General features: G+C 58.5%; 2 protein-coding genes across 2 annotated transcripts in view; both read left to right on the top strand.

The window, feature by feature from the left end:
• The window catches only part of IGFN1 (immunoglobulin like and fibronectin type III domain containing 1), a 71,113-nt gene extending 66,175 nt beyond the window's left edge, over window positions 1-4,938 (top strand). The window contains 2 exon segments of the mRNA XM_068164709.1: window positions 1,698-2,024; window positions 4,792-4,938. Of these exon segments, the coding sequence (XP_068020810.1) occupies window positions 1,698-2,024; window positions 4,792-4,805 (341 nt within the window). The 3' untranslated portion in view covers window positions 4,806-4,938.
• Window positions 4,939-31,786: 26,848 nt separating this feature from the next.
• Window positions 31,787-129,564, top strand: PKP1 (plakophilin 1). Its single transcript, XM_068164664.1, is given in 15 exon segments — window positions 31,787-32,134; window positions 48,553-48,653; window positions 72,857-73,087; window positions 73,089-73,279; window positions 90,840-90,984; window positions 94,820-95,027; window positions 96,984-97,161; window positions 102,225-102,339; window positions 105,222-105,377; window positions 105,481-105,657; window positions 112,742-112,895; window positions 114,021-114,207; window positions 123,690-123,774; window positions 126,054-126,154; window positions 129,338-129,564. Coding segments are annotated over 14 exon segments (2,202 nt in total). The 5' UTR covers window positions 31,787-31,932; the 3' UTR covers window positions 126,126-126,154; window positions 129,338-129,564.
• The last annotated feature ends 8,282 nt before the right edge of the window (window positions 129,565-137,846 follow it).

Below are 137,846 nucleotides of genomic sequence, written 5' to 3'. Positions count from 1 at the left end.
TGGAGCAGAACTAGAAGTGGGGAGATGGAGATTGGCTGTGAGGAAGAAGTTGTTGGGCAGGAGGGTGGTGAGAGCCTGGCCCAGGCTGCCCAGGGAGGTGGTGGAAGCCTCCTGCCTGGAGGTGTTTGCAGCCAGGCTGGAGGTGGCTGTGAGCAAGCTGCTGTGGTGTGAGGTGTCCCTGCCCATGGCAGGGGCTTGGAGCTGGCTGAGCCTTGAGCTCCCTTCCAGCCCTGAGAGTTCTGTGACTCTATGATTCATAGAGGCACAGAATGGTGGTGGTTGAAGTGACCTCTGCAGCTCATCCAGGCCAAGCCCCCTGCCAGAGCAGGGCACCCAGGGCAGGGCACACAGAACACATCCAGACAGGGCTGGAAAGGCTCCAGAGGAGACTCCACAACCTCTCTGGGCAGCCTGCTCCAGGCTCCAGCAGCCTCACACCAAAGTTGTTTCTCCTCCTGTTGAGGTGGAGCCTCCTGGGTTCCAGTTTGTGTCCATTGCCCCTTGGCCTGTCACAGGGAACCACTGGACAGAGCCTGGCCCCTGCTTGCCCCCCACCCTTCAGAGCCTGGCACCATCAGGTCATTGTCATTCACCACAAAGTTCATTCCCAGCCAAAGCTAAAGGTGAAGTGCTGCAGAAACCAAAGACTCTGACTTTAAACTCAATTTCTGGCTAATTTGAGAAGAAATAAGACATGGACCTGCTGGAGGGGGGCCAGAGGAGGCCACAAAGATGATCAGAGGGTTGGAGAACCTCCTGCATGGGGACAGGCCAAGGGAGTTGGAGTTGTGCAGCCTGGAGAAGAGAAGGCTCCAGGGACACCTCAGAGCAGCCTTCCAGCTCTGGTGCCCCCAGCACAAGGAGGACCTGGAGCTGCTGGAGAGGCTCCAGAGGAGGCTATGAAGATGCTCAGAGGCTGCAGAACCTCCCCTGTGGGGCCAGGCTGGGAGAGCTGGGGCTGTGCAGCCTGGAGAAGGTTCCAGGGAGGCCTCAGAGCAACCTTGCAGGAGACTCCAGGAGAGCTGGGAAGGGACTTGGGACAAGGGCTGGGAGGGACAGGCTGAGGAACAATGGCTTTGAGCTGGGAGAGGGGAGACTGAGAGTGGAGAGGAGGAAGAGATTGCTGAGAGTGAGGCTGGGGAGAGCCTGGCACAGGCTGCCCAGTGAGGCTGTGGCTGTCTCCTGCCTGGAGGTACTCAGGACCAGGCTGGATGAGGCCTGGAGCAAGCTGTGCTGGTGGGAGGTGTCCCTGGGCATGGCAGGGGGTTGGAATGGATGATCTTTGAGGTCACTTCCAAGCCAAACCAATCTTGGGTTCTGTGACTCCTCAGCCTGGAAGTTTGTTCCCTTCTCTACCTCTCTGTGCTCAGAACATCCCCAATGATGCTCAATCAGCACAAGCCAAGGAGGGAGGTGTTCAGGACCAGGCTGGATGAGGCCCTGAGCAAGCTGTGCTGGTGGGAGGTGTCCCTGCCCATGGCAGGGGGTTGGGATGGATGATCTTTGAGCTCCCTTCCACCCCAACCCATGCCAGGAGTCTGTGAGACACAGCCACAGCCCCCAGGGCATCTCAGATCCAGAGGCTCCTCGCAGCCAAAAGCTGTGCTGCAGAGCCACTCCTTCACCCCTGCCTGCTGAGGCTGTGGGGCCCTCTCTGAGCATGCTTGGATCTTGCTGTTGTGTTTGTGTCTCCACAGCTCAGTTTGCAGTCAGGGCACAGAGGTACAGGGGGGTTAACCAGAGCCAGCCCCCCAGGATCCTCGTCCCCCTGAGGCCTCACGTGGTGCCCACCGGCAGCGAGTGCCGCATGAGCTGCGCAGTGGGAGGCTACCCCCCTCCCAAGGTGACCTGGTACAAGGACAGCAGAGACCTCTCCAGTGACCCTGCCTACTTCTGCACAAATGACTTTGGGGTCTGCTCCCTGGTGGTGCTGGGGGTCTCCAAGCAGGACGAAGGAGAGTACATGGTGGAAGCCACCAACGCCTCCGGCCGAGCCTTCAGCAGAGCCTTCCTCACCATCAAAGGTAAAGGCTCCTCAGGGCTTCTCCTCCTCCACTCCCTGTGCTGCTTGGAGCCTCACCTGCAGTTCAGAAGCTCAGATGATGACAGCTTGAGCTTCCTCCCCCCCTGCTCCCTTTCCCTAGTAAGGAAAGGGGAAAGGAAAGGGGGTAGGGAAAAGGGGAGGAGGTGAACCTAGGGAAGAAAGAGTCTGGGACTGGTTTGGAAGGAGGAGAGGTAAAGCTCTCAACAGAGGATATCTACAGCAATAGCAGGGAGGGGTCACCAGGGTGAGGGATAAGGATAGACAGGGAAATGCACAAACCCAAACCTGGATGGCCTTGGACTCCCTGGATGGCCTTGGACTCCCTGCATGGCCTTGGACTCCCTGGATGGGAGGGGATTCAGTCCTTCAGAAAGCCTGGATGCAGCTTGGAGAACCAACCCTGAGCCCATGGGCAGTGCAGGAAGCAGCAGCAGCAGCAGCAGCAGCAGCAGCAGCAGCAGCAGAGCTCTCTGGAGCAGTGGAACAGGGAAAGAGAGAGCAGTGAGAGAGGTCTGCCCTTGTTCCAGGCTTGCTGGACAGGAAGGGGAGTGCAAGAGACCACCCAGGGGACCTCTTGTGCTGGTTTGAGCCTTGACTGGAGTTTAAGAGCTGAGGTGATAACAAGTTGAGAATTCCTCCCTCCCCTCTCCCTCCCTTTCCCTAGTAAGTAAAGGGAAAGAAAAGGGGGAAAGAAGAAGAAAAAAGGGTGTAGGGGAAAGGGGAGGAGGTGAACCTAGGGAAGAAAGAGTCTGGGATAGGTTTGGAAGGAGGAGAGGTAAAGCTCTCAACACAGGACAGCAATAGCAATAGCAGGGAGGGGTCACCAGGGTGAGGGATAAGGATAGACAGGGAAATGCACAAACCCAAGCCTGCATGGCCTTGGACTCCCTGGATGGCCTTGGGCTCCCTGGATGGCCTTGGACTCCCTGCATGGCCTTGGACTCCCTGGATGTGAGAGGATTGAGTCCTTCAGAAAGCCTGGATGCAGCTTGGAGAACCAACCCTGAGCCCATGGTCAGTGCAGGAAGCAGCAGCAGCAGCAGCAGAGCTCTCTGGAGCAGTGGAACAGGGAAAGAGAGAGCAGTGAGAGAGGTCTGCCCTGGTTCTGGGCTTGCTGGACAGGAAGGGGGAGTCCATAGACCACCTCTGACCCAGGGGAGCCCTCCTGGGAGAGGGCAAAGCCCTGCTCTGGCACAGCTGCCACTGCCCTTCTGGGCTGCCAGTGGCCATTGCTGGCTCCTGCCCAGCCTCTCCCAGTCCAGGCCCTGGTGAGTGCAGGCACTGAGCACTTCTCTCTGGCTGCTGTTGGGCTTCTTGACTCTGGATCATTCCAGGGCCCCCTTGGAGTGCACCTCCCAGACAGGTGACAACATCAACAGCTGAGGGGAGAGCAGCTGATGTTGTTCCCCTGGGCCTGAGCACAGCCTTCAACAGTGTCCCCACCACAGCCTGGGCTCCAGGCTGGTGACACATGGGGGTGAGGGGTGATGGATGCAGAACTGGCTTGATGGCTGCACCCAGAGAGTGGCTGTCCATGGCTCCATGGCCCAGGGGAGGCCAGGGACAAGCAGAGTCCCTCAGGGATCAGTCCTGGGCCCAGGCTTGTTCAACATCTCTGTGGGTGCCATGGACAGTGGCACTGAGTGCAGCCTCAGCAGGTTTGCTGCTGACACCAAGCTGTGTGGTGCAGCAGACAGCTGGAGGGAAGGGATCCATCCAGAGGGACCTGGACAGGCTGGAGGGAAGGGATCCATCCAGAGGGACCTGGGCAGGCTGGAGGGAAGGGATGCATCCAGAGGGACCTGGGCAGGCTGGAGGGAAGGGATCCATCCAGAGGGACCTGGGCAGGCTGGAGGGAAGGGATCCATCCAGAGGGACCTGGGCAGGCTGCAGAGCTGGGCACAAGCCAACCTCAGGAGGTTCAACAAGACCAAGGGCAGGGTCCTGCAGCTGGGGGGAGGCAACCCCAGGCACAAATCCAGGCTGGAAAGCAGCCCTGAGGAGAGAGCCTTGGGGGTGCTGGGGGAGGAGAAGCTCACCAGGAGCTCTCAGTGTGCACTTGCAGCCCACAAAGCCAAGCAGAGCCTGGGCTGCAGCAGCAGAAGTGTGGCCAGCAGGGCAAGGGAGGTGATTCTCCCCCTCTGCTCAGCTCTGGGGAGACCCCACCTGGAGTCCTGCCTCCAGTTCTGCAGCCCCTATGGCAAGAGGGATGTGGAGGGGCTGGAAGGTGTCCAGAGCAGGGCCAGGAGGATGAGCAGAGGGCTGGAGCTGCTCTGCTGTGAGGACAGACTGAAGGAGTTGGGGCTGTTCAGGCTGGAGAAGAGAAGGCTCTGAGGTGACCTCCTTGTGGCCTTCCAGGATCTGCAGGGGGCTGCAGGAAGGCTGGGGAGGGACTGCTCAGGCTCTCAGGCAGTGCTAGGACTAGGGGGAATGGAATGGAGCTGGAGGTGGGGAGATTGAGGCTGGAGGGGAGGAGGAAGTTCTTCCCCATGAGAGTGGTGAAGGCCTGGGATGGGTTGTGCAGGGAGGTGGTTGGGGCTCTGTCCCTGGAGGTGTTTAAGGCCAGGCTGGCTGAGGCTCTGGCCAGGCTGATGTAGTGTGGGGTGTCCCTGCCCATGGCAGGGGGGTTGGGGCTGGCTGATCCCTGTGGTCCCTTCCAACCCTGACTGATACTACTACTCTGACACTGCTATGACTCTCTCCCTCCCTGCAGTGCTGAGCTGCTTCTCTTTCTTTCTCACTTTCAGACTCCACCCTGTAGCCTGACCCTCCTGAGAGCATCTCTGCACCACCCCCTGCACTGAGAGCTGCCCAGGGGTTGCCCTTTGGACAAGATGCTGCATTTTATTCAGAAGGAGGGGTAAAAAAAATCCACCCAACAAGCTTCAAGAGAATTGTGGCTCTGTGATGCTGATGGCTTCCACCAGCCCTCTCAAACACAGAGGAGAAGCTTCAGGGGCATTGGAGATGGGAGGAAAAATAACTGGGCAAAATCAAACCTTCCATGGGGAAAGAACTAATCCCAGAGGGCCAGGCTGGGAGGGACCCCAAGCACCATCCAGGGGCTGGTGGAGCTGCAGGGAGCTGCCCCTGCAGCCTGGCAGCAGGACAGCTGTGGGCATCACCTCCCCTGCCTTGGCCAGGGCAGGGTGCTGAGCCCAGCTGCTGCCTCTTGGCCCTGGGCAAGGAGGCTTGGGGCAGATGCTGGCTGAGGGGAACACTTATTCCTAGCATGGGCCCTAGCCCTTGGGCTGCCCCAGCCCCAGCAGCTCCTGCCCAGGGAGTTTAAGGCTCAGGATGGAAACTCTGCCCACAGGGAGGGTTGGATGAGAGGGGTCTGAGAGCTGGGGAGTGCACAGCTGCTGCCTGAGCAGCAGAGCACAGAGCCCCAGAGGGCCAGGCTGGGAGGGACCCCAAGGCTCAGCTGCTCCAAGCTTCCCAGGGGCTGGTGGAGCTGCAGGGAGCTGCCCCAGCAGCCTGGCAGGCTGAGGCTGAAAGCTGTGCAGGGAATCCCCCCCTGCCCTTGGGAGCTGATTCCAGCCTCTGCCTGCTCCTGGGGACACATTTGCTGCTGCAGCCCAGTGGGAATGTCCCCAGCAGGCATTGTCCCCAGCAGCCCTTGGCTCCTGCATGGGCCAAAGGGAGTCTGCCTCCTCCTGGCAGCCCCCCTGGCTGTCCTGCTCCCTGGCAGTGAGGCCTCCCCTCAGCCTGCTCCAGGCTGCTCAATCTCCTGCACCACAAACCTGCTCCCAGCCTGCAACAAGAATATTCCTTGTCACCAGAGGTGTGGGAGCTGGCCCCCAGCAGGTGGATTGCTGCTGTGCAGCAATCATTTCCAGGTGACCCTCAGATGGGTTCCTAATCCCTGTAGCAGCAGAGCTGTGTGCATGGCACTGCCAGCATCAGGCAGTCCCACAGTGGGGGGAGTTGGAAAGGACCTCTGGAGAGCACTGATGCCAACCCCCCTGCCAGGGCAGGGCACACAGAACACATCCAGGAGGGGCTTGGAAGCCTCCACCCCAGGAGACTCCACAACCTCTCTGGGCAGCCTGCTCCAGGCTCCAGCAGCCTCACACCAAGGAAGTTTCTCCTCCTGTTGAGGTGGAGCCTGCTGGGTTCCAGTTTGTGCCCATTGCTCCTTGTCCTGTCCCTGGGCACCACTGAGCAGAGCCTGGCCCCTGCTTGCCCCCTGCCCCACAGACATCTGTGAAGATCAATGAGATTCCCTCCCAGCCTGTGCTGCTTTGGAGCTTCCTCTCTGCTCATGGAGGAGCAGAAGCAGCACAGCTGTGAGGCTGTCAGGAGGTTGTGCTCCTGTCTCAGGGAGCTGATGGAGTGGCAGAGCAGAGCTGTCTGCAGCCATGCAAATCACCTTCCACCTGGAAATCACTCCCATGGCACTCACTGCTCAGGCAGCCCCCAGGCAGGTGATCACAGAACCATGGAATTGTCCTGGCTGGCAAAGCTCTCTGAGCTCCCCCAGGCCAGCCCCAACCCAACCCCCCCATGGCCACCAACCCCTGGCCCCAGCTGCCATGGCCACAGCTTGCTGCAACCCCTCCAGCCATGGGGACTCCACCACCTCCCTGGGCAGCCTCTGCCAGGCCCTGACCACTCCTCCAGCAAAGACATTTGGCCTCCTCTCCAACCTCAGCCTCCCCTGGCACAATTTCAGGCCAGTTCTTCTCCTTCTGTCCCCTGAGCCTGGGGAGCAGAGCCCAACCCCCACTGGCTGCAGCCTCCTCTCAGGGAGCTGCAGAGAGCAATGAGGTCTCCCTCAGCCTCCTCTGCTCCAGGCTCAACCCCCCCAGCTCCCTCAGCTGCTCCTCCCCAGACCCTTCCCCAGCTCTGTTGCCCTTCCCTGGCCCTGCTCCAGCCTCTCAATCTCATTCCTGCAGTGAGGAGCCCAGAGCTGAACCCAGCACTCAAGCTGTGGCCTCCCCAGGGGCACCATCCCTGCCCTGCTGCTGCTGCTCACCCCAGTGCTGCTCCAGGCCAGGCTGCTGCTGCCCTTCCTGCCCCCCCTGGGCACCCCCTGGCTCCTCTCCAGCTGCTCTTTACCCCCAGGGCTTTTCCCACTTGACAGTTTCCAGCCAGCCTGCCCCCAGCCTGGGGTGCCCATGGGGTTATTGTCACCCAGGTGCAGGACCTGGATCTTGGCCATGGTGACCCTGAGGCAGCCTGGGGCTGCTGGTGAGTGGCTCTGCTGCAGCCCCTGCAGTGCTCAGCCTCTGCTGGCCCTTCCCTGGCAGCCTCTCCCCTACATTCCCCTCGGATGAGGGAGCCCCAGGCCCTGCTGAGTGGAGCTTGACTCTGCCAGGGGGTTGTGAGCCCTGCCCTGAGCTGGGAGGGACAGCAGAGCTCTGCTGCTGGCTCCCACCCCAGGCGGAGGCTGTGGGGCGTTGGGGCTGCGCTGAGCCATGGCTCTGCCCTGGGCTTTCCCCGGGGCTCAGAGGAAGGGCTGGGCCTGCCTGACACTGATGTGTGTGTCAGAGCAGAGCCTCAGCAGCTGTGACAGCTTGGGGTGGACCACCTGGGCAGCAGGTCTCAACAGAGCAGGAGCCAAATGCCCTCTTTGCCCCTGAGCTGCTGCTGCTGGATCCTGTCAGGGCAGGAGGCAGCTCCTGACGCAGCAGCCTTGGCCCTGGCTGTGCTTGGGGTGCTCAGATCATCTGCCAGAGGAAAATGCTTCTGCTGTTAGGACTCTGAGAGCTTTGGTGGCCTGGAGAGCAAGGTCAGGTCTGGAGCCCTCAAGACAGGAAGGACATGGACCTGATGGAGAGGGTCCAGAGGGGAGGGACGGGGAAATGCTCAGGGGGATGGAGAACCTCTGCTGTGAGGACAGGCTGGGAGAGCTGGGGCTGTGCAGCCTGGAGAAGAGAAGGCTCCAGGGAGACCTCAGAGCAGCTCTGCAGTGCCTGAAGGGGCTATAAGAAACATGGGGAGAGTCTGTTCCCTGCAGGGCCAGGCCCAGGGGCAATGGCTTCAAAGCAGAGCAGAGCAGATGGAGATTGGATGTGAGGAACAAGTTCTGCAGCAGGAGGCTGCTGGAACACTGCAGCAGGTGCCCAGGGAGAGGGTTTGAGGCTCCAGCCCTGGAGCTACTCCAGGTGAGGCTGGAGAGGGCTCTGGGTGACCTGACCCAGTGGAGGATGTCCCTGCTGGCTGCAGGGGTTGGGCTGGAGGAGCTGTGGGGGTCTCAGAGCATTCTATGGTGCTGTGATCAGCTCTCAGAAGCCAGCAGAGCTTTCCCAGCCTGCATTCTGAGTGCTGGTGTCAGCCCCAGGGACTCTCTGGGCCTCTCTCCTTCCTTTTGGGTTCTCCTTTCTTAGGCCTAGCTGAGCAAAGGCTTTTTGCCACCCACTGCAGTTGCTGGCCAGGGCTCTGTGGGACAGGAGGTCTCTGCATCTGCCTCTGAAGGCTGCCTGGATTAGAGCCCAGGGCTGGGGAGGAGCAGCTGAGGGAGCTGGGGGTGCTGAGCCTGGAGCAGAGGAGGCTGAGGGAGACCTCATTGCTCTCTGCAGCTCCCTGAGAGGAGGCTGCAGCCAGGGGGGGTTGGGCTCTGCTCCCAAGCTGCAAATGACAGGATGAGAGGAATCAGCCTCAGCATGGCCCAGGGCAGGTTTGGGTTGGACTTGAGGAACAATGTGTACCCCAGAAGTGCTGTCAAGGCCTGGCTCAGGCTGCCCAGGGGGGTGATGGAGAACCTGGAGGGGTTTCAAAGCCCTGGAGATGTGGTGCTGAGGGCCCTGGCAGTGCTGGGTTGATGGTTGGACTCCATGACCCTCCAGGTGATTCTGTGACCCCTGGTCTGCTCTGCCTCTCAGCTAGGCTCAGCTGCTCCAGGCCTCATCCAGCCTGGTCCTGAACCCAGCCCAAGCACCCACCCAGAGCTCACAACCTCAGCCCTGCTGCTGCTCAGCCACTGCCACTGAGCCACCTCCCTCAGCACCACATCCACAGCTCCCTTCAACACCCCCAGGGCTGGATGGGGACTCCACCACCTCCCTGGGCAGCCTGTGCCAGGCTCTCCCCAGCCCCCTGTGGGGATGCAGCTGGCAGTGCCTCAGCAGGGCCTGGCTGAGCTGTGCATGAGCAGCCCATGAGGGTCCCTTTGTCCTCAGGGGTCAGAGCCCATGCCCCTGGCAGGGCAAGCTGGTGCTCAGCTGACCCTGGGGAGTGCCTGGAGCAGCGGCTGCCACCCCAGCCCCTGGAGCTGGCTGCTGCAGGAGGGAACCAGCTGGCCCCTGGAGATGGCCCTGCTCAGCAGGGAGAGGCAGGCTCTGCAGCAGGTCCCAGCCCTTCCTCTCCAGGGAGTGGAGCTGTAGGACTGCAGAGCCCTCCAGGCCTCCCCAGGGACTGTGCAGGGAGGCTTTGCAGCCTGGGAGGCTCTGCAGCCCCAGCTCCTTCGGGGGCTTGGGGCCCTTTGGAGTCCCAGCAGCACAGAATGGCTTAGGTTGGAAGGGACCTTGGAGATCACCTGCTCCAACCTCCCCACCATGCAACATCCTCCTTGAGGCTGTGTTGAAGAGCTGCCACTGGCCTGGCTCTCCTCTAGCTGGAGGCTTGAACAGTTCCTCTCTGGATGAGATGAGGAAGAAATTCTTTCCAGTGTGTGTGGGGGAGCAGTGGGACAGGTTGCTCAAAGGATCTGTGGTTGCCCCCTGCCTGGAGGGGTTTAAGCCCAGGCTGGATGAGGCTTTGAGCAGCCTGCTGCAGTGGGAGGTTGGAACTGGAAGGTCCCTTCCCACCCAACCCATTCTGCAGCTCCTGGGAGCCCTGGCAGCCTCTCCCCAGATCCTGGAGGCTGATGCTCTCCTGTAGGCTCCTGTAGCTCACATCCAAACAGCAGCAGCTCTGCTTCCAAAGACCTTTTGCTCCTGTCCAGAGCCACTGGAAATACAGCCCAGGGCTTGGCTGCTGCTGGAGGTCTCAGAGGGAGGTGAGGAAGGCAACTTCACCTCCCCCTGAGGGGGCTGCAGGGAGGCAGCAGGAGCAGGGCAGGGATTGAGCCCCTGGACTGGGCACTGCTGAGGCCACTCCTCAAACCCTGGGGTCACCTCTGGGCTCCTCACTCCAAAAGGACATTGAGAGGCTGGAGCAGGGCCAGGGAAGGGCAACAGAGCTGGGGAAGGGTCTGGGGAAGAGGGCTGGGGAGGAGCAGCTGAGGGAGCTGGGGGGGTTGAGCCTGGAGCAGAGGAGGCTGAGGGAGACCTCATTGCTCTCTGCAGCTCCCTGAGAGGAGGCTGCAGCCAGGGGGGGTTGGGCTCTGCTCCCCAGGCTCAGGGGACAGAAGGAGAGGAACTGGCCTGAAATTGTGCCAGGGGAGGTTCAGGTTGGAGATTAGGGGAAAATCCTTCCCAGAAAGGGTCCTCAGGCCCTGGCAGAGGCTCCCCAGGGAGGTGGTGGAGTCCCCATCCAGCCCTGGGGGTGTTGAAGGGAGCTGTGGATGTGGTGCTGAGGGAGGTGGCTCAGTGGCAGTGGCTGAGCAGCAGCAGGGCTGAGGTTGTGAGCCCTGGGTGGGTGCTTGGGCTGGGTGCTCTCAAAGGTCTCTTCTAACCTCAACAGCTCCAAGTTCCTATGATCCTAGGAGGGCTGCCAAGACTCCAGTGCAGGTGGAAGGCTGGGGCTGGCTGACATGGCTCAGCTCCTGTCACACTGGCCAGGCCCAGCCCAGCAGCTGCCTGGCTGCCAGCTCCTGTGGGGAGACACTTGGAGGGTGAGGAAAGCTCCTGGAGCAGGACACTGAGCTTGGACCTAGGGGAAGCCACAGCCCCCACCCTGCCCCACTGCATAAACTGCCCTGGGTGGGTGACCAGAGGGGCTGGATCCTGCAGCTCAGGCACCCAGGAGCTGCTCCTCATCCTCCAGCCACACAGCCTGAGCTGAACCTCTCACAGGGAGGAACTGCAGGACACAGGACAAGGAGTCAGGGAAGGGGAAGGGGAAGGCCTCTTGGCTCTGCAGCTGCAGGGTTGTGATGAGTTGGGTTTGGTGCCAGAGCAATGAAGTGCAGGCTCAGGCCAAGATCATAGAATTGGTTGGGTTGGCAAAAGCCTCTGAGCTCATCCAGGCAACCCCAACCCAACCCCCCCATGGCCACCAAGCCATGGCCCCAAGTGCCATGGCCACAGCTTGCTGCAACCCCTCCAGCCATGGGGACTCCCTGGGCAGCCTCTGCCAAGCCCTGGTTTGATCCCAGGGAATCCAAAGGCATTGGATCTCTCCATCCACCAGGCCTGCCTGGGGGAGGGCAGACACAGAGCTGGGTGGAGGAACAAGCTGGACACATTTCCAGCCTCTCTTGCTCTCAGATCTGCTCTGGTTGCAGGTGCTCTGGGGGACATCAAGAGCAGGAATGATGCTCCCAAGGGCTCTACTTCTACCAGGTCCCAAGTCCCTCCCCTCTGTGCTTGAGGGTTTGGGATGCTCTGGGGGTGTGGACACCTTCCCCACATCTCCCTGGCCCTGGAGGTCTCTCTGTGCCCTGTCAGTGCCACTGAGGCTGGAATCTCTTTGCTGCTCTAGCACAGCCCCTTGGTGAGTTAGAGGGGGCCAGGCACTGAGGCATTGCCTGGGCTGGGCACCCTCAAGTGCTCTGGGGCACCAAAGCTGAAGCTCTGCTGCAGCTGGCAATGCAAAGAGGTAAAACTGGACAAGTTTGGAGGATTTCAGGACCCTCTGCAGCATCTCAGCAGTGATCCAGCAGCTGATGGGAGTCCAGCAGCTGCCCACATCCCTCCTCAGCCTCTCCTGCTTTAGGCAGTGGGTGCAAAGCTGCAGCTCACAGAGCACTTCCCCACCCTGTGCTCATCCCCACAGTGCTCACCCAGGGCAGGTTTAGAATCCCAGAGCTGTCAGGGCTGGAAGGGAGCTCGAGGCTCAGCCAGCTCCAAGCCCCTGCCATGGGCAGGGACACCTCACACCACAGCAGCTTGCTCACAGCCACCTCCAGCCTGGCTGCAAACACCTCCAGGCAGGAGGCTTCCACCACCTCCCTGGGCAGCCTGGGCCAGGCTCTCACCACCCTCCTGCCCAACAACTTCTTCCTCACAGCCAATCTCCAGCTCCCCACTTCTAGTTCTGCTCCATCCCCCCCAGTCCTATCCCTCCCTCACACCCTCCAAAGTCCCTCCCCAGCTTTCCTGCAGCCCCCTGCAGCTCCTGGCAGGCCACAAGGAGGTCTCCTGGGAGCCTTCCTGGGACACCTCACACCACAGCAGGTTGCTCTGGCCTCACTCCAGCAGCTCTGAGTCCTCCTCCTGCTTTGGACACCGCAGCTGGAGGCAGGATTGGAGGTGAGGTCTCAGCAGAGCAGAGCCAAGGGGCAGAATCTCCTCTCCTGCCCTGCTGCCCACACTGCTCAGGCTGCAGCCAGCACACAGCTGAGGGCACTGCTGGCTCCTGGGGACCTTCTCAGCACTCTGTACCCCCAAGTCTCTTCCTCCAGGGCTGCTCTCAAGCCATAGAATCACAGAACCACAGAGCTGTCAGGGCTGGAAGAGAGCTCAAGGCTCAGCCAGCTCCAAGCCCCTGCCATGGCCAGGGACACCTCACACCACAGCAGCTTGCTCACAGCCACCTCCAGCCTGGCTGCAAACACCTCCAAGCAGGAGGCTTCCACCACCTCCCTGGGCAGCCTGGGCCAGGCTCTCACCACCCTCCTGCCCAACAACTTCTTCCTCACAGCCAATCTCCAGCTCCCCACTTCTAGTTCTGCTCCATCCCCCCCAGTCCTGTCCCTCCCTCACAACCTCCAAAGTCCCTCCCCAGCTTTCCTGCAGCCCCCTGCAGATCCTGGAAGGCCACAAGGAGGTCTCCTGGGAGCCTTCTCCTCTCCACACTGAACATCCCCAACTCCCTTTGCTGCAGGGCAGCGTGGGGCAGGAGGTTCCCATGTTGTGTGTCACCCCCAAGAGCCCCACTGCTGATGCTGGCAGTGCAGAGCTGGCTGGAGCTGCCCCCCAGGCCATCCCCCCCCCTGCCTGCCCTGGGAACATGAAAGACAAAGCAAAAGCACTGCAGTGAGGCTGCTGAGGCCAGGGGAGGTGGATGCAGTGTGGAGAGCATCTCCAGCCTGTGGGCCACAGCTGTGGGACTGAGCTGAGGGCTGCTGTGTCTGATGGAGCCAGCACAGGCCAGGCAGCAGCAGCTCAGTGCAGGGTGATGCTGTGTGAGCTCAGCAAGGCTGGCAGCAGCCTCAGGAGGCACTTTTGGCTCACAGAGGAGATCCTCTTAAGCCACAGGGAGCTGAAGTGTTTGCACAGAGATAAGGAGATCACCAGAACCTCTGTGCAGCTCATCTGCTCTGCTTGCTGTCAGGAGGCAGCTTGAATGCCTCCAGCTTCAGCTCTTTCCCTCTGCCCAGCCCAGCCCTGGCACCACAGCAGGGTTGGGGGGTCTGTGCCCTGGGCTGTGGTGCTCCAAGGGGTCAGAGCCATCTGCCAGCTCCACCAGAGAGGCTCCTGCTGGAATGAGGCTTGAGTCCAAGCACCAGGGCAGCAAGCTGCACTGTGCTGGTGCTGGCTGATGTTTGCTTCCCTCACAGGAGCCACTGGCTCCTCCTCGCCCTGGGCAGGCACAGCCTTCTCCAGCAGGGGCAGATTTGCCTGACAGACCCAGAGGCAGTGACCTGCGAGGTTTTGTTACCCTGCAAGTGACATTCCCTCCTGCTTGCTCCCTCCTGGGCAAGCTAAGCCACTCTCTGCCCTGGCCCAAGCCTCTGCTCTGGGCAATGCCATTCCCTCTGGCTGCTGTGACTGCTCAGCTCCATCTGGGCAAACCCAGGATCCTCTGCCCCCTGTCCCCCTCCTCTCCCTCACACACTGTACCCCAACTCCTTCACAGAATCACAGAAGGGACCTCCAGAGATCATCCAGTCCAAGCCCCTGCCAGGGCAGGGGCACCCAGGGCAGGGCACAGAGCACATCCAGGAGGGGCTGGAAGCCTCCAGAGCAGGAGACTCCACAACCTCTCTGGGCAGCCTGCTCCAGGCTCCAGCAGCCTCACACCAAAGAAGTTTCTCCTCCTGTTGATTTGGAACCTCCTGGGCTCCAGTTTGTGTCCACTGCCTCTTGTCCTGCCTCAGGACAGCCCTGAGCAGAGCCTGGCCCCTGCTTGCCCCCCACCCTTCAGATACCTGCAGACATTGATCAGATCCCTCTCAGCCTTCTCTTCTCCAGGCTCAACACCCCCAGGGCCCTCAGCCTCTCCTCAGCACAGAGACATCCCAGCCCCTTCATCATCCTCACAGCCTTCCCTGGACTCTCTCCAGCAGTTCCCTGTCCCTCTTGAACTGGGGGAGCCCAGAGCCAGACACAGTGCTCCAGGTGTATCACAGCATCACCAAGGTTGGGAGAGACAGTCTAAGGACGGCAGAGCAGAGGTGGAGCCGAACCTCCCTTGCCCTGCCGGCCACACGCTTCTCCATGCCCCCCAGGAGAGCGTTCGTGTCCTTGGGCACAAGGGCACAGCGGCGGTGCCAGGCTGGGGCTGCTCAGCGTCCTGCAGCGCCTGCCCCTGCCCTGCCCCTGCCTCCGCCCCGGCCCTGGGGGTGCCAGCCGGCGGCTTTGTTCTCGCCCGCTGCACGGCGAGCAGATGAAAGCCGAGCGTGAGGGATAATTTATAGCCAGCTTGGGACAGAGATTTGGCAGGGCCGAGCACGCCAGGAGATGTGGCAATGCCCCGGGAGCTGCTTATCAAACGCCGCTTGGAAGGCTGAGCAGGGAACGCAAGGGCAGGGCGGAGTTGCTCAACGCCGGCAGAGGATGCACAGCCCGGGACACGTGTTGGGGAGCCGGGAGCTGAGAGCTGCCCTCCGCAAACCCGTCCAGCAAGGGCGGGCAGAGCTTCGGCAGCCTGGGTCTGAAGGGCAGAGAGGCTGCGGAGTGCCCTGGCACAGCCCCCCGCAGGCTGCCAGGGCAGGGCAGGGCAGGGCAGGGCAGGGCAGGGCAGGGCAGGCTGGGAGAGCTGCTCAGAGAATCAGCAAGGCTGGAAAAGACCCCAGGGATCAGCAAGTGTCCAAGCTGCCATCCAACACCTCCTGACAACCAAACCATGGCTCCAAGGGCCACATCCAATCCCCTCTGGAGCACCTCCAGGGATGGGGACTCCACCACCTCCCTGGGCAGCACATCCCAAGGGCCAACAACTCTCTCTGGGAAGAACTTTCTCCTCCCCTCCAGCCTCAACCTCCCCTGGCACAGCTTGAGACTGTGTCCTCTTGTTCTGGATCTGGCTGCCTGGGAGAAGAGCCCAACCCCCACCTGGCTCCAACCTCCCTGCAGGGAGTTGCAGAGAGCAAGAAGGTCTCCCCTGAGCCTCCTCTTCTGCAGGCTAAGCAACCCCAGCTCCCTCAGCCTCTCCTCCCAGGGCTGTGCCCCAGACCCCTCCCCAGCTTTGTTGCCCTTCTCTGGACACCTTCCAGCAGCTCAACCTCTTTCCTGACCTGAGGGGCCCAGAACTGGACACAGGACTCCAGGTGTGGCCTCAGCAGTGCTGAGCACAGGGCAGGATGAGCTCCCTGCTCCTGCTGGCCACACTCTGCCTGCTGCAGGCCAGGCTGCCCTTGGCCTTCTTGGCAGACCTCACAGCCTGCTCTGCTCTGCCCTGCTGAGGACACAGCTGCAGTACTGCATCCAGCTCTGGGCTCCCCAGTTCAAGAGGGACAGGGAACTGCTGGAGAGAGTCCAGTGGAGGCTATGAGGATGATGAAGGGGCTGGAAGGGGTGATGAGGAAAGGCTGAGGGCCCTGGGGCTGTCTACTATGGAGAGGAGAAGGCTGAGAGGGGATCTTGTGATGCTCACAAATATCTGAAGGGTGGGGGGGCAAGCAGGGGCCAGGCTCTGTTCAGTGCTGTCCTGTGACAGGACAAGGGACAATGGACACAAACTGAGGCCCAGGAGGCTCCACCTGAGCAGGAGGAGAAACTTCTTTGGTGTGAGGCTGCTGGAGCCTGGAGCAGGCTGCCCAGAGAGGCTGTGGTGTGGAGACTTCCAAGCCCCACCTGGCTGTGTTCTGTGTGCCCTGCCCTGGCAGGGGCTTGGCCTGGATGAGCTGCAGAGGTCCCTTCCAACCCCTCCCACTCTGATTCCATCAACCCTTCTCAAAAGCTGGCCCAGGAAGGAGCTCACTGCCTGTCATCCAGTGAGAGATGTGTGAGCATCACACCAGTCACTCCCAGCTGCTTTGGGGCAGCAGGCAATTCAGCTCTGGCACACCCCTGCAGGACTGCTGGCACAGCACCAGGAGAGCCTGGGGGGAGCCTGGCAGCCCCCTTCCCCTAGACAGCCAAATCTGCTGGGCCTGTTGGGTGCTGGGTCCAGGGCAAAAGCCCTGGGCTGGTGAGGGCCAGCTGGGAGCACATCCTGCCTGCTGGGATGAGAGAATGGTTTGGGTTGGCAAAGGCCTCTGAGAGCATCCAGCCCAACCCCCAACCCAACCCCCCCATGGCCACCCAAACCCTGGCCCCAGCTGCCATGGCCACAGCTTGCTGCAACCCCCTCCCAGCCATGGGGGACTCCACCACACTCCCTGGGCAGCCTCTGCCAAGCATTGATCTCTTCCAGGCTGGTCCTGTGGCAGCTCTCTGGAGCATCCCTGGCCCCTGCTGGGAGCTGCTGCTGGCTCTCCTTGGCAGAGGGAGACTCAGAGTGCTTGAGGAAGGGCAGGACTTGAAGGTTTAAAAAGTGGGGGAGGCAGCTCCAAAGGTTGCCTGATCCTTCCAGCAGCTATGGCTGGCTACAGAGGAGCTGGAGGCTGCCTGGTGCCAAGGATTGCCATGGGAAGGCCAAGGGCTGAGGGGTTCAGGTTACTGCTGGGGAGCATCTGCTTGGACACCAGAGGGAAACTTTTCACAGGGACAACCACTGCAGTCACAGAGTCACAGAGCTGTCAGGGCTGGAAGGGAGCTCAAGGCTCAGCCAGCTCCAAGCCCCTGCCATGGCCAGAGGCCTCACACCACACAGCAGCTTGCTCACAGCCACCTCCAGCCTGGCTGCAAACACCTCCAGGCAGGGAGGCTTCCACCACCTCCCTGGGCAGCCTGGGCCAGGCTCTCACCACCCTCCTGCCCAACAACTTCTTCCTCACAGCCAATCTCCATCTCCCCACTTCTAGCTCTGCTCCATCCCCCCCAGTCCTATCCCTCCCTCACACCCTCCAAAGTCCCTCCCCAGCTTTCCTGCAGCCCCCTGCAGCTCCTGGAAGGCCACAAGGAGGTCTCCTGGGAGCCTTCTCCTCTCCAGCCTGCACAACCCCAACTCTCTCAGGCTGTCTGCAGAGCAGAGCAGCTCCAGCCCTCTGCTCCTCCTCCTGGCCCTGCTCTGGACACCTTCCAGCCCCTCCAGAGCCTTCCTGGCACAGAGCTCTAGAGCTGGCCCCAGAGCTGCAGCTGTGGGGCTCAGCAGAGTGGAGCAGAGGGGCAGAATCCCCTCCCTGGCCCTGCTGGCCACACTTCTCTTGCTGCAGCCCAGGCTCTGCTTGGCTCTCTGGGCTGCCAGTGCTCCCCTGCTGGCTCCTGCTGAGCTTCTCCTCCCCCCAGCACCCCCTGGGCCTTTTCTCCAGGGCTGCTCTCCAGCCAGTCCCTGCCCTGCCTCTATGCTCTCCCCAGGGAGGTGGTGGAGTCCCCAGCACTGGACTTGTTTAAGGCTTGGCTGGACAGGGGCTGGGCCAGCTGCTCTAGGCCAGGCTTTGCCAAGAAAACTTGGACCAGATGATCCTTGAGGTCCTTTGCAGCCTGGGATTCCACAGGTCCATGGCTCCCCCTGCTCCACTGCAGTGTGACTGACTCCTGCTCAGCAGGGCTGTCCATCTCCTCCTTAAAGACCTCCAGAGCTGTAGCCTTGCTGGGGCTCAAGGCACTCACCCCACCCCACCAGCAGCTTCATCTTCCTTCCCCTTAGACCTTTCAGGCTGCTGGGAGGAAGAGCCCAGGAGGAGTCCTCCCCAGCATTAACCATCCCCAGCTGGGATGGGTGAGGATTTGGGGGCAGCCTCCTGGAGTAAGATCAGTGGTGGCAGCCTGGGGCTGATGCTGAGCCTTCAGCACCTCCCTGCCTCCTGTGTGGGGCAGAGCAGGCACTGAGGGCAGGAAGCTGTGGGGGCTGCTCCAGCAGCTCTGCTGAGGCTGTGGAGCTTTGGGGACTGCAGAAGGCCTTAGAGGGACCTGGAGCACACATGGACCAGCTGCTGGTGGCTCACCTGGGTGCCTCATGGAGTCACAGTCACCTACCTGCCCAGGTGCCTGTGTGCTGCTGAGGAAGAGGAGTCCAGGGAGCAGCTCCAGCCCTGAGCAGGCTCCTCCACCATCAGCTCCCTCATTCAGCTTTGCTTTGAGCTGTCTCAGCTCTCTCCTGCACAAAGCCTGGACTTGATGCTCCCAAAACTCCATCCCACCACTGCCCTCCAATTCCTTCTGACACCTGAGCCAGGCAGAAAACCCTCTCTGAGAACAGGAATTCTCTCACAGACCACAGGCCACCGAATCAACCAGGTTGGAAAAGACCTCAGAGATCATCAAGTGCAAGCTGTCAACACCTAACACCTCCTGACAACCAAACCATGGCCTCAGAGGTCCAAAGAGCATGGCCAGGAACCCATCCCTGCTGCCTGCCTCAGGACCAGGAGCTGGCCTGCCCCTGTGCTCAGCACTGCTGAGGCCACACCTGGAGTCCTGTGTCCAGCTCTGGGCTCCTCAGGTCAGGAAGGAGGTTGAGCTGCTGGAAGGTGTCCAGAGAAGGGCAACAAAGCTGGGGAGGGGTCTGGAGCACAGCCCTGGGAGGAGAGGCTGAGGGAGCTGGGGTTGCTTAGCCTGCAGAAGAGGAGGCTCAGGGGAGACCTTCTTGCTCTCTGCAACTCCCTGCAGGGAGGTTGGAGCCAGGTGGGGGTTGGGCTCTTCTCCCAGGCACCCAGCACCAGAACAAGAGGACACAGTTTCAAGCTGTGCCAGGGGAGGTTCAGGCTGGAGGGGAGGAAGAAATTCTTCCCAGCCAGAGAGATTGGCCCTGGGGATGTGCTGCCCAGGGGGGGTGGTGGAGTCCCCATCCCTGGAGGTGTTTAAGAAGAGCCTGGATGAGGCACTTGGTGCCATGATTGAGTTGATCAGATGGTGCTGGGGGAGAGGTTGGACTTGGTGAGCTCTGAGGTCTTTTCCAACCTGGTTGCTCCTCTCCTCCTCTCCTCTCCTCTCCTCTCCTCTCCTCTCCTCTCCTCTCCTCTCCTCTCCTCTCCTCTCCTCTCCTCTCCTCTCCTCTCCTCTCCTCTCCTCTCCTCTCCTCTCCTCTCCTCTCCTCTCCTCTCCTCTCCTCTCCTCTCCTCTCCTCTCCTCTCCTCTCCTCTCCTCTCCTCTCCTCTCCTCTCCTCTCCTCTCTCTCCTCTCCTCTCCTCTCCTCTCCTCTCCTCTCCTCTCCTCTCCTCTCCTCTCCTCTCCTCTCCTCTCCTCTCCTCTCCTCTCCTCTCCTCTCCTCTCCTCTCCTCTCCTCTCCTCTCCTCTCCTCTCCTCTCCTCTCCTCTCCTCTCCTCTCCTCTCCTCTCCTCTCCTCTCCTCTCCTCTCCTCTCCTCTCCTCTCCTCTCCTCTCCTCTCCTCTCCTCTCCTCTCCTCTCCTCTCCTCCTCCTCTCCTCTCCTCTCCTCTCCTTCCTCTCCTCTCCTCTCCTCTCCTCTCCTCTCCTCTCCTCTCCTCTCCTCTCCTCTCCTCTCCTCTCCTCTCCTCTCCTCTCCTCTCCTCTCCTCTCCTTCCCTGACACTGCCAGTGCTGCTGAGCAGGGAAGCCCTTCAGGACACCCCTGGGGTGGGTGGGAATCCCTTTGCCCAGCACTTCTGTGTCCTGGCCCTTGGGAGAGGACCTTTGTTGCACTGATCAGAGCTGGAGAAGAGTCTTAGCTGCATCTTTGTCCTCTTTTCCTTCCCACAGCCTGTGGGAAGGCTTTGAATTGGTTCCCCAGCGAGCTGGGAGCTGCCCCATCCCTGGCACCCTGGCAGGTCAGGTTGTTTGGGGCTCTGCCAGCCCAACCCCCTGCCAGGGCAGGAGCACCCAGGGCAGGGCACACAGCAACACACCCAGGCAGGGTTTGAATGTCTCCAGAGATGGAGACTCCACAGCCTCTCTGGGCAGCCTGCTCCAGGGCTCTGCCACCCTTAAATTAAAGGAGTTCCTCCCCCTGTGAGGGCCTGGTGAAGGGCAGTGCCAGGCACAGAGCTTACTGCATCCTACAGAACTCCTGGCCCTTGGCAGTGGCAACCTGCCTGGGGTAGCCTTGGCCCAGGGCAGGAGGAGCTGGAGGACAAACCACAGGCTGCCTGCTCTGCACAGCTGCCTGGGTTAGTCCCTCTGCAGGATGAAGCAGGGCTGGGTGTTGTGCTGTCCTCCAGCAGCGTGGCAGCTCAGCAGGGATGCAGTCTGCAGGGCAAGCCCTCGTGTGGTCCCCTCTTGAGTTTGCCCTCCACTCCCACAGCCTGCTGCACCTGGCCAGAGAGCAGTTAGATGCTGGGCAGGTGCTGAAGCCCTCCCAAGTGCACAACAGCCAGGGGAATGGGAGGCAAAGTGCTGCAGCAGCTGCAGGAGAGGGATGAGCACAGCCTCAGAGGGACTGGCAAAGAGCATCAGCACTCCCCACAAGCCACCAGAGCCCAGCCCATGGCCAAGTCTCAGTCTCACCTCTGGCCCCCAACTCCACTTTGCACTCTCCAGCCACTGCCACCAGCTCCAGGAGCTGCTGGGACATGGAGCAGGAGCTCTGCCAACCACCCAGGAGGTGGCATCCTCAAAGCAAGGCCAAGGGCAGGAGTGCAGCTGCTCTTTGGACTGGGTCCCTGGCACACAGCACTGCAGCCATGGGGCTGGCACTGCCAGGGGGCAGCCCAAGCTGCTCCTCTGCTTGGTGGTGGGGACTGACAAAACCTAGCTTGGTGCTGCAGCCTGCTGCCATCTGAGCAGTGCAGAGCCTAGTGGGAGGCCTGGATTTAGGCCAACATTGATTTAGGAAGGGCAGCTCCTGCCTCTCCAACCTGAGCTCCTTCCATGCCCAGGTGATGCCTGGTGGCTGTGGGGCAGGCTGTGGATGTGGTCTGCCTGGACTGCAGCAAGGCCTTTGCCACCATCCCCCACAGCCAACCCCTGGCCAAGCTGTCAGCCCCTGGCTGGGACAGCAGCTCTCTGAGCTGGGTGAGGAAGTGGCTGGAGGCTGAGCCCAGAGAGTGGTGGTGAATGGTGCCACAGCCAGCTGGCAGCCAGGCACCAGTGCTGTGCCCCAGGGAGCAGTGCTGGGCCCTGTGCTCTTTAACATCTTCATTGATGATCTGGAGGAGGGGATGGAGTCAGTCAGCAGCAAATGTGCAGCTGACAGCAAGCTGGGGGCAGAGGTTGGTCAGTGAGAGGACAGAAGGGCTCTGCAGAGGGACCTTGCCAGGCTGCACAGCTGGGCAGAGGCCAACAGGATGGCATTCAACAAGTCCCAGTGCCAGGGGCTGCACTTTGGCCACAGCAACCCCAGGCAGAGCTCCAGGCTGGGGGCAGAGTGGCTGAGAGCTGCCAAAGAGAGAGGGAGCTGGGGGTGCTGATTGACAGCTGCCTGAACAGGAGCCAGCAGTGTGCCCAGGGGGCCAAGAAGGCCAAGGGCATCCTGGCCTGCAGCAGGCAGAGTGTGGCCAGCAGGAGCAGGGAAGTCCTTGTGCCCCTGGACTCTGCACTGGTTAGGCCACACCTGGAGTCCTGTGTCCAGTTCTGGGCCCCTCAGGTCAGGAAGGAGATTGAGAGACTTGAAGGTGTCCAGAGAAGGGCAACAGAGCTGGGGAGGGGTCTGGAGCACAGCCCTGGGAGGAGAGGCTGAGGGAGCTGGGGTTGCTTAGCCTGCAGAAGAGGAGGCTCAGGGGAGACCTTCTTGCTCTCTGCAACTCCCTGCAGGGAGGTTGGAGCCAGGTGGGGGTTGGGCTCTTCTCCCAGGCACCCAGCACCAGAACAAGAGGACACAGTCTCAGGCTGTGCCAGGGGAGGTTTAGGCTGGAGGGGAGGAGAAAGTTCTTCCCAGAGAGAGTTGTTGGCCCTTGGGATGTGCTGCCCAGGGAGGTGGTGGAGTCCCCATCCCTGGAGGTGTTCCAGAGGGGATTGGATGTGGCACTTGGAGCCATGGTTTGGTCATGAGGTCTGTGGTGAGAGGTTGGACTCAATGATCCTCGAGGTCTCTTCCAACCTTGGTGATTCTGTGAGACTGTGAGACTGTGAGATGGGCTCAGAACTGGCTGAAGGACAGAGCTCAGAGGGGCAGAGAGCAGTGGGGCAGAGTCTGGTTGGAAGCCTGCAGCCCCTGCTGCTCCCAGGGGTCAGGACTGGGTCTGTGTGGTTCAGCACCAGTGACCTGGATGGAGGGAGGGAGTGGAGCCTCAGCCAGTCTGCTGCTGCCCTGGAACTGGGAGGAGTGGCTGACATCCCCTGCACAGGCTGGAGAGAGGCAGAGGGAACCTCATGAGCTTCAAAAGGAGCAAGTGCAGGATCCTGCACCAGGGGAGGAACAACCTCCTGCACCAGGGGAGGAACAGCCTCCTGCACCAGGGGAGGAACAACCTCCTGCACCAGGGGAGGAACAACCTCCTGCACCAGGGGAGGAACAACCTCCTGCACCAGGGGAGGAACAGCCTCCTGCACCAGGGGAGGAACAGCCTCCTGCACCAGGGGAGGAACAGCCTCCTGCACCAGGGGAGGAACAGCCTCCTGCACCAGGGGAGGAACAGCCTCCTGCACCAGGGGAGGAACAACCTCCTGCACCAGGGGAGGAACAACCTCCTGCACCAGGGGAGGAACAACCTCCTGCACCAGGGGAGGAACAGCCTCCTGCACCAGCACAGGAGAGAGGTCAGAGCTGGGGAGCAGTTCTGTGCAGAAGGACCTGGGAGTGCTGAAGGACAAATTCCCCAGGAGCCAGCAAGGAGCCCTCAGGGCCAAGGAGCTCCATGGGGTCCTGGGGGGCATGGAGAAGAGTGTGGCCAGCAGGGCAGGGGAGGGTCTGCTGCCCCTCTGCTCTGCCCCAGCCAGGCCACAGCTGGAGCCCAGGGCTGGGGGCTGCTCCACCTCCCTGGGCAGCCTGGGCCAGTGCCTGGGGAGCCTTGGTGGGCAGGCATTTCCCCTGACCACCAGCCCGAAGCTCCCCTGGCACAGCTGGAGGCTGCCTGGCCCGGGCCAGCTGTGAGCTGGTGGAGCAGCTGGCACCTGCCATGAGGTGGCTGCTGGGCCTCCCCCGCTGCCAGTCACACCCCACAGCTCCCTGTCTGTCCCAGGGGGCTGGGCTGTGCCACCCCCTGCTCCCCTCCCCAGAGGCTGCTCCAACAGGTCAGGTCACCCTCGGGCCCTGCTGCCAGAGCCTTACACAAGCTGGTCCCTGAGGTCTCCTCCCCCAGCAGCAGTGCAGGGCTGAGCCACCTGCCCTTCACCTCTCACCCCTGCTCCTGGCACCGGGGGGAACAATCGTCCCTGCCCTCAGGGGCAGTGGAGCAGCTCCCTCATGGGGAGAGCCTGAGGGAGCTGAGGGTCTGTAGCTTGGACCAAAGGAGCCTGGGGAGTGACCTCCTTCATGTTTGTAAAGCTGTGCAGGGTGATGCCCAGAGGCTGGAGCCAGGCTCTGCTGGGGGATCATAGTATCATAGAATCAGTCAGGGTTGGAAGGGAGCACAAGGATCAGCCAGCCCCAACCCCCCTGCCATGGGCAGGGACACCCCACACTAGATCAGCCTGGCCACAGCCTCATCCAGCCTGGCCTTAAACACCTCCAGGGACAGGGCCCCAACCACCTCCCTGCACAACCCATCCCAGGCCTTCACCACTCTCATGGGGAAGAACTTCCTCCTCCCCTCCAGCCTCAATCTCCCCACCCCCAGCTTCATTCCATTCCCCCTAGTCCTAGCACTGCCTGAGATCCTGAGCAGTCCCTCCCCAGCCTTCCTGCAGCCCCCTGCAGATCCTGGAAGGCCACAATGAGGTCACCTCGGAGCCTTCTCTTCTCCAGACTGAACAGCCCCAACTCCTTCAGTCTGTCCTCACAGCAGAGCAGCTCCAGCCCTCTGCTCATCCTCCTGGCCCTGCTCTGGACACCTTCCAGCACCTCCACATCCCTCTTGCCATAGGGGCTGCAGAACTGGAGGCAGGACTCCAGGTGGGGTCTCCCCAGAGCTGAGCAGAGGGGGAGAATCACCTCCCTTGCCCTGCTGGCCACACTTCTCCTGCTGCAGCCCAGGCTCTGCTTGGCTTTGTGGGCTGCAAGTGCAGACTGAGAGCTCCTGGTGAGCTTCTCCTCCCCCAGCACCCCCAAGGCTCTCTCCTCAGGGCTGCTTTCCAGCTTGGATTTGTGCCTGGGATTGCCTCCACCCAGCTGCAGGACCCTGCCCTTGGTCTTGTTGAACCTCCTGAGGTTGGCTTGTGCCCAGCTCTGCAGCCTGCCCAGGTCCCTCTGGATGGATCCCTTCCCTCCAGCTGTCTGCTGCCCAGTGCCAGCACCAGGGGCAGTGCTGGAAGCTGAGGCAGAGGCAGTGCCACGGAAACAACCTCTGCCAGGGCAGGGCACACAGAACACATCCGGGGGGGCTGGAAAGGCTCCAGAGGAGACTCCACAGCCTCTCTGGGCAGCCTGCTCCAGGCTCCAGCAGCCTCCCAGGGACAAAGTTTCCCCTCCTGCTCCCCTGGCAGCTGCTCTGCCCCAGCTTGCCCCCAGTGCCCCTTGTGCTGTGCTTGGCCATCCCTGAGCAGAGCCTGGCTCCAGCCCTGCACAGCTTCATCCCCAGCACTGAGGGCAGCCCTCAGGCTGCTCTGCTCCCAGCTCCCAGCCCCAGCTGCCTCAGCTGTGCTCACAGGGAGACGTTCCACTGCCTGCAGCAGCTCTGGGGCTCTGGGCTGGACCCTCTCAAGCAGTTCCCTGAGCTCCTTTTGGACCTGAGGGGCCCAGAGCTGGTCACAATCCTCCAGCTGTGGGCTCAGCAGGGCAGAGCAGAGGGGGAGGAGCAGCAGGCAAGCAGACCAAGCTCCCATGCCATGCTTATCTCAGCAGCATTGCCCACTTCCAAGGGAAGCCTCTTGCAGCAACCCCAGCTAATTGGTCCCTGAGAACAGGCTGCAACACCATCAAAGCTAAGTGTGGTGAGCACAAGGAGTCCCTTGTTGCACCCATCCCCTCCCACATGTCCTCTCCTGCAGATGGAACAACCTGCCAAGGAGGTGTCCCAGCACCCACCTCGGGAGGGGATCATCCCCAGGGATCCTGAGCTGGGATCTCCTCCTTGTGCTGTGCACAGTTTGTCAGCCCAGGCTCCCTCCAAGCCTGCCACAAGCTTTGCCCTCGGGCAGCTGGGGAGGGACTGTGGCAAGGAGGAGCTCTGCCAGCAGGGGCCCACAGGGTAGGTCTTGGTGTGAAGCATCTGCCCCCCCTCCCCACCCCCAGCAGTGCATCTCCTTCACAGAGCTGAGTAAGGAGACAAGCACAGGCTGAGCCCCCCCTGGGCACAGCTGGGAGGAGGTCAGCAGCTCCTTGGCTGATTTTGAGGAGGCTCCTCCGGGGAGATGAGGACACAAGGAGATGAAACTGGCTGGAGAGGGCAACTGGGTGGCCTTCTCCTGGAGAAGAAGGAGAGCTTCTTCCTTCTCCATCACCATCCTCCCCTCCTTGGGCACCTCCCTGGTAGCTGCCCTGCCCTGGCAGCTGGAAGGCAGCTCCTGGTGCTTGTTTCCAGAGTGACCTTCTGCCCAAGGCATGTCCCTGCAGAGCTGCTGCCAGCCCCTGAGCTGGGAGCAGCTGTAAGCACTTCAGGGCTGCGATGCTGTTGCTCATCAAAGGTGGGACCTGGGATGTGACTCCTTGGCAGAGGATGGCCAAATGCAGGGATGGGCAGGAGGGACAATCTGGATCCTCAGGCCTGATAAGTGCTGAGTCTGGACCTGCTGCCAGGCACCTGCAGGCTCCTGCACAGGGCTTCCAGGGTGGCCTCCTGCCCTGCCTTGTGTCCCTCTGTGTGCATGGCATGGCCCAGCTGCCACAAACTGGGGCAGTGAGAGAAGGAACCAGGAAGGTGAGCCCATGGCAGGGCCTCCTGCCAAGGGCTGCTCTGCAGCCACAGGGTGGTCAGGAGTGGAGCAGAGGACACCCAAGGAGATGCTGAGAGAGCTGGGCTTGGTTCAGATGGAGGAGGCCAGGCCTGGAGGGAGCTGGAAGCTCTCTGCAGTTCAGTACCTGGTTTATCATTTGGAGAGGTCTCTGGCCAGGCTGCAGACCTGCACACACCTCCTGACTTCCACAAGGTCATGCTCTGGAGAGCCACAAGAACCTTTTAGGTGGGAAATGACCTCTGAGATCCTTGGAGGCCAGCTGTTAACATGGGACTGCCAGGTCCACCACTAGGTCTTGGCTAGGAGCAGGGCTCCTGTGGCTGAAGAGCAGAGAGTTGACTTTGCCTTCAAAGCAAGTATGGGATGGGGTTTCCAGGACACATCCTCACTCCTGTGGGACAGGGACATCAGCCTGGAGAAGAGAAGGCTCCAGAGAGACCTTCTGGTGGCCTTGCAGTGCTTAAAGGTGACCTGGGGACAGACTTTTGAGCAGGGCCTGTTGTGACAGGACAAGGGCTGATGGTTTGGAACTAATAGAGGCAGATTCAGAGTAGATAGGAGGAAGACATTTGGTACAATAAGGGTGGGGAGAGCCTGGCCCAGGCTGGCCAGAGAGCTGGGAGCTGCCCCATCCCTAGAGCCACTCCTGGCCAGGTTGTTTGGGGCTGTGAGCAGCCTGCTCTGGGTGGGGATATCCCTGCTGAGTGCAGGGGGTTGGGCTGGAGGAGCTTTGAAGGTCCCTTCCCACCCAAGCCATTCCCTGATCCTGTGCTGTGATTCTGGAAGATGGAGACAGAGCTGCTGGGCTGCATGGGGAGAGGGAGAGAAGCAACTGGAACAAGCTGGGACATGGGAAATGCCTCTTAGATAACTGGGGGGGGTGGGGGTGGAACTTCACCCTGAGGAGAGCCAAACGCTGGGAGAGAGGCTGTAGATGCTGTGGGCTCTCCAGCAAACCTCAGCTGGACAAGGCCTGGAGCAGCTGGGCCCTGGGTGGGTCGAGAGGGTCAGTCCCTTCCCACCTCAGCCACTCCAGGCTGGGCTCAGCGAGGAGCTGGCTGCCCCCAGCTGCTTCACCTCCACGATGCAAGGCTCCCCCCCTGCTGCACAGAGCCTCCCAGCTGCTCCCCGTGAGCCATCCTCCCTTTTTTTGTGGGCAAATCAGGGATCTCCTTCCTGTCCTCACCTCAGCTCCCATCCTCCCCGGGAGATCTCCGGGGCTGGGTGAAGCCTATCTGCTCTGCAGGGGGCAGCCCATCATCTGCTTGGCACTGTCACCTTCCCCTCCTCCCACCACACCACCTCCAAAACACCTCGGTGCCACACGTGTGTGAGGAGGGGAGGGAAGGTTTTGCTCAAGAACAACCTACCCACATGTCCCAGCAGGCTGCTGCTGGCATTCTGCAGCTTGGCAGCTCCCTGCTCCCTTCCAGCTGGATCTTGCTGGATCCCAGCTCCCCAGCTGCCCCATTTCTGGGGCACTTTCTGCTCCCACAGGAGAAGGAGAGCCTCTTGTGAGAGGCAGGGTGAAACCAAGGCTCCAGAACTCTGAAGAGCAGGTTTCCTCCTGGAGAAACCTCGCCAGGCTCTGGCTGGGAAGCCTCAGAGCTGTGCTGGGACGGGGCTGAGTCACCACTCATAAATTGGCCTTATCCTGGGAAACACAAGAAATTCCCAGCAGCCTGACCCCTGTCCCTCCTGCCCACCACATCCCCCTCGAGGAAGCAGCAGCCCTAGGTGCTGCCTAACCCCCCCAGCAGGGCTCCCTGGCACCGCCGTCGGGGGGCAGCTGCTGTCCCCCCAGCAGCCTCCGCAGCCCTCCGTAGAGAGCGGCGGCTGGGGAGCGCCGGACAAGTCAGAACAGCGAAGCCTGCACCCCGCTGGGAGCAGCGCTCAGCCCTTTGATTGGGATCGGCCAAGTTGGCAGGAATCCCAGGAACTCGCACAAAAATGCTTTGAAGAGGAGAGATGCTCAGGGCGTGTCCGTGTGGGTGGGGAGGGTGACTCAGGCCATCGCCACGCTGCGCGCAGCCCTGCGCCGCCGCCAAGGGTCCCTCTGCCGCCGGCACGCAGCAGCTCGGCTCGGCAAAGCCCTCGGAGATCCCCCCCGGGGCCGGCACCGACCCAACCCAACCCCCCCCCATGGCCACCAAACCCCGGCCCCAAGTGCCATGGCCACAGCTTGCTGCAACCCCTCCAGCCATGGGGACTCCACCACCTCCCTGGGCAGCCTCTGCCAGGCCCTGAGCACTCCTCCAGCCTCCTCTCCAACCTCAGCCTCCCCTGGCACAATTTCAGGCCATTGCCTCTCCCCCCCCAGCACCTCCCTGGGCAGCCTGACCAAGGCTTTTGCCAGCCAAGCTCTTCCAGCCGTGGCGTGAGCTGGGCCTGCGCTGGGGTGCACAGCTGCCACTGCTCCTTGAGGTCACCAGAAACCAGAGAGGAAGCCTCCACCTGACATCCAGATCTGGATGCACCCTGGAAGAGTTGCCCAGGGAGGCTGTGGCTGCCCCCTGCCTGGAGGTGTTCAGGACCAGGCTGGATGAGGCCTTGAGCAAGCTGTGCTGGTGGGAGGTGTCCCTGCCCAGTGCAGGGGGCTGGAGCTGGCTGAGCTTTGAGCTCTCTTCCAACCCAACCCATTCTGTGAGTCTAAGAATCTCCTCCTGAGCCCACAAGGACTCAAAGGTGGCTGCAGCTGTGCCCTGCTCTGTTTCACTTCTCTTTTACCCTTCCAACCTTTTACCATTGGTGTGGGCACAGGACTTGTTTCCCTCCCAGCCCTCCTCTGCTGCTGCCTGCGAGCTCCAGACAGGAAGGCAGACAGGGAGGTGGCTTCAGGCAGCGGTAGGTGCAAGCTCTGCCGCTGTGCTGGTGCTTACTGGGCTTACAGGGGATGCCACTCGCAGTGTCCTTGCTGGGTAAGCATCCCCAGCCTGTGATTCAGAGCAGAGCCAGCACAGAGGTGTGACCAACTCCTTTGCTTCAGGACCTCCTGCCCGCTCAGGGGTGGGTTTCCTAAAACCCGAGGAGATTCCCTCCCTTGGGCCAGGCCTTGCAAAGCCTCCCGGAGAAGCTTTTGTTTCTTGAAAGCCTCCATGAGCTGCCTGCCCGCAGCTGCCAGCCCAGCTCAGCACTTCGGGGAGTTATGAAAGAGGGCAGCTGCCGGAGCGCAGCAGCTCTGTGATCCGCCAGCGGATGACAGGGGTGTGATAAACACGGGGCTGGGGTGAGGGCTGGTCCTTGCCAGGGGGCAAATGACATTAGAGGTTTGCAAGAGCCTGGCACTTTGTTATGCAGAAGCCATCTGACGCTGACAGCCTGTCATTGATTTGCGAAAACACCGCTTGGCATCGATAAGCACCGAAGGAGAGGCAGCCGGCACCAGCAGAACAACACCCAGCTCCTGCTCGGCTGCTCCCTGCCTGGCCTGGGAGGAAGCTCCCAGACCTAGCCCTGCTCTGTGAATGACAGGAGCAGCAGAAAATCCTCCTCCAGCTCATCAGCATCATCATCGTCGTTGTCATCATCATCAGCGTTACCACAGCTTCACAGATTGCAGGGGGTTGGAAGGGACCCTCCAAGGTCCTCTTGCCCACCCCCCCTGCAGGCTGCAGGGACAGCTCCAGCTAGAGCAGGCTGCCCAGGGCCACATCAAGTCTGATCTTGAATGTCCCTAGGGATGGGGTCTCCACCACCTCCCTGGGCAGCCTGTGCCAGGCTCTCCCCAGCCTCCCTGTGCAGAACTTCCTCCTGATGTCCAACCTCCATCTCCCCTGCTCCAGTTTCAAGCCATTGCCCCTTGCCCTTCTACACAGTCCCTTCCCAGCCTTCCCTGTAGGTCCCCTTCAGACATGGAAGTGTAGTCACCATCATGGTGCAGATATCATCACCATCTGCCCCCCAGTCTTGGGCAGCATTGCCCCCTCGCCCTGGCCTGGGCATGGTCTGTGTGTGCAGGCTGGGTGGCTGAGGGAGCAGAGTGAAGTCACTGCATCCCCTGGGGAGCTGTCAGGGAACCAAAGCTGATTGATTACCCCCCAGCTGCTCCAGTCCTCTGTCTCACTGACAAACCCTGGGTCTCAGCTGCTGGGTTTCACTGTTGGGTTCATCCTGGAGCATCAGAAGAGGAAGGTGCACAAAGTTCAGCCTCTCCAGCACAAGCCCTGTGCTGTCTGCTGCTGCTGCTGCAGTGAAGCAGGAGGGATGGCAGCTGTGTGCTCACAGCCCACCAGGGAACCACAAAGCCTCACACAAGTAAGTTTCTTTCCTGCTCCTTCCAAGGAGGAGCCCAGCATCTGTGAGCTGGAAGTGCCAGGCCTGTGGGCAGCCAGACCCTGGGCACTGATTCTTCCCCCCAGAGAGAAACCACACAAGCCCTCTGCACCCAGCAGTGTGGAGGAGCCTGCTCCTCCTGGCCCTTCTCCATCCAGACTGTGCAGCCAGCACCTGGTCCTGAGGACTTCAGGAAGCCTCTGCCCAGGGTACCCTCTCCTCAGTGTCCCTCCTGGAGGGGTTTGTGCCTCTTCTCCCATAGCAGTGCTTGGCAGGAGCTTTGTCAGCGCTTGCTGTGACCTGAAACTGGTCACACCAGCACCAAGTGTTGGGTTCCCTGCAAACAAGTAGCTGCAGTGTGGCTTGGCAGGGAGCAGAGGCCCTGCTCAGACTCATCACCTGGCAAGTCACTTCTTGCACAGCCATTTTATCTCCTCTGCTGCTGGCTCCAAGGCCTCTTTTCCTCCCTGCTACCCTGAGTTACTTGCAAAGGTTGCCCCAGCCTCTTGCCTGCTGCTGCCCTGATGCCTCCCTGCGGAGTGTGGGACCCCCCCAGCAGCACAGCAGCACTCAGTGGTCAGCAGGAGCCTGCACCACCATTGCTTGAGGAGCTCTGCAGGCCACCCTGCAGCCCTGGGCTCCCTGGGGGGGTTCTGCAGCATGTGCAGGCTGAGGAAGCTTTTTGCCCATGGGGAGCTGGACACATTCAGGCAGGAGTACCCCACAGGAGGGAGGTTGGACCCCCAAGCAGGAGCAGGCACTGCAGGCAGCGCTGCACCCCTGACCCATGGTGTGTGCAGAGCTGCCTCCTGCCAGGAAGGGGTCCCCCAGGCTCTTGGCACTGAGACACCATTTGGATCTGGTTTAGCCTGGGGGAGATGGCAGAACACAAACTGAGCAGGCTGTGGGACATCCTCCAGCCCCCAGCACTGCTTCGTGCCCAGGCACACGGGGTGAGCCCTGCACAGCGAAGGGGATCATAGGATCACAGGATCAGAGGATCAGAGGATCACAGGGTGTTAGGGGTTGGAAGGGACCTTCGAAGATTACCAAGTCCAACCCCCCCTGCCAGAGCAGGAGCCTAGAATCCAGCTCAGGTCACACAGGAATGCACCCAGATGAGTCTTGGAAGTCTCCAGAGCAGGAGACTCCACAACCTGCCTGGGCAGCCTGCTCCGGGGCTCTGGGACCCTCACGGTGAAGAAGTAGTTCCCAACCCTCGCACCTCCAGGCTCGCCCCCCGCCCGCTGGCAGCCGCTGGTGCCGCCGGAGCCGGCAGGGGCCGGGGGAGGCAGGTTTGGGGCGCGGGGAGCCGTGGGGAGCGTGGGTGTGTGCAGGCAGGGCTGTATATCCAGTCTGGCAGAGGGTGTGCCCTGCTCACACGGCGGGGAGCCGAGCCAGGAGCAGCAGCCCTGAGACACCCATGGCAAGGAGGGGCTCGGGAGATTAAGCCCAGCACCAGCGCTGTCCGCCGCCGCCTCGCCTCCTGCGCCTCCGCCGCCGTGCAGCCCCCGGCCCCGCGCCCTGCCCGCAGCCATGCTCCACTCTCCGCTCAAGACGGCCCTGGCCTATGAGTGCTTCCAGGACCAGGCCAGCTCCACGCTGGCTCTGCCCTCCGACCACAAGCTGAAAACTAAGGGCACGGGGAAGCAGAGGGTCCAGGAGCAGGTGATGATGACGGTGAAGAGGCAGAAGCAGAAGTCGTCCGTGTCGTCCAGCGTGGGCCACTCCAACAGAGGTAGGCTCCCGCCCCACCCCGGGGTCCCCTCTGGGGGTGTCCCTCCGGGGTCAGAGCAGATGCTCTGGGGTGCTTCTGTGGGGTTGTGTTTGGGGGGGCACAGAGGGGTTCGTGGTTTGCCCCAGGCAGGGCTCGCTGAGGTCTCTTGTGCCGGATGGAAGAGTTGGGACAAGGCTTGGAGCTGGGCGCAGGGATGGACTCCCTCCCCGTGGAGCTGATCTCCCTGCCCCACATCTCTGAGGCACAGTCGTGCCCTGGCTCTCAGGCTGCCTAACCTTCCTAAATCCTTCCTCTGTGAGTGTCCCTGGGCCTGGAATCCTCCAGCAGCCTCATCCCCTCCTGCGGGTGGCCGCAGCCGGCAGCGCTGCCCTTCCGCCGTGCCACGGAGCCGAGGCTCAGCTGCCCCTCAGCCCTGCTGCAGGTGGGGGCAGGCAGCTCCACGTCTCCTGTTTGCAGGCTGAGAAGTGTGGGAGCCTCCAGGACACCCCGCTTCTTCTTCATTGCCTTTGCATCTGGAGCAAGCTGAAGTGGTGGCAGAGCTCAGCTTTCCCCAGCCAGCAGCTGCAGCCCCAGAGGGCTGTGACAGCCAGCCACAAAACCTCCTGGCTCCTGGAGGTGCTTTGGGCAGCAGCTGCCCTGAGCTCCCTGGCCTGGCTGAGCTCACAGGAAGGGCCAAGCTCCAGGCTCTGGGGGTCAGGGGGCAGCTAGGGCTGGGACTGAACTGTTCAGCCGTGTCTGGAGTGAGCTGCATGAAGCAGGGTGAAAGCCTGAGGGCTGGGGGAGCTGGGCCAGTCTCTGCCACCTCTCCAGGGACTGTGGCTTGTCCCTGAGCTCTTCCAAGCTGACCTGTGAAGGTGAATCCTGGTGAGGTGCCACGGTCTAGATGTGGCTTGGGCTGGCTCACCAGGAGAAGCTGGGTGGCAGGAGGCTGCTGGGGGGAGAGTGGAGGTTGGTGCTCCCAGGGGAGCCTTCCTGGCTGTCTGTTGTGATTGTTGTGAGGAATGGAACAGGGCAGCTTCCCTCTGGATGGGTGTGTGCCCTGCCCTGGGCTGGGCACCTCTGGGAGCAAACCTCTGCTCCCTCTGCTTGTGCATGTTTGTGGACACAGACTCCAAGGGTGAGTGGGTGATGGAGCAAGGAGAGCTCTCCTCTGCCATCCAAATGGAAGATGCAGATCTCCTCCTACCTTGAGAGGCTTCATTGCTTAGGGTGTCGCAGGGCTGGACCTGCCAAGAGAAAGTACAGCCCAGGGTGAGATGAGAGACTCTGGATGGGGACTGGGGCACTGCCAGCCTCCCCTTGCAGTGGATGGAAGCAGGCAGGGATGTGTCCCACTGGTGTCTGTAGGCAGGGGGGAAGGCAGAGATGTGGCAGGGGGAGGGCAGGCAGGGATGTGGCAGGGGGGAGGGCAGGCAGGGATGTGGCAGGGGGGAGGGCAGGCAGGGATGTGGCAGGGGGAGGGCAGGCAGGGATGTGGCAGGGGGAGGGCAGGCAGGGATGTGCCCCACTGGTGTCTGTAGGCAGGGGGAGGGCAGGCAGGGATGTGGCAGGGGGAGGGCAGGCAGGGATGTGCCCCACTGGTGTCTGTAGGCGGGGGAGGGCAGGCAGGGATGTGGCAGGGGGGAGGCAGGCAGGGATGTGGCAGGGGGAGGGCAGGCAGGGATGTGGCAGGGGGGAAGGCAGGCAGGGATGTGGCAGGGGGGAAGGCAGGCAGGGATGTGGCAGGGGGAGGACAGGCAGGGATGTGGCAGGGGGAGGGCAGGCAGGGATGTGGCGGGGGAGGACAGGCAGGGATGTGGCAGGGGGAGGGCAGGCAGGGATGTGTCCCACTGGTGTCTGTAGGCAGGGGGAGGGCAGGCAGGGATGTGCCCCAGTGGTGTCTGTAGGCAGGGGGAGGGCAGGCAGGGATGTGGCAGGGGGCAGGGCAGGCAGGGATGTGGCAGGGGAGGAAGGCAGGCAGGGATGTGGCAGGGGCAGGGCAGGCAGGGATGTGGCAGGGGGGAGGGCAGGCAGGGATGTGGCAGGGGGGAGGGCAGGCAGGGATGTGGCGGGGGGAGGGCAGGCAGGGATGTGGCAGGGGGAGGGCAGGCAGGGATGTGCCCCACTGGTGTCTGTAGGCAGGGGGAGGGCAGGCAGGGATGTGGCAGGGGGAGGGCAGGCAGGGATGTGCCCCACTGGTGTCTGTAGGCAGGGGGAGGGCAGGCAGGGATGTGGCAGGGGGAGGGCAGGCAGGGATGTGCCCCACTGGTGTCTGTAGGCAGGGACAGGGCAGGCAGGGATGTGGCAGGGGGGAGGGCAGGCAGGGATGTGGCAGGGGGAGGGCAGGCAGGGATGTGCCCCACTGGTGTCTGTAGGCAGGGGGAGGGCAGGCAGGGATGTGGCAGGGGGGAAGGCAGGCAGGGATGTGGCAGGGGGAAGGCAGGCAGGGATGTGGCAGGGGGAAGGCAGGCAGGGATGTGGCAGGGGGGAGGGCAGGCAGGGATGTGGCAGGGGCAGGGCAGGCAGGGATGTGGCAGGGGGAGGGCAGGCAGAGGGAAGTCCTTCCCATGGAGAGGAACCCAGGTGCAACCTCTGGGGAAGGGCAGCGAGTTCCCAAGCCGCAGGTCTCTGCTCCACGGGCTGGGGTTAACTCCTCCTCCAGACACCCTCAGAAGTGTCTGGGAATGGGAACTGGGTGGAAGAGTGCAGCTCTGGTTTCTGTGTCCCAGGGAAGCAGAGTCCCATCCAGCTCCCAGGAGCTGCCTCCCAACGTGGAGCCAAGGCTGCCCTGTTCCCAGCGTGGGGAGCTGGGCCGGCTCGCAGGTCCTGGTGGCTGAGTCACCCTGGTGGTTGCTCCCTCGGTGCCTTTCTGGATTGCATCCCAGGAGGGCAAGAAGCTGCCTGTGATTCCTGCTGGGTTCAAGCCTGAGAGGGCCAAGCTAAGCTCTCAAGTGTTGATGGTTACTGCTGGGGCTCCGAGGCTCAGCTGAGCAGACCCACGGAGGACCCTCAGTGGTTCCTCCAAACAGGCTCTCAGCAGCGGATCCTCTCCCACCCTTCCTCCACCAGCAGCTCCCTGCATCCCCCTGAGCTTTCTCAGGGATGCTCCTCACAGGCAGCAGCAGCTGGGGAATTCACAAAGCCCCTTGATCAGCCTGGAGGTGGCTTTGTTCCCTCTGCAGCCAGACAGCTTCCTGTGTGTGTCTGGGTGGGTTGGTCCAGGTCCAGCTGGCTGTGGCTGCGTTCTGATCTGCGGTTTGGGCAGCAGCTGAAACGTGCAGAGCTTCCCCCAGCTTCAGAGACAACTCTGCCTGTGCTTGTAGGGCAAGGAGCACAGGCAGGGACCCCTCTTGCCTGCAGCAGGGATGTAGCCTCCCCTGTAGAGGATGCTCCCTCCAGGCTTTGGTCGTTGATGGCCACTTGGAGTCTGGCAGAGGAAGGCACTGTGGGGGATCTGGTGCCCCCCAACCCCTGCACAAGCCAGAGCAAGGCAACTGATCCACCTGGGCTCACCCTGGTGTGCACTGGGGGAAGGCAGGCAGTGAGCTGGAAGCAGCAGAACCCTGCAGCCACAGCAGGGCCTTCTGGGCAGAGCAGCTCTGGGTGTAGAGCTCTGGGGCTGTGGACGCTGCCCTCCTCGGGGTCTGGGCATGTGAGGCCTGCCCTGGGGCACAGCTGCCCTCCTCACCACGGGGAGAGCTGACCAGGAGCCTCCTCTGAATGTGTCAGCAATGCAAGTTTCCAGGGAGAGTGAACTGCAGTGGCATGGCCAAGGAAAGGCCAAGGCAGGGCCCCCCCAGCCCCTGCAGCCAGCAGCACTGAGCTGCAGAGCCCTGCAGAGTGCTGCTTCACTGGCTGGCAGGGTACAGCAGGCAGCTGCTGAGGCTTGGCCTTGGGGATCCCAGGGCTCTCCTCCGACTGAGCTGATTCTGGGGGAGGGCTGAGGAGCCCCAGCTGAGGAGCAGCACATCCAGCTGGCCCCTGGCACATCCAGCTGCCCCCTGGCACATCCAGCTGGCCCCTGGCACATCCAGCTGGCCCCTGGCTCAGCTGAGACTTGCAGCCTGGCTCTGCTGGCTGGGGCTCAGAGGGGAGGAATCCCACCCAGCTCTGCTGGAATCCATCTCCAGTGTGATCCCACCCAGCTGTGAGTGAATCCAGCCTCTAGTGGGATCCCTCCCAGCTGTGATGGAATCCAATCCATCTCCAGTGGGATCCCACCCAGCTCTGCTGGGATCCATCTCCAGTGGAATCCCACCCAGCTGTGCTGGAATCCAGTCTCCAGTGGGATCCACCCAGCTGTGCTGGAATCCAATCCATCTCCAGTGGGATCCCACCCAGCTGTGCTGGGATCCAGTCTCCAGTGGGATCCCACCCAGCTGTGCTGGAATCCAATCCATCTCCAGTGGGATCCCACCCAGCTGTGAGTGAATCCAGTCTCCAGTGGAATCCCACTCAGCTGTGCTGGAATCCAGTCTCCAGTGGGATCCCACCCAGCTGTGCTGGAATCCAATCCATCTCCAGTGGGATCCCACCCAGCTGTGCTGGGATCCAGTCTCCAGTGGGATCCCACCCAGCTGTGCTGGAATCCAATCCATCTCCAGTGGGATCCCACCCAGCTGTGCTGGGATCCAGTCTCCAGTGGGATCCCATCTAGCTGTGATGGGATCCAGTCTACAGTGGAATCCCACCCAGCTGTGCTGGAATCCAGTCTCTAGTGGGATCTCACCCAGCTGTGTTGGAATCCAATCCATCTCCAGTGCGATCCCTCCCAGCTGTGATGGAATCCAATCCATATCCAGTGGGATCCCATCCAGTGTGATGGAATCCAGTCTCCAGTGGGATCCCACCCAGTGTGATGGAATCCATCTCCAGTGGGATCCTACCCAGCTGTGATGGGATCCAGTCTCTAGTGGGATCCCACCCAGCTGTGATGGGATCCAATCTACCTCTAGTGGGATCCCACCCAGCTGTGCTGGAATCCAGTCTCTACTGGGATCCCACCCAGCTGTGAGGGAATCCAATCTCTAGTGGGATCCCACCTAGCTCTAATGGAATCCAATCCATCTCTAGTGGGATCCCACCTGCCTGTGACAGAATCCAATCTCTAGTAGGTTCCCACCGAGCTCTAATAGAATCCAGTCCATCTCTAATGGAATCCCACCTAGTTGTGATGGAAATCAATCTCTCTATTGTGGGATCCCACCTGGCTCTAATGGGATCCCACCTACCTCTCATGGGATCCATCTTAGCTCTAATGGGATCCCACCTACTTCTAATGGGATCCCTCTTAGCTCTAATGGGATCCCACCTACCTCTAATGGATCCCACCTGGCTCTAATGGGATCCCTCTTAGCTCTAATGGGATCCCACCTACTTCTAATGGGATCCCTCTTAGCTCTAATGGGATCCCACCTACTTCTAATGGGATCCCACCTACCTCTAATGGATCCCACCTGGCTCTAATGGGATCCCACCTACCTCTAATGGGATCCCTTTTAGCTCTAATGGGATCCCACCTACCTCTAATTGATCCCACCTGGCTCTAATGGGATCCCTCTTAGCTCTAATGGGATCCCACCTACCTCTAATGGATCCCACCTGGCTCTAATGGGATCCCTTTTAGCTCTAATGGGATCCCACCTACCTCTAATGGATCCCACCTGGCTCTAATGGGATCCCTCTTAGCTCTAATGGGATCCCACCCACCTCTAATGGATCCCACCTGGCTCTAATGGGATCCCTCTTAGCTCTAATGGGATCCCACCTACCTCTAATGGATCCCACCTGGCTCTAATGGGATCCCACCTGGCTGTAACGGGATCCCACCTGGCTCTACTGGAGGCCATGAGTGATGTGAAGGGAAGAGTGGATCTGGAGGCCATCTGAGTCTCTTGATGACTCCTGTGACCTTGCCCCACGTGAGAGGACTGAGTGGAAGCCATCCAGCTTCCAGCAGCCTTTGCTCCCTGGCACACAGAAGGTCCTCAAAGCCTTCAGCTCGCAGGGCAGGGGGCAGGAGCTGGGTCACCGCGACAGGAATCTCAGCCTCTGGGATGTCAGCAATCCTGCCCTCCTGGGAGGCATCTGGGCCTTGCTTTGTGCCTCCCACAGGCCCTCCTCCCTCACTCCCTCTTTCCTCCACTGGATCATCCTCATGGTTTGAAAGCTGTGCATAGTTTATGCCTGAACTGGTCTAGCCTGCACTGCTGGGGACTGGTTCTTGCTTTGCCTTTCCCTGCTGCAGATGAATATGCATTAACCTGCATCCACTTCCACCCTGCTCCTGTTAGCTTTGTGTGTCCAGCCAAAGCCTTTCCCTCTTGTGCTAGACAAAGATTGGCATTTTTAACACAGTTCCTCTCCTCCCCATTGGCCCTGCAGCTCCAAGGCACTAGCTCATCCAGCACAGCCATGGGGGGCAGGGGAAGGGCTCACTTTGCTCTGCAATGATTGACAACAGCTGTAGAGAGGAGGAGGAGGAGGAAGGCAAGGTTCCAACCCTGAAAGTGTTCAAAGCCAGGCTGGATGAGGCCCTGAGCAGCCTGGGCTGGTGGGAGGTGTCCCTGCCCATGGCAGGGGGTTGGAACTGGATGATCTCTAAGGTTCCTTCCAACCCTAAACCATTCTGTGACTCCAAGGTGACCTCCTAGTAGGGCTCATAGCCATCAGGTGCAAGATCTTGCCACCCTTCCCTGCTGCAGTCACCTTCCACCTTCATGAACTGTCCAGCTGAAGCTGAATGAAGAGTTCAGACCAACCAAGTTCTGCAGGAAATGCTTTGGGGCAATGGCAACGTGGGGGGAGGGGGCAGGGAAAGGTCCCTACCATAGCCCAGCCAGCACCTGAGCAGCCTCAGGGGGATTTTCTGCCCACAGCCACAGTCACTGCCAGGCTCTGCTTCCTCTGAGGGAGTCCTTGTGCCCTTAGACATAAGCAAGAAGTTCTTTAGGCAGGAGGGAGAAGTTCTTTAGGCACAAGCAAGATGTTCTTTAGGCAGAAGGGAGAAGTTCTTTAGGCAGGAGGGAGATGTTCTATAGGCACAAGGAAGGAGTTCTATAGGCAGGAGGGAGAAGTTCTTTAGGCACAAGGAAGGAGTTCTTTAGGCAGGAGGGAGAAGTTCATTAGGCACAAGCAAGAAGTTCTTTAGGTACAAGGGAGAAGTTCTTTAGGCACAAGCAAGAAGTTCTTTAGGTACAAGGGAGAAGTTCTTTAGGCACAAGGAAGGAGTTCTTTAGGCAGGAGGGAGAAGTTCTTTAGGCACAAGCAAGATGTTCTTTAGGCAGGAGGAAGATGTTCTTTAGGCAGGAGGGAGATGTTCTATAGGCACAAGGAAGGAGTTCTTTAGGCACAAGCAAGAAGTTCTTTAGGCAGGAGGGAGATGTTCTATAGGCAGGAGGGAGAAGTTCCTTAGGCAGGAGAGAGAAGTTCATGAGGCTCGAGGAAGATGTTCTTTAGGCACAAAGGAGAAGTTCTTTAGGCAGGAGGAAGTTCTTTGGACAGGAGGAAGAAGTTCTTTGGACAGGAGGAAGAAGTTCTTTGGACAGGAAGATGTTCTTTAGACAGGAGGAAGAAGTTCTTTAGATAGAAGGAAGATTTTAGGCACAAGGAAGATGTTCTTTAGACAGGAAGAAGAAGTTCTTTAGACAGGAGGAAGAAGTTCTTTGGACAGGAGGAAGAAGTTCTTTAGGCAGCAGGAAGAAGTTCTTTAGGCAGCAGGAAGAAGTTCTTTAGATAGAAGGAAGATTTTAGGCACAAGGAAGATGTTCTTTGGACAGGAGGAAGAAGTTCTTTAGACAGGAGGAAGTTCTTTAGGCAGGAGGAAGATTTTAGGCACAAGGAAGATGTTCTTTAAGCACAAGGAAGAAGTTCTTTGGACAGGAGGAAGAAGTTCTTTAGGCAGGAGGAAGAAGTTCTTTGGACAGGAGGAAGTTCTTTGCAGTGAGAGTGGTGAAACGCTGGCAGAGGCTGCCCAGGGTTGAGGTTGATGTCCTGTCCCTGGAGCATTCAAGGTCAGACTCAGTGTGTCCCTGGGCAGACTGCTCTAGGTGTCCCTGCTGCCTGCAGGGGGGTTGGACAAGATGACCTTTGAGGGTCCCTTCCAGCCCAGTGCCCCCTGTGAAGCTGTGAGTCTCATCCCTGCCTTTCCTGCCTCTGTCCCAGCTCTCATCTCCTATTCCTGCAGAGGCTTTAGTTGGCTCTGCCTTTGTCCCAGAGCAAGGGGGCACTTCAGGGACCTGAGCTGCTGCTTGGATGACAAGAAATGAGACATAAACATATGGACACAGAGAGAGGAAAAGGCACCAGGGATGCCTCTCCCCCAGGGAGCACTTCCACCCCCTGCCCAGATGTGAGGTTGTTTCAGTCTGTTTTGATGCCAGGTCCTCAGCACCTGAGACCAACTCCTTGTAGAGCCTTCAGCCTTGAGGGAGCTGAGAGGAGGAACAGCCTTCCTCTCCCCAGGGGCTGGTGATGCACCTCCAAGCTGGCTCTCCAGGTGAGCCAGGCCAGGGAAGTGTCTAAACTTGCAGGAGGGAGCAAAGCTGAGGTTTTGCTTCAGCCACCTCCATCAGAAAATCCCCAGGCTCTCCTTGGCCTTCACACCTGAGCTCTCCCAGCCATAAATCACAGCTGTGTGGTGGCAGGAGCAGCAGCTCCTCCAACCAGCAAGGCAGCTTCAAACTGCCTTCAACCTTGGAGGTTGCCTGTAATTATCTCTTTAGAAGCTCTTATGCACAAGTTCTTGGAGGTGAAGGCAACCCTTCAGCAGCTGAAGGACTGCAGCTTGCATGAGCTGCCCTGGCCCCTTCAGCTCAGCCAGCCAGCAGTGGATTTACACAGGAAAATGAGAGGTGTGCCTAAAGTGGCTTCTTTTGGTGTCTTCTTGCTCAAGCCTGAGGCCTTTAGTGCAGGGCAGGAGTGGACCCTGCAATGAAAAGCATGGTCCCCAGGGGGGACAGGGCAGGGGAACCCCTGAGTCATGCCCAGAATCCTTTCCTCCCAACTGCTTGGTCACAGCCCCCAGGCGCTCCTGCCCCCAGCTAGGTGATGCTTGCACAGGGCAGGAGCTTGAGTGGCAGGAAGGAGTCTCAGGAACCTCTTCTCATGGGGCTGGCTGCTCTCTCTGCTCAGAGCAGTGCCCCTTGGGGAACACCTGGGCAAGCCCTGCCTTGCTTCTGCTGCAGCCCAGCACTCATGTTCCCAGCTGGAGTTCCTGGGAAGTGCCAAGGTGGGGAGGGAAGCAGGGGGTGAAGGGCACAGCTGAACTCTGTCCCCTGCTGCATGGGGGTGGCCCTTGCCTTGCCTTATCTGCAGGGTTTGGCCCACTTAGGATATGTGAAGCCATCAGAGCTGGGGAGATACTCAGAGAGAGACTCTGAGGAACTTCATCATGTGCAAGCCACAGCTGGGAAAGCCTTGGCCAGCAGCATGCTCAATGATGGAGTGAGCCTCTGCCCAGATGGGAGAGCTCTGGGGCAGAAGGCAGGGAGAGGAGGGTCCTGAGCAGGCACTGCTGAGCCCATCCAGGCTGTGCAAAGCCAGGGTCAGCCCAGAACCTTCCCAGCACCCTGCAGAGCCACAGCAAAGTGGTTCTCTCTGCCTGTGAGCCAAGGAGTTTCAGGCACCTTGGTGGAGAGAAGCTCTCAGTGCTGGCCTCTTGGGCACAGAGCTGAGCCACCCATGTGGGGGGTGGGAAGCAGCCTCAGGAAGTTGCTGGTTGGAGTTTGAGAGACTCCAAGAAAGAACTGAAGCAGCATCAGAGAACCCCAGGATGGGTTGGGTTGGAAGGGACCTTCAACATCATCCAGTGCCAACCATGGGCAGGGACACCTCCCACCAGCACAGCTTGCTCAGGGCCTCATCCAGCCTGGTCCTGAACACCCCCAGGCAGGGCACAGCCACAGCCTCCCTGGGCAGCCTGTGCCAGGCTCTCCCCAGCCTCACTCTCAGCAATCTCTTCCTCATCTCCACTCTCAGTCTCCTCTCTCCCAGCTCAAAGCCATTGTTCCTCCTCCTGTCCCTCCCAGCCCTTGTCCCAAGTCCCTCCCCAGCTCTCCTGGAGCCCTTCAGCTCCTGCAAGGCTGCTCTGAGGTCTCCCTGGAGCCTTCTCCAGTGCCCTGTTCCAGTCTCTCCCCACCCTCACATTAATAACTCCTTCTGTTAATAAGGAGCAGAGCCCAGCAGGGGTCTGAGCTGGGGCAAACAAGGTCCTGTGGTGTTCTGCACAGGCCTGGCTGTGGAACTGCTCTGCTGCTGCTTGGTTTGCACTCAGTGAGGTTCTCTGGGAGCCATCATAGAATCCCAGAGCTGTCAGGGCTGGAAGGGAGCTCAAGGCTCAGCCAGCTCCAAGCCCCTGCCATGGGCAGGGACACCTCACACCACAGCAGGTTGCTCACAGCCACCTCCAGCCTGGCTGCAAACACCTCCAGGCAGGAGGCTTCCACCACCTCCCTGGGCAGCCTGGGCCAGGCTCTCACCACCCTCCTGGCCAACAACTTCTTCCTCACAGCCAATCTCCATCTCCCCACTTCTAGTCCTGCTCCATCCCCCCCAGTCCTGTCCCTCCCTGACACCCTCCAAAGTCCCTCCCCAGCTTTCCTGCAGCCCCCTGCAGCTCCTGGCAGGCCACAAGGAGGTCTCCTGGGAGCCTTCTCCTCCCCAGCCTGCACAACCCCAACTCTCTCAGGCTGTCTGCAGAGCAGAGCAGCTCCAGCCCTCTGCTCCTCCTCCTGGCCCTGCTCTGGACACCTTCCAGCCCCTCCAGAGCCTTCCTGGCACAGAGGCTCCAGAGCTGGCCCCAGAGCTGCAGCTGTGGGCTCAGCAGAGTGGAGCAGAGGGGCAGAATCCCCTCCCTGGCCCTGCTGGCCACACTTCTCTTGCTGCAGCCCAGGCTCTGCTTGGCTCTCTGGGCTGCCAGTGCTCACTGCTGGCTCCTCTCTTGTTGACAGCAGAAAGCAGAGCTCCTCATTTCCAGCACCTCTCCAGCAATCACCTTCCTGAGAAAATGCAAGGACTCTTTCTTTCTTTATTTATAGCCAGCAACCAAATCACCATAACAGGTTCTGGGTGCCTGAGGCAAGGCAGCAGCAGCTGAGCTGTATTCCAGGGAGCAGTGGCTGTAGGAGACCTGAGTGTCTTCAGGGCCTTTGTGGTGGAGTTTATCCAGTTAATCTCAGAGCTGAGGCTTATCAACCCATCAGAGAGATTGGGAGATTTCTGACATTCCCCACCAGTTTGGCTGCATAGCTTCAGACAGGTCAGGCCTGATCTTTTTCTTCTGCTCCATGGAAGGCTCAGAGCTTCCCCTGGATGTTAATCAGAGGGAAGGCTTTGCCCTTCCTCATAACGGGCCCTGGGATGCCACAGTGGTTGAGCACAGCTGGGAATGAAACCTGGATGACCTCAGAGCCTTTGGGGAGCATCTGAAAGGGGTTAAGGGAGTTCCAGTGTGGGAAGGGAAGGACTCACTTCATGGTGTCTTGCAGTGGGGAGGAAAAGGCTCTGAGGAGACCTCCTTGTGGCCTTCCAGGAGCTGCAGGGGGCTGCAGGAAAGCTGGGGAGGGACTTTGGAGGGTGTGAGGGAGGGATAGGACTGGGGGGGATGGAGCAGAACCAGAAGTGGGGAGATGGAGATTGGCTGTGAGGAAGAAGTTGTTGGGCAGGAGGGTGGTGAGAGCCTGGCCCAGGCTGCCCAGGGAGGTGGTGGAAGCCTCCTGCCTGGAGGTGTTTGCAGCCAGGCTGGAGGTGGCTGTGAGCAAGCTGCTGTGATGTGAGGTGTCCCTGCCCATGGCAGGGGCTTGGAGCTGGCTGAGCCTTGAGCTCCCTTCCAGCCCTGACAATCCTTTGGTTCTAGGTAGCAGAGAGGAAAAGTCTCTTAGGCTGGATCCAGAGGCTGCCCTGCCATGGGCTGCTGGTGTGAGACAGCTGGGAGGGTTTCTGGGATAGGTGAATGCAAACCCTGTGGAGAAAGCACTGAGGAAGGATGGAGATGGCTGAGGGCTTCCTCCCAGACTGAGCTATTTGTGTCTTTACAGAATGCATCTGAGATCTGCTCTCACCTAGCTCCTCAGCACCCCAAAAGCAATGCTGTGGCTTAGTACATGTTCAGAGTGAGGATCAGAGAACCACAGACTGGTTTGGGTGGGAAGAGACTTTAAACATCATCTATTGCCAGCACCTCCCACCAGCTCAGGCTGCTGAAGATCCCATACAACCTGGCCTCCAACACCTCCAGGCAGGGCACAGCCACAGCCTCCCTGGGCAGCCTGTGCCAGGCTCTCCCCAGCCTCACTCTCAGCAATCTCTTCCTCCTCTCCACTCTCAGTCTCCCCTCTCCCAGCTCAAAGCCATTGTTCCTCAGCCTGTCCCTCCCAGCCCTTGGCCCAAGTCCCTCCCCAGCTCTCCTGGAGCCCTTCAGGTCCTGCAAGGCTGCTCTGAGGTCTCCCTGGAGTTTTATCTCCTCCAGGCTGCACAGCCCCAGCTCTCCCAGCCTGGCCCCACAGCAAAGGTTCTCCAACCTCTGATCATTTTCCTGGCCTCCTCTGTCCCCTCTCCAGCAGCTCCAGGTCCTTCCTGTGTTGGGGGCTCCAGGTGGGGTCTGAGCAGAGCATTGACACTTAGTGCAGTGCAATCAGTTTTCCTTGTGCCTGGCAGGTTCAGATCCCCAGGTGCTACCAGACCTGAGCATCATCCCCCTCCCTCCACCCCATGTCTGCTGTTTGCTCCCTACTGACTTGACCAAGCCCTGCTCAGGCTGTTGGTGTGGATGTGACTCTCCTCAGACCAAGGAAGCCAGGCTGGTGAAAGGCTCAGGGGGAGGTTTGGCCTTCAGAGAAGAGACACATTTTATTTACCTGCAACTCGGAATAAGGGAAGAATGTGCCAGGTTCAGCCCTTCCAGGCTGTGCAGCACCAAGCAGCCAGAATCCAACCTGAGCTCCTTCCATGCCCAGGTGATGCCTGGTGGCTGTGGGGCAGGCTGTGGATGGAGTCTGCCTGGGCTGCAGCAAGGCCTTTGTCACCATCCCCCACAGCCAACCCCTGGCCAAGCTGTCAGCCCCTGGCTGGGACAGCAGCTCTCTGAGCTGGGTGAGGAACTGGCTGGAGGCTGAGCCCAGAGAGTGGTGGTGAATGGTGCCACAGCCAGCTGGCAGCCAGGCACCAGTGCTGTGCCCCAGGGAGCAGTGCTGGGCCCCAGCCTGTTCAACATCTTCATTGATGATCTGGAAGAGAGCATCAGCAGTGAATGTGCAGCTGACAGCAAGCTGGGGGCAGGAGTTGATCTGCTGGAGGGCAGAGAGGCTCTGCAGAGGGACCTGACCAGGCTGGGCAGAGGGGCAGAGGCCAAGGGCAGGAGATTGAACACATCCAAGTGCCAGAGGCTGCACATTGGCCACAGCAACCCCAGGCAGTGCTACAGGCTGGGGGCAGAGTGGCTGAGAGCAGCCAGGCAGAGAGGGAGCTGTGGGTGCTGGTGGATGGTAGGCTGAACAGGAGCCTGCAGTGTGCCCAGGCAGCCAGGAGGGCCAAGGGCATCCTGGCCTGCAGCAGGAAGAGTGTGGCCAGCAGGAGCAGGGAGCTCATCCTGCCCTGTGCTCAGCACTGCTGAGGCCACACCTGGAGTCCTGTGTCCAGCTCTGGGCTCCTCAGGTCAGGAAGGAGGTTGAGCTGCTGGAAGGTGTCCAGAGAAGGGCAACAAAGCTGGGGAGGGGTCTGGGGCACAGCCCTGGGAGGAGAGGCTGAGGGAGCTGGGGTTGCTTAGCCTGCAGAAGAGGAGGCTCAGGGGAGACCTTCTTGCTCTCTGCAACTCCCTGCAGGGAGGTTGGAGCCAGGTGGGGGTTGGGCTCTTCTCCCAGGCAGCCAGCACCAGAACAAGAGGACACAGTCTCAGGCTGTGCCAGGGGAGGTTCAGGTTGGATATTAGGAAGAAGTTCCATACAGAGAGAGTGATTGCCCATTGGGATGTGCTGCCTGGGGAGGTGATGGAGTCGCCGTCATTGGAGGTGTTCAGGAGGAGACTTGATGGGGTGCTTGGTGCCATGGGTTAGCTGTTTGGGTGGGTTGGATTGGTTGATGGGTTGGACACCATGATCTTGAAGGTCTCTTCCAACCTGGTTTGGTTTATTCTAAATAAATTCTAAATAAAGAAACTGTTGGCAGTGAGGCTGGGGAGAGCCTGGCACAGGCTGCCCAGGGAGGCTGTGGCTGTGCCCTGCCTGGAGGTGTTCAGGACCAGGCTGGATGAGGCCTGGAGCTGGTAGGAGGTGTCCCTGCCTGTGGCAGGGGGTTGGCACTGGATGAGCTTCAAGCTCCCCTCCATCCCAACCCATTCTGTGATTCTCTGCTCTCCTCTGAGCTGCCTGCAGTGCCCAGGGCACGGCTGCCTGCCTGTCCCTCCCACGGCTCTGCCAGGAGCGGAGCCGGCTGGCTGCAGGGAGCCGGCTGGATGCAGGGAGCCGGCAGGCTGCAGGGAGCCAGCTGGATGCAGGGAGCTGGCTGCAGGGAGCCGGCTGGCTGCAGGGAGCCAGCTGGATGCAGGGAGCTGGCTGCAGGGAGCCGGCTGGCTGCAGGGAGCCAGCTGGATGCAGGGAGCTGGCTGCAGGGAGCCGGCTGGCTGCAGGGAGCTGGCTGGCTGCAGGGAGCTGGCTGGCTGCAGGTAGCTGGCTGCAGGGAGCTGGCTGGATGCAGGGAGCTGGCTGGCTGCAGGGAGCTGGCTGGATGCAGGGAGCTGGCTGCAGGGAGCCGGCAGGCTGCAGGGAGCCGGCAGGCTGCAGGGAGCCAGCTGGCTGCAGGGAGCCGGCAGGCTGCAGGGAGCTGGCTGGCTGCAGGGAGCCGGCTGGCTGCAGGGAGCCAGCTGGCTGCAGGGAGCCGGCAGGCTGCAGGGAGCTGGCTGGCTGCAGGGAGCCGGCAGGCTGCAGGGAGCTGGCTGGCTGCAGGGAGCTGGGTGGCTGCAGGGAGCTGGCTGCAGGGAGCTGGCTGGCTGCAGGGAGCTGGCTGGTTGCAGGGAGCTGGCTGCAGGGTGCTGGCTGGCTGCAGAGAGCTGGCTGCAGGGAGCTGGCTGGCTGCAGGGAGCTGGCTGCAGGGAGCTGGCTGCAGAGAGCTGGCTGCAGGGAGCTGGCTGGCTTCAGGGAGCCGGCTGCAGGGAGCTGGCTGCAGAGAGCTGGCTGCAGGGAGCCGGCTGGATGCAGGGAGCTGGCTGCAGGGAGCCGGCAGGCTGCAGGGAGCCGGCAGGCTGCAGGGAGCCGGCTGGATGCAGGGAGCTGGCTGCAGGGAGCCGGCAGGCTGCAGGGAGCCGGCTGCAGGGAGCTGGCTGCAGAGAGCTGGCTGCAGGGAGCTGGCTGGCTTCAGGGAGCTGGCTGCAGGGAGCTGGCTGCAGAGAGCTGGCTGCAGGGAGCTGGCTGGCTTCAGGGAGCCGGCTGCAGGGAGCTGGCTGGATACAGGGAGCCGGCTGGCTGCAGGGAGCCGGCTGCAGGGAGCTGGCTGCAGAGAGCTGGCTGCAGGGAGCTGGCTGGCTTCAGGGAGCCGGCTGGCTGCAGAGAGCCGGCTGGCTGCAGGGTGCTGGCTGCAGGGAGCTGGCTGCAGGGAGCTGGCTGGCTGCAGGGAGCCGGCTGGATGCAGGGAGCTGGCTGCAGGGAGCCGGCAGGCTGCAGGGAGCCGGCTGCAGGGAGCTGGCTGCAGAGAGCTGGCTGCAGGGAGCTGGCTGGCTTCAGGGAGCCGGCTGCAGGGAGCTGGCTGCAGAGAGCTGGCTGCAGGGAGCTGGCTGGCTTCAGGGAGCCGGCTGCAGGGAGCTGGCTGGATACAGGGAGCCGGCTGGCTGCAGGGAGCCGGCTGCAGGGAGCTGGCTGCAGAGAGCTGGCTGCAGGGAGCTGGCTGGCTTCAGGGAGCCGGCTGGCTGCAGAGAGCCGGCTGGCTGCAGGGAGCTGGCTGCAGGGAGCTGGCTGCAGGGAGCTGGCTGCAGGGAGCTGGCTGGCTTCAGGGAGCCGGCTGGCTGCAGAGAGCCGGCTGGCTGCAGGGAGCTGGCTGCAGGGAGCTGGCTGCAGGGAGCTGGCTGCAGGGAGCTGGCTGGCTGCAGGGAGCCGGCTGGCTGCAGAGAGCCGGCTGGCTGCAGGGAGCTGGCTGCAGGGAGCTGGCTGCAGGGAGCTGGCTGCAGGGAGCTGGCTGGCTGCAGGGAGCCGGCTGGCTGCAGGGAGCCGGCTGGCTGCAGGGAGCTGGCTGGCTGCAGGGAGCCGGCTGGCTGCAGGGAGCCGGCTGGCTGCAGGGAGCTGGCTGCAGGAAGCTGGCTGCAGGGAGCTGGCTGCAGGAAGCTGGCTGCAGGAAGCCGGCTGGCTGCAGAGAGCTGGCTGGCTGCAGGGAGCTGGCTGGCTGCAGGGAGCTGTGTGCTCTGGAGGGGGCCTGCTGGGCTCAGGTTCTGCTGCTGACCTCGCTCTCTCCCTCTGCAGGTTCCATGTACGACGGGCTGGCTGATGGCTACGGCTATGGCACCTCCCGGGGCAGCTACTACGCCAAGACCCAGGCAGGAAACAGCAGCTGGGGCTACCCGGTAAGGTCCTCTCCTCCCTGCAGCGGTGCCGTGGTGCTCAGCAGCCTCTGCACGCAGCTCCCTCCAGCTCTGACTCCCCAGAGGCAGGCACAGGGCAAGCTCAGGGCGCTTCAGAGTGTGGCTGTGGCCCTCTCAGGAGCTCACAGCCCTGGGAGAGGATGGCTGAGGTCACTGCAGCCCTCCTGGGTCTGGTTGGGGATTTCAGTGTGGAGCTGCTCTGCTGTGGAGAGAGTTGGGGCTGATCAGTCTGGAGAGGAGAAGGCTCAGCTGGAAATGAAACCTGGATGACCTCAAAGTCTTTGGGGAGCTTCTGAAAGGGGCTAAAGGAATTCCAGTGTGGAAAGGGAAGGACTCACTTCATGGAGTCTTGCAGAGGGGAGGAGAAGGCTCCCAGGAGACCTCATTGTGGCCTCCCGGAGAGAGCCAAGCAGAGCCTGGGCTGCAGCAAGAGAAGTGTGGCCAGCAGGGCCAGGGAGGGGATTCTGCCCCTCTGCTCCACTCTGCTGAGCCCACAGCTGCAGCTCTGGGGCCAGCTCTGGAGCCTCTGTGCCAGGAAGGCTCTGGAGGGGCTGGAAGGTGTCCAGAGCAGGGCCAGGAGGAGGAGCAGAGGGCTGGAGCTGCTCTGCTCTGCAGACAGCCTGAGAGAGTTGGGGTTGTGCAGGCTGGAGAGAAGGCTCCCAGGAGACCTCCTTGTGGCCTTCCAGGAGCTGCAGGGGGCTGCAGGAAAGCTGGGGAGGGACTTTGGAGGGTGTCAGGGAGGGATAGGGCTGGGGGAGATGGAGCAGAACCAGAAGTGGGGAGCTGGAGATTGGCTGTGAGGAAGAAGTTGTTGGGCAGGAGGGTGGTGAGAGCCTGGCCCAGGCTGCCCAGGGAGGTGGTGGAAGCCTCCTGCCTGGAGATGTTTGCAGCCAGGCTGGAGGTGGCTGTGAGCAAGCTGCTGTGGTGTGAGGTGTCCCTGCCCATGGCAGGGGCTTGGAGCTGGCTGAGCCTTGAGCTCCCTTCCAGCCCTGACAATCCTTTGGTCCTAGGTAGCATGGAGGAAAAGTCTCTTAGGCTGGATCCAGAGGCTGCACTGCCATGGGCTGCTGGTGTGAGACAGCTGGGAGGGTTTGTGGTAGGGCTGGGAGAGGTGAATGCAAACCCTGTGGAGAAAGCACTGAGGAAGGATGGAGATGGCTGAGGGCTTCCTCCCAGACTGAGCTATTTGTGTCTTTACAGAAAGCATCTGAGACCTGCTCTCACCTAGCTCCTCAGCACCCCAAAAGCAATGCTGTGGCTTAGTACATGTTCAGAGTGAGGTTCAGACAACCAACCCTAACAGTTCTATGAATCTAAGATTTGATTTGGTGTGGAGGATCCATGTCCCCATGGCACAGGAGGTTTGAAGCTGTCTGCAGGCTCAGCCTGTGTCAGCTCAGGTCAAGTTTGGAGCACATCCACTGCTCACCTGGAAGAGCTTCTGTGCACCAAAACTTCCCTGTGCCCAGCATTAGAGGGGCTGAGTGGTGCTGGTCAGGAGCTGGCACTGTGGCTGGGTGGATATTCCCAAGGCCAAGGCTTGTGCAGACATCCTCAGAGATGCTGTGTGTGAGGAGGGAAGGCTGAGAGCCCTGGGGCTGTTGAGCCTGGGGAGGAGCAGCCCCAGAGGGGATCTCAGTGATGTTTGCAAGTATCTGAGGGACAGGGGTCAAGAAGCAGGGCCCAGGCCCTGCTCAGCGCTGTCCTGTGACAGGCCAAGGGGCAATGGACACAGACTGGAACCCAGGAGGCTCCACCTCAACAGGAGGAGAAACTTCTTTGGTGTGAGGCTGCTGGAGCCTGGAGCAGGCTGCCCAGAGAGGTTGTGGAGTCTCCTGCTCTGGAGGCTTCCAAGGCCCACCTGGATGTGCTCTGTGTGCCCTGCCCTGGGTGCCCTGCTCTGGCAAGGGGCTTGGACTGGATGATCTCTGAGATCCCTTCCAACCTCTACCCTTCTCTGAAGCTGTAATTCTCTGCTCCTCTGAGCTTGGAAGGGCAGTGGGCTGCTTCTGCAGTGGTGCCTTGCAGAGAACCCCCTGCAGCCTGTCTGGAAGGGGCAGGCAAGGGAGCTCTTAGCCATCTGCAGTCTGAGTTTATCCATCCCACAGAGGGCTTGGGCTTGTCCTTGGTGACAGACTCTGGGTTCTGGGAATCACTCCAAACCACTCCATCACCTGCTGGGGCAACTCCTGCTTGTGTTCCCCTCCCCCTCTGACCTGCATTCTGTTCTGCCTTCTGATTCTGCCGCTTTGCTCCACTCTGCTGAGACCTCACCTGCAGTGCTGGCTGCAGCTCTGGAGTCCTCAGCACAGGAAGGACCTGGACCTGATGGAGAGGCTCCAGAGGAGGCCAGGAGAATGCTCAGGGGGTTGGAGGTTGCTATGAGGCCAGGCTGAGGGAGCTGGGGGTGTTCAGCCTGGAGAAGAGAAGGCTCCAGGGAGACCTAATAGCAGCCTGCCAGAATCTGAAGGGGCTACAGGAAGGATGCACAGAGACTGTTAGCAAAGGTCTGCAGGGACAGGACCAGGGCAAAGGCTTCAAACTATGGAAGGCAGATTTAGATTGGATATCAGGAAGGAGTTCTTTACTGTGAGGGTTGTGGAGCACTGCAGCAGGTTGCCCAGGGAGGTGGTTGAGGCTCCAGCCCTGGAGATATTCAAGGTCAGGCTCAACAAGGCTCTGGGCAACCTGCTCCAGTGGAGGATGTCCCTGCTGGCTGCAGGGGGGTTGGACTGGGTGAGCTCTGGAGCTCCCTTCCAGCCCAAACCATTCTGATTCATCAGCTGTAAAGGGGGAAGGAGCAATTCCCATGGCTGGGAATGGAGTGCAGGAGAGAGAGAGGAGGCAGCAGCTCTGGCACTGCCCAGCAGCTCCCTGCCAGCCATCCAGGGGCTGCAGCAGGAACGGTGCTGGTGTTGGCTCCAAGCACACAGGCAGAGGGGTGAGGCTTTTCCTGGTGGCTGCCAGCTGCTCTGCCTGCTCAGTAGAATAGAATAGAGTAGAGTAGAATAGAATAGGAATGGAATGGAATGGAATGGAATGGAATGGAATGGAATGGAATGGGATGGGATGGGATGGAATAGAATAGAATAGAATAGGAATGGAATGGAATGGGATGGGATGGAATGGAATGGAATGGGATGGGATGGAATAGGATGGGATGGGATGGGATAGAATAGAATAGGAATGGAATGGAATGGGATGGGATAGAATAGAATAGAATAGGAATGGAATGGAATGGGATGGGATGGGATGGAATGGAATGGAATGGAATGGAATGGGATGGGATAGAATAGAATAGGAATGGAATGGAATGGGATGGAATGGGATGGAATGGGATGGAATAGAATAGAATAGAATAGAATAGAATAGAATAGAATAGAATAGAATAGAATAGAATAGAATAGAATAGGAATGGAATGGAATGGAATGGAATGGAATGGGATGGGATAGAATAGAATAGGAATGGAATGGAATGGAATGGAATGGGATGGGATAGAATAGAATAGGAATGGAATGGAATGGAATGGAATGGAATGGAATGGAATGGAATGGAATGGAATGGGATGGGATAGAATAGAATAGGAATGGAATGGAATGGAATGGAATGGGATGGGATGGGATAGAATAGAATAGGAATGGAATGGAATGGGATGGAATGGAATGGAATGGAATGGAATGGGATGGGATGGGATAGAATAGAATGGAATGGAATGGAATGGAATGGAATGGAATGGAATGGAATGGAATGGGATAGAATAGAATAGGAATGGAATGGAATGGAATGGAATGGAATGGAATGGAATGGAATGGAATGGAATGGGATAGAATAGAATAGGAATGGAATGGAATGGAATGGAATGGAATGGAATGGAATGGAATGGGATGGGATAGAATAGAATAGAATAGGAATGGGATGGGATGGGATGGGATGGGATGGGATGGAATGGAATGGGATGGGATGGGATGGAATGGAATGGGATGGGATAGAATAAGAATAGAATAGAATAGAATAGAATAGAATAGAATAGAATAGAATAGAATAGAATAGAATAGAATAGAATGAACCAGGTTGGAAGAGACCTTTGAGATCATCAAATCCAACCTCTCACCCAACACCATCTGATCAACTCAGCCATGGCACCAAAGGCCTCAGCCAGGCTCTTCCTAAACACCTCCAGGGATGGGGACTCCACCACCTCCCTGGGCAGCACATCCCAAGGGCCAATTCCTCTCTCAGGGAAGAACTTCCTCCTCACCTCCAGCCTGAACCTCCCCTGGCACAGCTTGAGACTGTGTCCTCTTGTTCTGATGGGAGAAGAGCCCAACCCCCTCCTGGCTCCAGCCTCCCTGCAGGGAGTTGCAGAGAGCAAGAAGGTCTCCCCTGAGCCTCCTCTTCTGCAGGCTAAGCAACCCCAGCTCCCTCAGCCTCTCCTCCCAGGGCTGTGCTCCAGACCCCTCCCCAGCTCTGTTGCCCTTGCCCAGCTCCAGAGGGTTCCTCTGCTGGCTCCCCCTGGCCCTGCTGCAGCACATGGCTGGGAGGCAGCAGTGTCACCTGCTGGGTGTGTGTCACCAGGGCTGCTGCTCGGCCAGCAGGAAGCTCTGGGAGCTCTGGAATGCCTTTGAAATTATTATTTACAGGCTGTCTGGGGCCTGGGCTCAATGTCTCTTTGCTGAGCTGGTTGAACCTCAGACAGGGAGATGTTTCTGCCTGGTCTAAGATCAGAAGGGTGTCTCCAGCTGCCCTCCAGGACCTGCAGGGAGGCTGCAGAGGGACTTTCCATGAGGGAGTCTGGAGCCAGGCCAAGGGGGAATGGTTTGGAGCTGAGGCAGAGCAGGGTTAGAGTGGAGCTGGGGAAGAAGCTGTTCAGTACCAGGGTGATGAGGCTCTGGCACAGGCTGCCCAGGGAGACTGTGGCTGCCTCCTGCCTGGAGGTATTCAAGGCCAGGCTGGATGAGGCCTTGAGCAGCTGAGTGTAGGTGAGAGGTGTCCCTGCCCATGGCAGGGGATGGAGCAGAGGAGCTCTGAGGTCCCTTCCACCCTGAGCCACTCTGTGATGGGTGAGAGCAGAGGTCCACTCAGCCAGGTGCCCTGGCTCCATCACTCAGGCTGGGATGGGACCCTGCAGAAGGGTCTGAGGGAGGTGAGCAGGCAGTGCTGCACCCCAGAGTGGTTTTGAGGGCAGCAGAAATTCATAGCTGTCACCTCCTGAGACTGAGGTGGAGTCTCTGAGCTCCCTGAGTCAAGGATTGTGATGTTTCTTTTCAGTGCTGGTCCCTGGTGGCTCCTGAGTGGAGTTGGCAGAGCAGAGCTGCCCTGTCCCAGCCATTCCTGTGGTCTCTAGCTGAGGCTTTGTCCTAAAGAGAGAGGAGCCCAAGCCCCAGCTCTGCCCCTGCCCCTCCAGCTCATGCTGGTGCTGGTACTGCAGCAAGCACTGCTGGGGTGAGGTCTGCTGTGCAATTGTGTCCATTCCTCATCTTCCTCTCAATCACTAGGGGAAGAAGCTGGGCAGCCAGAAATGCCACTGCCTGCTGGGGATTTCAGTCCAGCCCTGTTGGTGTTCTGGTGAGCAGCTTGCAAGAGGATGTGACCAGCAGCAGCACAGGGAGGGGATTCTGCCCCTCTGCTCTGCTCTGCTCAGCCCCCACCTGCAGCACTGCCTCCAGCTCTGGGGGGCCCAGCACAAGGAGGACCTGGAGCTGATAGAGCAGGATCAGAGGAGGCCACAGAGATGAGCAGAGGCTGCAGAACCTCCCCTGTGGGGCCAGGCTGGGAGAGCTGGGGCTGTGCAGCCTGGAGAGGAGAAGGCTCCAGGGAGAGCTCAGAGCAGCCTTGCAGGACCTGAAGGGGCTCCAGGAATGGGACTTGGGACAAGGTTGACAGGCTGAGGAACAATGGATTTGGGCTGGGAGAGGGGAAACTGAGAGTGGAGATGAGGAAGAGATTGCTGAGAGTGAGGCTGGGGAGAGCCTGGCACAGGCTGCCCAGGGAGGCTGTGGCTGTGCCCTGCCTGGAGGTGTTCAGGACCAGGCTGGATGAGGCCTGGAGCAAGCTGTGCTGGTGGGAGGGGTCCCTGGGCATGGCAGGGGCTTGGCACTGGATGATGTTGAAGGTCCCTCCCCACCCAGCCCATCCTATCAGCCTGTGAATCCAGGACCACGAAGGTCAGGTCCATTGGAGCCCACAGCAGCTCAGTCTCTCCTGCCTCTCCCTGGGCTTGTGCAGCTTTTCTCTGAAGGGCTCTTCCTGCACTGACTGATGAGGGAAGATCTTTCCCCCAGCCTCTCACAAGCCTTTCCTGCTTGAGACGTTCGGGGCAGGACTTCAGGACCTGGGCTAGGGCTGACCAGAGGCTTGGGAGCCGGGCAGGAGCCGCAGCCAGGGTTCCTCTTACCTAACTCTGCCTATCTGCAAATCAGCCACCTCGTCCCAACAAGTCGTCCTGGCTCCTCCCACGGCCAACAAAGAGAGAGGCAGGGGAGGTGATTCATCTCCTCTATCTTGGAGATCTGTCAGGTCAGGATGAATCAGCCCCCCTGGATGCCTATCTCCTTCCCCTGGCAGCTGGGTTGGAGCAGTCACCGACTGGGAGCAGTTCAGCCCCAGCTGCCATGGGCAGCCTGCAGCACACAACCTGCAGCCTGAATCTGCTGAGCAGACACCACCCAGAGCTCCCCTTCCCCCCCCGAGAGGAAGCTCCTCCACTTGGCTTCTTCCAGGGGAGTGTGAAGAGGTTTCCACACATCCAGCAGCAGCCTGCAGCTTGGCTTTGGTCTGCAGAGCTTGTTTGAAGTCCCTGCAGGTTCCAGGCATTCCCAAAAGTGCTTCCTGTTTGTCATTCCTGGCTGGGAAGACATGGAAACAAAGATGAAGCAGATCTGGTTTGGAAGACAAAGCTTGCTGGCTTTCCTTCCAGCAGGAGCTGCTGCTGGGGAGTCCTGGAGGAGGCACAAAGCCCTCTGAGGAGCAGAGGAGTCAGGGACTGCAGGAAGATATCCAGGGGAATGTACCAGGACCTGAAGGGCTCCAGGAGAGCTGGGGAGGGACTCTGGACAAGGGCTGGGAGGGACAGGAGGAGGAACAATGGCTTTGAGCTGGGAGAGGAGAGACTGAGAGTGGAGAGGAGGAAGAGATTGCTGAGAGTGAGGCTGGGGAGAGCCTGGCACAGGCTGCCCAGGGAGGCTGTGGCTGTGCCCTGCCTGGAGGTGCTCAGAACCAGGCTGGATGAGGCCTGGAGCAGCCTGGGCTGGTGGGAGGTGTCCCTGCCCATGGCAGGGGGTTGGAGCTGGATGATCTTGAAGGTCCCCTCCAACCCAAACCCATTTTAGGATTCTCTGATCGTTTTGACTTTAATTTGAAGCCAAAGCAGTCTGAGTTCCACAGCCTGGAGCTGTGCTGGGCGGGAGCTGTCCCTGCCCATGGCAGGGGCTTGGAGCTGGCTGAGCTCTCAGGTCCCTTCCAACCCAACCCTTTTCTGTGATGCTTTATACTTCTGGAGTTCAAAAGGTGCCAGAGGCAACTCACAGCCTGCTGCTGCTCCACAGCAGCTGCAGCTTGGACACTGCTCTCACACTGCCTTGGCCTAAGGCACTGCCTTAGATGGGGACTCTCAATGGCAGGAGATGTCCTCTCTCACACACAGCCCTTACAAACTCTCCTTGCTCCCTCCCTCCTTTTCTCCTGTCTTCTGTCTTCTTGGCAACCTCAACCTTGCTGCTGCTGAGTTTTCTTCCCAACCTTCTGACACTGAGGAGCAAATGGAATGAGAGCTCTGGAGGAAGAGCTCTCTCTGGCCCAGGCAACACTGCTGACTGAAACCTGAGTTCCCCACTCTCACAGACTATGTTCTGTTTAATTTGGCTATTAGGAGCAATTTCTTTGCTGCAGGAGTGGTCAGGGCTTGGCAGAGGCTGCCCAGGGAGGTGGTGGAGTCCCCATGGCTGGAGGGGTTGCAGCAAGCTGTGGCCATGGCACCTGGGGCCAGGGTTTGGTGGCCATGGGGGGGTTGATGTTGGCCTGGGGGATCCAAGAGGGCTTTGCCAATCTTAATGAATGTGTGATAGAAGAGAAGGCTCCAGGGAGAGCTCAGAGCAGCCTTGCAGGACCTGAAGGGCTCCAGGAGAGCTGGGGAGGTACTTGGGACAAGTGCTGGGAGGGACAGGAGGAGGAACAATGGCTTTGAGCTGGGAGAGGAGAGACTGAGAGTGGAGAGGAGGAAGAGATTGCTGAGAGTGAGGCTGGGGAGAGCCTGGCACAGGCTGCCCAGGGAGGCTGTGGCTGTGCCCTGCCTGGAGGTGTTCAGGACCAGGCTGGATGAGGCCTGGAGCTGGTGGGAGGTGTCCCTGCCTGTGGCAGGGGGTTGGGACTGGATGAGCTTTAAGCTCCCCTCCATCCCAACCCATGGTGGGTTGGGTTGGGTTGGTGTTGGCCTGGATGCTCTCAGAGGGCTTTGCCAACCCAACCAATTGTTGTTCTTCTTCTCCTTGCTCTCCTGGGATGCCTTCTCTGCAGCACCACTGCCACCAGCATGGCACTGGGGGCCACCTCCTCATTCCCAGTGCAGAGAGCCCTGAGTTCAGTGGGACCACTCCAGGAGCAGGCACTCTGCAGGCAGCAGCTTGGCCCCGGGCTCTTTGTTTCCCTGTGCCAGGGTTTGCCTCAGGCTTTCAGAGCTGGAGTCCCCAGTCCCTCCTGCACAGTGGCCATGGTGGCATTCAGTGGTGGAGGCATTAGTGGCTGCAAAGCCCTCTGTGTCAGGTGGTGATTCAATCCAGGTGCTGCTGAGCCCAGAGGACCCTTAGGCACATTTGTCACCCTGCTGACAATGTGAGTTCTGAGTGCCCACCAGTTGCCAAAGCCCTCTGACCGCAGGAGCTGGCTGTGCTGTGTCCTGAGGCCCCCCAGGAGGCACAGGGGTGACCACAGTTTACACAAACAAACCTGGGGGAAGGTTAAGCAACTGAGCTGGGCCCCTGGAGCAGGGCAGGCATGGCAGGAGGGAGAGGGAGTCCCAGCACAGCAGCCTGGGAGGGAGCAGGGATCATATGGTCCAACCTTTCCTGGCAGGAGGGAGAGGGAGTCCCAGCACAGCAGCCTGGGAGGGAGCAAGGATATAATAACAACAACATCAACAAGAACAACATCAACAACAACAACAATGATAGTAATAATAATAATAATAAACAACAACCAGGTTGGAAGAGACCTTCAAGATCATGGTGTCCAACCCATCAACCAATCCAACACCACCTAATCAACTCACCCATGGCACCAAGCACCCTGTCAAGTCTCCTCCTGAACACCTCCAGGGATGGGGACTCCACCACCTCCCCAGGCAGCACATCCCAATGGGCAATCACTCTCTCTGTGGAGAACTTCCTCCTAACCTCCAGCCTGAACCTCCCCTGGCACAGCCTGAGACTGTGTCCTCTTGTTCTGGTGCTGAGTGCCTGGCAGAAGAGCCCAACCCCCACCTGGCTCCAACCTCCCTTCAGGGAGTTGCAGAGAGCAAGAAGGTCTCCCCTGAGCCTCCTCTTCTGCAGGCTAAGCAACCCCAGCTCCCTCAGCCTCTCCTCCCAGGGCTGTGCCCCAGACCCCTCCCCAGCTTTGTTGCCCTTCTCTGGACACCTTCCAGCAGCTCAACCTCCTTCCTGACCTGAGGGGCCCAGAACTGGACACAGGACTCCAGGTGTGGCCTAACCAATGCAGAGTCCAGGGGCAGGATGAGCTCCCTGCTCCTGCTGGCCACACTCTGCCTGCTGCAGGCCAGGATGCCCTTGGCCCTCCTGGCTGCCTGGGCACACTGCAGGCTCCTGTTCAGCCTACCATCCACCAGCACCCCCAGGTCCCTCTCTGCCTGGCTGCTCTCAGCCACTCTGACCCCAGCCTGTGGCACTGCCTGGGGTTGTTGTGGCCAATGTGCAGCCCCTGGCACTTGGATGTGTTCAATCTCCTGCCCTTGGCCTCTGCCCCTCTGCCCAGCCTGGCCAGGTCCCTCTGCAGAGCCTCTCTGCCCTCCAGCAGATCAACTCCTGCCCCCAGCTTGGTGTCCTCAGCAAATTATGGTCCAACCCTTCCTGGTCCAGCATGAGCTGCAGCCTTGGCTGCCACTTCAGGCCAGGGAAACTGCAGCCCAGGAGGTTGCAGCTCAGCATGAGGAGGAACTTCTGCACTGTGAGGCTCCCAGAGCCCTGCAGCAGGCTGCCCAGAGAGGTTGTGGTGACCTTCAAGCCCCATCTGGGTGCATCTCTGTACGAGCTGCTGTGGTCCTGCTCTGGCAGGGGCTTGGACCTGAGGATCTCCAGAGGTGCCTTCCAACCCCTAACATCTGTGATCTGTGATCTTTGAGGTCTCTTCCAACCTTGGTGACTCTGGGAGCTGTGATTCTGTGCCACCCCAGAAGTGGGCTCTGCTCAGTGCTGGGCTGTCACAGCCTGTGGCTGTCACAGGCCCAGGAGCTGCAGTCAGTGTCCTGCTGACCCCAGCTGCAGGCACAGCTCTGGAGACTCACAGCCAAGCCCAAGGAAGGCAGAGTGTGGAACCAGGATGCCATCAGCAGAGACCCTCTGAGGCTTAGCTCCCCCCCTGCAGCAGCACTGCCCTTGGCTGGCTCTGCTGGGCCTGCAGGTCCAGCCCTGCCTGAGAGACTGGGGGTCCCCAGGCCCCATGTGAGGATGCTGAGGTATCAGAGCAAGGTACAGAAGCACATCTGAGCTCCCCACACTGCTGCTGCCACAAGAGGGAAATACAGCAGCATGATGTGGAGCTAAACCGTGGTGTGACCCCCCCAGCACTGCCCCAAACGAGGGGCAAACCACCCCTGGGGTGCTGGGTGGGGATGGAGGCATCTCAGAGGTCAAGGTGCTGTGCTTCCAGCGAGGTGAGCAGCTGCCTCCAGAGCTGACCTCAGCCTGGGGCTTGCAGTGAGGAATGCCTCTGAGGGCAGCTCTGCTCCCAGCCCTGCTCCCAGCCCAGCAGTGCTTGGCATGGCTGCTGCTGCTCCAGCCCTAACTGAGCTGCCCCCTGGCACCTAACAGCTGGGCACCAGGGGCTGCTAGGCCACCAGTGCTCACAGCTGCTTCCCTCAGGCATCACTGCTGGGCTCCCAGGCTCTGTGCTGCGCTGGACCAGCCACTGGGGCTGTGTAGCACTTGGCAGGGCTGGCTTAATGGTCAGGGCCAGTGACCATCCCTGGGGACGTTCAGGTCAGGCTTGGTGGGCTCTGAGCAGCCTGATCTAGCTGGGGCTGTCCCTGCTGACTGCAAGGGCTTGCACTGGGTGAGCTCTGGAGGTCCCTTCCCACCCAAACCATTCCATAGTTCTCTGACTCTAGGATTCTATGGTTCCTTGAGTCCTGTGTCCAGTTCTGGGCTCCTCAGCTTAACAAAGCTCTTGAGGTACTCAAACCTGTCCAGAGAAGGGCAACAAAGCTGGGGAGGGGTCTGGGGCACAGCCCTGGGAGGAGAGGCTGAGGGAGCTGGGGTTGCTTAGCCTGCAGAAGAGGAGGCTCAGGGGAGACCTTCTTGCTCTCTGCAACTCCCTGCAGGGAGGTTGGAGCCAGGTGGGGGTTGGGCTCTTCTCCCAGGCCCCCAGCACTAGAACAAGAGGACACAGTCTCAGGCTGTGCCAGGGGAGGTTCAGGCTGGAGGGGAGGAAGAAATTCTTCCCAGCCAGAGAGATTGGCCCTGGGGATGTGCTGCCCAGGGAGGTGGTGGAGTCCCCATCCCTGGAGGGGTTAAAACAAGCCTGGCTGAGGCGCTCAGCACAGCTGCCACTGCTCCTTGAGGTCACAAGAAACCAGAGAGGAAGCCTCCACCTGACATCCAGGTCTGGATGCACCCTGGCACAGGTTGCCCAGGGAGGCTGTGGCTGCCCCCTGCCTGGAGGCGTTCAGGACCAGGCTGGATGAGGCCTTGAGCAGCCTGTGCTGGTGGGAGGTGTCTCTCCCCATGGCAGGGGGCTGGCACTGGATGATCTTTGAGCTCCCTTCCAACCTAAGCCAATCTGTGGTTGTGAGTCTGTGACTCTGAGCAGCCTGCTGCAGATGTCCTTGCTGGCTGCAGGGGGTTGGGCTGGATGAGCTTTGCAGGTCCCTTCCAAGCCAGGGCAGCCTGGGCTTCTCTTGCTGTGGCACATCATCCCCTGGGCAGAGCCTGCCTGTCCCTGAGAGGTGTTTCAAGAGGCTTTTATGCTGTGCAGCAGCAGCAGCAAGCTGGCCACGACCTCCCCTGGCCTGAGCAAACTGGAGCCCACAAGACCTAGGTGTGAGCTGGGAAGGCAGCAGGCAGGCGAGGTGGGGACAGAGCCTTGCAGAGGCAGATCAGCAGCAGATTTGCTGGGTTTGCAGTTTCCCCAGCCCCCCCCCCCCGCCTCCCCCCTTGCAGCTCCGAACTGCAGCAGGCAGCAGCAGCTGCAGCGTTTCGCAAGCGGCATGGGGAGCTGTCCCCACCCAGCGCCCAGGGTGGGACCCTGTCGTGTTGCATCGCCTGTGCCTTGCCCTCCAGCCTGGGAGAAACCTGCTCCTGACATGTTTGTACCCAGGCCTGCACTTCTCCCTGTCTGCTGCTCCAGAAACAAACACACTGCAAAGGGGGGGAAGAGAGAAAAACCCCGGAGCTGGGTAATGAACGGATGGCTTCCTGAGATGCAGCAGCCACGGCCAGGCAGGCAGCTGCCAGGGCCTCCTGCATGCAAAGGCAGTGCTGGGGTGGGAGCTCCTGAGGCTGCTGAGCCTTGCTCTGGGCTCCTGCTGCTCGGGGAAGCAGGAGGAGAAGAGTCAGAGAGTCACAGGATAGCAGGGGTTGGAAGGAAGCCACAAGGAGGAGCAGAGGGCTGGAGCTGCTCTGCTGTGAGCACAGCCTGAGAGAGTTGGGGTTGTGCAGGCTGGAGAGGAGAAGGCTCCCAGGAGACCTCCTTGTGGCCTTCCAGGAGCTGCAGGGGGCTGCAGGAAAGCTGGGGAGGGGCTTTTGAGGGTGTCAGGGAGGGATAGGACTGGGGGGGATGGAGCAGAACTAGAAGTGGGGAGCTGGAGATTGGCTGTGAGGAAGAAGTTGTTGGCCAGGAGGGTGGTGAGAGCCTGGCCCAGGCTGCCCAGGGAGGTGGTGGAAGCCTCCTGCCTGGAGGTGTTTGCAGCCAGGCTGGAGGTGGCTGTGAGCAAGCTGCTGTGGTGTGAGGTGTCCCTGGGCATGGCAGGGGCTTGGAGCTGGCTGAGCCTTGAGCTCCCTTCCAGCCCTGACAGTTCTGTGGTTCTGTGCCACTGTTTTGTCTCCCCTGCCCTCATTGGTGTAAAGTTTCATCCAGCTGAAATCACAGAATCAGAGAATGTTAGGGGTGGGAAGGGACCTCTGGAGCTCATCCAGTCCAAGCTCCTGCCCAGAGCAGGGCCACCCAGGGCAGGGCACCCAGGGCAGGGCACACAGAACACATCCAGGTGGGGCTTGAAAGTCCCCAGAGGAGACTCCACAACCTCCCTGGGCAGCCTGCTCCAGGCTCCAGCAGCCTCACACCAAGGAAGTTTCTCCTCCTGTTGAGGTGGAACCTCCTGGGTGCCAGTTTGTGTCCATTGCCTCCTGTCCTGTCACAGCACAGCACTGAGCAGAGCCTGGCCTCTTCCTCTTGCCCTCACCCTGCAGATCTTTCTAACCATTGATCAGATCCCCTCTCAGTGAAGGACTTCTCCTGTCCCAGGGAAGGGTTGTGACAGGAACAGCCAGAAAAGGATTGGTGACCACTGCCTGGGAGGGTGGCAGCTGGACTGCCTGCAGCCTCCTGCATTCCAGGGGCAGGGTTTAGTTAGCTGTCTTGAGCAGCTCTGGGCTATTCCAGCTGATGTTCCTCAAATGGTTCCCCCCCTGCAGGCTGGGAACTGGTGACCCCCAGGTGTTGATTAAATTAAAGGCAGATCTGTGCTGCTGGCAGCGAAGGGAAACTTCTCCTCCATGGGCATGACACAAGCAGCCCTGTGCTGTCGGTGCTCGTGATCCCTGCCCATCCTCCCTGCACCTTCCCTCCTGCTTTTCATATCAGTGAACACCTCCCAAGGCTTGGCCTCAAAGCTGCAGTCTCATTTCATGGCAGGGAGGAGAGTTCAGGTTAAAACTGAGGCTGTTGGGGTTCCCCAGCTGCACCTCAGCATCCTCCTGCAGCCCACAAATGCAGGGGGGAGCCACAGTGGTGTCTGGCTGAGAGTCCTGCCAGCTGCCCCAGCTGCTCAGCTGCCATGAGGAGAAGCCTGGCTGGCAGCCTGTGCCATGCTCCCAGGGCTGGCAGCTGCTGCAGTGCACAGGGAGCCCCTGCAGGGGATCACTGCTGTCTGCCCCCACTCTGCTTTCAGGGGCTGCAGGGGATCACTGCTGTCTGCCCCCACTCTGCTTTCAGGGGCTTCATGGAATCACAGAGTGGCTTAGCCTGGAGGAGACCTTACAGAGCATCTATCCCAAGCTCCCTGCCATGGGCAGGGATGCCTCTCAACTAGCCCAGGTTGCTCGAGCCCCCAGGTTGCTCAAGCCCCCATCCAGCCTGGCTTTGAACATCTCCAGGGAGGGGGCACCCACAATGAGGGAATGAGGGGCATCCCCAGAGAGGGAATGACTTCCCTCCCTGCACTCCTGAAGGGAGGAGGCGTGGACCTGGCCCACCTGCCCCATGCAAACACCCACAAGCAGTGGGCAGATGGAATGCAGGCTGTTGGGAAACCTGGGTGGTTTATGGAGGCTGAAGGCAAGAGCCTGATTCTTGCCTTTCAGTGGTGCTGTGCTGCACGGGGCCAGCTCACCCTGCACACCCATGGCATCAGCAGAACTGCTCAGATCCTTGTCAGGATCCGAACCACAGACTGTGTAATAGCATCACCTTCACCCCTGGAGGTGTCATCACTCCTGCAGACGGCAGAGAACCTTGCTGTCCATCTTACCTCACTGCTGACTGCAGCCAGCAGAGATAAGAGCCCAGGGAACTCCGCTCCCCTGCCCACGTTTGCCCCAGCGTCGGAGGGCAAGGTCTCTGCCTAGCTTGGTGAGCCCCTGGCAGGGGGATGGAGGGTTTGGCCTGAGAAAGCTTCTCTTACAGCACAGGCACAGGGCTTTGAGACCTCTCTCCTCTGAGACCAAGCAGTACTGAGAGCAGCTGGGGGATTCCTAGAGACTCTTTGGCAAGCAGGGCCGGCAGGAGCTGAAGGCGGCCGGAGAGTCCTCATCGATTCGCAGCCTCGGGACCAGGCTCCGGCTGCAGAGAGGGATCCTGAGATCCCAATTAGCTTCGTGCCACTTGAAAGAGATTAAAATGGGCTCAGCCAAGCATCTGGTGGAATCAGCAATAAAAAAGTCATGCACTGACTTTGGTAATGAGCTTCACATCACACGGGAACTATTTTCCCATGAGTTTGCAAAAGGCTTCCCCGCCCTGCCGGGACCTGCCGCGACTTGCCGCCCAGGGCTCCTGGTGTTGCAGAAAGGGCTTTCACAGTATCACAGTACCACACAGTATCACTTAGGTTGGAAAGGACCTCGAGGATCATCGAGTCCAACCTATCAACACAGACCCCATGCCTAGACCATGGCACCAAGTGCCACGTCCAACCTCCCCTTGAACGCCTCCAGGGTCGATGACTCCACCACCTCCCTGGGCAGCCCGTTCCAATGGCGAATGACTCGCTCGGTGAAGAACTTCCTCCTCACCTCGATTCTAAACCCCCCCTGGCGCAGCTTGAGACTGTGTCCCCTTGTTCTGGTGCTGGGTGCCTGGGAGAAGAGGCCAACCCCTTCCTGGCTACAACCACCCTTCAGGGAGTTAGAATAGAATAAACCAGGTTGGAAGAGACCTTCAAGATCATCACGTCCAACCTATCACCCAACACCACCCAATCAACTAACCCATCTAACCAAGCACCCTGTCAAGTCTCCTCCTGAACACCTCCAGGGATGGGGACTCCACCACCTCCCCAGGCAGCACATCCCAATGGGCAATCACTCTCTCCGTGTAAAACTTCCTCCTGACCTCCAGCCTGAACTTCCCCTGGCGCAGCCTGAGACTGTGTCCTCTTGTTCTGGTGCTGGCTGCCTGGGAGAAGAGACCAACCTCTGCCTGTTTACAACCCCCCTTCAGGTAGTTGTAGAGAGCAATAAGGTCACCCCTGAGTCTCCTCCTCTCCAGGCTAAGCAGCCCCAGCTCCCTCAGTCTCTCCTCATAGGGTTTGTGTTCCAAGCCCCTCACTAACTTTGTTGCCCTTCTCTGGACTTGTTCCAGCAAGTCAACCTCCTTCCTAGTTCCCAGTTCCTAGTTCCTAGTTGTAGAGGGCAATGAGGTCACCCCTGAGCCTCCTCTTCTCCAGGCTAAACAACCCCAGCTCCCTCAGCCTCTCCTCACAGGGCTGTGCTCAAGGCCTCTCCCCAGCCTTGTTGCCCTTCTCTGGACACGCTCAAGTGTTTCGATGTCCTTCTTAAACTGAGGGGCCCAGAACTGGACACAGGACTCAAGGTGCAGCCTAACCAAAGCAGAGTACAGGGGCACTATGACCTCCCTGCTCCTGCTGGCCACACTATTCCTAATGCAGGCCAGGATGCTATTGGCCCTCCTGGCCATCTGGGCACACTGTTGGCTCATATTCAGGTGGCTGTCGATCAGCACCCCCAGGTCCCTCTCTGTTTGGCAGCTCTCAGCCACTCTGACCCCAGCCTGTAGCTCTGCATGGGATTGCCGTAGCCAAAGTGCAGCCCCTGGCACTGGGACTTGCTGAATGCCATCCTGTTGGCCTCTGCCCATCTGTCCAGTCGGTCAAGGTCCCTCTGCAGAGCCTTTCTACCCTCTAACTGACCAACATCTGCCCCTAACTTGGTGCCATCTGCAAACTTGCTGATGACTGACTCGACCCCTTCATCCAGATCATCGATGAATATGTTGAAGAGCACAGGGCCCAGCACTGCTCCCTGGGGGACACCACTGGTGACTGGCCTCCAGCTGGATGTGGCACCGTTCACTACCACTCTCGCTCCCTACCACTACCAGCCGCTGTGGCTTCGCTTCGCCCATCTGAGGGGCTGGCAGCGCAGGGGGCAGCGCTGTGCGGCACCCCAGAGCTGCAGGAAGCACAGGGTGGATCGCTCCGTACCCGAGCGCAGCCAGGCTGACACCTCGCCGGCTCTGCTGCCGCGGGTGCGCGGCGCTGCGGGAAAGCGAACCCAGGCTGTAGGTAAACACCGACTCGGCTCTGCCGTGGGGAGCTGAGGTGGTTTCAGCAATGCCCAGGGGCTCTGCCAAGCCTCTGGCGGCCCCGCAACATAATCCTGGCTTCTATTGACTCATACAGACAGAGGAGCAGGCTCACATCTGAGAAGCTGCTGCTCTGTCCTCCAGCCAGGGGGGAGCCCTGCTGCTGAGTTCCCTGCTCCACCGAGCAGCAAAGTCCAACCTGCAGCTCCCTGCCACAGCCCTGTCCCGTCCCTCACTGGCCCATGAAGAACTGAGGATAGAATAGAATAGAATAAACCAGGTTGGAAGAGACCTTCAAGATCATGGAGTCCAACCTGTCACCCAACACCACCTAATCAACTCACCCATGGCACCAAGCACCCTATCAAGTCTCCTCCTGAACACCTCCAGTGACAGCAACTCCACCACCTCCCCAGGCAGCACATCCCAATGGGCAATCACTCTCTCTGTGGAGAACTTCCTTCTCACCTCCAGCCTGAACCTCCCCTGGCACAGCCTGAGACTGTGTCCTCTTGTTCTGGTGCTGGCTGCCTGGGAGAAGAGACCAACCTCTGCCTGTTTACAACCCCCCTTCAGGTAGTTGTAGAGAGCAATAAGGTCACCCCTGAGTCTCCTCCTCTCCAGGCTAAGCAACCCCAGCTCCCTCAGTCTCTCCTCCCAGGGCTGTGCTCCAGACCCCTCCCCAGCTTTCTTGCCCTTCTCTGGACACCTTCCAGCAGCTCAACCTCCTTCCTAAACTGAGGGGCCCAGAACTGGCCACAGGACTCCAGGTGTGGCCTCAGCAGTGCAGTGTACAGGGGCAGAATGAGCTCCCTGCTCCTGCTGGCCACACTGTTCTTAATGCAGGCCAGGATGCCCTTGGCCCTCTTGGCTGCCTGGGCACACTGCAGGCTCATGTTCATCCTACCATCAACCAGCACCCCCTGGTACCTCTCTGCCTGGCTGCTCTCAGCCACTCTGCCCCCAGCCTGTAGCACTGCATGGGGTGTCAGCCTGAGAGGGACATAGTCAGCCCTGGTGGGGCAGGTCATGGCTTCATGAGAGGTCACCCTGCACTGCTGTGTGCATCCTGCCTCCACAGCACAGCCAGCGGGGAGAGAGCCTCTCCCTGGTGTGTGGCCACCCTGGAAACCAGAGCTTGGAATCATCTCCCAGGGGAAGCAGTGGGTTCCCCTACAGTGGACAGTTTGAAGCCTCAGGCTGACAGGGTGCTGGGGCCAGCTCTTCTCAGCTCCACCACAGAAAGGTTGCACCAGATGAGCCTTGGGGTCCCTTCCAACCTGGCACTCTGTGAAATTCCAGGGTCAGGGCAGTGCCCAAGACCCATCACACACTATCTGCCCTGTCCTTGCTCTCCTTGTCACATCCTGGCCTGCAGCAGGAAGAGTGTGGCCAGCAGGAGCAGGGAGCTCATCCTGCCCTGTGCTCAGCACTACTGAGGCCACACCTGGAGTCCTGTGTCCAGTTCTGGGCTCCTCAGGTCAGGAAGGAGATTGAGAGACTTGAAGGTGTCCAGAGAAGGGCAACAAAGCTGGGGAGGGGTCTGGGGCACAGCCCTGGGAGGAGAGGCTGAGGGAGCTGGGGTTGCTTAGCCTGCAGAAGAGGAGGCTCAGGGGAGACCTTCTTGCTCTCTGCAACTCCCTGAAGGGAGGTTGGAGCCAGGTGGGGGTTGGGCTCTTCTCCCAGGCAGCCAGCACCAGAACAAGAGGACACAGTCTCAAGCTGTGCCAGGGGAGGTTTAGGCTGGAGGTGAGGAGAAAGTTCTTCCCAGAGAGAGTTGTTGGCCCTTGGGATGTGCTGCCCAGGGAGGTGGTGGAGTCCCCATCCCTGGAGGTGTTCAAGAGGGGATTGGATGTGGCCCTTGGAGCCATGGTTTAGTTGTCAGGAGGTGTTGGGTGACAGCTTGGACTTGGTGATCCTTGAGGTCTTTTCCAACCTTATTGATTCAACAATTCTATGATTCAGATCCTCCTTCCACATCCCTGGGAGCTCTGCAGCAGGCACCAACCCTGCTGCCTGCCCTGCTTGCAGACCCAACAGGTTTTTTCTGTGTCCTCTGGAGCAAAAGCAAAGGAAACGTGCTCCCCTTTGCTCCCCTGCCAGCAATCCACCTGCTGAGCTGCAAAGCTGCCAAATGAAAGCAGGAAAACAGCTCCAGACTGGTGCTGAAGTGACAGAGCTCTGGGGGTGTCAGGGGGGCTGGGCTGGAGGTCTCCTCGTCCCCTTGGCTCCCCTCCATGAAACGCTTCCAGCCGTTACCTCTGCAGCTCCCTGGGACGCAGCAGAGAGCATTCACTGCATCCCTGAAGATCACTTTGTTCCTGTTTGGCTTAATTAATTAACATAATGACCATCCTGAGGAGTGTTGGAGGCTGGGGTGATGAGGAGTCTGCTCAGGGCTGGGAGGAAGCTGGGGCAGGGCAGCAGGACTCAGGCTGAGGAGCTGCGGTTGTGGGTAGGGCCAATGCCTGCAGCAGGGCCTGTGACAGGACAGTAGTGGTGGTCTGAAAGCATAAGAGGCAGATTGAGAGTGGAGAGAGGGAGAAATGTTTGCCCCTGAGGGTGGGGAGAGCCTGTGCCAGGCTGCCCAGAGAGCTGGGGGCTGCCCCAGGGCTGGCACCACCAGAGAGACCTTCTGGTGGCCTTGCAGTGCTTAAAGGTGACCTAGAATAAAGCTGGGGAGAGACTTCTGAGCAGGGCCTGATGTGCCAGGACGAAGGATAGCATCATAGTATCATGGGCAGGGACACCCTACACTAGATCAGCCTGGCCAGAGCCTCAGCCAGCCTGGGCTGAAACACCTCCAGGGACAGGGCCCCAACCACCTCCCTGCACAACCCATTCCAGGGCTTCACCACTCTCATGGGGAAGAACTTCCTCCTCCCCTCCAGCCTCAATCTCCCCACCTCCAGCTTCATTCCATTCCCCCTAGTCCTATCACTGCCTGAGATCCTGAGCAGTCCCTCCCCAGCCTTCCTGCAGCCCCCTGCAGATCCTGGAAGGCCACAATGAGGTCACCTCAGAGCCTTCTCTTCTGCAGACTGAACAGCCCCAACTCCTTCAGTCTGTCCTCATAGCATGATGGTTTGGAACTGGAAGAGGCAGCTTGAGAGTGGAGAGAAGGAGAAATGTTTGGTGCTGAGGGTGGGGAGAGCCTGTGCCAGGCTGCCCAGAGAGCTGGGAGCTGCCCCATGCCTGGCACCAGTGCAGCTCAGGTTGTGTGGGGCTGGGAGCAGCCTGCTGTGGTTGGGGCTGTCCCTGGGGGCTGCAGGGGGTTGCAGTGGAGGAGCTTTGAAGGTCTCTTCCCATCCAAACTCTTCTATGATTCTCTGATGCTGGTTTCTCCCCCAGGTGGTGTTTCTGGGTTAGGAAAGAGGAGTTTCTCTCAGGGGCAGAAGCCATTGCACCAGGCACAGAGTTTCCACACCTTGTAGCCTGACTTTCCATGGGAGGTGCTGGTGCTGCATTTTCCCTCCCTGCCCATGGGATCCTTGGGTGGCTTTTGCAGAGAGAGGCTGCTCCAAGTTAGATGAGAAGGAAAACCCTGGCCCACCAAGGCCCACCATGGATGAACTGAGCCAGGATAAACCAAAGGGAGGTGGGGCAGGAAGGTTTGTTCTGTTCAGCCTGGAGACAAGAAGGCTCCAGGGAGACCTTAGACCTCCAGCCTCCAGAAGAGCCTCCAGGAGAGCTGGGGAGGGACTTGGGACAAGGGCTGGGAGGGACAGGCTGAGGAACAATGGCTTTGAGCTGGGAGAGGAGAGACTGAGAGTGGAGAGGAGGAAGAGATTGCTGAGAGTGAGGCTGGGGAGAGCCTGGCACAGGCTGCCCAGGGAGATTGTGGCTGTGCCCTGCCTGGAGGTGTTCAGGACCAGGCTGGATGAGGCCTGGAGCAAGCTGTGCTGGTGGGAGGTGTCCCTGGGCATGGCAGGGGGTTGGCACTGGATGGCCTCCAAGACCCTTTCCAACCCAACCCATTCTGTGATTCTTTCTGTCCCTGTTTGCTTCATGCCTTGGAGATCTTCATGGCAGCAGCCTGGGCAGGGGATGGGGTGGAAAGAGTCAATAGCAAGGGGCACACAGCACCACTCAAATAGCTTTAATCACTTTCCTTTCTCTAGCACACCCCTTAGTGCCTTGTCTCTCACTTGGACACAGCCCTGCAGGCTTCCAGAAGGTTTAGTATTGCAAAAGAATATTGGAACCAGTCCTGATGGCCTTGGGGCCAACCTCGAGGCCCTTTGATGAAGGGATGAATCCATTCTGAAGTGAGAGGAGGGCAGCCTGAGCCTCTTTCTCCCTTGATTGACTGCAGTGGGTTGGTTGTTGGTTGGGTTTGGTTTGTTTTTGCTCTCTTTTATTCTTTGGGTTTCCTTCCTGGCTTAGTCATCCCAGCTCTTGCTGCATGCCCCCCTTTGTTCCCAGACCATCCCATGCTGAGCTGCTGCTGCACACCTTGCAGCATCACAGGCAGATATTCATTGTCTCCACTTGCTTCTTGGCACCAGGAGACTGAAGAAGCCCTCCTGGCTGATCTCTCCCTCCCTTTACTCCCTCTCTGAGGAGCTTGTGGATGGAAGGTGAACAGAAGAGCACAAGGGAGATAAAAGCCAAAGCAGGGAGTGCTGGAAGGTCAGGATGGGGCAGCAGTCCCTGGGGTGGCAAGGGGAGGTTGGCTTAGCCCCTGTGTGTTGGAGCTAGGAGATCTGCTCTAGGGCCAGAGTCATGTTGGGCTTTTCAGTTCTGCTTTCAAGCTCCTGGAGGCTACACCCTGGTCACTGAGGGGCCCCAGATTTCAAGGGAGGGTTGGGCACCTTACAAAGCAGCTGGCAGGTGACTGCCAGCCTTGGTCTGTCCCGAGCTGGTGTTGGGAAGGAGCCTTCAGAGGTGGCTTAGGACCACGTCTGGGCTCTCTTGGCTGTGTGGAACTGTTTCTAGTTGGAGCATTCTGCACTTGGAGAGCTCATTCTTCAGCTGGGTGGCCTGATCCTTGAGTAGGAAGAGCTTTGCTTGCAGGCATCCCATTAGAGACCCCCCCAGGCAGGAGGAGAGCTCAGCTGGGCAGCAGCTGCTGGAGTTCCCTGGCCAGGGCTCTGTTCCCCCTGCTCCAGCAGTTCCTGAGGTGGAGTTTTGCCTTTTCCCAGGGATCATTTTGTGTCCAGTTTTGATGCTGCAAGTCTGCTGGCTGGGTGAGGGTCTTGTCTGCAGGTGCTCAAACCATCTCTGTGAGCAATTCCTGTGTCCAGCTCTGGGCTCCTCAGGTCAGGAAGGAGGTTGAGCTGCTGGAAGGTGTCCAGAGAAGAGCAACAAAGCTGGGGAGGGGTCTGGAGCACAGCCCTGGGAGGAGAGGCTGAGGGAGCTGGGGTTGCTTAGCCTGCAGAAGAGGAGGCTCAGGGGAGACCTTCTTGCTCTCTGCAACTCCCTGAAGGGAGGTTGTAGACAGGCAGAGGTTGGGCTCTTTTCCCAGGCAGCCAGAACCAGAACAAGAGGACACAGTCTCAGGCTGTGCCAGGGGAGGTTTAGGCTGGAGGTCAGGAGGAAGTTCTCCACAGAGAGAGTGATTGCCCATTGGGAGGTGTTCAGGAGGAGACTTGACAGGGTGCTTGGTGCCATGGGTTAGTTGTTTAGGTGGTGTTGGATGGTAGGTTGGACTCCATGATCTTGAAAGTCTCTTCCAACCTGGTCTAGTCTAGGGAAGGGAAGGGAAGGGAAGGGAAGGGAAGGGAAGGGAAGGGAAGGGAAGGGAAGGGAAGGGAAGGGAAGGGAAGGGAAGGGAAGGGAAGGGAAGGGAAGGGAAGGGAAGGGAAGGGAAGGGAAGGGAAGGGAAGGGAAGGGAAGGGAAGGGAAGGGAAGGGAAGGGAAGGGAAGGGAAGGGAAGGGAAGGGAAGGGAAGGGAAGGGAAGGGAAGGGAAGGGAAGGGAAGGGAAGGGAAGGGAAGGGAAGGGAAGGGAAGGGCAGTCTCCATGCTGTCCAGCAGGGTGGTTCCCATTGCTGTGAGGGTGCCTGCAGTGGGACCTTGGACCCACTGGCTCTGTCTGGTGTTAGATTGGATGTTAGGAAGAGATTCTTCCCCAGGAGGGTGGTGAGAGCCTGGCCCAGGCTGCCCAGGGAGGTGGTGGAAGCCTCCTGCCTGGAGGTGTTTGCAGCCAGGCTGGAGGTGGCTGTGAGCAAGCTGCTGTGGTGTGAGGTGTCCCTGGCCATGGCAGGGGGCTGGAGCTGGCTGAGCCTTGAGCTCCCTTCCAGCCCTGACAGCTCTGGGATTCTCAGACTGAATTTGGTATATTTACAGTATTTACAGGTATTTACAATTTATAAACAGCACAAGAACCCCCCTGGCCAAAAACCAGGGGAGCTAATAGCTTCCCCTTCCCTGCTCCTCCTTCCTTAGCCTCCTGGACACAAAGAGATGAGAGAAGAGCAGAGAGTTGTTTTGTTAGGCTTAGAGTCACAGAATCACAGAAGTGTTAGGGCTGGAAGGGACCTCAAGGGGTTGATTAGGAGGCTCAGGGGAGACCTTCTTGCTCTCTCCAGCTCCCTGAAGGGAGGTTGGAGCCAGGTGCTGGCTGGGCTCTTCTCCCAGGCAAGCAGCACCAGAACAAGAGGACACAGTCTCAAGCTGTGCCAGGGGAGGTTTAGGCTGGAGGTGAGGAGAAGGTTCTTCCCAGAGAGAGTTGTTGGGCAGTGGAATGTGCTGCCCAGGGAGGTGGTGGAGTCCCCATCCCTGGAGGTGTTCAGGAGGGGACTGGATGTGGCCCTTGGAGCCATGGTTTAGCTGTCAGGAGGTGTTGGGGGACAGCTCGGACTTGCTGATCTCGGAGGTCTTTACCAACCTGGTTGATTCTATGCTTCTGAGAACGCTCCCACAGCCCCCACTGGTGATTTGTTTGCATTCTGCTGCTCTCTGAGTGTCAGAGGAGCAGCCTGGCGCTGCCCCCCACCCCCTCCTCACGCCGCTGCCTCCTGTTTTGTCCTTGCCCAGCTGTACAACGGGACCCTGAAGCGGGAGGCGGAGAGCCGGCGCTACAGCTCCTACAGCCAGATGGAGGGCTGGGGCAGCAAGCACTACAGCAAGGCCGTCTGCAGCCCCGCCAGGGCCGGCAGCGACTACTGCTTCGTGCAGAACATCAAGAGCAGCCGCAGCGAGCCCGACCTCTACTGCGAGCCGCCCCGGGGCACCCTGCGCAAGGGCCAGGGGGGGCGGCCGGGCGGAGCACAAGGCCGCCCTCAACCGGCAGAGCATCTACAGCAGCTGCAGCACCCAGCAAGGCACCACCAGGACCAGTAAAAAGATGCCAGCCCGGGCCCTCTCCTGCCCCTCCAGCAACAAGCCCGACGTGGTCTATGCCCAGCCCGTGATGAGCTGCAAGCAGGAGGTTTATGGACAGACCCAGTCCGGCTCCAAGTAAGTCTGCCGCCGGGTGGAGGTTGGAGTCCGCTGGGCAGGTCTGGCCCCCCGGAGGCAGTCAGCTCAGCTGCCTGGGAGGCGCTCAGCAGTGCCCACCCTGTCTGACGGCAGCCTGCAGCCCGAAGTGGCTCAGATGAGTCCACTCCTGAAGGGCTCATTTCTTCTCGCGGCCGTGGAGGGGAATCAAGGGGTTGGACACCACCCCGGGGGCACAGCCCTGCTGTGGCTGGGGGGTGGGGGGTGGGTGGGCAGGGTGGTCCTGCCAGTCTCACAGGGTGTTAGGGGTTGGAAGGGATTCCTGGAGATCTTCCAGCCCAACCCCCCTGCCAGAGCAGGAGCAGAGAGTCCAGCACAGGGCACACAGGGACACATCCAGGTGGGGATGGAAAGGCTCCAGAGAGAGAGACTCCACAACCCCCCCGGGCAGCCTGCTCCAGGGCTCTGTCAGCCTCACAGTGACAAAATTTCTCCTCCTGTTTCCATGGCACTTCCTCTGGCTCAGCTTCCACCACTGCCCCTGGTGCTGGCATGGGGCATCCCCCAGCAGAGCCTGGCTCCAGCCTCTGGGCACTCATCCTTCACATCTTTATAAACATTTATGAGGTCACCCCTGAGTCTCCTTTTCTCCCTCAGCTCCCTCAGGCTCTCCTCACAAGGAAGATGTTTCACTCCCCCAATCATTTTCATGGCTCTGTGCTGGACTCTTTCAGGTGGTTCCCTGAGGTCCTTCTTGACCTGAGGGGCCCAGAACTGGACTCAATATTCCAGATGTGGCCTCATTAGGGCAGAGTAGGGAGAACTTCTCTTGACCTACTCACCACAGCCCTTCTAACCCACCCCAGGATGCCCTTGGGGCATTGCTGGCTCATGGTCAACCTCCCACCCACCAGCACCCCCAGGTGCTTCTCCCCTTCAGTGCTCTCCAGCCTGTACTGCCCCATGGGGTTGTCCTTTCCCAGGTGCAGGACTCTACCCTTGCCTGTGTTGAGCTTCATTGCATTTCTCCCTGCCCAGCTCTCAGCCTGGCTGAGTCTGGCTGGCTGGCAGCTCAGTCTCTGGAGTGTCAGCAGCTGGGAGGAATGCCCTCACGAGGCAGCCTCAGTCCTTCACCTGGCCCTGCTGTGCCAAAACCTGCCAGAGACCTCACACTATCACAGTATAGCCAAGGTTGGAAGAGACCTCAAAGATCATCAAGTCCAACCTCTCACCACAGACCTCATGACCAAACCATGGCACCAAGTGCCACATCCAATCTCCTCTGGAACACCTCCAGGGATGGGGACTCCACCACCTCCCTGGGCAGCACATCCCAATGGCCAACAACTCTCTCTGGGAAGAACTTTCTCCTCCCCTCCAGTCTAAACCTCCCCTGGCACAGCTTGAGACTGTGTGCTCTTGTTCTGGTGCTGGGGGCCTGGGAGAAGAGCCCAACCCCCACCTGGCTCCAACCTCCCTTCAGGGAGTTGCAGAGAGCAAGAAAGTCTCCCCTGAGCCTCCTCTTCTGCAGGCTAAGCAACCCCAGCTCCCTCAGCCTCTCCTCCCAGGGCTGTCCCTGTCCCCTCCCTCCTGACCCCGAGCCCTCAGCTATTGATAGACATTGATCAGATCCCTCTCAGCCTTCTCTCCAGACTGAACAGCCCAAGGTCCCTCAGCCTCTCCTCCCTGGGCTGTGCTCCAGACCCCTCCCCAGCTTTGTTGCCCTTCTCTGGACACCTTCAAGTCTCTCAATGTCCTTCCTAACCTGAGGGGCCCAGAACTGGACACAGGACTCCAGGTGTGGCCTAACCAATGCAGAGTCCAGGGGCACAAGGACTTCCCTGCTCCTGCTGGCCACACTCTTCCTGCTGCAGGCCAGGATGCCCTTGGCCTTCTTGGCCCCCTGCTTGGCACACTGCTGGCTCCTGTTCAGGCAGCTGTCAATCAGCACCCCCTGCTCCCTCTCTGTTTGGCAGCTCTCAGCCACTCTGCCCCCAGCCTGTAGCACTGCCTGGGGTTGCTGTGGCCAAAGTGCAGCCCCTGGCACTGGGACTTGTTGAATGCCATCCTGTTGGCCTCTGCCCAGCTGTCCAGTCGGTCCACCCCTTCACCTTCAGCAGGCCTAAGAACAGGGCAAAACTGCCCCCCCCCACCACCTAGAACAGACCACAGCTCAGCCAGGCCTAATTGTGAGGCTGGAATCTCCCTGCCAGCCCAAGCCATCTCCCCCAGGTGAGCTAAGGCGACCGAGTCCCAGCCGGAGGCAGGAGTTGTGTGGTCCCTTACGTGGTGCAACATCTCCCCAGGGGAGAGCTCCCAGGATGCTGAAGGGACTGGAGCTCTGCCCTGTGAGGAGAGCCTGAGAGACCTGGGGCTGTTCAGTCTGGAGAGGAGAAGGCTGAGAGGGGATTTAATAGATCTTTATAAATGTTTGGGGTCTGGGGGTCAAGAAGCAGGGGCCAGGCTCTGCTCAGCAGCACCCTGGGACAGGACAAGGAGTAATGGATGGAAACTGCAGCACAGGAGGTTCCACTTCACCATGAGGAGGAACTTCTTCACTGTGAGGCTCCCAGAGCCCTGGAGCAGGCTGCCCAGAGAGGTTGTGGAGTCTCCTGCTCTGGAGACTTTAAAGACTCACCTGGATGTGTTTCTGTGTGACCTGTGCTGGAATCTGTGCTCCTGCTCTGGCAGGGGGTTGGACTGGATGATCTTGGGAGGTCCCTTCCAACCCCTGACATCTGTGATCTGTGATCAGGAAAGAGAATAGAGTAACAACTGACAGCACCCTGGGACATACTGTCCATCCCCTTGGCACTCTCTGGCTTTCAGAGGACTCTCTTTGTGGTCATACCAATCAGCTCTTGATTTCCCTTAACCTCCCACATTCTGTTTGCCAGCAGCTCCTTTGCAAGGTGAGAGTGGAGAGGTGGAGAGTGGAAAGCCTACTGTGGCTACCACACTGCCTTGGCTCTCCTAAACAAACCCCCAAAATCAAATGGCTTTGTAGGAATTGGCTCCTGGGGGGTCTGACTCATGAACATGAGCCAGCAGTGTGCCCAGCTGGCATGGAAGGCCAGTGGCACCCTGGCCTGGATCAGGAGTTGTGTGGCCAGCAGGGCTAGGGAGGGAATTCTGCCCTGTGCTTGGCACTGCTGAGGCCTCACCTCCAGCACTGTGTGCAGCTCTTGGCCCTCACTGCAAGAAGGATCTTGAGGTGCTGGAGCAGGTCCAGAGGAGAGCAATGAGACTGGGGAGGGGGCTGGAGGGGAAGGCTGATAAAGGAAGGCTGAGGGAGCTGGGGGTGTTCAGCCTGTAGAAGAGGAGACTTAGAGGGGACCTTAGCACCTTCTACAACTACCTAAAAGGAAGTTGTATTCACATGGGGGTCAGGCTCTGCTCCCTGGCAACTTGTGACAGGACAAGAGGGCATGGTCTGAAGCTGTGCCAGGGGAGGGTCAGGTTGGATATTGGGAAGCACTTCCTCACAGAAAGGGTTTAGGTTGGATATCAGGAAGCACTTCCTCATGGAAGGAAGCACTTCCTCATGGAAAAGGTTTAGGTTGGACATTAGGAAGCAATTCCTCATGGAAGGGATTTAGGCTGGATGTTAGGAAGCACTTCCAAATGGAAGGGATTTAGGCTGGATATTAGGAAGCACTTCCTCACAGAAAGGGTTTAGGTTGGATATCAGGAAGCACTTCCTCATGGAAGGAAGCACTTCCTCATGGAAAAGGTTTAGGTTGGACATTAGGAAGCAATTCCTCATGGAAGGGATTTAGGCTGGATGTTAGGAAGCACTTCCTCATGGAAAGGGTTTAGGTTGGATATTAGGAAGCACTTCCTCATGGAAAGGGTTTAGGTTAGATGTTAGGAAGCACTTCGTCATGGAAAGGGTTTAGGTTGGATGTTAGGAAGCACTTCCTCATGGAAAGGGTTTAGGTTGGATATTAGGAAGCACTTCCTCATGGAAGAGATTTAGGCTGGGTGTTAGGAAGCACTTCCTCATGGAAGGGTTTTAGGTTGGATGTTAGGAAGCACTTCCTCATGGAAGGGGTTTAGGTTGGATATTAGGAAGCACTTCCTCATGAAAGGGATTTAGGCTGGATATTAGGAAGCACTTCCTCATGGAAAGGGTTTAGGTTGGATATTGGGAAGCACTTCCTCATGGAAGGGATTTAGGTTGGATGTTAGGAAGCACTTCCTCATGGAAGGGTTTTAGGTTGGATGTTAGGAAGCACTTCCTCATGAAAGGGATTTAGGCTGGATATTAGGAAGCACTTCCTCATGGAAAGGGTTTAGGCTGGATATTAGGAAGCACTTCTCATGGAAGGGGTTTAGGTTGGATATTAGGAAGCACTTCCTCATAGAAGGGATTTAGGCTGGATATTAGGAAGCACTTCCTGATGGAAGGGTTTAGGCTGGATATTACGAAGCACTTCCTCATGGAAAGGGTTTAGGCTGGATATTGGGAAGCACTTCCTCATGGAAAGGGTTTAGGTTGGATATTGGGAAGCACTTCCTCATGGAAGGGATTTAGGTTGGATGTTAGGAAGCACTTCCTCATGGAAGGGTTTTAGGTTGGATGTTAGGAAGCACTTCCTCATGAAAGGGATTTAGGCTGGATATTAGGAAGCACTTCCTCATGGAAAGGGTTTAGGCTGGATATTAGGAAGCACTTCCTCATGAAAGGGATTTAGGCTGGATATTAGGAAGCACTTCCTCATGGAAAGGGTTTAGGTTGGATGTTAGGAAGCACTTCCTCATGGAAGGGGTTTAGGCTGGATATTAGGAAGCCCTTCCTCATGGAAGGGTTTTAGGTTGGATGTTAGGAAGCACTTCCTCATGGAAGGGATTTAGGTTGGATATAAGGAAGCACTTCCTCATGGAAAGGGTTTAGGCTGGATGTTAGGAAGCACTTCCTCATGGAAGGGTTTTAGGTTGGATGTTAGGAAGCACTTCCTCATGAAAGGGATTTAGGCTGGATATTAGGAAGCACTTCCTCACAGAAGGGCTGATTAGGCACTGGGGTGGACTGCCCAGGGAGGTGGTGGAGTTGCCATCCCTGGAGGTCTGTAAGAGAAGCTTGGATGTGGCACTTGGTGGCAGGGTTTAGCTGATGTCATGGTCTTAGGTCACAAGCTGGACTTGATGATCTCAGAGGTCTTTTGCAGCCTCAATCACTCTGTGATTCTGTGACTCAGCAGAGCTGAGAACCTGCTGAGCTGTGGTGTTGACCCCTCTGCCTTTCCACCCAGCGCTTGCTTCATTCCCCAGCAAGGTCTGAGCTAGGCTCCAGGAAAAGAGAAAGTGGAAAAAAGTCAGAAATGGGAATAAAAATCCTGATTGGAATCCTTCAGCCAGGCAGAAGAGAGGAGGGGGCAGAGGTTGTTCAGCTCCTTCCTGCCCAGGACATGCAGTCCCATTGGGGTTAGGACTTATGCAAGGGTGGAGGATGGTCCTTCACATCTCACTTAGCATCAGGTCCCTTCCTGTAACTGTTGTCTACAGCAATAAAACCTCCAGAGCACACCACTGAGCTTGGGCACTCCCAGGCTGGCACCTGTGCAGTGCAGCTAAAAGTACCTGCTTGGGTTTGGATGGTGTTAGAGTGAGGGTGATGGAAAGCTGCCTCAGTGGCTACACCGCCTCTGGCTCTGGGGCACCAGCCAAAAAGAGAAGAGATTTGGGCTGCACTGAGCCTGGGCTAGGGAGCCTGTGGTTTGGACTGCAAAATAATAGTCATGGAAGCAAAGAATCACAGACTCATAGAATTAAAGAATCATAGAATCAGAATCACAGAATCAGAATCACAGAATCCTAGAATGAGAATCACAGAATCACAGAATCTGAATCACAGAATCAAAGAATCATAGAATCAGAATCATAGAATCAGAATCATAGAATGAGAATCACAGAATCAAAATCATAGAATCACAGAATCAAAGAATCATAGAATCAGAGTCACAGAATCAGAATCAGAATCACAGAATCATGGAATCACAGAATCAGAGTCATAGAATCACAGAATCATCAAATTAGAATCATTGAATCATAGAATCACAGAATCAGAATCATAGAATCATAATCACAGAATCAAAGAATCCTAGAATCAGAATCACAGAATCAGAATCACAGAATCATAGAATCAGAGTCACAGAATCAGAATCACAGAATCAGAATCACATAATCAAAATCATAGAATCAAAGAATCACAGAATCAGAATCATAGAATCAAAGAATCAGAATCACAGAATCAGAATCATAGAATCAAAGAATCAGAATCACAGAATCAAAGAATCACAGAATCAGAATCACAGAATCACAGAATCATCAAATTAGAATCATTGAATCATAGAATCACATAATCAGAATCATAGAATCGTAATCACAGAATCAAAGAATCCTAGAATCAGAATCACAGAATCAGAATCACAGAATTAAAATAATAGAATCAAAGAATCACAGAATCAGAATCACAGAATCAAAGAATCACAGAATCAAAGAATCACAGAATTACAGAATCAGAATCACAGAATCAAAATCACAGAATCAAAGAATCACATAATCAGAATCACAGAATTACAGAATCAGAATCACAGAATCAAAGAATCACAGAATCAGAATCACAGAATCGCAGAATCACAGAATCATAGAATCAGAATCACAGAATCATAGAATCAGAATCACAGAATCACAGACTCATCAAATCAGAATCATTGAATCACCGAATCAGAATCACAGAATCATAGAAGCATAGAATCAGAATCATAGAACCAGAGTCATAGAATCAGAGTCACAGAATCACAGACTCATCAAATTAGAATCATTGAATCACAGAATCAGAATCACAGCATCATAGAATCAGAATCACATAATCAAAATCATAGAATCCCGGAATCAGAATCCCAGAATCAGAATCACAGCATCATAGAATCCTTGAATCACAGAATCATAGAACCAGAGTCATAGAATCAGTCACAGAGTCACAGAATCAGAATCATAGAATCAGAATCACAGAGTCATAGAATCACAGAATCAGAATCACAGAATCACAGAACCAGAGTCATAGAATCAGTCGCATAATCAGAATCATAGAATCACAGAATCATAGAATCACAGAATCAGAATCACACAGTCAGAGTCATAGAATCATAGAGTCACAGAATCATAGAGTCACAGAATCATAGAGTCACAGAATCACAGACTCATCAAATTAGAATCATTGAATCACAGAATCAGAATCACAGAGTCATAGAATCATAGAATCATAGAATCAGAATCACAGAATCATAGAACCAGAGACATAGAATCAGTCACAGAGTCACAGAATCAGAATCATAGAATCAGAATCACAGAGTCATAGAATCACAGAATCAGAATCACAGAATCAGGATCACACAATCAGAGTCATAGAATCATCGAGTCACAGAATCACAGACTCATCAAATTAGAATCATTGAATCTCAGAATCACAGAGTCACAGAACAGTTTGGGTTGGAAGGGACCTCCAAAGGTCATGCAGTCCACCCTCCCTGCCACCAGCAGGGACATCCTCCACCAGAGCAGGCTGCCCAGAGCCCTCTTGAGCCTGAAACTGAATCTCTCCAGGGATGGGACCTCACAGCTGCAGCGTTTTGTTGGGCTGGAAAAGAAGGGTCTGATTCTTCCTGCACTGCTGTTGCTGCATCACTGTCATGCAGGGCCTGCTCTGCACCAGCCCAGCAGTGATCACAAGTTCCAGCTGGATGTGGCAGCTTGCCACACCAACCCAAGCTCAGCCTTGCTGGTCCCTGGCCCAGAAGAGTTTTCCCACTGCAGTGTAAGTGTGAGATGAATCAACAGGGCCCTTTGTCACAGTTCACACCAAAGGCCTGAGACTGTTGAGCTGTTGGCCCAAGGTCTGATGCTGAGAAAAGCCTCCTGGCAGTCAGCAGTGTGAGCCAAATCCTGCCCTTTTCACCCCACAATGCTGTTTGCCACATTTCTCTGCCCAGTTCCCTCCTCAGCCTCATTCTGTATGGAGCAGGAGAAGCCTGTCCCAGAGTGTCCACACCAAGGGATGTCGCTCACCTGTGTGCCATGGATCCTCAGCTCCCTATGGCCTCTCTTATTCCATGTTTAACAGATGCAAAATAGGCCCTGGCCAGCCTGGAGCTCTGCTGGCACTGGTCTTCTGCTTCCAGAAGCTTTGCAGGTCCCCTGGAACAGAGAGGTTGCCTGGAATCACAGAACCAGAGAATGGTTTGAGTTGGAAGGGACCTCCAAAGGTCATCCAGCCCAAGCCCCAAACTGGCAGGGGCTTGGTCTAGGGAATTTCTGACTAAAGAAGATTGATTGGTGGCAGAAGGCTCAGACATGGGACTGCACCTGGCTCCTGCCTAGGGAGAAGCTTGCATAGGGGAAGGTAGTCCCAGGCAGGCTCCCTCCAACACAAGCCCTGCCCTGCATGGCACAGTGCTGTGGGTTGTAGCCTTGGTCCTTGCTTGGGAAAGGTCACTTGGAGAGTGATGGCATTTGGTGAGGGGAAGGAGAAGTGCTGCTTGCAGAGGAAGGCTCTGCCCTAGGGTTAGGGAGTGGCTCCATTTACACACTACTCCTGGCTTGGGGCATGGCTCATCTGGCAGAACTGGTTCTGGTGTGGAAAGTCTCAGGCTTCCAGTCCTGGGCTCAGCTGGGGCTGTGTCCCCTGAGTCAGTCTGATCAGGCTGGGGCACACCCCCTGCTTGGCCTGAAACTGGCTGCAGAGCTGGGTTGCTGCAGAAGGCAGTTTGCAGGAGGGCTGCTCCTCAGAGCAGAGGAGGTTGGCAGCAGCTGTCCTCAGAGTTTAGGAAACCTCCTGAGGACTTGTCCTCTGCCAAGGGATCACTGCTGTGGAAGGTCATCAGCACAAGGGAGATAAAAACCAAAGCAGGGAGTGCTGGAAGGTCAGGATGGGGCAGCAGTCCCTGGGGTGGCAATGGGAGGTTGGCTTAGCCCCTGTGTGTTGGAGCTAGGAGATCTGCTCTAGGGCCAGAGTCATGTTGGGCTTTTCAGTTCTGCTTTCAAGCTCCTGGAGGCTACACCCTGGTCACTGAGGGGCCCCAGATTTCAAGGGAGGGTTGGGCACCTTACAAAGTAGCTGGCAGGTGACTGCCAGCCTTGGTCTGTCCCGAGCTGGTGTTGGGAAGGAGCCTTCAGAGATGGCTTAGGACCACATCTGGGCTCTCTTGGCTGTGTGGAACTGTTTCTGGTTGGAGGATTCTGCACTTGGAGAGCTCATTCTTCAGCTGGGTGGCCTGATCCTTGAGTAGGAAGAGCTTTGCTTGCAGGCATCCCATTAGAGACCCCCCCAGGCAGGAGGAGAGCTCAGCTGGGCAGCAGCTGCTGGAGTTCCCTGGCCAGGGCTCTGTTCCCCCTGCTCCAGCAGTTCCTGAGGTGGAGTTTTGCCTTTTCCCAGGGATCATTTTGTGTCCAGTTTTCATGCTGCAAGTCTGCTGGTTGGGTGAGGGCCTTGTCTGCAGGTGCTCAAACCATCTCTGTGAGCAAGGGAAGGGAAGGGCTGGGCAATCTCCATGCTGTCAGAGGTGGTCCAGCAGGGTGGTTCCCATTGCTGTGAGGGTGCCTGCAGTGGGACCTGAGACCCACTGGCTCTGTCTGTGGAACAAATCTGCTCTGGAAACTGTGGTCAGGGTCAGTCCTGGTTCCAGAGTGGTGCTCTCAGGTGTCCTGTGCCCTGGAGATGATCTCCCTGGATTGTGTGAGATGAGGAAGAGGTCACTGGATGTTGTCAGGTGGTGAGGGTGGTGTGTAGCTATCCAAACACTGAACATGGAGGAGCTGCCAGCCTGTCTGTACTGAGCACTCCCTCTGCTCTTGGGCCCCAAGCTCTCTCATTGCTGGAGCTCCTCTTGCTTGTGTGATTGCTTCCACTCATGGGACTGGCTGTGGCTGGGGAGGAGTTGTGTCTTTGCTGCTGATGTCTCAGAAGTCCTTCCTCTCAAAGAAGCTGCTCCAGTTGATGAAAGGAGCTTTGCTGCAGCTAGCTAGTGAGCAGGGGTAGCACCTGAGTGGGTTTGAGGGGAAGAACATTCCATGGTTCCATGATAAAGACCATTGATGGCTCCATGATAAGGAACATTCCATGGTTCCATGATAAAGAACATTCCATGGCTCCATGATAAAGAACAATCAATGGCTCCATGATAAAGAACATTCCATGGCTCCATGATAAAAGACATTCCTTGGTTCCATGATAAAGCACATTCAATGGCTCCATGATAAGGAACATTCCATGGTTCCATGATAAAGACCACTCCATGGCTCCATGATAATGAACATTCCATGGCTCCATGATAAGGAACATTCCATGGTTCCATGATAAAGAACAATCAATGGCTCCATGATAAAGACCAGTCAGTGGTTCCATGATAAAGAACATTCCATGGCTCCGTGATAAAGGACAATCCATGGCTCCATGATATAGACCATTCTATGGCTCCATGATAAAGACCATTCCATGGCTCCATGATAAGGAACATTCCATTGTTCCTTGATAAAGACCAATCAATGGCTCCATGATAAAGAACATTCAATGGTTCCATGATAAAGCACATTCCATGGCTCCATGATAAGGAACATTCCATGGTTCCATGATAAAGACCATTCCATGGCTCCATGATAAGGAACATTCCATTGTTCCTTGATAAAGACCATTCCATGGCTCCATGATAAAGAACATTCCATAGCTCCATGATAAAGACCAATCAATGGCTCCATGATAAAGAACATTCCATGGTTCCATGATAAAGAACAATCAATGGCTCCATGATAAAGACCATTCCATGGCTCCATGATAAGGAACATTCCATTGTTCCTTGATAAGGAACATTCCATGGCTCCATGATAAAGAACATTCCATTGTTCCTTGATAAGGAACATTCCATGGCTCCATGATAAAGAACATTCCATTGTTCCTTGATAAAGAACATTCCATGGCTCCATGATAAAGAACATTCCATTGTTCCTTGATAAGGAACATTCCATGGCTCCATGATAAAGAACATTCCATTGTTCCTTGATAAAGAACATTCCATGGCTCCATGATAAAGAACATTCAATTGTTCCTTGATAAAGAACATTCCATGGCTCCATGATAAAGAACATTCAATTGTTCCTTGATAAAGAACATTCCATGGCTCCATGATAAAGAACATTCAATTGTTCCTTGATAAAGAACATTCCATGGCTCCATGATAAAGAACATTCAATTGTTCCTTGATAAAGAACATTCCGTTGCTCCATGATAAGGAACATTCCATGGCTCCATGATAAAGAACAATCAGTGGTTCCGTGATAAAGAACATTCCATTGCTCCATGATAAGGAACAATCAGTGGTTCCATGATAAAGACCATTCCATGGCTCCATGATATAGACCATTCCATGGCTCACATGATAAAGACCATTCCATGGCTTCCCAGAGTCACTGAATGAGTTGGGTTGAGTTGGAAGGGAGCTCAAAGCTCCTCCAGTTCCAACCCCCTGCCAGTGGCAGGGACACCTCCCACCAGCACAGCTTGCTCAAGGCCTCATCCAGCCTGGCCTCCAACACCTCCAGGAAGGGAGAAGAGGCAGGAAATGTTCTGAGGATGTTTCTAATCTCCTCTCTTTTGGGGTACACCAAGGTGAGCAGTCCCAAACCAGACACTCTCCAGGGCTGTGCCACGCTGTGGAAGCAGAGCCCAGTTTGGTGGTGGGCAGCTTCTCTTGGCTTGGTTTGAGTTGGGTTAAAGTGCCTCTAAAAAGGGCTATGGGCTGGTGCTGGCTGCTGGTGCTGTGAACTTACCTGCCCTGTGTGTGGCCATCCAAAGCAATCACTGTGGAGCTGTGCATGGTGCTGTGCTGTCCTGGCAGGGACATGCTGAGGGTCTCCTCCTCCCTGGCTCACTGGCAATCTGTCCCCATCTTCCCTGCTGTCTACCCATCAAGCACTGCCTGAAGGGGGAAGCTGCAGCAGAGCTTTCAGTGGCATCAAAGCTTTGGTGCCACCTCCTAGAGGTGGCTGTGGCTGCCTGCTGTGGAGTGTGGCTCTGGAAGGCTTGGATGTGCTTCGTGCTCTGCTTTGAGCAGCTGCACTCTGATTTGATCAATGAACAATGGAATTTGTTCAAGATTTGTGGCTTCCTCCTCTCCTGGGACCCTGGAGCCCTAACAAGCAGGATGGAGCAGGATGAGCACACCCCCAGCTGCTAACACCACCTGGATGAAAGGCCTTGGGATCAAATGAGGGCAGTGGCTCCTCCTCAGCACTGGTTTCCCTTCCACTCCTGAACCTCACCACCTCCTTTGTCTCCTGTTGAATCACTTCCAGTTGAGGTCTCTCCCTGTTCTGATTGCTTCTTTCTTGTGGAGGAAGAACAACCTTTGGAGCTCTTCTTTGCCAGGCTCATTGGCCCAGGTTGGAGGTGGCTGCAGGCCAAGAGTTTGTCTTGGAGCAGGCTGCTGTTCTCACAGTGTAGGTCTGCTTAGGAACATCCCTGGCTGGTTGATGAACAACCTGCCACTAGCACAGGCTTTGGCAGAGGGATGATCTTCTGAGCCAGGAGAGATCACTGCTGCTTTTGGGGCAGCCTGGCTGAGCCCAGCTGCTCACCCTCTGGGAGCTGCTCCTGCTGGGGAGCCTGCAGCAGAAACAGAGCCACAGGATTACCCTAAAATTATCAGGCTTGGAAGGCAGCTCAAGGCTCAGCCAGCTCCAAGCCCCTGCCATGGGCAGGGACACCTCACACCACAGCAGCTTGCTCACAGCCACATCCAGCCTGGCTGCAAACACCTCCAGGCAGGAGGCTTCCACCACCTCCCTGGGCAGCCTGTGCCAGGCTCTCACCACCCTCCTGCCCAACAACTTCTTCCTCACAGCCAATCTCCATCTCCCCACTTCTGGTTCTGCTCCATCCCCCCCAGTCCTGTCCCTCCCTGACAGCCTCCAAAGTCCCTCCCCAGCTTTCCTGCAGCCCCCTGCAGCTCCTGGAAGGCCACAATGAGGTCTCCTGGGAGCCTTCTCCTCTCCAGCCTGCACAACCCCAACTCTCTCAGGCTGTCTGCAGAGCAGAGCAGCTCCAGCCCTCTGCTCATCCTTGTGGCCATTCTCTGGACACCTTCCAGCTTGTCCAGATCCTTGCTCATCCTTTCCCATGCAGACCTGGACATGGATGCCAAGGTTCTTCCCTGCTGAAGGAGGCTTTGGGTTGGGTTGGGTTGGGTTGGAAGGGACCTTCAAGATCATCCATTTCCAACCCCCTGCCATGGGCAGGGACGCCTCCCCCCAGCACAGCTTGCTCCAGGCCTCACCCAGCCTGGCCTTGGGCACCCCCAGGAAGGGGTCAGGTTGGTGTTTCCTCGTTGCAAGTGCAACAGAAGTTTCTGGGAGCCAGGTCTTGAGAAAGGTTCAGAGGGGAAAGAGGTTCTGTGGTGCAGAGCTGCTTCCTTGGTAGTGCAGAAATAAAAGTGGAAGGAGTTTCCTCTGCCTTAGACACTGCATGTGTGAGGCTCAGCCCAAGGCTGGTGTCTGTCCTTGCTGTACACCATCAGAGGCCTCTCCAGAGGGCAGATCTTCTGTCTTAGGAGAAATGTCTGAGACCCAGAGGCAGGATGTGAGCTGGAAGCAACCACTTCTGTCCCTTGGCTCTCCAGGAGGTCCAGGCTGGGGCTCCTCAGCTCAAGAGACACAAGGAGGCTAGATGGGGGTTGGGCTCTTCTCCCAGGCAGCCAGTACCAGAACAAGAGGACACAGTCTCAAGCTGTGCCAGGGGAGGTTTAGGCTGGAGGTGAGGAGAAAGTTCTTCCCAGAGAGAGTTGTTGGCCCTTGGGATGTGCTGCCCAGGGAGGTGGTGGAGTCCCCATCCCTGGAGGTGTTCAAGAGGGGATTGGATGTGGCACTTGGAGCCAGGGTTGAGTTGTCAGGAGGTGTTGGGTGACAGCTTGGACTTGGTGATCCTTGAGGTCTCTTCCAACCTTATTGATTCTATGATTCTATTGGAGAGAGTCCAGTGGGGGCTGCAATGTCTCTGCTGTCAAGAAAGGCTGAGAGCCCTGGGGCTGTTTAGTCTGGAGAGGAGAAGGTTGAGAGGGATCTGATCAATGGCTATCAATAGCTAAAGAGGAGAAGGTTGAGAGGGGATCTGATCAATGGCTATCAATAGGTGAAGAGGAGAAGGTTGAGAGGGGATCTGATCAATGGCCATCAATAGGTGAAGAGGAGAAGGTTGAGAGGGGATCTGATCAATGGCTATCAATAGGTGAAGAGGAGAAGGTTGAGAGGGGATCTGATCAATGGCTATCAACAGGTGAAGAGGAGAAGGTTGAGAGGGGATCTGATCAATGGCTATCAATAGGTGAAGAGGAGAAGGTTGAGAGGGGATCTGATCAATGGCTATCAGTAGCTGAAGAGGAGAAGGTTGAGAGGTGATCTGATCAATGGCTATCAATAGGTGAAGAGGAGAAGGTTGAGAGGGGATCTGATCAATGGCTATCAATAGGTGAGGGGTGGGGGTCAGGAAGGGGCCAGGCTCTGTTTGGTGGTGCCCAGGGACAGGACAAGGAGCAATGGACACAAACTGGAGCCCAGGAGGTTCCACCTCAGCAGGAGGAGAAACTTCCTTGGTGTGAGGCTGCTGGAGCCTGGAGCAGGCTGCCCAGGGAGGTTGTGGAGTCTCCTCTGGAGCCTTTCCAGCCCCTCCTGGATGTGTTCTGTGTGCCCTGCCCTGGGTGCCCTGCTCTGGCAGGGGGCTTGGGCTGGATGATCTCTGGAGGTCCCTTCCTTCTCCTCCCATGCTGGGATTCTGTGATCTCAGCTGGATGAAACTCCACACTGCTGAGGGGAGGGGAGGCAAAGCAGTGCCATGGTGGCTGCAATGCAGCAGCAGAGTTGGTGGATTCTGGGTGTCATTGGCTGGAGAACTGTGGAGAGCATTCCCTGGCTCATGCTGTGAGGCTTTGACTCCTTCCACATCCAATGAGTTGAACTTTTGAATGCTTAAGGACAAACTTATCTTAGAGTGAATCATGGAACCACAGAATGCATCAGGCTGGGAGGGACCCTCCAAGGGCCTCTTGTCCAAGCCCCCTGCAGACAGCTGGAGCAGGTTGCTCAGGGCCACATCAAGTTTGACATTGAAGGTCTCCAGGGCTGGAGACATTCTCCAAGTGCTACACATGGAGCATTCTTCTCCATTTGGACACTGACAGGCTGCAGAGCTGGGCCCAGGACAGCCTCAGGAGGGTCAGCAAGGCCAAGGGCAAGGTCCTGCAGCTGGGGCAGGGCAATCCCACGCACTGATCCAGGCTGGGCAGGGACTGGCTGGAGAGCAGCCCTGGAGAAAAGGCCTTGGGGGTGCTGGGGGAGGAGAAGCTCAGCAGGAGCCAGCAGTGAGCACTGGCAGCCCAGAGAGCCAAGCAGAGCCTGGGCTGCAGCAAGAGAAGTGTGGCCAGCAGGGCCAGGGAGGGGATTCTGCCCCTCTGCTCCACTCTGCTGAGCCCACAGCTGCAGCTCTGGGGCCAGCTCTGGAGCCTCTGTGCCAGGAAGGCTCTGGAGGGGCTGGAAGGTGTCCAGAGCAGGGCCAGGAGGAGGAGCAGAGGGCTGGAGCTGCTCTGCTCTGCAGACAGCCTGAGAGAGTTGGGGTTGTGCAGGCTGGAGAGGAGAAGGCTCCCAGGAGACCTCCTTGTGGCCTTCCAGGATCTGCAGGGGGCTGCAGGAAAGCTGGGGAGGGACTTTGGAGGGTGTGAGGGAGGGATAGGACTGGGGGGGGGCTGGAGCAGAACTAGAAGTGGGGAGCTGGAGATTGGCTGTGAGGAAGAAGTTGTTGGGCAGGAGGGTGGTGAGAGCCTGGCCCAGGCTGCCCAGGGAGGTGGTGGAAGCCTCCTGGCTGGAGGTGTTTGCAGCCAGGCTGGAGGTGGCTGTGAGCAAGCTGCTGTGGTGTGAGGTGTCCCTGCCCATGGCAGGGGCTTGGAGCTGGCTGAGCCTTGAGCTCCCTTCCAGCCCTGCCAGCTCTGTGACTCTGTGATTCTACACAACTCATCCCAGTGTATGCTGCTGGTGGTGGAGACCACACTTGAGTGTCCTTTATTCTTAATTCTTTATTCTTCTTGAGTGTTCTTTATTCTTAATGTACTCTTTGGATCTAAACAAAGTAAGTCCTCATCTCCCAGAGCTAGAGGAAACCCTTCCCTCACTGTAATTCTTCATACTTCAAATGTTCATTTTAAGAGCTCATTAAAACCATCCTGGTTTGGTCACCTGTGATTATCAGTAGATGATGGAGAAGAGAAGGCTCCAGGGAGACCTCAGAGCAGCCTTGCAGGACCTGGAGGGCTCCAGGAGAGCTGGGGAGGGACTTGGGACAAGGGCTGGGAGGGACAGGAGGAGGACAATGGCTTTGAGCTGGGAGAGGAGAGACTGAGAGTGGAGAGGAGGAAGAGATTGCTGAGAGTGAGGCTGGGGAGAGCCTGGCACAGGCTGCCCAGGGAGGCTGTGGCTGTGCCCCTGCCTGGAGGTGTTCAGGACCAGGCTGGATGAGGCCCTGAGCAAGCTGTGCTGGTGGGAGGTGTCCCTGGGCATGGCAGGGGATTGGAGCTGGCTGAGCTTTGAGCTCCCTTCCAACCCAAACCAATCTTGGGTTCTGTGACTCATCAGCCTGGCTGTTTGTTCCCTTTTCTACCTCTCTGTGGTCAGAAAATCCCCAGTGATGTTCAATCAGCACAAGCCAAGGAGGGCAGGACCTGCATGCTCCCTGCATGCTCCCAAACAAGTGGCCAAATCTTGAGGTGTTTGCATTCTCCCCAAGGTTTCAGCCCTGCTCTGAGCCAGAGGTTTTGCTGCCCATCCCCTGGAGGCTGCAGGCACATCCTTGGCAGGGCTGCTGGCAGTGGTCAGCACTGCCAGGGGATGAGCTCCTAACAAGAGATGATGCTGACAGTGGTCAGCTCTTGGGGAGAGCTTGGAGACTGCCAGTGTAAGCATGGCCTGGGAGCAGGCTGGCTCAGTGCTGTTGTTAGCAGTTCACAAGCCCAGAGTGTGTCCAGCCCTTGGCTCCAGACAGGCCTCCTGCCTTGGCCTCAGGGATCTGCCCCAGCCTCTGCACACCACCAGCTGCTCTCACACCTTTCCTGCCACCACCTCTCACATCAAAGGGGCTGATGCTGTGGGAAAAAGCAGCTGCCTGCCCTGGGTTGTCCTCATGCCCTGCTGGATGGTTTCACTCCTGTCCACGAATTCTTTCATTTGAGGAGCACTGAATCCTTGTTCCCTGCTCATTAACCCTCCCACTGGAGCCATGGTTAGCCACCTAGCACCTCAGCTGAGCTTTAGTTGCTGCCTCCTTGTGTTTCTGGCCAGACTGGAGCCATCATTCATTAACCTCAGTGGCCTCCACTGGGTGTTTTCAGGAGCCAGGGAAGTTCAGCAGGGGTTCAGGCTGTGGTTTCTGTGGTGGTGTGATCCTGTTTGCCATTCTGTAATTGATTCCTTCCTCCTGCTTCCCAGGGCTGCTTTTGAAGCCCTTTTGGCTGAGCACTCAACCAGCTGCTGTCTCTTGTCTTTGACACAGAATCTGTGGGGATGAGCTGGACGGTGGCACCATGACCATCCAGAAAGCCATACAGCTCCTCTGCTCCTCTGATGACAAATACCAGGCCATGGGTGCCTACTACCTCCAGCACACCTGCTTCCAGGATGAGTCTGCCAAGCAAGAGGTGAGCAAACCCCTCCAGCTCCCTGCTGTCCCACTGGATGTGGTGGTACCTGAGTGAGGTGGCACTTGGGGCCATGGTTCAGCCATGAGGTCTGTGCTGACAGCTTGGACTTGATGAGCTTTGAGGTCTCTTCCAACCTTGGTGATTCAGTGATCTGCTGAGCCTCCCTAGCAAGGATCCAGAGGTCCCCTGGGTTTTCATGATCAGAGAATCATGGACTGGAGTTGTCTGGGCTGGCAAAGGCCTCTGAGATCCCCCAGGCCAACCCCAACCCAACCCCCCCCATGGCCACCAAACCCTGGCCCCAGCTGCCATGGCCACAGCTTGCTGCAACCCCTCCAGCCATGGGGACTCCACCACCTCCCTGGGCAGCCTCTGCCAGGCCCTGACCACTCCTCCAGCAAAGACATTTGGCCTCCTCTCCAACCTCAGCCTCCCCTGGCACAGTTTGAGGCCATTTCTTCCCCTTCTATCCATATCCATGGAGCCTTACACCTCCTTGGGCACCCTCAGGGATTAGTTCAGTAGCTTTCCCAACCATTGAAGCCATTTTCTCCCAGCAGCAGCCAGTCAAGATCCTGAGACAGGAGGACAGCTATAAGGCAGCAGGGGCTACCACATCCACATTGTCTCCATGAGCTGCTGTGACACAGAGGGACAGGTTTGGGAGACACAGGAGGAGCCATCCAGGTGCAGTGTCCTCTTCTGGGAGCAGCTGCACCTGGTTCCAGAGGGACCTTTTGCTGTCTCAGTGCTGCAGGGGCAGAGCCACACAAAATTGCCCTAAATCCTCCTGTGCTCTGCTTGCTCAGTGACACTTCAGTGCTTAAAGAGACCAGACAGAGAGCTGGGGGCAGAGATCTGAGCAGGGCCTGCTGTGACAGGACAAGGGAGGATGGTTTGGAGCTAGAAGAGGCAGATAGAGAGTGGAGATAAGGAGAAATGTTTGCCCCTGATGGTGGGGAGAGCCTGTGCCAGGCTGCCCAGAGAGCTGGGAGCTGCCCCATGCCTGGCACCACCAGGGAGACCTTCTGGTGGCCTTGCAGTGCTTAAAGGTGACCTAGAATAAAGCTGGGGAGAGACTTCTGAGCAGGGCCTGATGTGACAGGACAAAGGATAGCATCAAAGTATCATGGGCAGGGACACCCCACACTAGATCAGCCTGGCCAGAGCCTCAGCCAGCCTGGGCTGAAACACCTCCAGGGACAGGGCCCCAACCACCTCCCTGCACAACCCATTCCAGGGCTTCACCACTCTCATGGGGAAGAACTTCCTCCTCCCCTCCAGCCTCAATCTCCCCACCTCCAGCTCCATTCCATTCCCCCTAGTCCTAGCACTGCCTGAGATCCTGAGCAGTCCCTCCCCAGCCTTCATGGAGCCCCCTGCAGATCCTGGAAGGCCACAATGAGGTCACCTCAGAGCCTTCTCTTCTGCAGACTGAACAGCCCCAACTCCTTCAGTCTGTCCTCATAGGATGATGGTTTGGAACTGGAAGAGGCAGATTGAGAGTGGAGAGAAGGAGAAATGTTTGGTGCTGAGGGTGGGGAGAGCCTGTGCCAGGCTGCCCAGAGAGCTGGGAGCTGCCCCATGCCTGGCACCAGTGCAGCTCAGGTTGTGTGGGGCTGTGAGCAACCTGCTGTGGTTGGGGCTGTCCCTGGGGGCTGCAGGGGGTTGCAGTGGAGGAGCTTTGAAGGTCTCTTCCCATCCAAACCTTGCTATGATTCTCTGATTTCAGCCATTTTCAGTCCTCTCAGCCAATAGGTTAATTAGTGATCATCACCAAGCCCTTGTACTGCCCAGCTCATTTTCCTGATGCTTTTACCCTCCAATGACTGCATTTGTGCTAGCACAGGCTCAGAGGATCACAGGATGTTAGGAGTTGGAAGGGACCTCCAGAGATCATCCAGTCCCAGCCCCTGCCAGAGCAGGGCACCCAGGGCAGGGCACACAGAACACATCCAGGAGGGGCTGGAAAGCCTCCACAGAAGGAGACTCCACAACCTCTCTGGGCAGCCTGCTCCAGGCCTCCATGTCCTTTACAGTAGAAATTCTTCCTTATGTTGAGGAGAATCACAGAATGTTAAAGGTTGGAAGGAACCTCCAGAGATCATCCATAGTGTCATAGAATCAGTCAGGGTTGGAAGGGACCACAAGGATCATCCAGTTCCAACCCCCCTGCCATGGGCAGGGACACCCCACACTACATCAGCCTGGCCACAGCCTCAGCCAGCCTGGCCTTAAACACCTCCAGGGACAGGGCCCCAGCCCCCTCCCTGCACAACCCATTCCAGGCCTTCACCACTCTCATGGGGAAGAACTTCCTCCTCCCCTCCAGCCTCAATCTCCCCACCTCCAGCTTCATTCCATTCCCCCTAGTCCTAGCACTGCCTCAGATCCTGAGCAGTCCCTCCCCTCTGGTGCAGAGGGCATCCTGCAGCAGGAGCTCATTGTTTGGGAGAGCCCAGCTGGAGGGATCTGCCTCCAAAGCCCCGGAGTGTGTGTGCAGGGTCTGCAGCTTGGGCTTCCTTCCCCTTTCCAATGCTGTCACTGAATGAGTGAGGTTGGAAAAGCCTTCTAAGATCATCCAGTCCAACCTTCTCCCCAACACCTCTGGGACCACTAGACCCTGTCCCCCAACTCTTGCTTTCTTGAACACCTCCAGGGGCATTGACTCCACCACCTCCCTGGGCTGCCCTTTCAGGGCCTGACCACTCCAGCAGGAAGGAAATTCCTCCTAATGCCCAACCTGTCCCTGCTGAGTGCTGGAGTGTGAGCCAGTGGTGCTTCTGGCTGAGCTCAGGGGTGGTTAGGCTGTGCCAGGGCAGTCCCTCTAAGCTCAGCCTGTGACTTCAGGGTGCAGATAACCACCCAATGTCCTGCTCCTTTAAATGGCCTCAGCAGAGAGGCAGAGCAATATTGCCTGCTGCAAACTGGATGGAGGTTGGGGAAGGTTTGTGGGAGAAAGCACATTCACTTCAGCAAAGGAGTCTGCCCATGGCCATTACCCAGAGACATCCAGAGTCACACAATACATCCAGTTGCAAGAGGCCTCCAAGCTCCTCCAGCCCACCCCTCCACCCAGCACTGCAGGCTCAGCACCAAACCATGGCCCTCAGCACCAGGGCCACAGCTGCTGGAACACCCCCAGGGATGGAGACTGCAGCACTGCCCTGGGCAGCTTCTGCCAATGGCTGAGATCCCTTCCAGGGCAGAAATATTTCCTCATGTCCAGCCTGAGCCTCCCCTGGGGCAGCTTGGAGCCATTGCCTCTGCTCCTGTCCCTTGCCACCAAGGAGCAGAGGCTGCCCTCTCCTTGCTCCAACCTCCCTGCAGGGAGCTGCAGAGAGCAGTGAGGCCTCCCTCAGCCTCCTCTTCTCCAGCCTGAACACCCCGAGCTCCCTCAGCCCCTCCTCACAGCCCAGGGGCTCCAGGCCCTTCTCCAGCCTCATTGCCCTGCTCTGGGCAGGCTCCAGCCCCTCAATGTCCCTCCTGGAGGGAGGAGCCCAGAGCTGAACCCAGCACTCAAGGTGTAGCCTCCGCAGCGCTGAGCCCAGGGGATGCTCCCTCCCTGTCCCTGCAGCCACCGCGTCTGACCCAAGCCAGGCTGCCACTGGCCTCCTTGGCCCCCTGGGCACACTCTGTTTCATCCCCAACCCCAAGGCCAGCCACGACCTGTGACCTGAGCCAGAGATGCCCTCTGCTAGCCCCAGCCCCCGCTTGGTGCCAGGTCTGCTTTGCCAGCTGCCCGCTGGCTGCTCGCCTGGCCGGCAGAGCTGCGGCCGTCCCCGCGGCGGCGCCGGGGCAGGCTGCTGCCAGCTGCTGTCTCCTGCCGCAGGTCTACCGGCTGGGGGGCATCGCCAAGCTGGTGGAGCTGCTCCGCAGCACCAACCAGAACGTGCAGAGGGCAGCAGCTGGCGCCCTCAGGAACTTGGTCTTCAAGAACCCAACCAACAAGATCGAAACCCGGCGGCAGAACGGCATCAGGGAGTGCGTGGGGCTGCTGCGGAGGACAGGCAACACCGAGATCCAGAAGCAGCTCACAGGTACCCAGCACCCCCCTGCAAGGGCCTCTGCTCTCCCCCCCCACACACACACACAGCACAGAGGGTGTTTGGTGCTCCCACGGCACCAAGTGGCACCCTGGAGCAGAAGGCAGAGGAGGCTCTGGGCTTTCGCTGTCCCGGGAGGATTCCTCCCATCGTTAAGGGTCCCCCCGGGGGAGGAGCTGCTCGCACAGCTGTGGTCCTCCTGCCATGCCCACAGCTTCCTGCTGCGCCCAGGGTGCTGCTCCCAGGGCTGTGCCAATGCTGCTGCTCCCAGGGTGCTGCTCCCAGGGCTCTGCCGATGCTGCTGCTCCCAGGGTGCTGCTCCCAGGGTGCTGCCAAGGGTGCTGCTCCAAGGGTGCTGCTCCAAGGGTGCTGCTTCCAGGGCTCTGCCAATGCTGCTGCTCCCAGGGTGCTGCTCCCAGGGTGCTGCTCCCAGGGTGCTGCTTCCAGGGTGCTGCTTCCAGGGTGCTGCTCCCAGGGTGCTGCTCCCAGAGCTCTGCCAATGCTGCTGCTCCCAGGGTGCTGCTCCCAGAGCTCTGCCAATGCTGCTGCTCCCAGGGTGCTGCTCCCAGAGCTCTGCCAATGCTGCTGCTCCCAGGGTGCTGCTCCCAGGGCTCTGCCGATGCTGCTGCTCCCAGGGTGCTGCTCCCAGGGTGCTGCTCCCAGGGTGCTGCTCCCAGGGCTCTGCCGATGCTGCTGCTCCCAGGGTGCTGCTCCAAGGGTGCTGCTCCCAGGGTACTGCTCCCAGGATGCTGCTCCAAGGGTACTGCTCCCAGGGCTCTGCCAATGCTGCTGCTCCCAGGGTGCTGCTCCCGGGGTGCTGCTCCCAGGGCTCTGCCAATGCTGCTGCTCCCAGGGTGCTGCCAAGGGTACTGCTCCCAGGGTACTGCTCCCATGACTCTGCCAATGCTGCTGCTCCCAGGGTGCTGCTCCCGGGGTGCTGCCAATGCTGCTGCTCCCAGGGTACTGCTCCCAGGGTGCTGCCAATGCTGCTGCTCCCAGGGTACTGCTCCCAGGGTGCTGCCAATGCTGCTGCTCCCAGGGTACTGCTCCCAGGGTGCTGCCAATGCTGCTGCTCCCAGGGTACTGCTCCCAGGGTGCTGCCAATGCTGCTGCTCCCAGGGTACTGCTCCCAGGGTACTGCTCCCATGACTCTGCCAATGCTGCTGCTCCCAGGGTGCTGCTCCCAGGGTGCTGCTCCCAGGGCTCTGCCAATGCTGCTGCTCCCAGGGTGCTGCTCCCGGGGTGCTGCTCCCAGGGCTCTGCCAATGCTGCTGCTCCCAGGGTGCTGCTCCAAGGGTGCTGCTCCCAGGGTACTGCTCCCAGGATGCTGCTCCAAGGGTACTGCCCCCAGGGCTCTGCCAATGCTGCTGCTCCCAGGGCTCTGCCAATGCTGCTGCTCCCAGGGTGCTGCTCCCAGGGTGCTGCCAAGGGTGCTGCTCCAAGGGTGCTGCTCCCAGGGTGCTGCTCCCAGGGTGCTGCTCCAAGGGTGCTGCTCCAAGGGTGCTGCTTCCAGGGTGCTGCTCCCAGGGTGCTGCTCCCAGGGTGCTGCCAGTCCCAGTAGGGTCACCTCACTGGTGTCTCAGCTTTTCTGAAGGGTTAAGGTGGGTTTGGTGGTGCAGCTGACCCCCAGCTGTGGCTGGGCAGTGTCTGCAAGCCTCTACTAGATGCCTGGAGAGAGGCTTTCCTCCTACAAGCTAATGGCAATGAGAACACCGGTTCTGGGAGGAAGGAGGCTGCTTAGCTGCCCACCTCCAGAAGACACCATGCTTCTGGGCCCCATCCTGCTGTTTCCCACAGAGCTGGGCAGACCAGACACTAAGGTTTAGGGCACCTGGTTCAAAGAGGGGTGGAGGGATGAAGGATTTTGTTGCTGGAATTGACTCTGACCTAAAGCAAGCTGCATGGTGACTCTCTGCTTGTGCTTGTGCTTGCCTCCCACCTCCTTCCCAGGACTGCTCTGGAACCTCTCCTCCACTGATGAACTAAAAGAGGAGTTGATACAGGAGGCCCTCCCCGTTCTGACAGACTGTGTTATCATCCCTTTCTCTGGCTGGTCTGATGGCAGCTGCAACAGGACAAGAGAAATCATTGACCCAGAAGTATTCTTCAATGCCACAGGATGCTTGAGGTGAGGCAACCCAGCAGGGACATGCTGCAGCCTGGGGGCTGCTGGGAAGAGCTGAAGCTCTCTGAGTCCACTTACAGTAAGCTCAGGGCTCTGCAATTCCATTCATGAACAATTCTCCTTGAGAAAGGCTCCTGGCAAGGCCATGAGGAGCAGGGCAGGGATTGTGCTGGGCCCTGGGGAGTCCTGGGGTCAGCTCTGGGCTCCTCTCTCCCAGAAGGACATTGAGAGGCTGGAGCAGGGCCAGAGAAGGGCAACAAAGCTGGGGAAGGGTCTGGAGAACAGGGCTGGGGAGGAGCAGCTGAGGGCAGCTCTGGGCCACCTGATCTAGTTGGGGATGTCCCTGCTGACTGCAGAGGAGGTTGGACTTCAGAGGTCCCTTCCAACCCAAACCATTCTATGATTCCATGATTCTATGACTCTCTGACCTGGGGGTGTTGAGCCTGGAGGAGGCTGAGGGAGACCTCAGTGCTCTCTGCAGCTCCCTGAGAGGAGGCTGCAGCCAGGGGGGGGTTGGGCTCTGCTCCCTACTCTCATGGAATAGAAGGAGAGGAACAGGCCTGAAATTGTGCCAGGGGAGGCTGAGGCTGGAGAGGAGGCCAAATGTCTTGGCTGGAGGAGTGGTCAGGGCCTGGCAGAGGCTGCCCAGGGAGGTGGTGGAGTCCCCATGGCTGGAGGGGTTGCAGCAAGCTGTGGCCATGGCAGCTGGGGCCAGGGTTTGGTGGCCATGGGGGGGTTGGGTTGGGGTTGGCCTGGGGGATCTCAGAGAGCTTTGCCAACCCAACCAACTCTGTGATTGTGAGAGAAAGTGCAGAAGACTTCCAGGCCAGCTGTTTGTCCTACTAGCTGGGGGGTTTGTGTTAAATGAATTTGTTCTTGCTCAGCTTCTGCTCAGATCATCTAAGTTGCTTTGTCCTGGGAGAGCTGCAGCAGCAAAACCTGATGGTGCCCAGCTCAGACCAGGGCACCTGATGTGTCTCACCCTCAGATTTTGGAGGCTTGCAGAGCAAATTCTGCCTGCTAGAAAACAAATTGTTTTGGTTTTTAGGTGACCAGGAGACAGAATCCTCTGTGTGAGGCAAACCCACATTCCCCCACTCATTCTGACAACCACCTTAGGACAGAAGAGTTCCATTGCCCTGCTGCCTTCTCCTTGGCTGGTCCCAGCAGGTGGGGCCAGGAGCAGAGCAGGAGCAGCAGCCTGAGCCCAGGGGAGTTTATTTTTCTGACAGGAAAGCCTTTTGCAGAGGATCTTTGCCCTGACTTGCTGCTTCCCCTCCTCCCCTGGAGTGTGAGCTGCCTGTCTCCCTGGGAACCAGTGGGGAAACAACAGAAAAAGCTAAAGCTGTGTAATTAGGGACTTTCATCAACTGCAGCTCTCCCCGAGGGAGCACAGCACCAACCACACCCTGACCAGACATGCAGCTCAGAGCCTCTAGCTGCTTGTGAAACAAAATGGGTGAAGGTGGCAGAGGCCTCCTGAGCCCTGATCCTATCAGCCTCTGTGGCTGGGAGCCCTGTGTGAGAGGCAGCAAAGGCTGCTCCCTGCCCTGCCTCGGAAGGCAGCTTCCCTCTGCAGCTGCCCTTGGGGATCTGAGGGGGATGTGGGATGTGAGCAGCTCCCATTTCCCACACCATCTCAACCCACCATGGCCCACAAAACGTCCCAGGACGGTGAGGGCAAGGCTGGGATCATGCAGGAGCTCTCCACAGGCTTGAGCTGGAGGCAGGCTCTGTCTACTGAGCCTTGGCAGTAGAATCATAGAATGGGCCAGGCTGGAAAGGACCTCCAAAGGTCATCCAGTCCAACCTCCCTGCAGTCAGCAGGGACAGTATCATAGTATCATAGTATCACAGTATCAGTCAGGGTTGGAAGGGACCACAAGGATCATCTAGTTCCAACCCCCCTGCCATGGGCAGGGACACCCCACACTAGATCAGGCTGGCCAGAGTAACATCCAACACCCCCAGTGAAGGCTCCCAGATCATAGAATCATAGAATCAATAAGGTTGGAAGAGACCTCAAAGATCATCGAGTCCAAGCTGTCACCACAGACCTCCTGACAACTAAACCCTGGCTCCAAGTGCCACATCCAATCCCCTCTGGAACACCTCCAGGGATGGGGACTCCACCACCTCCCTGGGCAGCACATCCCAAGGGCCAATCTCTCTGGCTGGGAAGAACTTTCTCCTCCCCTCCAGCCTGAACCTCCCCTGGCACAGCTTGAGACTGTGTCCTCTTGTTCTGGTGCTGCTTGCCTGGGAGAAGAGCCCAACCTCTGCCTGTCTGCAACCTCCCTTCAGGGAGTTGCAGAGAGCAAGAAGGTCTCCCCTGAGCCTCCTCTTCTGCAGGCTAAGCAACCCCAGCTCCCTCAGCCTCTCCTCCCAGGGCTGTGCTCCAGACCCCTCCCCAGCTTTGTTGCCCTTCTCTGGACACCTTCAAGTCTCTCAATGTCCTTCTTAAATTAAGGAGCCCAGAACTGGCCACAGGACTCCAGGTGTGACCTAACAAGTGCTGAGCACAGGACATGCAGGTCAGGAGGCTGAGGGGGAGCAGGGGTGGGGAGGAAGCCAAGCAAGGAGAGCAGTGGGGCTGGGTCTGGAGCCCCTGCTGGGAGGAGGGTGAGCCCTGCAGGACTGCTGTGACTCACTGCCCTGCCACAGCATAACCCAGGGATGAGAGCAGCCTTGGGTTTGCCCTGGGCTGGAGCCACTGCTGCTCAAGCATTTCTGGATTGCAGATGGATTCATGGTAATGAGGGAGGCTGCAAACATCAGTGCACATCAAATCCAGCCCTGGAACGCCCGCAGTGAATATCTCACAGCCACTGCCAACCTCTCTGTGCTTTGCATTTGCAAGCTACAAGGCAGTAAAACAGGGAAGAGGGAGGAAAAAAAAGACACAGCCCAGCAAAACAACAAGCTGCATTTCCTGGGCCTGGCCAAACTCCCCTGCCCTGGCAGCACCACATCACAGACTGCTGAGGCCCTCTGGCCTGCAGCTTGCTGCCCTCGTTGCCCAAGCTGCTGACCCTGAGTTAGCTCCATGCTGGCCACCCCCACAAGGCCCTTCCTGATGGCCTTGGTTTGCTCTTCCCTTGGCAAACACCTCCAAGCCTGTGCCAGGCTCTGCTGGGGGATGCCCAGTGCCAGCCCAAGGGGCAGTGGTGGAAGCTGAGGCAGAGGAAGTGCCATGGGAACAGGAGGAGAAAGTTTTTCCCTGTGAGGCTGACAGAGCCCTGGAGCAGGCTGCCCAGGGGGGATTGTGAAGTCTCCCTCTCTGGAGATATTCCAACCCCACCTGGAAGTGTTCCTGTGTGCCCTGCCCTGGGTGACCCTGCTCTGGCAGGGGCTTGGCCTGGATGATCTCCAGAGCTCCCTTCCAGCTCCTAACATTGATTCTGTGAAGGTCACAGGCACAGCCCCCAAGGCAGAATGTCGCTGGTAGTTACCCTCACTCGAGGCTGTCCTCTCTGTAGAGCCTCTGGACAGGACATTTCCCTGGATGGAACCCATCCTGAGGAGCTCCAAGAGAGCTCTGCAGCAGAGCACTCCTGCAGGCAGCCTCCAGAGCAGCTCACAGCCTTGCTGGTGAAGGCTGAGAGCTGGGGCTGGGTAGCCTGGAGAGGAGCAGGCTGAGGGGGATCTGATCCCTGCTTACAAATACCTAAGGGGTGGGTGCCAGGGGGATGGGGCCAGGCTCTGCCCAGTGGTGCCCAGGGACAGGGCAAGGGGCAGTGGGCACAGACTTGACCATTGGTGATACTGTGAGAAGAAGTTCCATCTAAACCTGAGGAGGAAGGTCTTGACTTTGAGGACACTGAAACAGGCTGCCCAGAGAGGTTGTGGAGTCTCCTTCTCTGGAGACTTCCCAGCCCCACCTGGCTGTGTAGCTGGGTGCCCTGCCCTGGGTGCCCCTGCTCTGGCAGGGAGGGGGTTGGACTGGACGACCTTCAGAGCTCCCTTCCAACCCCTAACGTTCTGTGATCTCTGAATGCATCCTGGGTGTCCACAGGCAGAGCAGGACAGAACCCAGGGGGCCTGGGAGCTGCACTCAGCTAATCCTCTGCTGTCTCTCTCTCCTGCCATGCCCTGTGGTGCCCTCCCTCAGGAGCCTGAGCTCCCTTCCAGCTCCTAACATTGATTCTGTGAAGGTCACAGGCACAGCCCCCAAGGCAGAATGTCGCTGGTAGTTACCCTCACTCGAGGCTGTCCTCTCTGTAGAGCCCCTAGACAGGACATTTCCCTAGATGGAGCCCATCCTGAGGAGCTCCAAGAGAGCTCTGCATCAGAGCAGTCCTGCAGGCAGCCTCCAGAGCAGCTCACAGCCCTGCTGGTGAAGGCTGAGAGCTGGGCTGGGTAGCCTGGAGAGGAGCAGGCTGAGAGGGATCTGATCCCTGCTTACAAATACCTAAGGGGTGGTGTCAGGGGGATGGAGCCAGGCTCTGCTCAGTGGTGCCCAGGGACAGGGCAAGGGGCAGTGGGCACAGACTTGACCACTGGTGATACTGTGAGAAGAAGTTCCATCTAAACCTGAGGTGGAAGGTCTTGACTTTGAGGACACTGAAACAGGCTGCCCAGAGAGGTTGTGGAGTCTCCTTCTCTGGAGACTTCCCAGCCCCACCTGGCTGTGTAGCTGGGTGCCCTGCCCTGGGTGCCCCTGCTCTGGCAGGGTGGGGGTTGGACTGGATGACCTTCAGAGCTCCCTTCCAACCCCTAACCTTCTGTGATCTCTGAATGCATCCTGGGTGTCCACAGGCAGAGCAGGACAGACCCCAGGGGGCCTGGGAGCTGCACTCAGCTAATCCTCTGCTGTCTCTCTCTCCTGCCATGCCCTGTGGTGCCCTCCCTCAGGAGCCTGAGCTCCCTTCCAGCTCCTAACATTGATTCTGTGAAGGTCACAGGCACAGCCCCCAAGGCAAAATGTCGCTGGTAGTTACCCTCACTCGAGGCTGTCCTCTCTGTAGAGCCTCTAGACAGGACATTTCCCTAGGTGGAACCCATCCTGAGGAGCTAACCCTCTGCTGTCTCTCTCTCCTGCCATGCCCTGTGGTGCCCTCCCCCAGGAACCTGAGCTCTGCAGACATGGGACGCCAGACCATGAGGAACTACCCTGGCCTGATCGACTCTGTCATGACTTACTCCCAGAACTGTGTGGCCTCCAACCGGCCTGATGACAAGGTACCAGCTGCCCCTGCCAGCCCCTGCCTGCACTGAGGGACCCTGGGGAGGGTCCTGGCATGGGGGCTGGAGCCTCAACCCCCTCCCTGGGCAACCTGCTGCGGTGTTCCAGCAGCCTCCTGCTGCAGAACTTGTTCCTCACATCCAATCTCAATCTGCTCTGCTCTACTTTCAAACCATTGCCCCTGGGCCTGGCCCTGCAGGCCTTTGGGAACAGTCTCTCTCCATCTTTCTTGTAGCCTCCTTCAGGTGCTGGAAGGTCATTATGAGCCCTCCCCAGAGCATCACCTTCTGCATCCATTCCACCTTGTGGGGGTGGTGGTACCCTGGGGAGGGTCCTGGCATGGGGCTTCAACAGACCTCTGCTAACAGTCCCTCTGCAGCCTTCCTGTAGCCCCTTCAGCTACTGGAAGGTCTCCCCAGAGCCTTCTCTCCTCCAGGCTGAACAGCCCCAGCTCCCTCAGCTTGTCCAGCTGGGATGGGCTTCTGGCTTTGCTGTCCCTTGAATGAAAGGTTGGACTTGATGATCTTTCAGGTCTCTTCCAACCTTGGTGAGACTGTGCAGGGGAAACTGAGGCCAAGCCTGTAAAGCTGACTGCAAGCCTTCAGCCTCTAGAGGCTGGCTCCAAAGCTCTTCTCAGGCTCTGCTTTACACTTCCCACTGCTGCTGGAGTGAGTCCATACCGTGGCTCCTGTGCCTCCTGGAGCACGGGAGGGGAGCAGAGGCTCAGCCCTCTGGAATGGGGTTGCCTTCCAGCCTGCTGCCTCCATCCCCAGGTCACTGTTGATGGATGTGTCCCTGGTGGTGTGGCAGCCCCCAGCAGCCCTTCTGAGGGGAGCAGCTGAGAAGTTCAGCCTGTGATTGGGAACAGCTCAAAATCCCATTCAAGGAGGCACAAGAGGGGACTGGGCTCTGGCTGGCTGCTCCTTCCTCCCCAGTCACACTGCAATCCTCTACAGGACTGCAAGTGCTCTGTGCTCTGTGCTCTGGGCTTTGCAAGGTCCTTTTGCCAAGCACAGGGACACAGCAAAGTGGTTTGACTCCTGATGCTTTCCTCCATCCCCTTCCCACCTCAGGATCCTTCCAGTGTATTAAGCTCCATCTCCTGCTCTTCCCATCTCCTCACCCCTTCACCCAGCAGGACTCAAGCACATAAGCCCTAGACTGGCATCACATTCAGCAGGCAGCCAGGAGCTGGCATCTTCCTGCCAGTGCCCTGATGGTGACTCTGGGTCACAGCAGTGTTTGCAGCCACAGCTGCAGGAGTTCACAGCTGTGATGCTGCCCTGAAGCCCTCAGTGCTCAGCTCAGGGCTGAGCAACTCCTCTTTCAGGGCTGGCTGTTGAGAGCAGATCAGTTCCAGCAGCACCTGCTGAGCCCTGCAGAGGTAGCCACAGGGTTTGGGTGCTGGCTACAGGCACCCAGGGAAGATTCTGCCTTGCTCTTTCTGTTGGTCACTCTGACATCCAGGTGCAGGAGGCTTCACAAACTGTTCTTGGTTAGAAGTGGTCCCTGAGCTGTAGCTGTGCCTTGAGCAGAGCCATTCAGAGTTGACTATGGCAGGAGGAAGGCTTTCAGGACTGGGCATCCTGCAGTGGGTGCTGTGGTATAAGCACCCCCAGGAGCTCTCTTTTCCTGGTCAGCAGCTTGTCTGGGGAACAGAGAGACCTGAGAAGGTTCACTGAAGCAGTGAACTCTGGCAGCACAGGCTGCCCAGGGAGGTTGTGGCTGCCCCCTCCCTGGAGGTGTTCAGGACCAGGCTGGATGAGGCCCTGAGCAAGCTGTGCTGGTGGAAGGTGTCCCTGCCCATGGCAGGGGGTTGGAACTGGCTGAGCTTTGAGCTCCCTTCCAACCCAACCCATTCTAGGATTCTGTGATGTCACTGAGATCCACCACACAGCATCTGGGCTGTGTGGCCTTCATTCAGGTCTTCTTCTTCCTCCCTCACCCCTTGCTCCCTTTAGCAGGAGCTTATGCAGTGTGAGTGCTCTAGAAGCTAATTATGACCTGGTCTCTGTCCTCTCTGTAGCTGGAGCAGGTGCTGCTGCCTGTTGTTATCATAGTATCACAGTATCAGTCAGGGTTGGAAGGGACCACAAGGATCAGCCAGCCCCAACCCCCTGCCATGGGCAGGGACACCCCACACTAGATCAGCCTGGCCACAGCCTCAGCCAGCCTGGCCTTAAACACCTCCAGGGACAGGGCCCCAACCACCTCCCTGCACAACCCATTCCAGGCCTTCACCACTCTCATGGGGAAGAACTTCCTCCTCCCCTCCAGCCTCAATCTCCCCACCTCCAGCTTCATTCCATTCCCCCTAGTCCTAGCACTGCCTGAGATCCTGAGCAGTCCCTCCCCAGCCTTCCTGCAGCCCCCTGCAGATCCTGGAAGGCCACAATGAGGTCACCTCAGAGCCTTCTCTTCTCCAGCCTGAACAGCCTCAGCTCCTTCAGTCTGTCCTCACAGCAGAGCAGCTCCAGCCCTCTGCTCATCCTCCTGGCCCTGCTCTGGACACCTTCCAGCACCTCCACATCCCTCTTGCCATAGGGGCTGCAGAACTGGAGGCAGGACTCCAGGTGGGGTCTCCCCAGAGCTGAGCAGAGGGGGAGAATCACCTCCCTTGCCCTCCCTTGTGTTTTTCCTGCCTAATGTGCTGCTTGCACACAGCATCTGGGCTATGTGGCCTTCCTTCAGGTCTTCTTCTTCTTCCTCCCTCACCCCTTGCTCCCTTTAGCAGGAGCTTATGCAGCATGAGTGCTCTAGGAGCTAATTACGACCTGGTCTGTGTCCTCTCTGTAGCTGGAGCAGGTGCTGCTGCCTGTTGCTGTGTTTTTCCTGCCTAATGTGCTGCTTGCCTTTTCTCTCCTGGGGTTGATTCCAGTCTGTGGAGAACTGCATCTGCATCCTGCACAACCTCTCCTACCGCCTGGACGCTGAGGTGCCCAACAAATACACCCAGCTCAACCACATGGCTCGCAGCGTCTACATGGACAAAACCCTCACAGGCTGCTTCAACAGCAGGAGCGGCAAGATGGAGGTAAGAAGCTGCCAGGGAGGGCTTGGAAGGGTCACCTGCAGCCCCAGGAGGGGCTGGGAGCAGAGAGCAGCCCCTGAGCTCCCAGCCTGCCCTCTCTTTGCAGAATGATGAGTATGGGGTCCCCCTCCCCGAGGAGGATTTCAAACCCAAAGGACCCAGCTGGCTGTACCACTCCGATGCCATCCGTACCTACCTGTCCCTGATGGACCAGAGCAAGAAGGATGCCACCTTGGAAGCCTGTGCTGGAGCCCTGCAGAACCTCACTGCAAGCAGGGGGCTGGTGAGTGCTCCTCAGCTCCACACCTGGGCAGCCAAAGGGACTCCGAAGGCAGAATGCCCTCCTGCAACCCCAGGGCACTGCTGCAGGGCTTGGCACGGGGGGGAGGCTGCAGCTGAGGAATTCAGTGGTGGCAAAAAGAGGTCCAGTGGGGGGCATGAGCATCCCATAATCAGCATCCCAAGGGTCTGTCTCAGATCCATTCACTGATTTATTCATAGAATGGGTTGAGTTGGAAAGGACCTCAAAGCTCATCCAGTTCCAGCCCCCTGCTGTGGGCAGGGACACCTCCCACCAGCCCAGCTTGCTCCAGGCCTCATCCAGCCTGGCCCTGAACACCTCCAGGCAGGGCACAGCCACAGCCTCCCTGGGCAGCCTGTGCCAGGCTCTCCCCAGCCTCACTCTCAACAATCTCTTCCTCATCTCCAGGCTCAATCTGGCTTTCCAAGTTTCCCCTCTCTGTTGGCCATGCTACCAGGAGATCCTGGCATTACAGAATGCAGCAGGGTGGAAAAGACCTTTGAGATCACCCAGTCCAACCTCTCCCCCAGCACCATCTGATCAACCCAACCATGGCACCAAGGGCCTCAGCCAGGCTCTTCCTAAACACCTCCAGGGCTGGGGACTCCACCACCTCCCTGGGCAGCACATCCCCAGGGCCAATCTCTCTTGCTGGGAAGAATTTCTTCCTCCCCTCCAGCCTGAACCTCCCTTGGCACAGCTTGAGGCTGTGTCCTCTTGCCCTGCTCAGGACCCCAGTCAGGATGTGCCCAGATGTGACGGCGGGAGCCAGGAGGGCTGCGTGTGCGGCACCCTGCGTGTGTGTTCCTCAGGTGGGAGGTGGCTGTAATGACAGGGTGGCTTGAGGCCCGTCCTGACATCAGAGCTGCTTGTCACATAGCTGTGTCAGGTGTCCTCACCCACGGGGATGGCAGCAGGGAGCTCCCCAAGGCGAGGCCGGCGTGGGCACGGCGGCAGCCGGGGCACGGCGAGGGCTGCGTCACGACCGCGGCTCTGCCCTGCCCCACGCCGCTGCCCTGGGCATGTCCCCACAGGCTGCCTTCACGTGGACAGCCCTGGACTTGTCTGTTTGTGTCAAACTTCATCAATTCCAATGCAAATGAGATGGCTGAGGAGATAGAGAGAGCTAATTATGCGCTGGGGAGCAGAGGCGTCCCACCCCGGCCGGTGACTCACGGCCGCAGCCTTGCTGCGGGGACGGCACCGACCTTGCCAGCGCTGCTCTCCCGGCAGCCTGCCCCTCTCACACACTCCAACAGCCTCAACTACTGAGCAGTGCCATGAGCAAGGGGGAGGGAGGCTGGCACACCATGGGCACAGCTGTCTGCTGTGGGCCCGAGAAGGCTTTCAGCAGCCGCAGAGGCAGGGAATGAGCTGCAAGGGAGCTCCAAGCTCAGCCAGCTCCAACCCCCTGCCATGCCCAGGGACACCTTCCCCCAGCACAGCTTGCTCCAGGCCTCATCCAGCCTGGTCCTGAACACCTCCAGGCAGGGCACAGCCACAGCCTCCCTGGGCAGCCTGTGCCAGAGTCTGGGACTGGGAGCAGGGCTGGGAGCAAGGCAAAGCTCTGGCAGGTCCTGGTTCCTTTGGCCAAGCCCAGCTGTGGCTCTCCTGCTGCTTCCCAAGCCCAGCTCTCTGTCTAATTAGGAGTTCTCTAATCAGCAGCTGCCCTCTTCAAGCAGGATCCCAGCAGCTAAACCTCTCTGGAGAGCAGATATTCCTAGAGCCATGGAATGGGTTGGGGTTGGAAGGGACCTCAGGGATCAGCACCAAGGCTGGTGCAGAGCTGTGGGGTTTGCAGAGGAGGGAGGGTGCTGAGCTGCTTCCTCTGCTAGTCCTGGCCTGCTGGGGAGGGTGGCCAGCAGCTTTTCACCTCATCACCTCTGGGAGGTGTTTGCCTGCCCCTGCTGAATGGCATAGAAGCCCAGAATGGGGTTGGGTTGGAAGGGAGCTCAAAGCTCAGCCAGCTCTAGCCCCCTGCCATGGGCAGGGACAGCTCCCACCAGCACAGCTTGCTCAGGGCCTCATCCAGCCTGGTCCTGAACACCTCCAGGCAGGGCACAGCCACAGCCTCCCTGGGCAGCCTGTGCCAGAGTCTGGGACTGGGAGCAGGGCTGGGAGCAAGGCAAAGCTCTGGCAGGTCCTGGTTCCTTTGCCCAAGCCCAGCTGTGGCTCTCCTGCTGCTTCCCAAGCCCTTCAGAGAAAAGCTGCACAAGCCCAGGGAGTGACTGAGCTGCTGTGGGCTCCAATGGACCTGACCTTCGTGGTCCTGGATTCATAGGCTGATAGGATGGGCTGGGTGGGGAGGGACCTTCAACATCATCCAGTGCCAAGCCCCTGCCATGCCCAGGGACCCCTCCCACCAGCACAGCTTGCTCCAGGCCTCATCCAGCCTGGTCCTGAACACCTCCAGGCAGGGCACAGCCACAGCCTCCCTGGGCAGCCTGTGCCAGAGTCTCAGCACCTTCACACTGAAGAACTTCTTCCTCAGCTCCACTCAGCGCCACAGCAAAGTGGTTCTCTCTCCCTGGGCTACTTAACTGAGAGCCAAGAGCTTTCAGGCACCTTGGTGAAGCTCTCAGTGCTGGCCTCTTGGGCACAGAGCTGAGCCACCCCTGTGGGGCTTGGGAAGCAGCCTCAGGAAGTTGCTGGTTGGAGTTTGAGAGACTCCAAGAAAGAACTGAAGCAGCATCAGAGAACCCCAGGATGGGTTGGGTTGGAAGGGACCTCCAAGGTCATCCAGTTCCTACCATGGGCAGGGACACCTCCCACCAGCACAGCTTGCTCCAGGCCTCATCCAGCCTGGCCTTCAACACCACCAGGGAGGAAGCAGCCACAGCCTCCCTGGGCAGCCTGTGCCAGAGTCTCCCCAGCCTCACTGCAAAGGATTTCTTCCTCCTCTCCAGTCTCAGTCTCAGTCTCCCCTCTCCCAGCTCAAAGCCATTGTTCCTCAGCCTGTCCCTCCCAGCCCTTGTCCCAAGTCCCTCCCCAGCTCTCCTGGAGCCCTCAGGTCCTGCAAGGTTGCTCTGAGGTCTCCCTGGAGCCTTCTCTCCTCCAGGCTGCACAGCCCCAGCTTTCCCAGCCTGGCCCCACAGGGGAGGTTCTGCAGCCTCTGCTCATCTCTGTGGCCTCCTCTGGAGCCTCTCCAGCAGCTCCAGGTCCTGCTTGTGCTGGGGGCCCCAGATCTGGAGGCAGTGCTGCAGGTGGGGGCTGAGCAGAGCAGAGCAGAGCAGAGCAGAGCAGAGCAGAGCAGAGCAGCAGAATCATCTCTCTCCACCTGTTGGCCATGCACCTCCCAGTGCCACTCAGGTGACTTTGTGCTGCCAGAGCACATTGCCAGCTCGTGTCAAGCTCCTCATCAAGCAGCACCCCTGGGTCCTTCTCTGCAGGCTGCTCTCAGTCCACTTGTCAGCAAATGATATCATCTCCTGAGAATCTCTTTTGGGCAGTGTGGGAGAAAAAACAACCAACCAAAGCCCAGCTCTGGCAGGGCTGAAGCAACCTACTGCAGCCTCTGGAATGGAGCAAGGGGAATCTTCCTAGGGGTGCAGAGGTGCCTGCTCCTGTCAAGGCTCTTATCCCAGCTCAGAGGTGGAAGTCATAGCATCACAGAATGCCCTGGGTTGGAAGGGAGCTCCAAAGCTCACCCAGTCCAACCCCTCTGCACTCAGCAGGGACATCCTCCACTGGAGCAGGCTGCCCAGAGCCCTCTCCAGCCTCACCCGGAAGATCTCCAGGGCTGGAGCCTCAAAGCCCCTCCCTGGGCAACCTGCTGCAGTGCTCCAGCAGCCTCCTGGGGCAGAACTTGTTCCTCACATCCAATCTCAATCTGCTCTGCTCTGCTTTGAAGCCATTGCCCCTGGTCCTGTCCCTGCAGGCCTTTGGGAACAGTCTCTCTCCATCTTTCTTGTAGCCTCCTTCAGGTGCTGGAAGGTCATTATGAGCTCTCCCCAGAGCATCACCTTCTGCATCCATTCCACCTTGTGGGGGTGGTGGTACCCTGGGGAGGGTCCTGGCATGGGGCTTCAACAACAGGCCTCTGCTAATAATCCCTCTGCAGCCTTCCTGTAGCCCCTTCAGGTACTGGAAGGTCTCCCCAGAGCCTTCTCTCCTCCAGGCTGTACAGCCCCAGCTCCCTCAGCTTGTCCAGCTGGGATGGGCTTCTGGCTTTGCTGTCCCTTGAATGCAAGGTTGGACTTGATGGTCTTTGAGGTCTCTTCCAACCTTGGTGAGACTGTGCAGGGGAAACTGAGGCCAAGCCTGTAAAGCTGACTGCAAGCCTTCAGCTTTTAGAGGCTGGCTCCAAAGCTCTTCTCAGGCTCTGCTTCACACTTCCCACTCCCTCTGGAGTGAATCCATACCGTGGCTCCTGTGCCCTTCTGGGGGTGGAGTAGCTGAGCAGTTCAGTCTCAACCCTATCAATAAGAGGGCAACTCATCCACAGCCTGTGCTTCAGCATCCATGGACACTCACCTGCATGGGCTGCATCCTGAGGTCCTCTGGGTTTGCATAAGCAAACACCAGATCAGGATCCACAGTGAGTGGTTTTGGTCCTCAGAGTGGTTTTGGAAGGTATCCATTAGCTGCTCCTGTCCCACCACAGCCTATTGCTTGTGGCACTGCTCAGGCCACACCTTGACTGCTGTGAACAGTTCTGGGCCCCTCAGGTTGAGAAGGAAATTGAGAGACTTGAAGGTGTCCAGAGAAGGGCAACAAAGCTGGGGAGGGGTCTGGAGCACAGCCCTGGGAGGAGAGGCTGAGGGAGCTGAGGGCAGAAGGGCTCTGCAGAGGGACCTTGCCAGGCTGCACAGCTGGGCAGAGGCCAACAGGATGGCATTCAACAAGTCCCAGTGCCAGGGGCTGCACTTTGGCCACAGCAACCCCAGGCAGAGCTCCAGGCTGGGGGCAGAGTGGCTGAGAGCTGCCAAAGAGAGAGGGAGCTGGGGGTGCTGATTGACAGCTGCCTGAACAGGAGCCTGCAGTGTGCCCAGGGGGCCAAGAAGGCCAAGGGCATCCTGGCCTGCAGCAGGAAGAGTGTGGCCAGCAGGAGCAGGGAAGTCCTTGTGCCCCTGGACTCTGCACTGGTTAGGCTGCACCTGGAGTCCTGTGTCCAGTTCTGGGCCCCTCAGGTCAGGAAGGAGATTGAGAGACTTGAAGGTGTCCAGAGAAGGGCAACAAAGCTGGGGAGGGGTCTGGGGCACAGCCCTGGGAGGAGAGGCTGAGGGAGCTGGGGTTGCTTAGCCTGCAGAAGAGGAGGCTCAGGGGAGACCTTCTTGCTCTCTGCAACTCCCTGCAGGGAGGTTGGAGCCAGGTGGGGGTTGGGCTCTTCTCCCAGGTAAGCAGCACCAGAACAAGAGGACACAGTCTCAAGCTGTGCCAGGGGAGGTTGAGGCTGGAGGTGAGGAGAAAGTTCATCCCAGAAGGAGTAATTGACCCTTGGGATGTGCTGCCCAGGGAGGTGGTGGAGTCCCCATCCCTGGAGGTGTTCCAGAGGGGATTGGATGTGGCACTTGGAGCCATGGTTGAGTTGATCAGATGGTGCTGGGTGACAGCTTGGACTTGGTGATCCTTGAGGTCTTTTCCAACCTTATTGATTCTATGAGTCTATGATTCCATGGCATGGCAGGGAGCTGTGAAGGGCAAGGGTGAGGTGAACACTCCTGGGGACATCAGCTGGGTGAGCTGCCAGCCCCACTTGGGCTCCAGGAAGAGGGCAGAAGTGCCAGCTGTGTGATGGAGGATGAGGGACTGACTTTGCTGATGTCTGTGGAGAAGAAGGGTAAAGGCCAAAGTGGGATTGTGGTGGCAGAAGGTGCTGCTCCTCAGCTGCTGTCTTACAGAGTCATAGAGAGTCCTAGAACTGATCAGGTTGGAAAGGACCTCAGAGATCCTCTGCTCCAACCACCCTGCCATGCACTCTCAACCAGCCAAGGCTGAGCTCACAGCCAGCCAGAACCACCAGGGGAGAAAGGCTGCCAGGAATCCCCAGCCCCTGCCTCTGGCACACTCAGCTTTGGAGGCTTCCACCCAACCTGCCTCATGGAGATGGCTTCTCAAGGCAGCTTTTGACTCTTGGATGTCTTTCCTGCAGTGCCATCCCTTCTGCACTGAGGCATTGGATGGGTTGGGTTGGAAGGGAGGTCAAAGCTCAGCCAGCTCCAGCCCCTGCCATGGGCAGGGACACCTCCCCCCAGCACAGCTTGCTCAGGGCCTCATCCAGCCTGGCCTTGAAGACTCCTAGTGAGGAGGCATCCACAGCCTCCCTGGGCAGCCTGTGCCAGAGTCTCAGCACCTTCAGACTGAAGAACTTCTTCTTTAGCTCCACTCTAACCCTGCTCTGCCTCAGCTCCAAACCATTTGGGGATCCCCAGTTGGGGATTGGATGTGGCACTTGGTGCCAGGGTCTAGTCATGAGGTCTGTGGTGACAGCTTGGACTTGATGATCCTTGAGGTCTCTTCCAGCCTTAGTGATGCTGTGAGACAGTGATTCCCTCTTGGCCTGGCTCAGACAAACCTCCTGCAGTCAACTGCTCCAGGCCTCCTCCAGCCTGGCCTTGAACACCCCCAGGCAGGAGGCAGCCACAGCCTCCCTGGGCAGCCTGTGCCAGAGCCTCAGCAGCCTCACACTGAGCAACTTCTTCCTCAGCTCCACTCTAACCCTGGTCTGCCTCAGCTCCAAACCCTTCCCCCTTGGCCTGGCTCAGACCCCCTCAGCAGAAGTCTCTCTGCAGCCTTCCTGCAGGATCCCTTCAGGTTCTGGCAGCAGCTTTGAGGTCCCCCTGGAGTCTTCTCCTCTGCAGGCTGCACAGCCCCAGCTCCCTCAGCCTGTGCTCCCAGCAGAGCTGCTGCAGCCCTGGGAGCATCATTGCAGCTTGGACTTGATGCTCTTTGAGGTCCCTTCCAGCCTTGGTGATCCCTGTGGCCTCGCTCCAGCCGCGCTGTGTCCTCCCCGCGCCAGGGACCCCCGGGGCCGGATGCTTTTCCTGCCTTTGGCTGCCTGAAGCGCTTGCAGCTTGGTGCTGCTGGCAGCAGTCCTCAGCAGCCCTCCCTGTGCTGTGTGCCCTAGATGTCCAACGCCATGAGCCAGCTGATCGGGCTGAAGGAGAAGGGTTTGCCTCGCATCGCGCGGCTCCTGCAGTCCGGCTGCTCCGACGTCGTCCGCTCCGGGGCCTCTCTGCTGAGCAACATGTCCAGGCACCCTGTGCTCCACAAAACCATGGGTAAGTCACACCATCACAGGCTGAAGGAGGTACCTGTGGCAGTAGTTTTCCCTTTGGGGTTTATTTTTGGGGTGGGGGGGGGGTGTTATGGTCAAAACCTTGCTTGTTTCCCCACCACCACCCCCCTGCGGCTGCGGCGCTGGGGATCTGGGCTGTGCTCCCCCCCCAGGCAGCCACACTCTGAGCTGTAGTGCCTGAAATAGCTGTGGGAAGCAAACACCAGCAGCAACCCCTTTGTGAGATGCTTCTCTTTGTTTGCTCCTTCGTGTACTTAGGCTTTACAGCACCAGCAGGGCTTGGGAGGGACCTCTGGAGATCTTCCAGCCCAACCCCCCCTGCCAGAGCAGGAGCAGAGAATCCAGCACAGGGCACACAGGGACACGTCCAGGTGGGGCTGGAAAGGCTCCAGAGGAGACTCCACAACCTCTCTGGGCAGCCTGCTCCAGGGCTCTGGGAGCCTCACAGTGCTGAAGTTCCTCTCCTCATGTTGAGCTGGAACCTCCTGTGCTGCAGTCTCCATCCACTGCCCCTTGCCCTATCCCAGGGCACAGTCATCAGAGGCTGTCCCTGCCCCTTCCCCAGCCCTCAGCTGTTTGTAAGTCACAGAACCATAGATTTAGAGAACTCTCAGGGCTGGAAGGGAGCTCAAGGCTCATCCAGCTCCAACCCCCTGCCATGGCCAGGGACACCTCACACTAGATCAGGCTGCTCAGAGCCACATCCAGCCTGGCCTTACAAACCTCCAGGGCTGGGGTTTGCCACCTCCACCACAGTGGATGCTGGGGCAGTGGCTACCCTCTGCCCACCTCACCTTGCAGACCCCTAATGAGCCACAGCCAAGCTCTCAAAGCTTTCTCCTGGCCAGAAGGACGGCTTGGGGCACAGACAAACCTCCAGGGCCCTGAGGCGTTTGGGGAAGTGCCTTGAGCTTAGCTCCCCACGAGCAGCATCATTCTCCTTCCAGAGGCCTGCAGCACAGGGGTTTGGTCTCTGAAAACCAAGGGGTGACAGTTATGTCATCAGAGCCCTCATTACCAGTGCCTCCCTCCAGAGATAACCCCCAGAGCCTCTTTGCCTTGTGGCAGGTTCAGCTGAGATGTTGACTGGAGCATTCCCCCTCTCTAGCTCACCAGGTGCTGCCAGATGTGTCACGGCTCCTGTCCTTCCAGTCTGCAAACACCAGCAGCTATGGGGAGATCATGACATCAGCTTGTTACACTCTGAGGAACCTCATCATGTCCAACCCACACCTGGGAAAGTCTTACCTGACCAGCAACATGCTCAACAATGTAGTGAACCTGTGCCGGAATGGGTGAGTGGGGGGCAGAAGGCAGGGAGGGGAGGGTCCTGAGCAGGCACTGCTGAGCCCATCCAAGCTGTGCAAAGCCAGGGTCGGCCCAGAACCTTCCCAGCACCCTGCAGAGCCACAGCAAAGTGGTTCTCTCTCCCTGGGCTGCTTAACTGAGAGCCAAGAGGTTTCAGGCACCTTGGTGAAGCTCTCAGTGCTGGCCTCTTGGGCACAGAGCTGAGCCACCCCTGTGGGGGTTGGGAAGCAGCCTCAGGAAGTTGCTGGTTGGAGTTTGAGAGACTCCAAGAAAGAACTACAGCAGCATCAGAGAACCCCAGGATGGGTTGGGTTGGAAGGGACCTTCAACATCATCCAGTTCCTACCATGGGCAGGGACACCTCCCACCAGCACAGCTTGCTCAGGGCCTCATCCAGCCTGGTCCTGAACACCTCCAGGCAGGGCACAGCCACAGCCTCCCTGGGCAGCCTGTGCCAGGCTCTCCCCAGCCTCACTCTCAACAATTTCTTCCTCATCTCCACTCTCAGTCTCCTCTCTCCCAGCTCAAAGCCATTGTTCCTCCTCCTGTCCCTCCCAGCCCTTGTCCCAAGTCCCTCCCCAGCTCTCCTGGAGCCCTTCAACTCCTGCAAGGCTGCTCTGAGCTCTCCCTGCAGCCTTCTCTTCTCCAGGCTGCACAGCCCCAGCTCTCCCAGCCTGGCCCCACAGGGGAGGTTCTGCAGCCTCTGCTCATCTCTGTGGCCTCCTCTGGAGCCTCTCCAGCAGCTCCAGGTCCTCCTTGTGCTGGGCCCCCCAGAGCTGGAGGCAGTGCTGCAGGTGGGGGCTGAGCAGAGCAGAGCAGAGGGGCAGAATCCCCTCCCTGTGCTGTGCTCTCCCTGCCCTGGCTGCAGCTCAGCACTCAGCTGGCAAGCTGCTCTCTGGCCAGGTATTCTCCTTCCCAGATTTTCATCTCTCCTCCCATCTCCCTTGGGCTTCCAGTGCCCCACAGAAGTAAGCTGCTGTTGTCTGTTGTGAGAAGACCTTCACCTGCCTCCTCTACCACCCTTTGATAAACCACTCAGCATCCACCACTCTTTCCCTGGCAGCAGGGAGCCTCTCAGTCACTACCAGTGGCCTCCTTGTTTAGTTTGGCCCTCATCCAGCCAACCTCAGGCAGTTTGCTGCTCTTCCATCCTTCCACTCCACAGTGAGGGCCAAGTAACACAAGGCCCAACCCTCTTGTGAGTCTTGGCTGTTTTCAGGGGGATTTACTTCAGCCTCAAGTCTCACTCCAGATCCCTCAGACAGGGCTTCAGCTAACTCTCTGCTGCAGCAAAGTGTTGCACAACTGAGCCTGTGCTCACCTGAGCTGTCTGGAGTGCTGTGTGTGCTGGGCTTTGTTTGCAGTGACTCACTGAGGAGTGAGGAGTTGCTCAGCTCTGGGGATGTCTCTGCCCTGTCTCTGTCACAAATTGCTGCTCAGAAACTCCCCACTTCAACTCCCCTCCCCGAGCTTGAATTGCTCCTTTGTCTTCCCATGGTTCACAGGATGCCAGCTTGGAAGGGACCTCAAGGACCAGCTGCTCCAAGCTTGCTAGGTGGAGGTGGAGAAGGTCAGGGCTTGGAAGGGACCTCTGGAGACCATCCAGTCCAATCCCCCTGCCAGAGCAGGCTCACCTAGGGCAGGGCACATGAGCCCACATCAGAAAGAGTCTCTCCCCACTCCCTGGTGGCAATAAGCAGATCCCACAGCTCTGCTGGGGGCAGCTGGATGCAGCCCCCATGCCCTGATGCTGACCCATGGTGAGGCTGTCAGCCTCCTCCTCCTTTCCACCCCCACGGGGAAGAGGGTCACAGAATAGATCTGGTTGGAAGAGACCTCAAAGATCAGGCAGTCCAACCCTCCCCCCAGGCACTGAAGGGTCAGCACTGAAGCAGAAGAGGTCTCTCTGGTGTCCATATTACCTTCCAGCAGCTCAACCTCTTTCCTGATCTGAGGGGCCCAGAACTGGACACAGGACTCAAGGTGTGGCCTCAGCAGTGCTGAGCACAGGGCAGGATGAGCTCCCTGCTCCTGCTGGCCACACAGTTGTAGGGAGCAAGAAGGTCTCCCCTGAGCCTCCTCTTTTGCAGGCCAAGCAACCCCAGCTCCCTCAGCCTCTCCTCCCAGGGCTGTGCCCCAGACCCCTCCCCAGCTTTGTTGCCCTTCTCTGGACACCTTCCAGCAGCTCAACCTCCTTCCTGACCTGAGGAGTCCAGAACTGGACACAGGACTCCAGGTGTGGCCTAACCAGTGCAGAGTCCAGGGGCACAAGGACTTCCCTGCTCCTGCTGGCCACACTCTTCCTGCTGCAGGCCAGGATGCCCTTGGCCTTCTTGGCCCCCTGGGCACACTGCTGCCTCCTGTTCAGGCAGCTGTCAATCAGCACCCCCAGCTCCCTCTCTCTTTGGCAGCTCTCAGCCACTCTGCCCCCAGCCTGGAGCTCTGCCTGGGGTTGCTGTGGCCAAAGTGCAGCCCCTGGCACTGGGACTTGTTGAATGCCATCCTGTTGGCCTCTGCCCATCTGCCCAGCCTGGCCAGGTCCCTCTGCAGAGCTCTCCTACCCTCCACCAGCTCAACTCCTGCTCCCAGCTTGGTGTCAGCTGCAAACTTACTGTGGACTCTATCCCCAGCCCTGCCTGGGGTTGGTGTGGCCAAAGTGCAGCCCCTGGCACTTGGGCTGTGACCCAGGCTTCACAGTGCTGATGGTGTTCAGTCACTCTTTGCTGTTGTGAATCCAAATTCCCAACCCATTGGATATCATCTTCCTCTTTTTGTTGGTTTTGGGGTTGTGTTTTTTGGGGGGTGGTGTTCGTGGAGCCCCAGCCAACTGCCTCGTTGTGCTGCCTGGTGGGTTGTCCCCATCTTTCTCCTCCAGCTGGCTGGGAGATGCTGCCCTGCTCCTTGCCAAGTGCCCTTAGTTCACTCAGAAAATTAACCATTGTGTTTCTCAAGACTTCTCCTTGCTGCCCCAAAGGCTTCCCTCCAACCTCCTCCAGAGCATCCAGCTTGCAGCTTGGCTCACAGTCACAGCCTCACAGGATCACCAAGGTTGGAAGAGACCTCAAAGCTCATCAAGTCCAACCTCTCACCACAGACCTCATGACCAGATCATGGCTCCAAGGGCCACATCCAATCCCCTCTGGAGCCCCTCCAGGGATGGGGACTCCACCACCTCCCTGGGCAGCACATCCCAATGATTCCCATGGCTTGCTGAAGTCCCTCCACCAAGGGTTGATTTCAGTTTCTCTTTGGCCTTTCTACCTTCCACACTTTCCCCTTTCCATTTCATTTTGCACATTAATTCCACCCTAACATTTTACCAGAGCTCACAGAACCCCAGGGTGGGTTGGGTTGGAAAGGACCTCCAAGGATCACCCAGTTCAAACCCCACCCCTGCACTCAGCAGGGACATCCTCCACTGGAGCAGGTTGCCCTCTCCAGCCTCACCTTGAGTATCTCCCAGGGCTGGAGCCTCAACCCCCTCCCTGGGCAACCTGCTGCAGTGTTCCAGCAGCCTCCTGGGGCAGAACTTGCTCCTCACATCCAATCTCCATCTGCTCTGCTCTCCTTTCAAACCACTGTCCCTCATTCTATCACTGCAGGCCTTTGGCAGCAGTCCCTCTGCAGCCTTCTTGTAGCTCCTTCAGGTACTGGCAGGCTGCTCTAAGGTCTCCCTGGAGCCTTCTCCTCTCCAGGCTGAGCAACCCCAGAGATCTCTCACTGATGAAGGGTGGGGGGGGAAAGGAAAGTGAGAAGATGGCTTAGGAGATCCCAATCTGCAGTGTGGAGCAGCAGCTGCTTGGAGGTGTTGGCCACACTCAGATCTCTCTCAGCCTGTCCTCACAGCAGAGCTGTTCCAGCCCCCTGAGCATCTTTGTAGCCTCCTCTGGAGCCACTCCAGCAGATGAATTAATCCTTCCCTAGGCTCAGGTCTTTCCCTAACTCTTCTCATCCCTGAGACATCTTCTCACCCACACATTTCCATCCCCTTTCCATCCCAAGACTGCACCTTGACAAGCTCAGGGCATCCTGAAGAGCTCCTTCTCCCAGGGCCCCCTTGGCATGTCCTGTGGCACACATAAGGTCCCTTGAGGAAATATCCTTTCCCCCCATCATTTGATGTTCCTGTGCACAACCTTTGCCTTTTGCTTGCCCCAGCCTGCTTCACCATCTCCTTCTGATGAGGCTCTTGATTGTGTTGTGTTGAGTCAACAGGTTTTTGGGGGGGCTGCTGCCCCTGCCACCAGGGGACAGTTTCTTGTTGCTTTTCCACCATTTCTTACAGAGAGTTCCTCCTCTGAGACCCAAACTGCCCTTAAAAGCAGCTGGGATTTTCAGGCAGCTTGGTTTGGAGAAGCTTTGTCCCCAGATCATAGTATCATAGAATCAGTCAGGGGTGGAAGGGATCACAAGGATCAGCCAGCCCCAAGCCCCCTGCCATGGGCAGGGACACCCCACACTAGATCAGCCTGGCCACAGCCTCAGCCAGCCTGGCCTTAAACACCTCCAGGGACAGGGCCCCAACCACCTCCCTGCACAACCCATTCCAGGGCTTCACCACTCTCATGGGGAAGAACTTCCTCCTCCCCTCCAGCCTCAATCTCCCCACCTCCAGCTTCATTCCATTCCCCCTAGTCCTAGCACTGCCTCAGATCCTGAGCAGTCCCTCCCCAGCCTTCCTGCAGCCCCCTGCAGGTCCTGGAAGGCCACAATGAGGTCACCTCAGAGCCTTCTCTTCTCCAGCCTGAACAGCCCCAACTCCTTCAGTCTGTCCTCACAGCAGAGCAGCTCCAGCCCTCTGCTCCTCCTCCTGGCCCTGCTCTGGACACCTTCCAGCACCTCCACATCCCTCTTGCCATAGGGGCTGCAGAACTGGAGGCAGGACTCCAGGTGGGGTCTCCCCAGAGCTGAGCAGAGGGGGAGAATCACCTCCCTTGCCCTGCTGGCCACACTTCTCCTGCTGCAGCCCAGGCTCTGCTTGGCTTTGTGGGCTGCAAGTGCAGACTGAGAGCTCCTGGTGAGCTTCTCCTCCCCCAGCACCCCCAAGGCTCTCTCCTCAGGGCTGCTTTCCAGCCTGGATTTGTGCCTGGGATTGCCTCCACCCAGCTGCAGGACCCTGCCCTTGGTCTTGTTGAACCTCCTGTAGTTGGCTTGTGCCCAGCTCTGCAGCCTGTCCAGCTCCCTCTGGATGGATCCCTTCCCTCCAGCCTGCCCAGGTCCCTCTGGATGGATCCCTTCCCTCCAGCCTGTCCAGCTCCCTCTGGATGGATCCCTTCCCTCCAGCCTGTCCAGCTCCCTCTGGATGGATCCCTTCCCTCCAGCCTGTCCAGGTCCCTCTGGATGGATCCCTTCCCTCCAGCTCTCTGCTGCACCACACAGCTTGGTGCCAGCAGCAACCCTGCTGAGGCTGCACTCAGTGCCACTGTCCATGGCACCCACAGAGATGTTGAACAAGCCTGGGCCCAGGACTGATCCCTGAGGGACTCTGCTTGTCCCTGGCCTCCCCTGGGCCATGGAGCCATGCACAGCCACTCTCTGGGTGCAGCCATCAAGCCAGTTCCTTACCCATCTAGTGGTCCACCCATCAAACCCATGTGTCCAGGTCCTCCTTGAGCCCCTGCTGCATGTGGTGCACTGCTCCAGTCCCACTCAGTCCCCAGAGCTTTTGTTTGGGATGTGGTGCTTGAAGTTGTCCTCACAGCTCCTGCAGCTCATCATTAACCTTCCCAGGCCTAAGCAGCAGCACAATCAGAGAACCACAGAATTGTTTAGGATGGCAAAGCCTTCTGAGCTCATCCAGGCCAACCCCAACCCTACCCCCCCATGGCCACCCAACCCTGGCCCCAGCTGCCATGGCCACAGCTTGCTGCAACCCCTCCAGCCATGGGGACTCCACCACCTCCCTGGGCAGCCTCTGCCAGGCCCTGAGCACTCCTCCAGCAAAGACATTTGGCCTCCTCTCCAACCTCAGCCTCCCCTGGCACAATTTCAGGCCAGTTCCTCTCCTTCTGTCCCCTGAGCCTGGGGAGCAGAGCCCAACCCCCCTGGCTGCAGCCTCCTCTCAGGGAGCTGCAGAGAGCAATGAGGTCTCCCTCAGCCTCCTCTGCTCCCAGCTCCCTCAGCTGCTGCTCACCCTGTAGGGATCCTTGGTGAAACAGGGTCAGGATCCAGCCTTCCAACTCAGAGCTGTCTGAATGTGCTCAGAATCTCTTGCTGGGAAGTTTGGGCTGAAAGGCAGAAATCCTCTGGGTTGTGCTCTGAGGACAGAGCAGCACAAAGCATTCAGCTGGCCTCACCAGAAGCAAATTATCAACACAGGCAACCTGCTCCAGCTTGGCAAGGGAGACACAACAGGGAACAAGGTCTCCTAGTGCAGGGCATGCCCTGAGCAGCCCACCAGGGACAGCTGGGGCTTTATCTGGGGGCTAATTGCTCTTCCCCCACAGAATGTTTGTCATGGCCAGGCATTGTGCTGACAGGGCAGGGGATGGCTCTAACCAGGGAAGAGATTTTGCAATGCATGCTGCTGCTGCTTCTCCTTGCCCCAAAGCCCTGCTCAGGCCTTGCTGCCTGCCTGCAGCTCCCCACAGGCCTCCAGAGCACAGCAGCCTGGAGGAGCTGCACTGTGCCTTTGAGATCCTGACCAAGCTAAACTGGCTGATTGCTTTGGTGACAGCTTGTGCACCTGCCAGAGAAGTGGCCCAGAAGGTGTGGAATGAGGTCACATCCCTCTGCTGTCCCTCTCAGCATGGTGCTTGCAGGTCCCAAGCTCCTCATGACCACTGCCTGCCCTGTGCCTCACAGTCTGTCAGAGTCACAGCATCACAGAAGGGTCTGGCTTGGAAAGGACCTGAAAGCTCCTCCAGCTCCAAGCCCCTGCCATGCCCAGGGACACCTCCCACCAGCACAGCTTGCTCCAGGCCTCATCCAGCCTGGTCCTGAACACCTCCAGGCAGGGCACAGCCATAGCCTCCCTGGGCAGCCTGTGCCAGGCTCTCCCCAGCCTCACTCTCAGCAATCTCTTCCTCCTCTCCACTCTCAGTCTCTCCTCTCCCAGCTCAAAGCCATTGTTCCTCCTCCTGTCCCTCCCAGCCCCTGTCCCAAGTCCCTCCCCAGCTCTCCTGGAGCCCTTCAGCTCCTGCAAGGCTGCTCTGAGGTCTCCCTGGAGCCTTCTCCAGGCTGCACAGCCCCAGCTCTCCCAGCCTGTCCCCACAGGGGAGGTTCTGCAGCCTCTGCTCATCTCTGTGGCCTCCTCTGGACCCTGTCCAACCCTTCCATGTCCTTCTTCCTTCTCTGTTCTCTTTGCTTCCCAAGCCCAGAGCCAAGCATTGGGCTTCTAGCCCCCAGCTGGGCCTTCTGTTTCAGATGACTGCATGCCCCTTGCTGACCCCAGACCCCAGGAGCCTTGTGTGCAGCAGGCAGAACAGAGAAGGCCTTGCAGGAAGCCTTCAGCATTATCAGGTCTCCAGAGGAGGTTTCCCATCCCCTGGTCCCTCAGAGATGAGCTGTTGAGGACCATGCTGAGGAGCAATGCTTGCTGAAGCTGCACCACACAGGCAGGGTCCTGGCTCTGATCTGCCTCCCTGGCTCAGCCAGACTGAGCTCAGGAGTCTCCCACAGAGAGGATGAGGCCCAGGAGATGGGGAGCAGTGATAAGAGCCAGCAAGGAGGTTTGGTTCTGGGCTGCTGTGTGAAATGTTCCCAAATCATGAAAGGTGCTGCTGTGAGTCAGAGTTTCAGAGCTGTTACGTGAGCAAGTATTTGGGAGCTGCTGAGTAAGGACTTCTGCTTCCAGAGGTTGTTGTGACAAATGTTCCATCTCCTCCATCCCCAGCAGCCAGAGCAGAGCCTGTTCCTCTGCTGCCCTCCCCAGACATTCACCCACACTGTCCCCATGGCTCAGGGGAAGGGTTGGCTCCAGGGCTGGCTCCAGCTCCATTCTCTGCCACTCTCCTGAATTTCACACTCCAGAAGCACTGCTTCAGCCCAGCTCAATGCTCATTTTGCCACCCCAGTGCTCCTCTCCTCTCACAGAGTCACAGGGCTGGAAGGGAGCTCAAGGCTCAGCCAGCTCCAAGCCCCTGCCATGGGCAGGGACACCTCACACCACAGCAGCTTGCTCACAGCCACCTCCAGCCTGGCTGCAAACACCTCCAGGCAGGAGGCTTCCACCACCTCCCTGGGCAGCCTGGGCCAGGCTCTCACCACCCTCCTGCCCAACAACTTCTTCCTCACAGCCAATCTCCATCTCCCCACTTCTAGTTCTGCTCCAGCCCCCCCAGTCCTATCCCTCCCTGACAGCCTCCAAAGTCCCTCCCCAGCTTTCCTGCAGCCCCCTGCAGCTCCTGGCAGGCCACAAGGAGGTCTCCTGGGAGCCTTCTCCTGGGAGCCTTCTCCTGGGAGCCTTCTCCTCTCCAGCCTGCACAACCCCAACTCTCCCAGCCTGTCCTCACAGCAGAGCAGCTCCATTTGTCCTGTTCTGGTCCCAGAGGTTGTTGCTGCTGAGAGAGCAAGGAAAGGTTTCTTGGCAGTCCTCCATCAAGCCCAGCCAGGCTCCCTGCTGAGCTCTGCAGAGAGGGGGCAGGCTGCAAGACATCTCAGAACTCACCTACTCCATCCCCTGCCATGCATGGGGACACCTCTCAACTAGCCTCAGCTGCTCCAGGCCTCATCCAGCCTGGCCTTGAACACCTCCAGGCAGGAGGCAGCCACAGCCTCCCTGGGCAGCCTATTCCAGGGTCTCACCACCCTCCTCCTGAAGAACTTCTATCTAAGATCCAGACCCTGCTCTCCTTCACCTTCTATCTAAGATCCAGGCCCTGCTCTCCTTCACCTTCTTCCTAAGATCCAGAGCCTGCTCTCCTTCACCTTCTTCCTAAGATCCAAACTCTGCTCTCCTTCACCTTCTATCTAAGATCCAGACCCTGCTCTCCTTCACCTTCTATCTAAGATCCAAACTCTGCTCTCCTTCACCTTCTATCTAAGATCCAAACTCTGCTCTCCTTCACCTTCTATCTAAGATCCAAACTCTGCTCTCCTTCACCTTCTTCCTAAGGTCCAGACCCTGCTCTCCTTCACCTTCTTCCTAAGATCCAGGCCCTCCTCTCCTTCACCTTCTATCTAAGATCCAGACCCTGCTCTCCTTCACCTTCTTCCTAAGGTCCAGACCCTGCTCTCCTTCACCTTCTTCCTAAGATCCAGGCCCTCCTCTCCTTCACCTTCTTCCTAAGATCCAGACCCTGCTCTCCTTCACCTTCTATCTAAGATCCAAACTCTGCTCTCCCTCAGCTTTAAACCATTCCCCCCTTGCCCTGTCCCTAGACAGCCTCATGAAAAGTCCCTCTGCAGCCTTCCTGCAGGATCCCTTCAGGTGCTGGAGGTGTGTTGGGCTTGTTGGAAGGCTGCTGAAGCGTGTGGGCTGCTGCCCTGTGCCCTGCCATAACTCACAGGGCTGCTTTCATCTCCCCAGCTCCTGTCCCAAGGCAGCTGAAGCTGCTCGCCTCCTCCTGACAGACCTTTGGTCCAACAGGGAGCTCCAGAGTGTGCTCAAGCAGGTAAGGAAAAGGCTTCTGCTTGCTGCCTGCCAGGGTCAGCCCTGCTCCTGGCTCACCTGCTGAAGTTCCCAAGGCCAGCAGCAGGAGCAGCTGGGAGGATGCCAGGGCACTGGGATGTCCATGCTGCCCCCAGCCTCCTGCCCCCCACCCCAGATCCAAGCTGCAGCTGCTGGCCTGGCCCTAGGGGCTCAGTGGAGGGCAGGAGGTCTGTGCTGGGCAGCTCACCCCTGGGGGCAGGGGATGCTCATCTAGGTGGCTCTTCCATGACACAGCCACCTCTCTGCTGGGGGCAGTGCTGCCCTGAGTGCAGAGCACTGCTCTCTGCTGGGCACAGCCCTGGGAGCCCTGCTTGGGAGCTCTGCCTGGGAGATGCCTTTGCTGCAGCCCATCGTGCAGGATCAGCAGGTCCCAACACATCCCTGGCAAGCTTCCTCCTCTCTTTTCCCCAGGTTTCTCCTGTGTCCAGAGCCCTACCCTGTGCTTACATCACCCCTCCCAGCAGGGTAATCTTTGAGCCAACCAGAGGACCATTTAGGGTTTGTTTTGCTCTTTGCAACAGAAACTCTGAAGGTGCAGAGCCAGGCAGGGCTCAGAGCCAGCTCCCAGCTCCCAGTGGCTTCCTCTAACCAAGCTGGGATTTCCCAGCTCAAGAGCAGCAGCACCTGCAGAGAGCAAAGGGCCAGATGAAAGAGAAGGTGAAACATCCACACGGGGGAGTGCCTGGGGGGCAGGAAGGTGCAAAGCACCCAAAGAGCATCCTCCTGCTAGCAGCTGAGGGCTTTCTCCCTGGGAGCCTCTGCAGCTTTGGGCTGGCTCAGAGCTGTGAGCTTTCCTCTCAGGAGCCTGTGCCCACTCCTGTTGGTGTCCCTGAGGCAGTGCTGTGTGCACACAGCTGGTCCCAGTGCTGCTGCACACCAGAGGAGGAGACTGGCAGCATGCAGGGGGAGGTGCACCTCCCATCTGCCTTTGGCACTTTTCCACCACAAGGAGCAAGGTGAAACCATCTCCAGTGGAGCACTGAGTGATGCTCTCCTCTGGCAGAGCTGCAGAAGTCCAGCTCCTGGCAGGTCACAGAACCACAGAATTGGTTGGGTTGGCAAAGCCCTCTGGGATCCCCCAGGCCAGCACCAACCCAACCCCCCCATGGCCACCCAACCCTGGCCCCAAGTGCCATGGCCACAGCTTGCTGCAACCCCTCCAGCCATGGGGACTCCACCACCTCCCTGGGCAGCCTCTGCCAGGCCCTGACCACTCCTTCAGCAAAGACATTTGGCCTCCTCTCCAACCTCAGCCTCCCCTGGCACAATTTCAGGCCAGTTCCTCTCCTTCTGTCCCCTGAGCCTGGTTTTTGGGGGGGCTGCTGCCACTGCCACCAGGGGACAGTTTCTTGTTGGTTTTCCACCATTTCTTACAGAGAGTTCCTCCTCTGAGGCCCAAACTGCCCTTCAAAGCAGCTGGGATTTTCAGGCAGCTTGGTTTGGAGAAGCTTTGTCCCCAGACCCAGGTCCTCCTTGAGCCCTGCTGCATGTGGTGCACTGCTCCAGTCCCACTCAGTCCCCAGCACTTTTGTTTGGGATGTGGTGCTTGAAGTTGTCCTCACAGCTCCTGCAGCTCATCACTAACCTTCCCAGACCTAAGCAGCAGCACAATCAGAGAACCACAGAATTGTTTAGGATGGCAAAGCCTTCTGAGCTCATCCAGGCCAACCCAACGCCCCCATGGCCACCAAACCCTGGCCCCAAGTACCATGGCTACAGCTTGCTGCAACCCCTCCAGCCATGGGGACTCCACCACCTCCCTGGGCAGCCTCTGCCAGGCCCTGAGCACTCCTCCAGCAAAGACATTTGGCCTCCTCTCCAACCTCAGCCTCCCCTGGCACAATTTCAGGCCAGTTCCTCTCCTTCTGTCCCCTGAGCCTGGGGAGCAGAGCCCAACCCCCCCTGGCTGCAGCCTCCTCTCAGGGAGCTGCAGAGAGCAATGAGGTCTCCCTCAGCCTCCTCTGCTCCAGGCTCAACCCCCCCAGCTCCCTCAGCTGCTCCTCCCCAGCCCTCTTCTCCAGCCCCTTCCCCAGCTTCATGCAAGATGCAGTCCATCCCTGAGGGAGATGTGCTAAAGGCACACAAGGAGAGGATGGAGAAGGTTGCTTGAGTCTGAGGCACAGGCTGTGAGTGCAGGGCAGCTGTGGGAGCGGAGCAGGAGGCTCTCTCATGGCAGCAGAGCCCTGGCAGCTCTGGAGCTGCTGAGCACTCATTGCACTTCCTTTGTGTTTGCTCTTTCAGCAAGGCTTTGATAAGAACATGATGGGATCTCTAGCTGGAACGACCTTCAGGACCCTCTCCTCCAGATTTTAGGAGCCTCTCCACACTCATTCAGGCTGCAGGTGAGGACAGAGCCCTGGAATGTGGGGAGGGGGTGGGCTGGGGAGCAAAGAACCACTCCATGGACCCCCAGGAGATAGTCTTCTGCTTTTAATGTTCCCTCCAGAGGCTTTGGGAGATTTTGGTCACAGATCTTAGCAGCTCAAACTGCAGAAGGTTTCTGTCACTCACAGAACCCCAGAGTGGGTTGGGTTGGAAAGGGTCTTCAAAGTCATCCAGCTCCAAGCCCCCTGCCATGCCCAGGGACACCTCCCACCAGCACAGCTTGCTCAGGGCCTCATCCAGCCTGGTCCTGAACACCTCCAGGCAGGGGCACAGCCACAGCCTCCCTGGGCAGCCTGTGCCAGGCTCTCCCCAGCCTCACTCTCAGCAATCTCTTCCTCCTCTCCACTCTCAGTCTCCCCTTTCCCAGCTCAAAGCCATTGTTCCTCAACCTGTCCCTCCCAGCCCTTGGCCCAAGTCCCTCCCCAGCTCTCCTGGAGCCCTTCAGGTCCTGGAAGCTGCTCTGAGGTCTCCCTGGAGCCTTCTCCTCTCCAGGCTGCACAGCCCCAGCTCTCCCAGCCTGGCCCCACAGGGGAGCCTCTGATCTGCAGCCTCTGCTCATCTCTGTGGCCTCCTCTGGAGCCTCTCCAGCAGCTCCAGGTCTCCCTTCTGCTGGGGGCCCCAGAGCTGGAGGCAGTGCTACAGAATCCCCTCCCTGTGCTGCTCTCCCTGCAGCCAGCTCAGAGATGACTCTTTGTGCTTCCAGAGCACATTGCCAGCTCATGTCAAGCTCCTCACCCACCAGCACCCCCAAGTCCTTCTCCTCCAGGCTCCTCTCAACCCACTGCTCACCCAGCCTGGATTTGTGCTTGGGATTGCCCCAGCCCTGGTGCAGGACCTTGCACTTGGCTGCTTGGTTTCCTTGGGCCCACCTCTCCAGCCTGTCCAGGTCCTTCTGGATGGATCCCTTCCCTCCAGGGTTTCAACCACCCCACCCAGCTTGGTGCCATCCACAAGCCTGTTGGGGGTGCCTCCATCCCCCTGCCCACCTCACCAGCAAAGCTATGACACAGCTCTGGCCCCAGCACCACCCCCTGGGGGCCTCCACTCACCCCAGGTCTCAGGCTGTGTGGTTCCTGGCCCAGTGCAGATGTTGCCCACAGCCTGCAGCTGTGCTTGCTGTGGCCAAGCTCAGTGCAGATGCCATGGGCTGGGCAGGGCTGCTGGACCTGCTTAGGCTTCCTCTGCCTTTCTTCCTTGCTTTCCCAATGGATTCACTGCACTTAACCAAACTCTGCTCTTTAACATCTTCATTAATGATCTGGAGGAGGGGATGGAGTCCATCAGCAGTGAATGTGCAGCTGACAGCAAGCTGGGGGCAGGAGTTGATCTGCTGGAGGGCAGAGAGGCTCTGCAGAGGGACCTGGCCAGGCTGGGCAGATGGGCAGAGGCCAAGGGCAGGAGATTGAACACATCCAAGTGCCAAGGGCTGCATATTGGCCACAGCAACCCCAGGCAGTGCTACAGGCTGGGGGCAGAGTGGCTGAGAGCAGCCAGGCAGAGAGGGACCTGGGGGTGCTGGTGGATGGTAGGCTGAACATGAGCCTGCAGTGTGCCCAGGCAGCCAGGAGGGCCAAGGGCATCCTGGCCTGCAGCAGGCAGAGTGTGGCCAGCAGGAGCAGGGAGCTCATCCTGCCCCTGGACACTGCACTGGTTAGGGCACACCTGGAGTCCTGTGTCCAGTTCTGGGCCACTCAGGTCAGGAAGGAGATTGAGAGACTTGAAGGTGTCCAGAGAAGGGCAAGAAAGCTGGGGAGGGGTCTGGAGCACAGCCCTGGGAGGAGAGGCTGAGGGACCTTGGGCTGTTCAGTCTGGAGAGAAGGCTGAGAGGGAGCTGATCAATGTCTATCAATAGCTGAGGGCTGGGGGTCAGGAGGGAGGGACAGGGACAGCCTCTGCTCACTGTGCCCTGGGACAGGCCAAGAGGCAAGGGATGGAAACTGCAGCACAGGAGGCTGCAGCTCAGCAGGAGGAGGAACTTCTGCACTGTGAGGCTCCCAGAGCCCTGCAGCAGGCTGCCCTGCTCTGGAGCCTTCCCAGCCCTGCCTGGATGTGTTCTGTGTGCCCTGTGCTGGATGCTGTGCTCCTGCTCTGGCAGGAGGCTGGAGTCTACAATCTCTTTGGGACCCTTCCAACCCCTGACATCTGTGATCCTATGATCTGTGATCTGTGGTCCAATGATCTCTGATCTGTGATCCTGTGACCCTGTGATCCTATGATCTATGATCCTGTGATCTGTGGTTCTGTGATCTGTGATCTCTGATCTGTAGTCCTGTGACCCTGTGATCCTATGATCTGTGGTCCTGTGATCCTGATATCTCTGGTCCTGTGATTCTGTGATCCTGTGATCTGTGGTCCAATGATCTCTGATATGTGGTCCTGTGATCTGTGATCCTATGATCTGTGATCCTGTGATCCTGTGATCTATGATCCTGTGGTCCTATGATCTCTGATCTGTGGTCCTGTGATCTGTGGTCCTGTGATCTGTGATCCTGTGATCTGTGATCCTGTGGTCCTATGATCTCTGATCTGTGGTCCTGTGATCTGTGATCCTGTGATCTATGATCCTGTGGTCCTATGATCTCTGATCTGTGGTCCTGTGATCTGTGATCCTGTGATCCTGTGATCTGTGGTCCAACGATCTGTGATTTGTGGTCCAATGATCTGTGATCCTGTGGTCCTATGATCTCTGATCTGTGATTCTGTGATCTGTGGTCCTATGATCTGTGATTCTGTGATCTGTGATCCTGTGACCCTGTGATCCTATGATCTGTGATCCTGTGATCTGTGATGCTATGATCTGTGGTCCTATGATCTGTGATGCTGTGATCTCTGATCTGTGATCTGTGGTCCTATGATCTGTGATCTGTGATCCTGTGATCTGTGATCCTGTGACCCTGTGATCCTATGATCTGTGATCCAATGATCTGTGATCCTATGATCTGTGATCCAATGATCTGTGATCCTGTGATCTGTGGTCCTGTGATCTGTGGTCCAATGAGCTGTGATGCTGTGATCTGTGATCTGTGATCCTATGATCTGTGATCCTGTGATATCTGATCCTGTGCTCTGTGCTGCTGTGCTCTGTGCTGCTGTGCTCTGTGCTGCTGTGACCCGGAGGTCTGGGCTTGTCTCCCTGGCAGGGTTTGGAGCTGGTTGGTGCCCGGGAAGAGGAAGCTGCGCCAGCTGCTGAGGCTGCCAGCGCCGCCGAGCCCTGCCGGGGGAGCTCAGCCTGCCAAGCAGCCTCCAGGCCTGGGCTGCACCTGAATGACACTCAGATTTTTAAGCCTTATTTCGTTGTTGTTGTTTGGTTGTTTGTTTTGGGGAGGGGTTTGTTCCATTTTAGTGGGGGGTGAGGGGGGGTCAGAAGGGACTTTTATCGAGGTTATCCTTTCCTGATGTCAATAATGATTGGGGGAGGGGGGGGAGGGGGTGGGGGAAGGGGTGGGGGAGGGTGTTGTTTGGTTTGTTCTTTGCAAAGAGTCTGTCTGTGTAACCCTCTGCACATCCCCCTGGGGAGCAGGAGCCTCCTCCAGGCTCCCTGCCCTGCCTTCCACCCTGCCTTGGGCTGAGATTAATCCTCCCTGTAGAGTCCTTCCCCCAGTTCCAGGCAAGCCATGCACCAAATCCTGCCACACTCAACTCTTGGCACAACCTATTTGTACCTCCCCCAAGTCGAAAAGCTGCCAATTGGAGGTGGGGGCCTCCCCTCCCCTGCCCTCCCTGTTCTGAGCAGCTGCACACAAGGCTGCTCCTGCCTGGTGCTTCCTACCACAGGATTCTTCTCTGCTTCTGAGGCTCTCTCATAGTTAGCAGCATTTTCTTTCCTCTCACATCAACTCTTCCTCTCAAGAAGCAAATCAATGTCTGCAAAGTATCTCCTGGGCCTCAGCAACCCTTCCCTCAAGCTCTGAACCCTCCCTCAAGCTCTGAACCCTCCCTCAAGCTCTGAACCTTCCCTCAAGCTCTGAACCCTCCCTCAAGCTCTGAACCTTCCCTCAAGCTCTGAACCCTTCCCTGAAGCTCTGAACCTTCCCTCAAGCTCTGAACCTTCCCTGAAGCTCTGAACCCTCCCTGAAGCTCTAAACCTCCCCTCAAGCTCTGAACCTTCCCTCAAGCTCTGAACCCTTCCCACAAGCTCTGAACCCTCCCTCAAGCTCTGAACCTTCCCTCAAGCTCTGAACCCTTCCCTGAAGCTCTGAACCCTCCCTGAAGCTCTAAACCCTCCCTCAAGCTCTGAACCTTCCCTCAAGCTCTGAACCCTCCCTCAAGCTCTGACCCTTCCCTCAAGCTCTGAACCCTTCCCTGAAGCTCTGAACCCTCCCTGAAGCTCTGAACCTTCCCTCAAGCTCTGAACCTTCCCTGAAGCTCTGAACCCTCCCTGAAGCTCTAAACCTTCCCTCAAGCTCTGAACCTTCCCTCAAGCTCTGAACCTTCCCTCAAGCTCTAAACCTTCCCTCAAGCTCTGAACCTTCCCTCAAGCTCTGAACCTTCCCTCAAGCTCTGAACCCTTCCCTCAAGCTCTGAACCTTCCCTGAAGCTCTGAACCCTTCCCTCATGCTCTGAACCCTTCCCTCAAGCTCTGAACCTTCCCTCAAGCTCTGAACCCTTCCCTCAAGCTCTGAACCTTCCCTGAAGCTCTGAACCCTTCCCTCATGCTCTGAACCCTTCCCTCAAGCTCTGAACCCTTCCCTCAAGCTCTGAACCCTCCCTCAAGCTCTGAACCTTCCCTCAAGCTCTGAACCCTTCCCTCAAGCTCTGAACCTTCCCTGAAGCTCTGAACCCTTCCCTCAAGCTCTGAACCCTTCCCTCAAGCTCTGAACCTTCCCTCAAGCTCTGAACCTTCCCTCAAGCTCAGAACTTTCCCTCAAGCTCTGAATCTTCCCACAAGCTCTGAACCCTCCCTGAAGCTCAGAACCCTTCCCTCAAGCTCTGAACCCTTCCCTCAAACTCTGAATCCTCCCTCAAGCTCTGAACCCTTCCCTCAAGCTCAGAACCTTCCCTGAAGCTCTGAACCTTCCCTCAAGCTCTGAACCTTCCCTCAAGCTCTGAACCTTCCCTCAAGCTCTGAACCCTCCCTGAAGCTCTGAACCTTCCCTCAAGCTCTGAACCCTTCCCTCAAGCTCTGAACCCTTCCCTCAAGCTCAGAACCTTCCCTGAAGCTCTGAACCCTCCCTGAAGCTCTGAACCCTTCCCTCAAGCTCAGAACCTTCCCTGAAGCTCTGAACCATTCCCTCAAGCTCTGAACCCTTCCCTCAAGCTCTGAACCCTTCCCTCAAGCTCTGAACCTTCCCTCAAGCTCTGAACCTTCCCTGAAGCTCTGAACCCTTCCCTCAAGCTCAGAACCTTCCCTCAAGCTCAGACCCTTCCCTCAAGCTCTGAACCCTTCCCTGAAGCTCAGAACCTTCCCTCAAGCTCTGAACCTTCCCTCAAGCTCTGAACCCTTCCCTCAAGCTCAGAACCTTCCCTGAAGCTCTGAACCCTTCCCTCAAGCTCTGAACCCTTCCCTCAAGCTCTGAACCTTCCCTTAAGCTCAGACCCTTCCCTCAAGCTCTGAACCCTTCCCTCAAGCTCTGAACCTTCCCTTAAGCTCAGACCCTTCCCTCAAGCTCTGAATCCTTCCCTCAAGCTCTGAACCCTTCCCTCAAGCTCTGAACCTTCCCTCAAGCTCTGAACCTTCCCTCAAGCTCTGAACCTTCCCTCAAGCTCTGAACCTTCCCTCAAGCTCTGAACCCTTCCCTCAAGCTCAGTGTGAGGGGATAAAGGCAACACCATCAGCAGAGCGTGGACATCCCTGGGTCCTGGAGCACTCTGGGCACCAGAACAATTCCACCTCCTGACTCTGCCTGGACTGAAGGTGGCATTTGAGAAGCTGAGCTGGAGACAGGCAAAGTATTTGTGTTGGGCTTCTGGTTTTGCCCCTGGGACCACTGACTGCCACACAGGACTGGGGGAAAAAAGGGGAAGGCGAGGGATGTGGCCTGTCCAGTGCTGTTTTGTTTGTGTGGGTCAGTGTCCAGAGGGAGAATGAATCTGCCAAGGGTGGGAGCAGTTGTGTGAAGCTCAGGCTGGGAGCTGTGTCCTTGCTTGGGACCTTCAGCGATGAGATGTGGCTCAGCCCTGCCATGCCGAGGTGCTTGCAGGGGACTTGCTGAGCTTATTCTAGGGCAACCCACTCCTTCTGGCAGCAGCTGGGTGATGAAAGAGGCTGAGCTCCCTCCCTCCAGGAGGAACAAGGTCCTCTGGCTGTCCCCAGGAGCTCAGATGCACAGGCAAGGAGCAGCTGAGGCTGTGCCTGCTGGGCTGCCCCCAGCCGGGGCTGCTGCTCCTTCACACGGGGCAGGGGCACAGGGCCCTGGTGTGCAAATCTCCAGGGTGCAGGAGGTGCTTGGGAAGGATGAGTTCTGAGCCTGGAAAGGGAAGAAGTCTCTCAGCAGTGGGTTTTTTTTGCAAGCATCAGACTCTAGATTGGAGGCAATCCCCGCGGCCCCCCCTGAGCTCACAGCAGCGGCTAAAGAACCGTCCATGAAGTTCCCTTCGCTCTGACACAGCTCTTAGAGCCAGGAAATCCCCTGCTCAGGCCACAGGGAGCAGCTGCCCACAGGGGGAGGCCGTTTCCAGCTGCTTTTGTCTCTGGCACTACAAAGGGTGGCTCAACCTCGGGCGCTTTGATGAGCAGCAGCTCTTTGCTCGCCTTCCCCCACCCCGCGCTCAGTGCAGAGCTTCCTGAGCTGAGCTCTCAGCCAAACGAGAGAGAGAGAGAGAGGCACAAAAGCAGCTTTGAAGTGGAGAGCTAGAGCCAGGAGAATCCAGTTGGGCAGTTTCAGGAGCCTTTAAAGAGCAGCAGAGGAGCCCCAGCCCCTGGGCTTCGTTCCCCCCCTACTGCTGCCAGCTCTGCCCTGCCAGGAGGGATACCCTGGGAGGCTCAGCTCAGGCTGTTCTCAGCAGGAGCCAGGTGTCCCACGGGGGCTGCAGCAGCCCCAGGCAGGATCCTCAGGCTGGGGAAAGGATCTTGTGTGCAGTCTGGCAGTCGGCTTTCCCCCCCTGCAGTCACATCTCGGGCAGGAGTGCTGGGAGCTGATGGCTTTCCTCCAGTAAGATGAGGTGGGGAAACCTGAGGTGGTGATGAAACCTTGAGGAAATTCACTCTAATTGCTTGCTTTCTAATCCCCTGCTGAATGAATCCCTGTGTGAGGCACCAAGGGCTGGGGCTGTATCCTCCTCCTCCTCCTCCTCATGCTCATCAGCTCACAATTACACCTAACAAGCACTGGGGATTGCATTAGGAAGTGTTGGATTCCAAGGGGCAGACTCATCCCCCACAGACATTTTACTAGGCACAGCCAAGCTGCTTTTCCAGCCTCATAAAATGAGAGAGGGAAAACTCTGGCTGCAGCCTCAGAGACCTCCTGAGCATGGCTGGGCAGAGCCCTCAGCCATCCCCTGGGCACAGCCCTCAGCCATCCCCTGGGCACAGCCCTCAGCCTTCCCCTGGGCACAGCCCTCAGCCATCCCCTGGGCACAGCCCTCAGCCTTCCCCTGGGCACAGCCCTCAGCCATCCCCTGGGCACAGCCCTCAGCCTTCCCCTGGGCACAGCCCTCAGCCATCCCCTGGGCACAGCCCTCAGCCTTCCCCTGGGCACAGCCCTCAGCCATCCCCTGGGCACAGCCCTCAGCCATCCCCTGGGCAGAGCCCTCAGCCTTCCCCCCTGGCTTTGGGCTTAATCCCTGCCGGGAGCTGGCCACACCGGGGAGGTTCCTTCCAACCCCCCTTGTGATGTTTGTTTGCTGCTTTCAAGCCTCAACACTCAGCCAGCTGGAGAGAGCAGAGGGCTGTGAGAGCTGCAGCTCACTGCTCTGCAGCAGCAAACTCTCTGATCCTCAACTCTCTTCCCCTCAGTCTCTCCTTTGAACAGCTGGAGCACAAACTCCCCCCCAGCCAGCCCAGGGGCACCGGTGCCCAGTGGGGAGGGGAGGGAGGGAGGGAGGGAAATCAGCCTTGGAGGAGCTGGGGTTGCTCACAGCCAGCAGTGTTGGGAGCTGACTGAGGTTGCCTGGAAGCCTTTTTGTCACCTCCAGTGCTGTTTTCTTCTTCCTTCTAGGGAGGGAATGTCCTTCAAAGGCACATTCTTAACTCTGACCTCTCCTCAGCCAGCTGGGTTCCTGCTGCTTGCTTCTCTCCAGGGCCAAGCTGGGGTGCACCCCAGCCACAGGGAGAGGGGCAGGTCTCCAGCAGACAGCACACCCCTGGGGCAGAGCAGTGAGCACTGAGGGGAGCAGGAGCAGAGGGAGGCAGCAGCACCATCAGAGCACACAGAATCAGTCAGAGAGTGCTCTGGGCTGGGAGGCACCTCCAGAGCTCAGCCAGCCCAGCCCCCTGCACTCAGCAGGGACATCCTCCACTGGAGCAGGCTGCCCAGAGCCCTGCCCAGCCTCCCCTTGAATACCTCCAGGGATGAGGCCCCAACCCCCTCCCTGGGCAGCCTGCTGCAGTGTTCCAGCAGCCTCCTGGGGCAGAACTTGTTCCTCCCATCCAGCAGCTGGGGCCTGATCTGTGCACAGGACACACAACCCTGTAAATAAATCCACCCCAGCAGTGTCTGTCCTGGGCTCAGCAGAGCTTTTGCTGGGGGTTATTTTGGGCTCTTGTTTCCTCCTAAAGGCTTTGCTTGCTCTGTGTGTGTGTCCAACCCACCCCACCCCAGCATTTCAGAAGCCTCCTGGACAAGTGGAAGGCAGTAGGGCAGGTTCCTTCCTCTCTGAGCACTCCACCAGCCTGAGACCACCACAGCCTCCCCCACCCCCTCCCCCAGTCCATAGCTACACAGAGTGGATGCTGTAAGGAGGAGGTGTGTGAGGCTGATGCTCCAGGATCTTGTTTGGGCTGCACTGTATGGATTTGCTTCCTTGGAAAAGCTGAGATCAATAAAAGTTGCTGGAATTTCTCCAAGCTTCCCTTGCTGAGTGGTTTTGTTTCGGGCTGTCTGCCCCAGAGAGGTTACAGAAGCTGCTGGAGAGGTTTGTCAAAGCATCCTGCCCTGCAGCAGTGCATCCCAGAATGAGCTGCTGGGGCTCTGCCTATGGATGTATCTCACAGCCTCACAGTGTCACCAAGGCTGGAAGAGACCTCAGAGATCATCAAGCCCAAGCTGTCACCACAGACCTCATGACCAAACCATGGCTCCAAGTGCCACATCCAATCCCCTCTGGAACACCTCCAGGGATGGGGACTCCACCACCTCCCTGGGCAGCACATCCCAAGGGCCAATCTCTCTGGCTGGGAAGAACTTTCTCCTCACCTCCAGCCTAAACCTCCCCTGGCACAGCTTCAGACTGTGTCCTCTTGTTCTGGGAGAAGAGCCCAACCCCCACCTGGCTCCAACCTCCCTGCAGGGAGTTGCAGAGAGCAAGAAGGTCTCCCCTGAGCCTCCTCTTCTGCAGGCTAAGCAACCCCAGCTCCCTCAGCCTCTCCTCCCAGGGCTGTGCTCCAGACCCCTCCCCAGCTCTGTTGCCCTTCTCTGGACACCTTCAAGTCTCTCAATCTCCTTCCTGACCTGAGGAGCCCAGAGCTGGCCACAGGACTCCAGGTGTGGCCTGAGCAGTGCTGAGCACAGGGCAGGATGAGCTCCCTGCTCCTGCTGGCCACACTCTTCCTGCTGCAGGCCAGGATGCCCTTGGCCCTCCTGGGCCCCCCAGGCACAATGCTGCCTCCTGTTCAGGCAGCTGTCAATCAGCACTCCCAGCTCCCTCTCTCTTTGGCTGCTCTCAGCCACTCTGCCCCCAGCCTGCAGCTCTGCCTGGGGTTGCTGTGGCCAAAGTGCAGCCCCTGGCACTGGGACTTGTTGAATGCCATCCTGTTGGCCTCTGCCCCTCTGCCCAGCCTGGCCAGGTCCCTCTGCAGAGCCTCTCTGCCCTCCAGCAGATCAACTCCTGCCCCCAGCTTGCTGTCAGCTGCACATTCACTGCTGACTGACTCCATCCCCTCCTCCAGATCATCAATGAAGATGTTAAAGAGCACAGGGCCCAGCACTGCTCCCTGGGGCACAGCACTGGTGCCTGGCTGCCAGCTGGCTGTGGCACCATTCACCACCACTCTCTGGGCTCAGCCTCCAGCCAGTTCCTCACCCAGCTCAGAGAGCTGCTGTCCCAGCCAGGGGCTGACAGCTTGGCCAGGGGTTGGCTGTGGGGGATGGTGGCAAAGGCCTTGCTGCAGTCCATGCAGACCACATCCAGGCCTCCCCATGTGCTCTGATCCTGAGCCCAGAGTGCCCAAGGTAGCTGCTCCCAGCCCTTGCTGTGGTGAGGAGGGAGCTGGCACCAGCTGCATGCCAGGGACATGCAGGTGGACCTGTTCCTGCCACCAGTGAGGTGAATCAGCCCAGCAGGGGCTGCAGCAGTGGCTCTGACCTGGAGGCCACTGGGAGCTGAGCTCTGCTCAGGGTGCACTGAGAGGTCCTGCTCCAGGTGGGGTCTGCAGTGATCTGCTGCCCTGAGGGGATCCCAGGCCTCCAAAGCAGGATGGCCTCTGGGTCCTGTGGGGTCAAAGTGGAGGAGGGCTAAGAGGACTCCAAGGGCAGAGCCTTGGCACTGTGGCTGCTGTAGGGACCTGGATCTAAGAGTCACAGAATGGGTTGGGTTGGAAGGGAGCTCAAAGCTCATCCAGTGCCAAGCCCCTGCCATGGGCTGGGACCCCTCCCACCAGCACAGCTTGCTCCAGGCCTCATCCAGCCTGGTCCTGAACACCTCCAGGCAGGGCACAGCCACAGCCTCCCTGGGCAGCCTGTGCCAGGCTCTCCCCAGCCTCACTGCCAACAATCTCTTCCTCCTCTCCAGTCTCAGTCTCTCCTCTCCCAGCTCAAAGCCACTGCCCCACAGCCTCAGGAGTGCCACAGTCCCAGAGGGCACTGCTGGGGCACAGCTGGCAGCCCATGGCTGGAAGCACTGCCCCAGAGGAGCAGAAGAGCTTCAGCTTACTCCTGGCCCCCACAGCCCTCACAGTGCTCCTGCACCCACACCCCAGGAGCACCTCCACTGCTGGAGCCAGGGCCTGGGGCAGGAGCAGGAGTCCTGTCTGAGGCTCAGTGCCTCCTGCCTGTCGTGCAGGACTCTGCTCCTCTGTCTCACAGCCCTCAGCTGCACCTTTCCCCCAGCTGGGGCTCCTTGCAGATCCAACCTTGCCTGGCACTGAACTCATTCCCTACCCAGAGCTTGGTCCCTTTCTTGGTGCTGCTCACTTTGCCTTTGTCTCAGAAAAGCCTTTTGAGGGCCTCCTGTGAGGCACCCTGAGGAGAGATGTGGTGAAGAGCCTCTGAGGGAGCTGGGGGTGTTCAGCCTGAAGGGAAGGAGGCTGAGAGGAGACCTCATTGCTCTCTGCAGCTCCCTGACAGGAGGCTCCAGGGAGCTAGGGGCTGATCTCCTCTTGCAAGCCACAGCTGCTAGGGCATGGCCCCAGGTCACACCAGGGAGCTTTAGACTGCACATGAGGGAAGAATCCTGCACCCAGAGGGTTCTCCAAGAGTGGAGCAGGCTGCCCAGGGCAGTGCCAGGGTGCCCATCCCTGGGTGCATTTCAAGGCCACCTGGAATGATGCTCAAGGAGCTGCAGGAGTGGCCCTGGGAGTGTTAGCTAAGGGCTGGAGCTGATGAGCTCAGA

The sequence above is a fragment of the Melanerpes formicivorus genome, unplaced genomic scaffold (assembly GCF_026170545.1).
Source record: "Melanerpes formicivorus ecotype bairdi unplaced genomic scaffold, bMelFor1.0.p_v2 SCAF_82, whole genome shotgun sequence".
Taxonomy (NCBI): domain Eukaryota; kingdom Metazoa; phylum Chordata; class Aves; order Piciformes; family Picidae; genus Melanerpes; species Melanerpes formicivorus.
This window is presented reverse-complemented; position numbering and strand designations above follow the sequence as displayed.